Source organism: Neltuma alba, unplaced genomic scaffold, assembly GCF_004799145.2.
Source record: "Neltuma alba isolate B1F8T4 unplaced genomic scaffold, ASM479914v2 tig00010601_pilon, whole genome shotgun sequence".
NCBI classification, from domain to species: domain Eukaryota; kingdom Viridiplantae; phylum Streptophyta; class Magnoliopsida; order Fabales; family Fabaceae; genus Neltuma; species Neltuma alba.
In genome coordinates, this window is record NW_021635463.1 from 29,161 (window position 1) to 173,339 (window position 144,179).

Consider the following 144,179-nt stretch of genomic DNA (forward strand, 5'->3'; position numbering starts at 1 on the left):
ACCCGTCAAATCTCATGAACATAGATCAACAAAGCAATTATGCTAATAATAGGTTGTTGCCCAGAAGTAATATGCTGTATGGCTCGACTACAGTGAGAAGTAAGCTAGAGCCACTGTATCGTCACCTGGATGTAGTGTTAAATGAGCAAGGGCTACGACACTCTCTTGGACAGAGGCGGCTAAAGAAGTTAGTTCATGAGACTAAGATTAGATTTGGCATCTGGAATATTGGGACATTGAATAAGAAATCTATAGAGGTAGTAGGAGTTATGAGGGACAGAAGGATTAATATCTTGTGCCTCGAAGAAACCAAATGGACTGGAGAAGTTGCCAAGGAACCTGGAGAGTATAAACTTTGGTACACAGGAAAGTGAGTGCAAGAAATGGTGCTGCTATCATCGTTGATGGAACATGGAAAAAGAATGTGGTTGAGGTTAAAAGGATTAAGGACAAAATAATATCTTTAAGAGTAATTGTCGGAAAGGACACTATCAATATCATTAGTGCCTATGCACCTCAAGTTAGGAGAAAGGCACACCTTAAAGATAAGTTTTGGAAAGATATGGAGGGGTTGGTTCAAAGCATGCCATTCAGAGAAAAAAATTTTATCCGTGGGGATCTTAATTGACATATCGCCAAGGAAGCAGGACAATTCAGTAGGGCTCATGGTAGTTTTGGTTTTGGGGAGCTTGATAATAGAGGACAATCTATTCTTGACTTTTCTCTTGTATACAATCTCAAGATTATCAACAGTTATTTTGAGAAGTGAGAGGAGCATTTAATCACGTACAAGAGTGGTGCCTTAAAATCACAAATTGATTTCTTTTTGGTTAAGAATCTGGATAGAAGATTGTGTACTAATTGCAAAGTGATTCCTGGAGATGGGATGACTGCCTAACAGAGTACTTATTCTTGATGTACGTTTTAAGAGTATTAGATAAAAGTATCATTAATTGGTAAAAACCAGGGTTAAGTGGTGGCAATTAAAGGGTGAGAAGCGGGAGTTATTCAAAAGGACCCTTTTGGAGGAAGGGATCTAGGAGTTACAGGGAAATGCAAATATGATGTGGGAAGAGATAGCTACAAAGGTTCGTATGGTAGCTAAAGCAATCCTAGGAGAGTCCAAAGGTCGTGGTTAGAGAGATAAGGAAAGTTGGTGGTGGAATAAGAGTGTGTAAGAGAAAGTCAGACAGAAAAAAATTGTTTTAAGGACATACATTTGTGCGATAGTGTAGAAAACCGAGTAAAGTACTGTTTGGCTAAAAAGGAGACAAAGAGAGTAGTGAGCAAAGCATGTACTAAAGCTTATGAGGGGTTTTATCAGGAGTTAGGAATAAAGGTAAGAGAAAAAAATATTTACAAGATTGTGAAACAAAGGGAGAGGAAAAAGAGATATTTGGACCAAGTAAAGTGTATAAAGGATAAAGATGGTAAAGTACTAGTTACTAATGGTGATATTAAGGACAGATGGGAGACTTACTTTTACAAGTTGTTTAATGACAAAAGCAATTATGTGACTCAAGACTTACAGGACTTACTAATTAACGATGATCGGAATTTGGCTTTTGCTGTAGGATCTGCATCAGAGAGGTTAAGCTAACTGTCAAGAAAATGGACAATAGAAAAACCGTTGGGCCTGATAGTATTCCTATTGAAGTTTGGAAATATTTGGGCGATAAGGGTGAATTGTGGCTAACCAAGCTTTTTAATGAAATTTTACACTCTAAGAATATGCTGGATGATTGGAGGAGAAGCATTTTAGTTCCTATTTACAAGAATAAAGGAGACATTCAAAACTGTGCAAGCTACAGAGGGATAAAACTTGAGTCATACAATTAAGTTGTGGGAAAAGTGATTGAATATAGGTTAAGGTTGGAGACTTCTATTTCAGAGAACCAATTTAGATTTATACCAGGGAGATCCACAACTGAAGCAGTCTATTTACTAAGGGGGTTAATGGAAAGATATAGGAGTAAAAGAATAGATTTATATATGGTTTTTATTGACCTGGAAAAAGCTTATGATCATGTGCTAAGAGAAATACTGTGGAAGGCTTTGGAAAAGAAAAGTGTACGGGTTGCTTATATCAAAGTCATACAAGATATGTATGAGGGGGTAACTACTAGTGTAAGAATTCTTGGAGGTGAGACAAAGGACTTCCCTATGAAGATTGGACTACATTAGGGATCTTATTTAAGTCCTTACTTGTTTAATATTGTTTTGGACACTCTAACCGAACTTATTCAAGAAAGAATCCCTAAGTCCATGCTCTTCACGGATGACATAGTTCTCATGGTAGAATCAAAAGAAGAGATTAACTCTAGATTGGAGTTATGGAGAAGGACTTTGGAGTCGAAAGGTTTTTGCTTCAATAGGAACAAAACAGAATATATGCATTGTAATTTTGGGGGGAAGCAAGGCAATAGTGATTTCGAGGTGAAGATGGGGGATCAAATCATTCCTTAAGTATCAAAGTTTAAATACCTAGGATCCATTATACATGAGGATAATTGATGGAGACATTTCTCATAGAATACAAGCTAGCTGGTTAAAGTGGAGGAAGGCTACTAGAGTTATTTGTGATAAGAAGGTACCTGAGAAGCTTACGGGAAAATTTTATCAGACTGCTATAAGACTAGCTATGTTTTGTGGTAGTGAATGTTGGGCGATAAAGGGAAAGCAAGAGCACAAAGTTAGGGTAGCAGAAATGAGGATGTTGAGATGGATGTGTGGTCATACAAGAAAAGATAAGATTAGAAATGAAAATATCAGAGCAGGAGTTGGTGTGGCATCTATCCAAGAGAAAATGGTTGAAAATTGTTTAAAATGGTTTGGACATGTGCAGAGAAGGCCATTAGAGGCCCCGGTGAGGAGGGTAGATCAGACAATATGGATCCCATAAAAAGGGACAGAGGAAGACCGAGAAGAATGCTCAATAAGGTCGTTGAAAGAGGCCTCCTAATCAATAACATACCTAAGGATTGGGTTATTGATAGAGCATGATGGCGTAGTGTAATTCATATAGCCGACCCCACTTAATGGAATAAAGCTTGTTGTTGTTTGTTTGATTCTAGGTCTTAGGATTAGATTTTGATTTTGCAATGGTGTTGTGCAAAGAGGGTTCTCTTGTATTTGGAAGCTTAGATATATTTGGAGTTGTTAATTATGTATTTGACACATATGTTTAGTTATGATATCAAGTTCTTATATTTAAGTTGGTTAAGTTTTGTATGGGATCTTGAGAATTTATATATGTGCATTTTGAAATATTCAAGGATCTTGTTTACTTTATGTCATTGCATTTTTATCAATTTCCAAATTGCTAGAAGATTAAATTAAGATTTGGCAAGAGATATTAATCAAAGCCCAATGTGGTATTGGTTAATTAACCTAACTTAATCTAGTTCAAAAGGCCTTTGAACACATTCATTAATTCTAGTAGTGTACTCCCAATCTTTTGAAGCAACGATAAAGTAATTAATTGTTCTCGTAGTGCATTCTTGAAATTCTGTAAATAGCTATTTTCAAACCATTTTCACTTTTAGGGCCTCTATTGAGATTCCAAACCCTCTAATTAGCCTTTTTACCATTTTTTAGGAATTTTCTAGAATTTTTCTTAAATTTTCCCATTCTACCCGTTCTAGACTGATAATTCTAAAAATACCAATCTGGACCTTATCAGGGTTTCATATCAAAAGTTGTTTCATCCTTTGATCTACTTTCTATATTGGCCCACAACAAGATTTTTAACTCTCAATGTTAGGATAAATTTTTCAGCATATGACACTTGTGTTTATTGATATACTTATGAAAAATTCTACTTTTTGATAATCTTATCGAAAAATCAGGTTTTCGATAAGGTTATCGAGAAATATTACCTGTGAAATCTTTTCTCTTTTTCCATGAATTTTTCAGTAATCTTATCAATAAATTTTTCGATAAGGTAATTTTCAAAACTGTTATCAATCTTCCCTTGAAGGCTATTTTCCAGGTGTTTTAATTTTGGATAATGATATCAAAAAATGCCATTATCGATTAAACCATTGATAAAGCAGCAATTTCTTGAGAACCCTCTCAAAAAATTATTAATATATTCTTCAAAAATTTGCTCCTCTATTTATCACAGTTTTTCAATGTCATAACAGAGTATCCTACAAAAATTAAGTGGGAATGTTTGTTGATTGAGGCGTTTTTCAAAAATTTCTATCTACTTTGATGCTTAAGTTAGCTCACAACTCATCAAAACATTAAATTTAAATAACCAAAATATAGAGATTAAGCAGAATTTCTTACTGTTCATTGGCATTTACTATTCCCAATTCTCATATAAAGAAATTGAATGTTTGTTGATTGAGGGGTTTTGTGAAGATGTATGCCACTTGATACTAAGTGGGAATGAATTCTACTTTTACATTCTTCTTTTGAACATGTTCCTGAATGAAGTGATGTCGTACATTGATATGCTTGGTTCGGGCATAATGAACTGGGTTCTTTGATAGGCTAATTGTGCTCATATTGTCACAAAGAATTGGAATTTCCATTAACTTGATTCCCAAATCTTGTAATTATTGTTCTAACCATAATATTTGAGCACAACAACTTGTAATGGCAACATACTTTGACTCGGTAGAGGATATAGCTACTATGTTTTGCTTTTTACTTGACCATGAGACTAGACATCCTCCAAGGAATTGACATTGTCCACTTGTTCTTTTTCCATCAGTTTTATATCCTTTATGATTAGCATCTGAGTAACCTATTAAGTATTTTGCTCCTCTTGTCGGATACTATATCCCCAGATTTGGTGTTCCAGCAAGATATATAAGAATTCTCTTTATGGCTTCTTCATGTGATTCCTTAGGAGTTGACTGTTATTTGGCACACATTCCTGCACTAAATTGAATGTCTGGTCTACTTACTGTGAGATAGAGCAGTGATCTAATCATTCCTCGATATCTTGTTAAGTTTAGATCCTTGCCCTTTTTGTCTACATCCAGAGATATTGTTGAGCTCATTGGTATGTTTTCACTTTTTGCCTAATCCAATCCATATTTCTTTAGAAGTTCTCTCAGGTATTTCATTTGTGATATGAATATGCCATTCTTCCTCTGTTTGATTTGCAATCCTAGGAAGAAATTTAACTCTCCCATCATTAACATCTTGAATTCTCCCTGCATAAACTTAGCAAACTTTTGGCAAAGATCTTCATTAGTAGCACCAAATATAATATCATCTACATAAATTTGAACTATTAAGAGTTTCTTTATATTTCTTTTTATAAAAAGTGTTGTGTCAACCTTACCTCTTTCAAAACCCTTTTCTATTAGGAAATTGCTATGACATTCATTGTCACATCTAGTAATCTGGTAAATAGGAGTAAGGATATTCCTATGCAATTACAGCCAAAATAATAGGAAGAAATAGAAGAACATAATTCCTAAAAATTATGTTAGTGTCAGGGTAAGAGAACATTTCCACAAAAGCTATGAGCATGATTATGTAGTTTTGGAAATATGTTAGAAATTTCCAAAAATTATGGAATAATCATGGAAATTAGAAGAAAGCCGCTTGACACTATATTAATCTTTAGAAGGCAGAATTTTGATGGGAAGTATTTAATATGATTTTCTAGTTAGTTTTGAAAGTTTGACTAATTAAGGAAAATTGGTCAAAATTAATTATGAAAAAATATTTTTGAGGCTCAAAAAATTGAGAAAAAATATGGATAATGTACTTGGGAATTATATGACAGTGCGTAAGTGGTTTTATGCCTAAAATTACCCCTATAAAAATTATAAAGGAATTTAAGAGTGAATTAGGCCAAATTAAGGTCTTTTATTTGGAAAATTCCAAATAAATACTTTTAAGAAAAATGAAATTTTGAAAAAATTCACAAGGTATTCCGAGGCATTAGAAGAGATTATAAAGTAGAAGAGAGCCCCTTAAATGCTCAAACATTTCTTAACAGCTTTGCTAAACAAAGAAATCCCTATGAAGAGGAAAATAGTTTTCCTCTTTATAATTAGTAGAAAATTGAGTCTGTAATAAAGGAGAGCATTTTGGGAAGAGAAAAATGAGAAGAATGGATTATGGATCTGACAAAAAATAATTACAATGGCTAGGATACTTTAATTATAGAATAGGAATTAATCTCAAAGCAAAAGTGCAGTGATAAAGTAAAAAGTAGAGTCTTGCCCTTTTACTTAGCCCACAAGTTGCCATTTGTCAAGACATTAATAGAGAGGATTTGAAATGCCAAGTTTCAAGCCAAGTATGAAGAGGATTTTGACTTTAGAAAATGATTTTCATTTGGAGTTTACTTAATAGGGAAAAGGTTGCAAGATGGACTAGGGAGGTGACACCTCGCCATTGCAATTAATGTGAGCTTAAGGGGTTGGTGAGAGACTTGGCCTATAAATAGACACTCCCTCCCCTCTTGCATGACATGAATTTTTGGCCAATATAGGGAGATTCTTGCAAATTTATTTCTTGAATTCCAATCAAGAGGAAAGCTACTACCTTTGGTCAACTAAGCTTGGATCTAAGGTTAGTAAGTTATTATATTGTGTTTCTTGCTTTGTTCTCTTGGTTTGGTTAGCTGAAAAATCTATTTTCCCTCAAGTGTGATGCTGGTCCGAAATGTTGTAGGGTTAGGGGAAGGAGGTTTTGATGCTAAACCTAGTTAAAACACATTGATTCAAGGTTGTTTCAAGTGGTTGTGTGTTGATATTTGAGAGATTTCATGGTTGGTTGTTGAAGGGTACTATTCAGCCATTCTAAGATCTATATCCTAGGATGTGTTTTTTATAGTTTTGATGCTTTCATTGTGTTTAAAATGGAAAACAGTGTAGAGTAAACTTAAAGAACAAGCATTAGAAGCATTAGAATTAAAATTGGAATTTTTAGAGTTCAAGACTCCCTATTTGGTCAACACTAGTTCTTGGGGAAAGAGTTTTATTTTCATGAATCCAAGTTCATATTTGGATTCTACATGAAAAATTATGTAGGATTGACCTAAGAAAGGAATTTTTAGGTTAAAGAAGACAAAGCTCCAAAATTCAAAGAATTAAGGGTTAAGGGGTTACTTAAGCTTTATTATTGATTCTTGTGTGGTTTAGATTGTAATATGGCTACCCCTTTTTGTGTAATGTGATGCTTAGGGTTTGATATTTGTGGAGGAAAGGAAGAAAATCAAAGGACCAAGAAGCAATTGGATTAAGGTAGCAAAATTTAATTAACTACTAATATTGACATTTCATTGTTTATTATTGCATAGATGATTGCTACTATGTGGTTGAACTATAATGATTGTAATGTGGCTGCTCCTTTCATTTTGTTGCCTTGGCTATTGCATGTTAGAGATTGCCTAATTATAATAGAGTTAGTTATTTAATGTTGAAATACTTAATGATGATGCATGCTTGATGTTATGGTTGATTATTCTTGCTATTAGGATTTTAATGAAATCTCATTCCTTCCAAATGTAATTCAATATTCTAGGGGCTAAACCATCCAAGAAGAAGAGAAAGATTCAGGAATGAATGTGGTGTATAAAGCACGAAACCACTTGACTTTTGGCAATGTATAATTATGTATGCATAGATGCTGTAACCCTATTAGACCGTTGACTTGGAGCTGTATTTTGACTAAGTTATTGGACGAATTAAATTATGAAATTTGGCATGTTTATAGCACACATCTTGAGCTTCAAATCAATAGGTAGAACATTAAAATTGGACATCTGTATGATTCATGGTGATTTTTCAAAGTTAAGGTTTGAAATCTTGAAAAACTTTTTAACCAATGGAACAGTAGTAACTTCCATACAAATGTGGCACTGTTTCACACCTAATTGGTTCATAAGATTATTTTTCCTTGAAAAAGTATTCAAAGTGCTTTCAGTAGACCTTAGAACCATTTTGTTTCAATTTTTCTAGAATTAGTTAAAATTTTTAAAGTTGGACAGAAAATCTAGAATTATCACATGAACAGTGTTTCCATAAATCAATGTTCTAGTTATGTTTTTACGAGCTAAAGGCCATCCAAAGTGGTCAGAAATGGTTCTAAATAGACTCTAAGGTATACTAGAGGTAAGATGTGACACATGCCAGGCTCTAAGTGCTTGTTTTAAACTGTATAATACCTTTTTCAATTTATAAACATGATCAGGAAGGTTGGGATCTTCAAAGCTAAGGGTTGTTCAATAAATACTTCTTCCATTTTATAACCATTTAAGAAGGCACTTTTAATGTCCATTTAATATAATTTGAAATCTTTTATATAGGTAAAGCTTAGGAGTACTCGTATGGCTTCCAAATCTAGCTACTAGAGCATATGTTTCCTCATATAATCAATACCTTCTTCTTGATTATAGCCCTTTGCAACCAATCTAGCTTGTTCTTGACAATTTGTGCATATCCATCAAACTTATTCTTGAATACCCATTTAGTGCCTATGACTAGATGGTCATTAGGTCAGGGTACCTAGTCCCAAACTTGATTTCTCTCAAATTGGTTCAGCTCTTCCTGTATGGCCACTATCCGAAATTCATTGGATAGAGCCTCGTCAACATTGGTTGCTTCAATATTTGAAATAAATGCAGAAAAACACATTTTATTGAACACTTGTCTCTGGGTATTAATGTCATATCCCAAAAATTTTATTTGGACATAGGAAGTTAAAAATTGGGATGAGGGCCAATATAGAAAGTAGACAGAGATACGAAATAACTTTTGATTTAAAACCCTGATAGGACCTGGGTTGGCATTTTCAGAATTATTGGTCTAGGAAGGGCAAAACGGAACAATTTGAGAAAAATTCTAAAAAATGATAAAGATATAAGTTAGAGGTTTTGGAACCTCGATGGAGGCCTTAAAGGTGAAAATCATGAGAAAATGAATTATTATGGAATTTCCCGAACATGGAGGTTTTTGGGAAAAATCATAGAAAATCAGATGAAAATAATTATTTTAATTAGTTAGATTCCTCAATAATTCTGGAAAAAATATGGATTAATTGTCTAAATATTTATGAGAATTTATAAAATTGATTTTAGGCCTTAGTAGCCTAGGAATTAATTTTAAGAAATTTGTTTTCTTGCAGTTACACTAATAGAAGCCTAATTGAGGAAAATTCAAAATAAATAGTTAGAGGGTGAGAAAAATTTAAAAATTTTCAGATCACATCCTTATATTAAAAAGGGATTTTAATAATAAATAGTAGCCGATAAAGTTTTAAAATGGTTTGGGATTGTGAATTGGTTTGTGGGCCATCTTTTTAGGCCATCCTAAACTATTTGTGGACCCCACATTGGGTATGGAAGAGACCCAAATTCGTGCAATTTCTGGACCCTTCAATTTAATTAAAATAAAACCCATTTTTTATGTAATTATCTTGGAATATTCTAGCAAAAAGACACTTAGCTTGATCTGAATGTTTCTTGCAGTTGATGGTAGTCAAGTGCCCCTCTTAGGTGGCACTTTGGTTGTCCAAAATGAGGAAAAATGGCAGAAAATTTTACCTATAAATACCCCTTCAAAATACCAAAAAAATCATTGGAATCAAAAATAGAAATTTTGAACACCTATGCCCCCTATTCGGCCAAAACAGTTTGAAGGGGAAGGAGTTTGATTATTAAAAATATGATTGGATATTTGAATACTACATGAAAAATTATGTAAGAATGAGCCAAGAGATTATTGAATTCAAATGAGGAACAATTTTGTTAAAAATCAAAGAAAAAGGGGGAATTAAGTAGGTCAAGGTTAAAGTATTATATTTAAGTTGTATAATTCTTAATGTGGATTGCAATTATACTTGAATTGATAGGTTTTGTGGGAGGAATACAAGGAGAGGATATTTCCCCAAGGAGGCTGAAATTACCTAAGCATTGAATGGTAGCATTGAACTTATAATTTGATTGTTTGTCTTGCTTGTTTAATGTATTGTGTTAATTGCTTTGTATATAGGAATCCATGTGGTGGAATGGTTGATTTGATGATGCTTAACGTGCTTTGGCGAAATGTATAATGACATGTTAATGTGAAAGTGTGTTTGATTCTTCTCTTGGTTGAATGTATAACATGAAATTATATGACTTGAGGATGTCTTAAAGTGCTATTGCGTAACACATTATGTCTTGCTTGATGAACATGAGAATTATAGTTCATTGCTACTGAGATCTCTATGAAATCTAATTTCCTCCTATGTTAAATTGTGTTCAAATAGGAAGTGGCTCATCCATGGACAAGGGCAAAGAATTGGTGTTGGGCTAAAGGAGCAATATGGATTTCATAATGTTATATGATGTTATGTAACATTTTGACAAACTTTATGATGGTATTGTAATGAATATTGATAATATTATCTTATATCTATAATGGTATGATGTGTTATAATGTTACAATTTTGAATGATGAAATGCTTAAATGGTATGGCACATGGAAAAAGGAAAGGTAATTCAAGAAACAATGGATTAGGGAATAAAAATACTTAAAGTAGGGGGCGATCTTGTGCCACATAAGATAATGAGCAAATAGACAAATTTGGACTTGAAAATTTGGTAGGCCTCTCATTTTTAGCTTTAAAACAAGTGGTAGATCACTAAATTTGGAGTTTTGTGCTAACAGATATGCCCTTCCAAAGTTGGGCTAAATTACTAGAAATTTGAAAATTGACCAAATGAACAGTATAACTTGTCAAATTTTTTGGCTATGTTTTAGGTGGATATGAGGCCAATAAGTAATTTTTCCCTTATAGAAGGCATGACAAGCTTCAAATAGAAATTGGAACCATTCAGTTTTGATTTTTCTACATTTAGTTATGAATTTCCAAAGTTGGCCCAAAATTCTATGAATAGTGTATGGAAATCTGAAAATAAAAATTGTAAAGTTGAAATTTTTCCATCCTTAAGTTTTCAGAAATGACTTTAAATGGTTCCAATTGATATATAATGAGATAAATAAGGAGGTGTGACACTTAACCCCTTTATTGACTTCACCAATGATTTGGTCTAAAGGTGGTCTTTGTTATGTTTCTAAGCTTGGGTTGTTCTAAATCATCCGGAGAAATTATTTCATTTGATTTATCTTTATTTTCTTCATTTTCTACCAAAGGCATTTTGTTTGATGACTTGCCTAAATTCAAGTTTCTAAACCTTGAACAATCTCAGCGTCGTCATCATCTAGAGGTTTTGAGATTGACTCAGCTTCGGCAAACAAAACGTGAATTGATTCTTCTATAGTAAAAGTTCTTTTATTAAAAACTCTATAAGCTTTACTATGGTTAGAATATCCCAAAAATAAACCTTCATCAGCTTTAGGTACCAAGATTTTCTTTGTTGTTGTTGTGAATATAGCTTTTGCTTCCAAAGATCCTTAGATGAGTTGGATTTGGCTTCCTTCCTTTACACAACATGTAGGGAATCTTTCCGACCAATGTTGTAATATATGCTTTGTTGGAGATATAGCATGCCGTACTCACGGCTTCTGTCCAGAAATCTTGAGATATTCCTTTTTCATTTAACATTACTCTAGTCATCTCTATGAGAACTTTGTTCTTTTATTCTATAACTCTATTTTGTTGAGGCGTTCTTGATGATGAGAAATTGTGATCGATGCTGTGCTCATCGCAATAGTCAGCAAAATCATTATTCTTAAATTTTCCTCTGTGATCAGTCTTGACTGATACAACAGAGATACCTTTCTCATTTTGGACCTTTTCAGCAAAAATAATGAATGCACTAAAAGTCTCATCTTTTGAGGAGAGAAATAGCGTCTAAGTAAATCTTGAATAATCATCAACTATCACTAGGGTATATAAGTTTCCACCAAAACTTTTAACTCTTGATGGACCAACGACATCCATATGAAGTATTTGGATGGTCTCTCAGTGGAGATTGACTTCTTTGATTTAAAGAAGGACTTTGATTGATTTCCCTTCTGACAAGCATTACAAATAATGTCATGTTCAAAATGAGTTTTAGGCAAACCAATAACTAAATCCTTTTTGATTAATTTTGAAAGTTGATTCATATTTATATGAGCAAGATGTTTATGCCAAAGCCAGCTTTCATCATTTTTACTCACAAAACAATTTTTAGAAAACTTTGAATCTATTTGAATTGTATAACAGTTACCATCCCTTGGAGCTCTCAATTTCGCATTCAATTCTTCCTTTTAAGTGGTAGGCCATCCACTGATCATCATGCATTCTTCTGAATCGAAGATTACCCAGTTGTTCTTGTTGGTACTTTGACTGACACTAAGTAAGTTATGACATAATCCTTTAATGTAATAAACATCTTCTACTCTCATTCCTTTGTCACCTCCTATTTCCCTGATTCCAGCTATTCTTTCTCTGGATGCCTTAAGACAAACCTGCAATAGAAAAATCAAGCTTTAGGTACCCATATTTTCTTGGGTCCTTTATAGTTAGTATGAATTGCCCGTGGTACATAAGTACTTTTGGGTACCCATTTTAATGTCCCGTAAGTTCCCTTCTTCTTGTGATAACAAGAAGACATAGTGTGACCTTTATGGTTACAATAAGAACAATATAGGAAGGGATTAGATGAATGAACTGAATTTCTAAAGAATGTTAAATATGATCGTTCACCACTTTTCTTCTTTCCTTTTCTCTTATCTTGAGTAGGATCATATCTTACTCCTGATTGTCCATTATACATTACTGAGCTCCTCGTATTACTTTGAGCATTTCATTGTCCTTTGTGAATTCTCCTTAAGTCTTTGTGAGCTCTTCGTTTTTCCTTTTGGTCTGCTCGTACTCCTTACAAATGGGTATGTTGACTTCCTTCTGCTTTAATTGTTCTTCCAAACTCTGGATTTTCTTTTAAGAGCTTACCAACTCCTTGGCTATTCTTACTAATTCAGAATGTCAAGCATTATATTATGACTGTAATTCATCATAGGAAGGTTCAGAAATGATTACCTCATTGGTCTTTGAATCTTCATCTTCTTGTGCTACGAGACAGATATTGGTTGTCTCTTCATCGTCACTATCACCATCTTCTGATGAGTTATCTCTCCATATTGAGGTGACAAAGGCCTTCTTCTTTTTGAATTTCTCCTTTCTTCTATCTTTGTCCTTTGATCTAGATAATTGAAGATAGTCTTCTTTGATATGTCCAGGTTTCTTGCATTCAAAGTAGATGATTAGTTCTTTAGGTTCCGTCTGAGACATGGAGGCTTTTTGGGTTGAAATCTCCTTCCTGCTCTGTTCTTGTAAAACTTGAATCTCTTGGTTATGAGACTCATTTCTTCATCCTCTAGGTCTTCTTCATCATCTTCTTCACTCTCTTAAGCTTTAAGAGTGATGCCTTTACGAGTTTTCTTACTCATTTCCTTTTTGTATCTCTGCTTGCTCTCATACTCCGCCAAGCTTCCAAAGAGTGCAGCAATTTCACGAATTGATTCTCCTTTTTTTTTCTTTAATGGCTATCACTTTTGGTTCCTATTCTTTGGTGAGTCCACCAAGTATCTTTCTCACTTGATCCTCTTGGCTATATTTTTTACCGAGAGTATTCAGATGATTAATGAGGTGTGAGAACCTTACTTTTATATCTTGAATGCTTTCTCTATCTTTCATTCTAAACAGCTTAAATTCTATGGTGAGGGTATTGATTATGCTTTGCTTCACCCCAATTGTTCCCTCGTGGGCTATTTTAGAGCTTCTCATATTTCTTTTGCCATTTATAGGCTTGAAACTCGAAAGTACTCTTTTTGACTGAGGGCACAGGTGAGCATATTAATTACCTTATCATTCAATAGAATAAGCCTTTTATCCTCATCGTCAAATTCACTTGGATTCCTACAAACCTATGATTATTCTCTGTCTTCTTGAGAACATAATTGCTTTGCTCTATTACGTCCCATAATCTGTATTCCAAAGCTTTAATGAAGATTTTGATTCTTATCTTTCACAAGGTGAAATTTTCTTGATTGAAACCTGACGGTTTTATTGTAGAGCATCCTTCAGGTAACACACTATCACCAAATCCTACCATTATGATCTCTCTTTGGATAGTTAAGTCTTATTTAAAGAGACTTGCTGAGATATCAAATGTTAGTGTAGTAGTTTCGCCTAAGAGGAGAGGGGAAATTGGGTGATAAAAAAATTGTGCTCTTAAAAACAAATAACTAAATCAAGAAAAATAGTTAAGCTTAGAGAGATTTCACCGAAGGAGAGTCAGAGAAGAAAAACATGCAAGACTTTATACTAGTGATTAGGCATAAATTTTCTATATTATTTGATGATATTCTTAAGGTTTTTGTTATACTTTTTGGCTCATTTTGGTGATATTTGTGCTTAATTGAGATTGAGAATCCTTGTTTTGAATTAGTGTAGTTTGATGGTAAAATTGTCATAATTAGTCATAAATTGATACTTGAAACTATTGCTCTTCATTATAGGACACTCAAAGTAGAGCCAAGAGTGAAGACCAAGAAATTGCAACACATAGGATCAAGAATAGCAACACTGGAAGACTTTATAATGGTAAAGATGATACTTCGCCGCACTGTAACCTAAGGATTTAATCAAAGACCTCTCGGCCATACTTTTACCATGGTGAAGTCTCAAGATCAAGCACTGTAGCTCTTAGGAATGGTTCACCACAGTGAAATCATTCCTTCATCATTGTGAAACCTTCGAATTAGTAACCCTGATCTGAACCCTTTTCAGAAAAATCACTTACCCACTCATGAGAACCAACCCAATACACCCATTACCGAATTAGAAACCCTATTTTGGGTAAGATACGTCATTTATTTAGGGAAACAGCCTCTATCTCTCACTCTCCCTCATTCTCTCTCACTTCCACTCATCTAACTCTAGTTTCTTCCATTTTCCACTGTCAAACCATTATAGGGAGCTCAGATTCATTTCTAGCTGAGATGCTTCAGAGTGTTATACGTGGCTAGGCGTTTCTTTTCCTCTTGAAGGTGGATGATGGCTTGAGTTCAATGAGCTTAAAAGGGGAGTAGCTTAATCCATGGTTTAGTTATATATTTATAAATTCCTAAGTTCTTGTAATTTGTAGCTAAGCTACTTGATTATAGTTGTAATCAGTTTTGGATATTCATTATGTATAGTTGGATTGGTTTATGTAGAATTTCCGAGCTTAAATATATGAAGTTTCATATATGTTCCATTGTAATCCTTTTTTATTCTCTCTTATCTTGTATGGTTGTGTCTTGATATTTAGTTGATTTTTGATTTCATTGGGTTTATTGCATTAACTAATCCTACCACACAGACTAAGTGCACTTAATAGGATCTTATGAAATGGAGTTTCATTGAGTGAGATCCTAGACTCGAAGAGTATTTTGAGGTTTTTCCTTTAGAAACTTGGTGAATTTCTACTCCCACCAAATCAATTTTGAGCCATGATAGCCTAAGTTCACTTTCAAGATGATTTCTATCATTGTTGAACACTTTTTTTCTATCATTTCGTTCTAATATCCTTAAAATCCAAAAAAAAAAATACTCTTACATTTTAACTTAGTTCAATTCTTGGTTCCAAATGAAAACCCCCTATTATTTTAGCTTGCCATTCCATGGTTTGTGGTAGTCATTTTAGTGCACGGAGAACATCTAGAAAGATTTTAGATTATGGTTTTTACTGGCCAACCCTTTTTAAAGACTCTTTACATTTTATCAGTCCTGTGACAAATGTCAACATTTTGGAGGGTTAGATAAAAGGCATGAAATGCCTCAACAGCCTTTACTGTTTTATGAAATCTTTGATGTTTGGGGCATTGATTTCATGGGTCCCTTTCCCCCATCCTTTAGTTATATATATATATATATATTCTTTTAGCTGTTGATTATGTGTCCAAATGGATAGAGGCTGTGCTTATTAGAAAAGATGATGCCCAAGCAGTGTCTAAATTTCTTAGGTCTAACATTTTCTGTAGGTTTGAGATTCTTAAGGTTGTGGTGAGTGATAGGGGTACACATTGCTACAATAGGGTAGTGGATAACTTGTTTTCAAAATTTAGTGTCACTCATAATGTCTCCACTACATATCACCCCCAAACCAATGGTCATGCTAAAATATGTAATAGAGAAGTGAAGCAGATACTAGAGAAGATAGTCAAGCCATATAAGAAAGATTGAAGCCTGAGATTAAAAGAAGCATTGTGGGCCTATCGAACTGCCTACAAGTTACCAATTGGAATGTCTCCCTACCGCTAGCAAAGCTTGCCACCTACCAGTGGAGTTAGAGCATAAAGCTTATTGGGCAGTCAAATAATGCAACATGGACTTAGAATCTTCAGGGATGGAGAAAAAGCTACAGCTGCAAGAATTGGAAGAGTTGAGGCTAAAGGCTTACGAGAACTCTTAATTCTACAAGGAGAAGACAAAGTTTGTGCATGATAAAGGTCTTTTAAGGAAGAACTTTAAAGTGGGAGAACAAGGTGTTGCTATTTAAGGCTCGTTTCACCTTCAGGCAAGGGAAATTCAACACCTTTTGGGATGGGCTATACACAGTCACTAAGGTGCACAATTTTGGTATGGTAGAGCTTCTTGATAGAACCCAATCTTTATGTGGTTTTCTCAAGTGTTTTCTAATGTTTTACAATAATTTTACCCTCATTATGCGTACATTTATATCCATTTGATTACATTGAGTCATGCATTACATTTTTGCTGTTTAAAGGGTAAAAGGGTCATTTTTTCTCTTATCAATTTTGATTGCCTCAATCTATAATTAGTTGGTCTTTACAAAGCTCTTCGTTGTGACTTTTAGGTAATTGGAGAAGGACCCAAGAACTATGATGGTGGATGGAGCCAAAATGTTACAAGGACCAAAACACAAGAGTTGGGAGCGTTCTGCCTCCCTAGGTCACGACATGGACTCCTGAGGTCGCGACCTGGACGCCTCTTAGTGAAATTACGTGTTTTGGACCCAAGGCAAGATGAGAGCTCTCTGTCTTCCCGAATCGTGACATGGAACTTATCAGGTCGCGACCTGACCCCCCTGAGTCACAACCTTACATTCCTAGGGTCGTGACCTGAGTGTATTAAGTGAAGCTGTGCGTTTTGGAATAGGTTTCTAAGCTTTTATACTTAAGGGGGATAGCTACCACGAAAAGAGACTCTTTCATTCTGTAGATTTGCACAATATTGAGCCACTATCATTTCCTCTCAAGTCTCCATTGATCCTACACCCAAAACTTCTATTTTTCTTTATTTGTTCATCATTTTCTGCATTACTAGACCGATCAAACCACTCCAACACCCTTCTTCTCCATTTTTCCAACTTTATTTTTAGCTTTAACCATGGTTGTTCATTCCTAGAGCCATTGTGATTGGTTTGAAGGCATGAGAGGCTAAACCTCTTAGCCTCTTGGTGATGGAGAATGAAGCTTGAGCTCAATGATCTAGTTGGGGAGTTTTTCTATAGTCTAAACCTTTGTTTAATGCTGTGTTGAATATTTCTAGATTTAGGAACTTTCTGCACTTGTATCAAACTTGGTTTATGATTGTAAATCTGGTGTTTAGACTATTATATTGTATTTGGATTGGATGATGTTAATGTTGATCAATCTATATACTATTTTAGTTTGAATCCTTGTGTTTAGTTTGATTTTCAGTGATTATTGTGATTAATCTGCATACTTAGTATTCTGTGTTTGTTGATTGACATTCAGAGGACATCAGCATCATTTGTTCATCTACACTCTAAGTGGTTTTTAGCAGTGTCTTAAAAGATGTTAATTAACTTTGATTAAAGTGAGTTTTCATTAATTAAGACATTGGACCCAAGTAATTACTTGGGGTTTTCTTCAGACTTAGAGGTTTTCTAAAACTCCCAATCATTCTAAAGAGTAGTGATAGCTGAGTTTTTATCATCAAGAGACTATTTAACCACAGTTTCCTTTTAATCCAAAACATTTCTTCATTCATTTAAAATACCAAAAATAGTTAACTTTCTGCACTTTACATTTGTTATACCACTGAAAATCACCTTGACTGCCTTTGATTACACCTTGGGGCCAATTTCAAAAATTTATCCAAGGATTGTACTATAGCCACAACCTCGGGTCGTTTCACTTGTGGAGCTGAAATTAAGATCCTAGATTAACTAAATGCCATGGTTATGCCGATTAAGCTGGAAAAGGTTGGGGGTTTTCATTGAGATTTGTGATCAAGATAAAATGCAATAGAATGTAAATGTATTTTTGGATTTTTGGGAGATTAAGATGAAATGGTTGGAAATCAAGTACTAAATCAATTGATGAAACCTCTTGAAAATGGATTCTTGGCAATCATAGTTCTCTTAAGATGTGGGAGTTTTAGAAATTCATTAGGTTTTCTTGATAACAACCTCAATAACTCATTGAGTCCAATGCTTACATTAATGAACTCATTAATGAAAACATTGTTAAGCTTTCCTAATATGTAATTAAGAATGATTAATGCAAATGGTTCAATGCAACAGAAAATCAACTCATCATCAAAACATGACCATGTAAGATGAAGAGAATCAATAAAGCTACAAAGAACGTATATGTAACTACATATATTGAAGCATGAAATCCAATATTAACCAATCCAACTACAAATATGAATCATCAACTAATGATTACATAACAATCAAAGTCTTTCACTAAGAATTTACAAATCCTAGACCTAGGAATTCATAAATACATAGCTAAACTAAGATGAAACTGAAACTCCCCTTTAAGCTCTTAGAACTCATGCCAATGATCCATCTTCAAGAGCTAGAGGAAGCCTAGCCACTCATGGTGTGCAGAAACATCTCCATTGAAATTGACTCAGTGTTGCCCATGGATGAAGATGACAGTGGAAGATGAGGGATTAGGGTTCTGGTGGGAGAGATGAGAGAAGATGAAGAGAAAAACGTGGATGGTGGCTGAATATTCGTGTCTGACCTCACTCATACCGAAAATAGGGTTTCTAACCTGAATATGACGTGTCTGGGTCGGTTCATGGAAGTGGGCAAGTCAAATTTTCCCAAAATGGTCGGGTCTGATTTTACTGATATGAGGGGTTCGCCGCGACGAACCATGGTAGAGAGTTTCTTTCCTGAAGGCAGACGTTCGTCGTGGCGAAGGCAGAGTGTGCTGCGGCGAACCATGGCAGAGGCTCCTCTTTTTGCTATTTGTGCCTTGAGTCTTCAATCTTGGCTCCAATCTCAGGTGTCGTACACTGAAAAGCAACAATTTAAGGCATCAATTGTCCTAGAAATTAATTGAATACAATTAATAACCAATTATGACGATTTTACCCTAAAAAAGACACTAACCCAATGCAAGGACTCTTGATCTAAAATAAGCTCAATTATAGCCAAAAGTGCCAGAAAATGTAACAAAACCATGGATGATGTAATGAAAAGATAAGAATAATTTGAGCTCAATCAAATTCCCCCACACTTAGACCTTTGTACTCTTGGACAAAGTTCAGAAATAATTCAAAGAGATACCAGCACAAAGAGAAACACTGCCATGCTTAAAGATGAAAGCAGAAGATTAGTAAGAAATTCTCACAGAAGTTGACAACAGTAAACAGGGATATGCTAAGAAAATGAGCACAATGGACAATTAACTCAAAAGATTGATCAAGAGAGATCTATCTCATGGATAAGTGTTTCACTTTTAACTCACTTGTTTTGGGATTATTTCACTGCAAGTCTACTCAATCCAATTTCTACCATAGGCTTGTAATAATTCTACCTCTCCACACAGGAAGCAAACTTGCAAATCAAGAGGACTTTTAGGAGTTAGAATTTGAATGAAGGCCAAATGAAATAAATGGAATGAGAATGAAAATGGAAATGAGTACAAGCATACAAATTATTAAAATAGAATTAATCTAAATAAAAGTAAGGAGAGAAGCTACTTATTTTTGTTTTGTAATTTTTATATCTCTATCCTTTCTTTTCTTTTCTTTTTCTCTTCTTCTTGTTTTTCTTTTATTGGAGCAACTTCTCTCGTTTTTTTTTTCTCCACAAAATAATTGCATGCATGTACTTAAGATGAAGGTCTAAAGGGGTTTACAATGGTAAAATGATTGGGTTTGTGTTTGGAAAGTGTGGGTTTGAAAACGAATGCCTCTATCATCTTTACAAAAATTTGATTTACTAAGCTTCAATTAAGAATTAAAACAAGTTCTAGAGAAATATGAAATAAGCAGATTCACTCAATTTAATAACTTTAGGCACATAAATCCTTCCAACAAGGCTAAAATCTCAATTAATCAATCTCAAGGGTTAAAAACCACATAGTCATAATTTCAAAGCATATCATCATTTACTATCTGTCAAAAACATGAGAATAACTAGTCCAAGTTCAACCCTCATTTAAAAGCATGGAAAGTTTTCTAAAAGCACTAGTATAAATTGAACTTTCCATCAATTTTAAAAGGGATGCAGGAGCATAAAGAATCTAAGCCAGGAAAAATTTCTAAAGAACAGCTAAAATTGCAAAGAATTTATTATTTATTTTTATTATAAAATATTTTTTTTAAAAATTTTTTTATGGGGTCGCCGCGGCGAAGAATGGGGGTCACTGCGGCGAAAGCTCACAGAGAGCCAAGTCTGGAGAAAGGACTTGCTTCGCCGCGGTGAAACATAAGTTGGCCACGTTGAAGTGTGGCCGAGAGCTACATTAACATTGATAAAAGGGGTTTTGCCGCGGTGAAGGCAGATGTTTGCCGCAGCGAAAGGTGACAGAAAGCAGTATTCAGTGCAATTTTTCAACTCTTCATAAAACTAAGTTCAAAATATTCACAATTCAACCAATTTATCAGTTCAAAAATACCTCAAAATCACATAGATGCATGGATGCATGAGAATTATTTGCTAGAATCCATAATAGGTCCCTCCCCCACACTTAAACACAACATTGTCCTCAATGTTCGAACCAGTATAAGCAAACCAATCACAAAGTGGACCGGAAGTTGTGAAGTCAAATTGAAATTGAAGCACAACACATCAAATTCACAAAAAGGAGAGAGAAGGTGATAGGTTGCACGCAAAACAAAGAGGAAAAGAAGAAATAGAAGTTGGAACCAAAGTAAGAGTAACAGCAAATTGTAAAGGCCATCAGTAGCCAAAGAGTCGAATAACATCCAATGTAACATCAAAAAAGTTTAACAAGTAACCAGCTACACTAACTAAAAAGAAACACAGAGAACAATAAAGAAAACAAAACACAACTAAAGAGCTACTGCTATGTCCCGTATCATCTGCCCCAGACCCGGATGGTCTTGCACCAGAAGTGCCTGCTCCAGATGTCCCAGCTTCGCTCTGAGGATCTTCCTCTTCGAGAGGTAGGATGAAGTTCAACTGGTCAGCAATCAGGGCATCCACACGACGACGGTAACGTCGGTCTCGATCATACAGAGCATCGCGGTCCTTCTGCCTCTTCATCTCGCGGAGGAGGGTGACTCGCAACTGGTGGACATGGTCGGCCAGCTCATCAATATCATCAGCCAAGGTGTCCAAGGTGACAGGTTTAGGAGCTTCTAGATCTGGCTGTTCTTCTGAGCTTCAGGAGCTGGTGCACCGGCTGCATGTGCTGCGCCAACATCATACACAGGGTGGATGGGTGGAGGGGGTCCAATGACAGGCTGTTTGAGGCGGTCATATCTAAACAAAGGGGCTGGCTCAAAATAGCTGTCATTGTTGTACTCAGGGACATTAGCAGCCCTAAAAAGGTTAGTGACTAGGTGGGGAAAAATGATGCTGTTGGTGAGTTTGGGGGTGTTGATGGCATCATGGAGGGCTGAGTAGATGGTGTCGGCTACATCGAAGGAGCGGCCAGTCATGAGAAGGTAAACGTAAAGGGCTTGGCGCTTTGGAACATTGGCTAGGTGGGTGGTGGGTACGAGGTTGTTACAGACAAAATGCAGCCAGGGGCGAGCCTCAGGCTGGAACTCGGATCGCTTAAGGTATTGCTCGGAAGTACGGGGGCGATGCCAAGTGGCTCCGTCATGACATAAGGTTTGGACCACATCGTCAAATGGGTAATTGTCTCTGTAGGCTGAATAACTCGAATGGCGACTAGGGGGAAGGCGGTAATTGAAACGGATGTTGTCAGCGGTAAAGGAATGGCGGACAAGGACATTGCGGAAATCGATGACCATGGAACCATGGAAACGAGATAAGTGTAAAAGTGGCGAACAAAAGCGTCATTACCCATAGAACGCTCTTGGACCAAACTGGTCAATTGGGAGGCACGGAGCTGGCGGACAAAGGGGTGATCAGGGGGGTCTAAGGGAAAAGGTCGTTCCTTAAGGAGGGGTCTTTGGTCAATTTTTGGTATAATTCCTCAAAAGTGTATTCATCCCCCGAATCAGACTCAGACACAGGCAGGGTTCTTAGTGCGAGGCATACTCTGAACACAAGAAGTAAAACACACTAAACAAGGGCTACACAACAACAACTAACACTACCCCAGAAAAACCAAAATCACAACCTAGACAGTAGCAAATGGCTATATAATGATTCATAGGTTTTCTGTTGATCAAAAACTTTCAGAATTAAGCAAAGAGATTAAAGAAAAACACAATGTACCATGAATCAATAGATAACCTAAAGGCTACGTAACTACAATTTGACATCAAAATAACCCAACCCAACAACACAATAATAGAACAAATAAACAAACTAACAACTAACAGAATTAAACCAAAAGAAAGAACAAAGCAAGAGAGAAAAACATACCACAAGAGAGGAGAATAAAGCTCCAGCGCTGACTAAGGAGAACAGAGGAGAGAAAGGCGAAGAGAAAACGGACAAAGGGAAGAGATAAATGGAGAAGAGGAAAGAGGGAGAGGGCGACTGAGAGGGATTGATAGGGAGGGGGCCGACGGGCTGGAAGATGGAAGGTAGAGAGGGTCGCCGCTTTCGATTTCAGAAAGGGAGAAAGCAAAGAGGGGGCGGTTACTAAGAGGGAGAGCTGAGCAAAACTGAAAATTGAAGGGGGGTAATGGGAGTATAATGAGAGGGAAAGGGAAAAGACCGAAAAGGGTTTAAGATAATGGAATGGGTGAACCAGAAATAGGGGCAAAAAGGGAAATTCACAAGGAAAAATAGGGAAAAATGAAATTGATCAGTGCTGAAACGGTGGGTTCACCGTGGCGAAAGGATAGGTTCGCTGCGGCGAAACCATCCCGAGACGAAAACGAAGGGAGAGAGGGATGTTTTGCCGTGGCGAAACCATCCCGAGAGCAACACCTAGAAACAGGTGATATTTGCCGCGGCGAAGTCTAGAGTTCGCCATGGCGAAAGGTCACTGAGAGCAACACAAGAAACATAGAACCACTTCACCACGGTGAAGGCTTAGGTTTGCCGTGGTGAAGTGTCACAGAGAGCACAGAACAACACAAAAAACACCTAAACAACAAAGAAACACAACACACAAACAACAAATGTAGCTGGATACTTCAAAAACTTTAAAGTGCATAAAAATAGATCAAAAGGGTACTCAATAAGTCCATGATTAAGCAGTATACCACAAACAAGCTTTCTTAATCAATCTAATTCATATAATTTATTACAAGCACCATATTACCAACAAGCACAAAATGAAATAGGATAGAGATCAGAACTTGCAGGGGATCTTATTGAATTCAAACTACAACTACACTACTATCCTACTGAAATGGTTTCTCCCCCACACTCATTCAACATACAATGCACAAAACATAGCAAGATCAATAATTAAGCAAAAGCATGTAAGTGAGTGAAGGAAAGAAACGACCAGGGAGTTAAGGAGGCTTTTGATTCTCATGGTAGAGCTTCAGTAGATGGCCATTAACTTTGAATCTGGCCCCGGTCTCCTCATGTAGTAGCTCCACCATACCGAAATTGTGCGCTTTAGTGACTGTGTATGGCCCATCCCATCTGGTGTTGAATTTTCCTTGCTTGAAAGTAAACCGAGCCTTATACAACAGCACTTTATCACCTTCCTTAAAGTTCTTTCTCAAGATACCCCGATCATGCACAAATTTTGTCTTTTCTTTATAGAGTCTAGAGTTCTCATAAGCTTCAAGTCTGATCTCCTCCAACTCTTGCAATTGCAGCTTCCTTTCCATCCCAGAGGACTCTACATTCATGTTGCACTGCTTGACCACCCGATATGCTTTGTGTTCCAGCTCCACTGGCAAATGACATGGCTTTCCATAAACTAGACAGTAGGGAGACATGCCAATGGGTAATTTGTATGCAGTCTGGTAAGCCCATAATGCTGCTTCTAAATGTGAGCTCTAGTCCTTCTTGGATGGTTTAACTATTTTCTCCAAAATATGCTTCACTTCCCTATTAGATATTTTAGCTTGACCATTGGTTTGGGGGTGATAGGCAGTAGAGATTTTATGAGTGACACCAAATTTGGACAACAGGCTGTTGACTATCCTATTACAAAAATGTGTTCCCCGATCACTCACTATAGCCCTAGGGATCCCATACCTACAAAAATGTGATTTTAGAAATCTATGAACAGTTGGGGCATCATCTTTTCTACAAGGGATAGCTTCAATCCATTTGGATACATAATCTATAGCTAATAAAATATATGCAAAACCAAAGAAAGAAGGAAAGGGTTCCATAAAGTCAATTCCCCAAACCTCAAAAATCTCACAAAACAGAAGTGGCTGTTGAGGCATCTCATGTCTTTTTCCCAACCCCCCAAATCGCTGACACTTGTCACATGATCTACAAAATGTAAAAGAATCTTTGAAGAGGGTGGGCCAATAAAATCCAGAATCTAAGACCTTCCTAGATGTCCTCCTTGCACTAAAATGACCACCACAAACCATGGAATGGCAAGCTAAAATAATAGGTTCAAAATCCTCCTCCGGCACACACTTACGTCTCACTTGGTCACTGCACATCCTCCACAGATGAGGGGCATCCCAAATGTAATACTTTGACTCGCTCGAAGCTTTTGTGCCTGAAATCTAGACATAAAGGGAGGAGTGAGTCCAGACATGAGATAATTGACAATATTAGCATACCAAGGCTCTATAGTAACCACAGAACATAAAGCTAATCAGTAAAAGAATCACAAGTCAAGTCAGAAGAATCTACTCCCTTGTGTCCTCTGGTAGCCTACTCAGGTGATCAGCTACTTGATTCACTGCCCCGGGTCTTCTTTAATCTCAATGTCGAACTCTTGAAGCAGTAAAGCCCATCTGATCAATATTGGTTTAGATTGTGGCTTTTTGAGCAAATAGTAGACAGTTGCATGATTTGTATACACAACCACTCGAGAATTGATTAGATACTGTCTAAACTTATCTAAAGCAAATACAATGGCAAACATTTCTTTCTCAGTAGTGGTATAGTTGACTTGAGCTGGGTCAAGTGTCTTAGAGGCATAGGCTATGACTCTAGATTGCTTCTCCTCCTTCTGGCCAAGCATAGCACCCACTGCATAATTAGAAGCATCACATGAGAGTTCAAAATGTAAATTCCAGTTGGGTGCAGTCAAAATAGGAGGTGAAACAAGCATAAACTTGAGAGTATCAAAGGCATGTCTACATTTTTCATCAAAATTAAATTCAACATCCTTTTTAAGAAGAGTAGAAAAGGGCAAAGCAACTTTACCAAAATCTTTAATAAAGCGCCTATAAAACCCTGCATGCCCAAGAAAAGATCTCAAATCTTTAAGACAGGTGGGGTAAGGCAAAGATGAGATAACTTCAATTTTAGCCTTATCAACCTCAATCCCTTTGCTAGAGATGAGGTGACCTAACATTATGCCACTACCCATCATGAAATGACATTTCTCAAAGTTCAAAACAAGATTTTTGGCTATGCATCTCTCTAGAGCCTGCCTTAGGCTATTCAGGCACTGATTAAAGCTCTCCCCATAAACCGTAAAATCATCCATGACAACCTCCATATTGTGCTCTAAAAGGTCACTAAAAATCGCCATCATGCACCTTTGAAAGGTGCCTGGAGCGTTACATAACCCAAATGGCATCCTTCGATAAGCAAAGGTACCAAAGTGGCATGTGAAAGTGGTTTTCTCCTGATCCTTGGGGGCTATGGGTACCTAAAAATAGCCGGAAAAGCCATCTAAAAAGCAGTAATGTGATTTACCAACTAGTCTCTCCAACATTTGGTCAATGAAGGGTATAGGAAAGTGATCCTTACATGTTGTATCATTAAGTCTCCTATAGTCTATGCACACACGCCATGAGTTTTGAACCCTTGTAGGAATTAACTCATCCCTTTCATTCCTTACTACTGTTACCCCACTCTTTTTTGGCACAACATGCACCGGACTGACCCACTCACAATCAGAAATTGGATATATTATCCCAGCACTCAACAATTTAGTAATTTCTTTCTTAACTACATCCAATATGAGAGGGTTTAATTGTCTTTAGGGTTGTCTCACTGGTTTTGATTCCTCACTCAGTAAAATTCTATGTGTGCACATAGTAGGACTAATTCCTGGTATATCTGCTAGTGTCAAACCTATTGCCCTTCTATGCTCCCTCAAAACAGACAAGAGTCTCTCTTCCTCACCCTCAAACAGTGAGTTAGCAATTATAATAGGTAGTTGTTCATTAGACTCAAGGAAAGCATATTTCAAAGTAGGTGGTAAGGGTTTCAAATCGAGTGTAGGTGGTTGCACAATAGAAGGAATCAATTTATGAAGTTCAAGAGAGAACAGATTACTCCCCTTTCCTTCAACCAGTGATAATTCCTCAGCCTTGTAGTTAACTTCCTCTTCAAGCGTTGAACCAACTTCTAATTGATCTACAGCAACCGCCTTAGAGGGATTCTTCTCCATGACTTCTTCCTCCATATCTAAAACAACAACAAGAAACCTTTCCCCAAGGGAATCATCACTGACAATAGAGGAATCACAGTCTAACTTGGAGTCAAGGGAGGAAACAAAAAATGTGTGTGGAATAGAAAGCATGCAATTAACCACAGTACAATCAAGGCATGTAATATCACCACCACATGAGCAAGTAGAAGGTGTAGAGTAAAGAGATGAAAAGGAAGAAATGGATTCATTCTCATCAATAGATTCATTAGTGTAAATATCAGAATAGAAAGAATCATTTTGCAATTCAACTTCAAAACAAGCATCCTCAACAGCAATGTCTATCATGTTAACCCCCAAAAGTGAATAGTCCTCATGAGGATGTTTCATTGCTTCATACATGTTAAAAGAAACTTTATTATCACCCACCTCCATCGTTATGGTGCCCTCTTTCATGCTAATCATGGTATTAGCAGTCCTTAAGAAGGGTCGACCAAGGATAAGTGTAGTGTCATTTAAAAGTTCAGAAGACATGTCAAGCACATAAAAATCAGCAGGAAATACCAATCCCTTAACTTGGACTAAAATGTCTTCAATAATGCCCTCAGGATACCTAATAGTCCTATCAGCTAGTTGGAGCACAACAGTAGTAGACTTAAGAGTCTTGACTCCTAGAGAGGTGTATACGGACTTAGGCATGACATTAATGGCTGCACCTAGATCTAACAGGGCTCCCCCTATAGTAACCTTTCCTATAGTGCAAAGGATAGTGAAAGATCCAGGGTCTTGACACTTTACAGGAATTTGGGGTTTAAATAAAGCAGACACATTAGAGGGTAATTGGACTCTTTCATTAGGTTTAAATCTCCTCTTTTGAGTACATAATTCTTTTAAGACCTTAGCATACTTAGGAATCTTTTTAATCAGGTCAAGCAAGGGTATATTCACTTCTACTTTCCTAAATGTCTTAAGCAACTCATGATCTTGCCTCTCCTTACCTATTTTAACATTTTTCAAATAAGCATGAGGGAAAGGTAGTTCATTGATGTTTACCTCCTTACCTTCCTTGAGGCTCCATGATTGCTTGGCTCAGATTCCACAGCTTTACCCTTGCCATCATGTTCCGTTGGGGCTTCTTTTAGCTTTAGCTTCATCTCCTTGGAGCTCTCAGAATTCTTGACCTTTGAAGATGCTTGTGGCAGCTCATCACACAAGATTTCCTCATCTATAACTTCATCCTCCTCTTCTCTAAAATTCACTTGCTTCCCACTCCTAAGGGTAATGGGATTCAAGCCCTTAGGATAAGAATAAGAGAATTACACAATGAATAATAATATCATTCATTGACATCAATAATTCTCCACTTTCTTCTCCTTGCTTCTCATGCCATTATTGCCCATTGATGATTGACCTATATGGTTGGTTAGGGAGGGGTGAGATTCAGGGGAATCTCAGTAGCAAACAATACCACATAATCATGCTAGATGGATGCTAATGCACTATACGTAACTTGTTTATTCTCTTGTTAATTAGTGACATATTAGCATGCTCAAAGCTAACTTCTTGATGCATGGCCATGGAGACATAATCTACTCATCATGAATAGCAATTACAGTAGCTAAAACATGTCATAATAACATTCAATAACATGTACACGACAACACACAAGCATATAATACCAAGCAATGACAATAGGTAAGTTCACTACCTTGCACCTCAAGCTTTCCTTTTACTTTTCCTTTGACTCCCTTGACTTTCCAACCATGTGGGCATTAGATAAACATCATTAAACATCCTCTTGGATGTTCCAAAGGTCCTAAACATAGTCACATTGATCATACAATCCATTAGGACCACTAGATTACATAAAGTTCAAAACTAGCTCTCTTGAACCTCAACCCTTTCTCTTAGTCTTAGGGTTTCCTTTCTAGTCTTTCTAACCTAAATCTCATCATTTCCTATCCTTAAGATCTATTTCTTTTCAATTAGGACCACTTTAGATGGCTTTAGATTCAAGAATATCAAATCTAGAAATTTTGGTTCGCGGGTACTGTTCACGCAGAAACTCCAGAATTTTTGCTCAAATTTGAAAATTCATAATTAATTCTATAAAAATCAAAATTGAGTGGTTCCAAGTCTCACTGAAAGCTGCTTAAGTTAACTTTAAAGGAAAAATAGTTTCAGGAACTAGTTCTACGCCGAACAGTACCGTAATTGTACGGAAATTGAAACTCTTCCAAAAGTTCAACACTGTTTCCAGATTTCAAACCCTAGCTTTGAAAAATCACCATAAATTGTACATATATCCAAATGAAGTGTTCTACCCATGGATTTAAAGCTCACAGAGTGTACTTTAATCATGAAAAATTTCGGAATCAGATATGAAGAGTAACTAATTCAAAATAGGCATCAAATTAGATGCTACAGCCACCATATACCTTGATCTTGAAGCTTGAACTTAGGTGGACTTTCTCTCACTAGAAATAGCTCTTTCTCTCTCTAGATGCAAGAGCGGCAAAGTTTTCCCTATGGATCCTTGCTTGGCTGAAATATGAAGGGGAGGGAGTGCCTATTTATAGCCAAAAATTTGGCTTGAATGGACCAAAATACCCTTGGTGGCTAATAGAAAGGGTAAGGGCAATTTTAGAACTTCAAGTTGACTTTTACATCATCATTGCATCATCCTCTTGCATCATGCTTACCTCAACCTTCTGGAAGATGCCAAGTGTCATAAAAGTGGTGGAGGAGATGGGAGATTAGATCCTAGCCGTTGAATCAAACTTAATTCCTCTGAATTTACTTGGCCCACGTTTCTCCGGCTTTCTTTATGGCTTTTCGGAGCTCAGAAAATTCTTTTATCTGCTCCATAAATTCCCTTTAATTCTAGAGAATATCGATGAATTTTCTTAGGCCATAACACTTCCTTGAAACCTTGCATAAAAATTCATTTACTAAAATGCCCTCTTATCAGCATAACCAGCTTTTTAATTTATTAAAGCCACTCCATTGGTCTTTTGGTTGCGGGACTAATTTTATAAATTAGTAAACCTTTCAACCATTTAACCTCATTTTTGTATACATTTTTGAGGTCTCTTGCTATTTTAAATAATTACCTCAAATGGTATACTTTTTACCGGTAATAACCTCATAAATTCCATTGAAGCTGCCTCAGGGGTATTTTTGTCTTTTCTCTTCATAGAAGAGCCTTAGAATATTATTTTCCATTTTCTAAGATTTTCTTGGAATTCTCTGTGTACTCTTCCCTTTTTATCCCTGTTGGTTATAACTTTCTGAATTTACGATTTAGTCCCTGCTTGGACTTAGCTTCATATAATCCTCTCTTTGAGGCTTCTAGCTTAACCTTTGGCCTATATCTAGTCTCTTTTCTCTCTCTGGGCCTTCGAGACTTGACTGGAGCCTCTAACTTTGATTACACTTGAGCCCCTGAAAACTTTTACTTTGCAGTTTAGTCCCTAAAACTGCTTTGACTTCCTTTCTCATCTTTGGGACTTCTGCTCAAAAGGGGTCTGGTAGCCTATCCAATTCAGGCTATTTCTAGTACTTCTAGGCCCAAAAGTTTGGATGTTACATGTACCTCTTTGGATATTTCTATTGGCTTTGTCCATGAGTACAAAGGTCTAAGTGTGGGCAAATTTGATTGAGCATAAAATTTCTATATTATTTGATGATATTTCTAAGGTTTTTGTTATACTTTTTAGCTCATTTTGGTGATATTTGTGCTTAGTTGAGGTTGAGAATCCTTGTTTTGAATTACTATAGTTTGATGGTAAAATTGTCATAATTAGTCATTAATTGCATTTAATTGATTTCTACGACAATTGATACTTCAAACTATTTCTCTTAATTGCTGGACACTCAAAAAGTAGAGCCAAGAGTGAAGACCAAGAAATTACAACACACAAGATCAAGAATAGCAACACTAGAGGAGTTTGTCGTGGCCAAGATGATACTTTGCCACGGTATAACCTAAGGATTTCATTAGAGAACCCTCAGCCATACTTCACCGCAGTGAAGTCTTAAGATCAAGCATTGTAGCTCTTAAGAATGGTTCACCGCGGTGAAACCTTTGAATCAGCAACCCAAATCCAAACCCTTTTGGAAAAAATGACTTATCCACTTATGAGAACCAACCTAATACACCCCAAGACCAAATTAGAAACCTATTTTGGGTAAGATGCATCATTTATTCAGGGAGACAACCTCCATCCCTCACACTCCCTCTTTCTCTCTCACTTCCACTCATCTAACCCTAGTTTCTTCTATTTTCTATTGTCAAACCACATAGGGAGCTCAGATTCATTTTTAGCTGAGATGCTTCAAATTGCTATACGTGGCTAGGCGTTTCTTTTCCTCTTGAAGGTGGATGATGGCTTGAATTCAATGAGCCTAAAAAGGGAGTAGCTTAATCCATGGTTTAGTTATAGATTTATGAATTCCTAAGTTTAGGGTTTGTAATTTGTAGCTAAGCTATTTGATTGTAGTTGTAATTAGTTTTGGATATTCATTATGTATAGTTGGATTGGTTTATGTGGAATTTCTGAGCCTAAATATATGAAGTTTCATATATGTTCCATTGTAATCATTTTAATTCTATATCTTGCATGGTTATGTCTTGATATTGAGTTGATTTTTAATTGTATTGGGTTCATTGCATTAACTAATCCTACCACACATACTAAGTACACTTAATAGGATCTTATGAAATGGAGTTTCATCAAGTGAGATCCTAGACTCAGAGTATTTTGAGGTTTTTCCTTCAGAACTTAGTGTATTTCTACTCCCACTAAACCAATTTTAAACCATGATAGCCTAAGTTCACTTTCAAGAGGATTTCTATCATTGTTGAACACTTTTTTTCTATTATTTCATTCTAATATCCTTAAAATCCAAAAAAAGAATATACTCTTACATTTTAACTCAGTTCAATTCTTGGTTCTAAATGAAAACCCCCCATTTTCAATCAGCTTACTCTTCATGGCATATAGTGATTGAGCTCAAATTATTCTTATCTTTTGATTACATCATCCATGGTTTTGTTGCATTTTCTAGCTCTTTTGGCTATAATTGAGCTTATTTTAGATTAAGAGTCCATGCATTGAGTTAGTGTCTTTTTGAGGGTAAAATCGTCATAATTAGTTATTAATTATATTCAATTAATTTCTAGGACAATTGATGCCTTAAATTGTTGCTTTTCAATGTAGGACACCTGAGATTGGAGCCAAGGTTGAAGACTCAAGGCACACAGAACAAAAGAGGAGCCTCTGCCATGGTTTGCCGTGGCGAACTCTTCATGTTAGCATATCCAGACCTAACCATTTTGGAAAAAATTGGTCTGCCTACTTCCATGAACCGACCCAGACACATCATATTCGGGTTAGAAACCCTATTTTCGGTATGAATGAGGTCACACACTGACATCTAGCCACCATCCACGTTTTCTCTTCATTTTCTCTCATCTCTCCCACCAGAAACCTAATCCCTCACCTTCCACTATCACCTTCATCCATGGGCAACACTGAGTCACTTTCGGTAGAGATGTTTCTGCACACCATGAGTGGCTAGGCTTCCTCCAGCTCTTGAAAATGGATGATTGGCATGAGTTCTAAGAGTTTCAAAAGGGGAGTTTCAGTTTCATCTTAGTTCTAGCTATGTATTTATGAATTCCTAGGTCTAGGGTTTGTAAATTCTTAGTGAAAGACTTTGATTGATCTATAATCATTAGTTGATGATTTACATTTGTAGTTGGATTGGTTAGTGTTGAATTTCATGCTTCAATATATGTGGTCACATATATGTTCCTTGTAGCTCTCTTGATTCTCTTTATCTTACATGGTCATGTTTTGATGATGAGTTGATGTTCTGTTGCATTGAACCATTTGCATTAATCATTCTTAATTACACATTAGGGAAGCTTAACAATGTTTTCATTAATGAGTTTATTAATGTAAGCATTGGACTCAATGAGTTATTAAGGTTGTTATCAAGAAAACCTAATGAATGTATAAAACTCCCAAATCTTAAGAGAACTATGATTGCCAAGAATCCATTTTCAAGAGATTTTATCACTTGATTCAGTACTTGATTTCCATCCATTTCATCTTAATCTCCCAAAAATCCAAAAATATATTTACATTCTATTGCATTTTATCTTAATTGCAAGCCTCAATGAAAAGCCCCAACCTTTTCCAGCTCAATTTGCATTACCATGGCATTTAGTTAATCTAGGATCATAATTTCGGCTCCACAAGTGAAACGACTCGAGGTTATGCCTATAGTACAGCCCTTGGATTAATTTTGAAATTGGCCCCAAGGTGTAAGCAAAGACAAGTCAAGGTGATTTCATATAGTTAACTTAAATCCATTCGTTTAAGGCTCCAATTAAGTGAACACAACCCGGGGTTGCATCCTATGGTCCGATCCTTGGATAATCTTTAAATTTAACCTCCAAAGGCATAACGAAAAGGTTAAAATCAACTGGTTCGGTCTCAACCACTTGACATATGTCAAGTTCTTAGAACACCTCTGAGTTTCTTTACTAAACTCCAAGATTCAACAGGCTCTTAGCACCACAGTATAGTAATTGAACCCTCTCAATCACTCCCTCTCACTTCCCATAAGGATACAATCTCCTCAAGAGTCTCACACTCTTAAGTCACTTGCTAATTGAGTAAAAGGATTCTTACAGACTCTCTTTAAGAGTGCATATAAAATGAACACTGAAGCTTAGACTAAACAGAATATTGAATGCAAGGAATTAATACGGCAGATGGTAGCTCAAGTTCATTCCCTACTTCATTCAATGCTTTCATGTTTTATACTTGGAGAATCTCAGTTATCTGTTAGACACAAGAGCTTGTATCCATTGGAGTAGCATTTGAGTAGGTTGGTAGTTGCAATGATTGTTTCATATTTAATGCATTTTTGATAGGTAGATTAAGCCTACAACAATTTTCTGTTTAGCCTCATAACCAGTGGAAATATTTCTGTAATAAATGTAGTTAGTTGATTCATCAAAAAATACAAGCAATTAAATGAAGAAATGATTAGCTTATGATTTTGTCTTAAGAATCAAAATTTACAGATTAGAGAACACATAATCATAGAATTGTTTCTTTGAAGAACTTATCAATAAATAGCCCTATCGATAAGGTTATCAATTAATCAGAAAGTGAGAATTAAAAAACAATACTCATTTATCGAAGTCATTATTGATCAAGGTGTTTATGGAAGAGGTTATCAATAAAGAGTGAAAGATAACACCAAGTGACTTATCATAAGGATTCTTTAAAAGCTAAGTGAAAAGATTTGTAACTTGAATCTCATCTGAGTCAAGGGATATTTTGCTTTGAATAAAAATATAAGATAAAGAATGAAGGCTGAGAAAAGCTTAAAGATATAATAATACTCTCTTCGGTTCAAAATATAAGCTAAACTTTATCCATTTACATTTTTCAAGAAACTAGTGAAAATCAATTTAAAACAATAAATATGTAGGGTATATATTTATTTTTCCAAATATACCCTTATTGATGAAGAGAATAAGTAAAAGGTGCAATAAATGAATCAAGGAGGAAAGAGAATATATGGGGGTAAAAAAAAAATACTCATTAAATGCTTGGAAAAAAGTAAATATTATCTTATAAAAAAAACCAAAACCCTTCAACAAAGTTTAGCTTATATTTTGAACTGAAGGGAGTATCATATTTCCCTGAAAATAGTGTGAGAAACAATTTCAGACAAAATAACTAAACCTTATAGAGGATATTATCGATAAGTAACTTTGTCAAAAAGGTTATTGATAATTGAGGCAAATTTTCAAATCTATTTTAAACAACTTTATCAAAAAGGTTATTTAAAATCATGTTTATCAAAGAGCTTTTAAAAAAGTCTCTTAAAAAGAGATTAGGCAGAAATAATGAGAGACAAAAAAAAGTGACTTTTATTGATAAGGTATTTGATAAATATATTTATCGATGGAGTTATGGATAGATGAATTTATCGATAAGGTTATTGATAAATTTCACTACTAAACATAGAACTTTTAAAACATGGAAAGTTTTATCAAATATCCTTTTGAACAACATAAGTGATTCAGTAAAACTTTCGAAGAACAATGCTTACTCAATTTTTGATCATGTTATCGAGGATTATAGAACTCGATAAACACATTGATAAGCCAATACGCATTAACAGTTTGTAGTACCGAGAGACTTACCCATTTATCTAAGAAGTTTTCAAAAACCTCATTTATCAATAAGGGCATTGATAAATGTTTAACAGTAAAGGTAAATGCAGAGAAACAAAACAACTTATTTTGTCATCATCAAAACCTTAAGTCTAACAATAATGATAGTAGAAGCATAAGGGACATAAATAATTCCGTTGGTAATTATAACCCTTATGGCTTTTATAATGATGCCATTAATTTTGAGATTAAAGGAGCTTTAATTGCAGCCTTACCCAGGTTCTATAGTGTTGCAGGTAATGATCCTCATAGGCATTGAAGTTTATGCATTGGTATGTTCTTCAATGAAAGCACCCACTGCCAACTTGGATGATGTGTTTAGAAGGGCATTTCACTTTATCTTAGAGGGAAAAGCTCAACAATGGCTCTACACTTTGTCTCAACATTTCACTACCTCAAATTGGGAACAATTAAAGAATTCCTTCTTAGAGCATTATTTGCCTGCTTCGAAGACCTCCAAGATTAAGAAGGAAATATCTAGAATAGTGCAAGAGACTAAGTATAACACCTTAGTTCCTAACCTCTTTTTATATCAAATAGAAGCAATTAGAACCACTTATTAAGTCCTTAAGTTGGAAAATTTTGAATTTTGTAATGAAGCTTTTCGGGTTACTAGTCATTGTAACCCTAAAATGTGGTCTATGTATGAAAAATCATAACAAATTCTAGAAAACTCAACAAACTTCAAGCTTTTAGAGAGATCTTTAAGAGAAAAATACTTCTAGGCTGTGAAGCCAACTCATGTGTGCCAAGTTTGCATGTTAATATGCACTATTCATACGATTAATTTTTTAATTTTTTAGAATTTATGTCTAACTTTGGACAGACATAACTTTTTTGTACAAAACTCTAATTTTAATGAATTATCACTCATTTTAAAGATAAAAATGAGATCTATTGATCTAAAAAATTTTATGATCAAATTCTTCCATATGCTTAGAAACACATGAAGTCAGACATTAGTCCATTTTAGGTCAATTTCATCCTTTTAAAAGGTCAACTTGATATAATTCTACCATGGTAATTTAAAACATGCTTCTACCATAATTTACACTATTGAGAAAGCATTCTCCACTTATGTTACATGTCTCCATATAGTTATCAAATCATCAAATTTATAACTATTACAACATTGTAACGTAATGTTCACAAATTTCACATAAGTATCTAAAACCATTCCCCAAGCTAAGGCCACTTCCTTGCCTTTTTCTTGAGCACTTGCAATCCGTAATGGTGTTAATTTGAGCATAAAGAAGAGTGAGATTTCATGGAAACCTTAGTAGCAAAGAACCACAATTACAATGTCAATCAAGCAAGGCATGTTACTTGTGATTTCTCATAAGATATCAGTCAATATTCATGCCATGGGAAGGGAGCATTATACTATCCCAATAATCAACTCAACAATACATATTGCTAAGGCATAAAATGTAGAGTTAAGCACATTACCATCTATCAAGCTCTACCATATCATGGCATATAAACAGGGAATTACACATAGCAACAAACCAAGCAAGTTAACATCCAATTGTGTGTTCTATGCTACCTCTTGTTACACTTGACTGCACGACCTCTTGTCCTTGTTCTTGAGCTCTCTCTTGCTCAACAATAATTCATATCAAACAACAAGAACAATGGCATTCCAAATCAATCACATTATCCCATCAAACACTTAACTCTAAAACCCTAAGCCCTTAACCTTTATTTTAGATTTTTAGCATCATCTTCCTTAACATAATTCTCATATGCTTTTCCTACATGACTTTTCATATATGAACTTAGATTTATCAAAGTCTAACTCCTTGCCTCATTTTTTAGCTTGGCTGAGAGTAGGTTCTAGGTTTCTAAAATTCTATTTTCAATTTCAATACTTTCAAACACATTCTCCATATACCCCTACACAAATTCACCTTTTAAACTTATTAGAAGCATCAAAATAACAAAAACCAAACCTTAGCATGGTGAATCAGTTCTGGCCATGTCACACCTTCTTATTTACCTCGTTATATATCAATTAGAACCATTTAAAGTCATTTCACAAAGCTTAAGGATGAAAAAATTTCAACTTTAAAATTTCTATTTTTCGGATTTCCATACACTGTTCACAGAATTTTGGGCCAACTTTGAAAATTCATAACTAAATGTAAAAAATCAAAACTGAGAGGTTCTAATTTCTATTTGAAGCTTGTTATGCCCTCTATGAGGAAAAAAATACTCAATTGGCCTCATATCTATTTGAAACAGAGCCAAAAAATTTGACAAGTTGCACTGCTCATTTGGTCAATTTTTGAATTTCCATTAATTTAGCCCAACTTTGGAAGGGCATATCTCTTAGCATAAAACTCCAAATTTAGTGATCTACTACTTTTTTTAAAGCTAAAAATCGGATCTATAAGGCTGCAGAATTCCATATCCAAACTCATTCATTGCTTATTATTTTATGTGGCACAAGTTTGCCCCTAATTAAGGCATTTTTATCCCCTAAATCATTATTTCTTGAATTTCTTTTCCTTTTCCTATGTGCCATTCCATTTAAGCATTCCATGATCCATATTTTCCAGCATCAAGAACATTATATAAACATGGATACAAGGCAATACAATCCAATATCCATTACAACATCATCATAAAGTTTGTCAAAATATTACATAACATCATGTAACATTACATAATTCATATTACTCCTTCAACCCAATACCAATTCCTTGCCCTTGTCCATAGATGAGCCACTTCCTATTTGAAACATAATTTAACATAGGAGGAATGAGATTTCATAGAAATCCCAATAGCAATGAACTATAATTCTCATGTAAATCAAGCAAGATATAATGTGATATGCTTTGGAACTTCAGGACATCCTCAAGTCATACAAAATCAAGTTGTGCATCATAAGAAGAGAGGAACATTAACACTTTCAATGATATATTTCCATGCATTTGGCCAAAGCACAATCAAATGTCATCGAATTAACAATTATCACAACACAAGTTCCTCAATTTTCACATATTCTATCCTTTAACAAATTGTATTATTCCACTTATGTCCTCTTGCTCCTCAAATGGCACCGTCTTGACCAGAAAAATGGGGAAAAATTTTGCCCTACGAAGCTTATGGTTATCACACAGTATAATCTTATGATATTGGTTGAATTTTCTTAGATCCTATTAAATCCACTGTCTCAAAAAATTCATGTCCTTATACCAATAGCTTCCTTTTGATGAGGAGACATTCCTCTAATTTTTTCATATTTTGTTTTGCCTTATAACTTCTTCAATTAAATTTTTCCCAAAATCAGCCTTTTACCGATATAATTTGCCTTTAAATAATTTAAAGCTAATATCTGCTTCTCTAGAGGTTGAGAATAATTTTAAAATTCATAATAACCTGTTAAATAATTTTTCTAGTTTTTTTCATGAATTATTGAGGTCCTTATATATTTTAAATAATTCAATTTGGTTAATTTTCCTTTAATTAGCCAAAATTCCATAAAAGCATAGAAAATTCCAAAATATACTATTTTCATGTTATTTTTATCTTTCACTTCAAATACTATTTTAGATCCTTTATTGTATTTTTCATGATTTTCTGGGAATTTTTTGGGATTTTAGGTATACTTTCCCACTATGTTCTATATTGATTAGATATTTTAAAAATGAAAATCTGGTCCCCGATCTGGTTTCAGTTCTAAAGTTTTGCCCCCTTCATGACCCATGGTCTATTTTATATTCTCTATTTTAGGGTTAAAATTAATAGGATGTGACACTGGGGAATCTTTGTATGAGTATTGGACAAGATTTCTGACTTTATTAGCTCAATATCCACATCATAATATCTCCAAGACTGATTTAGTAGAATCTTTCTCTAAGGGCCTTCTTCCTTATCACAAGTTTGCAATTAATGCTGCTGGTAATAGTTCTTTAAGGGATATGACACCATATGGAGCTTGGGAACTTCTACAAAAGATGGCCACAAATGAACAACAATCAAGAGATAATATGCGTGTGCAAAATACCTCTTCGGTGTCCTCTCAAGACATACTAACTGAAATTGCTGATTTGGGGAACTGAATGGAGAAAAGGATGAACATTTTGTAGAATGTTGTCCATACAAGACAGGTGAACACTATTTGCCAATCTCAAGCCCTTGTAGCTGGATGTGAATTTTGTGTATCCATAATGCATGCCTCTAATACTTGTCCAAATCATTATAAAGAGGCTTTTACACTTTGTCAAGGAAGAACTTCTTAATTTCAGAAGAGGAATCCCTACTCTAACACATATAATGAGGGTTGGAAGGATAATCCAAATCTCAAATAGAGTAGTGAAAATTATTTGAAAAACTTCTAAGAGAGTTCGAGCCAAGTTATTCCTAACCAAGGAGGTACACCCAAGGGATGATAAGCTATCTATGATCATAAAGGGTATAGCTGGGATTAATTTAAGATTAGATCAAGAAAAGTCTAATATTGATAATAAGTTGAATGCCATGGGTAATAAGTTTGATTCCTACTTGAAAACTATCTTCTCTAAGCTGGAACTGAAACATCTTTCCTTAAACCTCCTTTAACACACATTTAGAAGTATTACGGCTTAAGCAGTTCATGAAACAAGCCTATAGCTTGAAATTCTAAAATTTGATTTTGGGGTTACTGTTCACTGGTAAATTCCAAATTTTTAGTCTAACTTTGAAAAATCATAACTAATTATAAAAAAATTGTATCGAGCTAGCTCAAAATTTTATTTGAAGCTCATTCAATTCTCTACAAGGAGAAAAAAATATAAATCTAGACTTCACCCTTACCAATTCGTATAGTTAATTCGTGGAATTTTACTGTCCATTTGGTAAAAACTGTACTTTTTAGCTTTTCTGCCCTAAATTTGAGTAGTCATAACTCTTAGCATACACATCCATTTTGTATGATCTACCACTTTTTTTAAAGCTCAGGACATGTACTTTAAGCCTTCCAATGTATAGGCAGATTCCATCGTTTTCCTTGCTTCTACTCTGTCACCATTTCGTGGCTCATTTAGCAACAACTTATCCCCCTTACTTGTATTGATAATTCATAATTAATTTTTTTCATGCATATTACCATTCTATCCATGCACTAACCATTCCCATACATCATCATAGCCAATTATTCATGCCATCATTATTATTTAACATCTCATAACATTGAGAGGCATGTTCATATATACATCAACATAAGGGCTATATTAATTACATAAGCTCTATTATCACTTTCTTCCCTTCTTTATTTGTTCTCCTTCAAGCATTCCTCCTCCTTTGCATATTATACCAATTATGGTTGGTTAATAGAGGGTGAGATTTAGGAGAATCTCGGTAGCAAACAATAACTACCCAAACATACATGGCAAGTATCACACCTTCATTCTAAACCCCATTATACGCCCTTTAGAACCATTTGAAATCATTACACGATGCTTAAAGTAGGTAAAAACCAACATTTAAATTTTTGATTTCGGTTACTATTCATGTAACCCGTAAAAATCGGGTCAACTTTGAAAAATCATAACTAAATGTAGAAAAATTGAAACAGAGTGATTCCAAGTCTCACGTAAAGCTTATGAAATGATCTACATAGGAAAAATATTCACAGGTATCAATTTCTCATAGATCAATACCAATTTCCATGCAATTATGTACTATTCATTTGGTAAATTCTGAAATTTCCAGTAATTTTGCCCAACTTTAAAAGGGCAAAACTCTTTCCACAAAATTCAAAATTTAATGATCTACCACTTGATTTAAATCTAAAAATATGATCTATTAGTCTGCCAAATTTCAAATCCAGATTCGAACATTTGCTATTCATTTCGTATGCACCAAGTTTGGTCCTTTTTAGTCAAAGGTTATCCCCTAATTACCTTTGTTTTGGCTCTTTAATAACCTTTTACCCATCCTTAATCATTTGGGGCTTAATACAAGCTTGAACATACATTCTACTATGCTTTCACATGTTTAAACATAGACATACATGCTTGGCTCCCCTTAGGAGCTATTATCCAACAAACATTTCCAAAGTCATAATATTACATAACAAGTTTCAAAATTTACACTAGAGTGCATTAATTGTTCATTAGACTTCCAGGACAATTTCTTTACTTTTGCCCTTGCTTCCACTTCCTCCTAGATGGTGTTAAACATAAGAGTGAGATTTCAAAGAAATCCCAGTAGCACAAAATCACAATTATCATGCATTCCTGCAAACAGTACGTGCAATGCTTTTGTGCATTTATCTTGTTTATATGTTCATGCTTTTATGCCATGGAAAGTAAGCTATCATACACATATTCAATAGACATAATGCCAAGGCAACATACTTCAAACATTGCAGTCAACATTTGCAATAAAGCTTAGTCACATCATGGCACACATTGCACACATACACATTAACACATCAATGTAAGCAAGAGAGCAATCAAATGTAATTCAATGCTACCTTTTGGCACTTGGTCCTTGATTTCCTTTAAGTTCAAGATGTTTTCTTGAGGATTTGGCAAGGTACCTATCAAACCAACACCAATGCCAATCATTCAACAATTATTCAAACACATTCCCTATTACTTAAACATTAAACCCTTTTTCTTTGGATTTTTGGCCTAATTGTTTCCCTTTTGAGTTAAGAAACCTCCTTGGCCATTCCTATATGGTTTTTTATGTAGAATTCAAATATCAAATCAAATTTTACAAAATCTAATCCCTTCCTTAAGTTCTAGTGAAAACAGAAACAAATTTCATAAGGTAGATGTCAAAATTTCCAACTTTGATTTTTAATGCTTCCAAATCCAATTCCTCCACATATCCCTACACAAAAGTACCCAAGGAACTCAATGGAAGTATCAAAACCATCAAAATCCAACCTTAAGTCCCTGAATTCCAAAATGGACGAACAAACCCCTTTTGGTTCCTAAATTTCCACATTTGATTTCAATGAATTAAAACATACTTCCATGGCACAACCTACACAAAATCACATTTCAATTTCATTGGAACCATTAAAACACATGGAATCCAATCCTATTCTTGAGTTCTTGGTTGGGCCGAAACATTTTTCTTGCACCCTAAGAGGTTTTATTTCCATAATCCATTCCAAAACAGCACCAAACACAATAACACAAGCTCATAATTCAAGTTACTATCCACTCCTTGGACTTTCAGTAAAACAGAAATAGAGCAGCACTTCTTCCTCAATTTTGTCACGGTTTGGCCATTGAAAAAGCATCAAATTAAAGCCTAAACATACCTTAAGGAGTCTTTGATTAAAGCTTGATGATTAACCTTGGATTGGAAGTGGTTTGAAGAGTGTTTGGAAGCCAAGAAGAAAATTGTGCAGAACCTCCCCTCTATTGTCCCAATTCTGTCTGAATTTTGAGTGCCTTGTGGAGGTATTTATAGATCTAATTTGCTGACCAAAAACATGCCCTTGGGCAGCTATTTCGGCCCCAAATTAAGTGCAAAGGTCCCCAAAATGAAGAACAAATCCTAGCCACACATGCTTTGACTCACTTTCCAAGAGAGTTGATCTAATGGTTGAAAATTTGCCCAGCACACAAGCCACCTGTCCTGGTCAAGATCAGCATGAATTTGGGCCTTGTTGGATGCTAACTAAATGGTAAAAACTGATTAGGAAGTAATGGAATTGGTTAGAGTAATTTTAAAAATTATTTAGTCCCACAATACCTAATTTCTTGGCCCTTATTAAGGAAAAATAGCTAAGGGCTTCCAAAATTCTATTTCTTTTCATGATAAATCCATATTTATTCCAAAATTGTGATCTGAAATTTTTGGGAATTTTTCAAGACCTCTAGATATTTATTTCGCATTTTCTCCGAAATCGAGTCTATACCAATAGGAATTCAGAAATAAATTCCCCATAAATTATTTCCTGCATTTTTAATGCTTGGAAACAATTTTATAAATTCATATATATTCCTAGGGAGTGTATCCATATTTTTACTTTAATTTTTGGAATCCTTAGGTAATTAAAATAATTATATCACTTTAATTCCCCTTTATTTTTTCCTATTTTCCCAAAAATAATTAATTTTTTGGAAATTTTCACCAAAATTTATTTTGGGCTATTCTCACTCCCAAAACATCATAAGTGACTCAAAAACCCCTAATTCCACCTTTTTCTATTTTTAGGGAAATTTTGAGAACTTTTTTCAAAATTACTGTTTTGCCCCTAGGGGCCCGATAAAGTCGGTTTTGTCCCATTTTGGGTTTTCATGCTTTACTCATACCTTATGCTTATCAATCATATCTCATTTTGCACATTTCCATTACTAGGGTTCTAAATTTTGGGATGTTACAGCAAGGATAACATTCATAACATGCTTGCAAATTAACATCTTTATAATATAATTAAATATTGAGAAATCATCATGCATTTATCATAAAACATATAGGCCTATGGTATAATTTAAACATATTCACAATCATAATACATGAGTTCATAAAATCACATAAACATAGAAACATTCAACACATGCAAGCAAATACTAAGCACGTAAGAGTACAATAAAGTTTGCTATGTAGAGTCATTGAAGTTTCTCTTTACTTTCTCTTACTCCATTTGCTTCCAACCATTAAGGTTGTTTGGTCAATCATTCCCATTCATCTTTCTTGTTATCACATGGCCTTAATCACATTAACATATCAATAGCCGATTCATTAGGACCATGAAAACCATTAACAACTCTAACTTCCAAGCATGATTCCTCTTTAACCCTAACTTTCCACTTTCTTAATCTTGATTCCTAAATTCATTCTCTTGACCATTTCCTGCTCGATTTTTATGAGGAATCCAAATATGAGCTTGGGTTTAATAAAATCCCATTTCTCCCTCTTGAATTCTATTTGGAGAAAGGTATGCCTTTAGGATCTAAAAATTCTATTTTCAATTCTAATGCTTCCAAACTTGTTTTATCCATTTAACCCTACAAAATTTTTCATTCTAAACTAATTAGAAGCATCAAAATCCAGCCCTAAGGCATAAACCCCAGCTTGGCTGTAACCCTTACTTCAGTTACATAATCATGAAATCTTTCACACATCATGCCATAACCATTTAATTCTCATTCCTTTCAAGACTTTAAACATTATTCTAACATTAATTTCATCTTCCCCTTAACTTATCAATTTTGTGTAGCATGCTCCCTTAGGGTTTCAAGCTCCTAAAATCCAACAAAACCCATAGCTAAGCTCGACAACAACAAAAGTAATGGAAACTACATGAAAAACCATAAACATACCTTGTTTTGGAGCTTGATCTTGCATGGAACTTCATATTCATCTTCTTCCTCCTTTCCTCCTTCAAGTTTTGGCCTCTCCCTCTCTCCTGGTAGCCTGGCCGAAACTTTGGCCAAATGGAAGGGTAAGGGGCATTTATAATGTAAGAGTTACCATTTGCCTTGGTTAATGTCATTTACCTTTACTATGATATGTGTCACTTGATTAAATCACCTCCCTTACGATCTTGCCATATGTAATCAAGATTGACATATGTCTAGGCTTCTAGATTGCTTACCCTTCATGACATCACACCTCTTACATCATGCCTTGTCATGTGTTTCATGATCAAGCCACCCAGCTCATGATTTTACCAAATATCTTCTTACAACTTTCCCACCAATAAGAAGCCATACATATAGTGCCATCTAAGAGGAGAAGAGAGGAAAATAGCTAGCCCTATTGACTAACTAGTCAACCTCACTAAGTCATGTAATAGAGATTTTACTGTATCTAATAGATAGAGGACTATATAAAACCTACCCATATTGTGTTCTGTCACACCTCCTTATTTACCTCATTATATATCAATTGGAGTGGTTCTGGGGGCACACATTGTCTTATAATCTGGTCCCCACACAACCTTCAAAGGAATGGTTCATCCCACACATAATACTTAGACTTGGCTCGGAGCTTTTGTACTTGATAGATGGACATAGAAGGTGGGGTTAGTCCGGTTATGAGATAGTTCACAATGTGAGCATACCAAGGCTCCCTAAGGGTTATGGAACATAATATCTCATCAAGAAAAGAATCAAAGATAAGGTTAGATTTATCAACTCCTGTTGTGTCTAGGGCAACCGACTCAAATGATCAGCCACATGATTTTTAGCTCTGGTTCGGTCGTTGATCTCAAGATCAAACTCTTGTAAGAGGAGAGCCCAACAAAGCAACTGAGGTTTTGAGTGCAGTTTCTTAAGAAGATACCACACTGCTGCATGGTCAGTGAATACAACAACCTTTGAATTAATCAAATAAGGTTTGAATTTATTTAGAGAAAAAATTACAGGAAAAAGCTCTTTCTCGATGGTTGTGTAATTGACTTGTGCAGCATCCAAGGTCTTTGATGTGTAGGCAATCACCCTTCAAAGTTTATCCTCTTTCTATCTTAACATGGCTCCAACAGTAAAGTTAGATGCATCACAAGAAATCTCAAAATGTAAGTCCTAATTTGGAGCAACAAGGATGGGTGGAGAAATCAGTTTAGCTTTCAAGGTATCAAAGGCAATTTTACAGCTTTCATTAAATTCAAACTTTGCATCCTTTTTCAAAAGGTTTAAAAGTGGTAAGGCAATTTTGCTAAAATCTTTTATAAATCTCCTATACAACCTCGTATGCCCTAAAAAAGATCAAATTTCTTTGAGATTAGTAGGGTATAGGAGGGAATAAATAAATTCAGTACTAGCTTCTTTTCAATACATCGTTGTAAAACCTTTTTTAAGCTAGACAAACAAGCAATGAAGGAGTTACCATACACCTTGAAGTTGTCCATGAATACCTCCATGCAATCCCGCAACAAATCATTAAAGATTGACATCATGCATCTTTGGAAAGTCTAGGGGCATTGCAAAGTTCGAATGGCATTCTTCTGTAAGTATAAGTCCCAAAATTACAAATAAATGTTGTCTTCTCCTAGTCCTCTAGTGCAATGAGTACCTAAAAACAACTAGAAAAACATCAAGGAAACAATAATGAGATTTACCTACTAATCTTTCTAACATTTGGTCAACAAAGGGAATGAGGAAGTGGTCTTTACATGTGGCATCATTGAGTTTCCTATAGTCAATACAGACACGCCATGCATTTTGGACTCTAGTGGGTATGAGTTCATTCTTTTCATTTTTCACTACAATTAACCCACTCTTTTTGGGCACCACTTGAACAGGCCTAACCTATTTGCTATCTGAGATTGCATAAATAATTCCCGTACTTAGGATCTTTGAGATCTCCTTCTTAACTACCTCCTTAATTAAAGGATTGACTCTTCTTTGGTTTTGTTTTACTGGTTTCGCTCCTTCCTCTAAAAGGATTCTATGAGTACAGACGATTGGGCAAATACCAGGTATATCGGCTAAAGTCCATCCTATGGCTTTCTTATACCTTTTTAAAACATTAAGCAACATATCTTCCTCCTCCAAGGAATGGTAGTTAGCAACTATGACTGAGAGTTGCTCATTAGATTCCAAGAAAGCATATTTAAGGTTGGGTAGTAAGGGTTTGAGCTCAAAAGTAGGGGGTTGGACTAAAGAAGGAATTAATTGACAAATATCAATGGAAGAAAGTGCAAGATTACTCCCCTCTCCCTCCTCTGCCATGGAATGAACCCCAAGGTTGATTGACTTCGCCACTGATACCTCTATTTCTCTAAGGGTTGAATCAACTAGTTGTTGGTCATTGTTAGTAACGACCTTGGATACCATATATGCATCACTTGAACAACAAGTTAGGGCACTATCAAATAGATATTTCAAAGTATGAGAGGAAATAGTGTAAGAGCTTAGTTCACAAGGTGAAGTAGGAATTTCTATGGCCCTTAAACCGAGGCTCCTTCTATGGAGCAAGTGTGAAGGTGGAACAACAATAGTAGATGGGCACTTTGATTTTGCAACACTGTGAGGGGTTTGTCATGGTGACCAGTACATTTCGTCACGGCTAATTGAAGGTGCAGAGCTAATATCTCTTGGGATGGAATTGTTCTTTGCGACCAAGCCCTCTTCTCGTCGTGGCAAATATGGAAGACAGTAAGCTTCATCTTCAAAAATTTCAATGCTCTACCTCTCTACCAGATTTAAATCTCTTGCAATACTAATAGAAAGCTCCTATCCAAGAGAGTTATAACTAATAATTAGAGGTATGGTGCTAATGTAAGATTCAGATTCATAAGATGACAATAAAAGTAGACGTGGGGCCAGTTGTGTATGGTTAACTATTACACAGTTAAGACACATCTCGTTGCCACCATATGAACATGCAGAGGGAAAAGAATAGAGGGAAGAAAATGAAGTGAGGGCTTCATTCTCATTAAGTAGGGACTCACATGAATAAAATTCTGAAATATCAAAGATAACCTCACTCAATTCAAATTCAGAAATAGCATCATTAATAGCAACATCAATAACATTTAAACCTAAAAGAGAGTAATCCTCACACGGATGCCTCACTGCCTCATACATATTGAAAGAAACTACTTGCTCTCCCACCTCCATGGTTATAACACCATCTTTTATTCAAATCATCATGTTCGAAGTCCTCAAGAATGGTCTTCAAGAATGAGTGTGGATTCATGAGATAACTCATTAGCCATGTCAAGCACATAAAAGTCAGTAGGAAAAAGCAAACCCTTGACTTGAACTAGGATATCCTCTAGAATCCCCTGAGGTTTCCTAGTTATTCTATCAGCCAATTGGAGTGTAACAATAATGGTCTATAAGATACCAACTCCTAAAGCTCTATACATCGACAACTGCCCCTAGATCAAGTAAGGCTCTTACTACGGCAACTTTTCCTATAGTGCAGGGAATAGTGAAAGCACTGGGATCTTGGCATTTGACCGGGATTTAGGGTTTGAACAAAGCTAAAACATTTGGGCTAACTTGAACTAACTCATTAGGCTTAAACCTCCTCTCATTAGTGCAAAGTTCTTCTAGGTATTTAGCAAAAAGTAGGCAATTTTTAATCTAATCAATAAAAGGTAAATTCACTTCAAGCTTACTAAAGAAATCCACAACCTCTTTCAAAGTTTTAGTTGCTACAGCACTTTTAGACATAAGATATGAATTGAGAAAAGGGAGTTCTTTAGAATTTACCTCCTTACCATCATGCATTAAGGCTCCCTCATTGCTCGCTGCTCCTTCCTTTGTAGTAGTTTTTCTTTGACTCTTCTGCACTTCCTTGGGTTGCTCCTCTTGGCATTTATTGGTATCACCGCCCTTTTTATCATTTCCTTATGGATCCTTGGATTTCTTGAGCAATGCCTTTTCTTTAGAGCTTTCAGAAAGCTTAATGGGTGAAAGAGGTGGGCTTCCTACCTCATCATTGTTGCCCTCCTCTTGAGTGAATTGAACTCGCTTCCCACTCCTAAGCTTAATGGCATTGAGAGGCTTAGGATTTATGACAATGTTTGAAGGCATTGTACCACTAGCTTTAGCTTGTAAATCATTCATGCTATTGGATATTTGAGTGACAAATTCATTCAGATTCTCATGTCTAGTTTCAAGCTGTTCAATATTCGAATACATAGTGGCAAAGTTGTTCTCAAACTGACTTCCCATAGCTACCATCTTCCCTTCCAGTTGGCTCATCTTATTATCTAGGGAAGCTATCTTACTGTCACTCTTGGATATCTGGCTAGACAAGTTCTCAATCCCTTTCAAGATAATTTGCAACACACTGCTTCCACCACTTGGTTATTATGGAGGATTAACTGAAACTATAGTAGAGGGATTGGGTCTCTGATAGTTACTTGAGGAACCACCTTGGTAGTTATTTCCTTGGTAGTTCCTAACTTGACCTTGATTGTTGCCTCCCCCCACTTAAAGTTAGGGTGATCCTTCCACTTGGGGTTGTAAGTATTAGAATATGGATCCCATTTTGGTATTGGTTTGGCCTCTATTGACACATAGCAAATACATTTCAATGAGATCGATACAATCTTTAGTTCTATGCATTGGGGAATCACATATGCTGCATGAAGCAGTGACCAAGGCTAGAGGTTTAGTGTAAGGTTGATTGATCCTTAGATTATGGACTGTGAAAGCCAATTTAGCCATGTCTTGGGCTAGTTTGACAAGAAGTGGATCCCCGTCTCCCTTGTATCCTCTAGCATCTCTAGGGCTCACATGCTGGCGATTTAAGGCAAAGGTGCGAATTAAGGCCCAAGCAGCTTGTGGCTCCATTAACTTAACTGATCTGTTAGCTGCAGCATCTATACCTCAGCATCATGTGGCAACAAACCATTAGAAATACTAAACAAGGTGCTCTTCAATAATCTAGTAATTCGGACACTTGGTAAGCATATCTTGGAATCGACTCTAGAATTGAAAGAAGGTTTCCCCTTTCTCTTGCTTAATAGAAGACATCTCTTCCTAGCAGTGGAGATCTTTGTAGATAGGAAGTATTTTTCAAGAAAAGCCTCCTTAGTTTAGGCCAAGATTCATACAGGTGTCCACATATAATGGCAGATTCATATACCACTCCTTGGCTTCCCCTCCAAAGATAGGTGAAAAACTTTCCAAAGCACATCTTTGACCCTTGCCCCAGCTGGCTTCATAGACAAGCATTGCATATGGAGATACGTCAAATGAGTGTATGGATTTTCACCTAACAAGCCATTAAACTTAGGAATTGAGTGTATTAATTGACCTTTAAGTTCAAAATCATTTTCAAAAATAGGCAATGCACTAGGTAAAGGTTCAAAATTAGCATTAGACTAAGTAAGGTCATTAATAGTTCTCCCTCTTTATGACCCATTAGTACCATTGAATCCTATATTCTCACCGGCTTCCTCATGTCCATCACCATTCAACCCATACCATAGTTGGTTTATTTTACCTAATGTCATTTGGGTTCATTCCATTACCACCCTCACCTTCTATGATCACAACCTCTACGAGTGTTTCCACTAGGTTCTCCTCCTCTTTACTAGTGGGTGGGTCAGGATTGTGGGAATTAGTGTTTGCTAACCTATGCTATCTCCTCAACCTTTGTAAATGTCTCTCCAACTCAGGTTGACAAGGCACTAAAGGTTCAATGCTCTTTTGCATACACAGTCAATAGATGCAAAAATTTCTTACATACAAGCAATTCAAATAAAATGGATGAATGAATGGAGTGTGAGAGTATAGGGTATAAATGAATGATAAATGGATATAACTATACACTCAAATGAAAAGTGGCATGAATATGTATTAGCCAAAATTCAAACAAATTTTAGCTCAGAAAGGCTTTTCATTGTGACTAAAACTAAGTTGGTCGTGACAAAATGTTCATTGAAGCAAACCCAGAAAAATAGATAGCAATTCATCGCGACAAAACAAGTGTTGGTTGCGACTAAAAATCTTTATAGAATCAACTTCAGAATAGGACAACAGTAAAAACATAGCACTCATAATACCAGAGGTATTAATGCCATACAAGGATCAGAAAGCTGTAGTAACCAAGCCAGCAACCACAGTATTGATGTAAGAAATCAAAAGAACTAACAAAAGAAGCAAAAATGCAAAACTTGAAGGAAGGAAATCAAGATATTTATGAGTTTTTTGAAAGTTTTTATGCAAGAGAAACAAACAACATGCTTAACACTAAAAGCTCTAAGACAAAAGAAGTGCAAATGCAACTACTAAACAGCCTCGATCACACGGTTTGAACCCAAGCTCAACACTTAAGTTGGCACCAAAACTACACAAGGAACCAAATCAATGGCTTCTTGGCAATGGCACCAGTTTGATGAAGTCTTAGTCATTATGGGCTCTCAAAAACAATTAGTTCCAAATAGGAATGCACTATAGAGGCACGATTCGGGTCATGTTCACTTTGAGGAGCCTGACTTGTTCCTATGTAATCTAAGTGAAAAAACCGCATGGAAAGATAAAATTGGGGGGATTTTAAAACTGAATTAAATTCTACTAAGATCAAAAAGGAAATAGAAATGTCTATTTGGTCTTTTTCTTTTAGTGAATTAAAACAACAGTGCAAGAAAACAATCAAAAGGATAGTTTGTAAACTTAATTGATAAAATGCCCCTTGGAGAATTGATTAAGCCTTCGTCACTTCAAAATGTGTTTGGAGTTTACTTTAAAACCAATCTTAGCCAGTTTAGAAAACCTTCCAAACTTAGGTAAATTAGTATGTTAATGAAACCTTTGACCCAAAGACTCACAATAAAACCAACCACCCTCATGAATGGACACTTGTGAGATTGATGCAATGGTAACAACAACTTGAATACAATAACCAATTATGCTAGCAAGGCACCACGTTTAATCAAACCAAATTTAGATTGAACAACAACCAATATTCACATGACTAAACATAGGATTCTCATTACAAAACAAATGCCAAAGCATAAACTCTCAACATCTAATCCTAAATATAGAGATTATAATACTGAAGTTTAGCTTTAACAATAACACAAAAATTCTAACCAAGAATAACTGAAATGCTATTAAAGTAATGGAAAAGATGAAGTAAAACTCCCCAAATTAAGTCCTAAGCTCAAGCCCTCATTAAAACTCCTCAAGGCAAAACGTTCTAGCCTCTCATGACTTCAAAAACCGCTCCTCTAAGCTCTGAAATCACAGTACCACCCATAGCAGATGAAGGTGGATAATGGATGATGCAGAAAACTAATGGAATGAGATGGAAAGGGGGTGAGAATTAATGGAAATCAATAGGAGAACCTTAATAACCCTTGAAGAACCCTAGAAGATGAAACTAGGAGTGTCTGGACGGTGAATGGTGGCTGGTTCGCGTGGTCTATTTTTCAAAATTGCAATTTGAGGTTTAAAACTTGATTCTATGTTAGTGTCCTTTTTGTTGCAACTAAACCTCAAATTCTTATGACTAAATGGTCAAAATGAATAGCTACATTTAGTTGGCCCTTTTATGGAATTCTTGCAATCTATTAGGCCTTAACTGTAATTTTCTCAAAAATAGGTCTTTTAGAGATATTTTTCGCTTGACCCTTGACCTGAAAATCAATTCAAGCACTTGTAATATTCAATTAAATTTCGTAAATGATGATTAATTAAAATGATACACAATTTGACAGTTTTGCCCCTACAAAGTGCTTAATGAGAATTCAAATCCACAATTATAGATTACTACAATTCCTATCAAAACATGCATTTTAGACCAATTAATTCCTCTAAAAACATGCAATTAGACATGAATAACTACAGCAAAACTTTGTCAGATCAGAGACACATAAAGAGGTAATATGGCAAGATCATGAAGCAAGATGAGCCAAGATGATTATTGCACCTCACTATCGAATTGACCTAGAGTTTAATTAGAACTATTTTAGACTACATTGGATGGTCTTGAGCTCAAAAATCATGTTGAGGATGCTGGTTTTGGATTTTTACTGTTCATGTGGTAAATTCTAATTTTCTAGATCAATTTTGAAAAATCATAACTTAATCTTGAAAAATGAAAATAAAGTGGTTCAAAATTTTGTGAAAAGCTCTTTGAATGCTCTTTCAAGGAAAAATAATCTTGAGAATCAATTCTATTTAAGAAATTGTCAGGTTTATGTGGAAGTCACCACTAGCATTTTGGTAAAAATCTTTTTCTTGATTTTGAACCTTAAATTTGAAAATTCACCAAAAAATGGAAATAAAGTGGTTCAAAATTTTTTGAAAAGCTCTTTGAATGCTCTTTCAAGGAAAAATAATCTTGAGAATCAATTCTATTTAAGAAATTGTCAGGTTTATGTGGAAGTCACCACTGGCATTTTGGTAAAAATCTTTTTCTTGATTTTGAACCTTAAATTTGAAAATTCACCAAAAAATGGACATTTGCCCATTTTCAACGTGCTACCTATCAACTTGAAGCTCAAGACATGATCTTTAAGCATGCCAAATTTTGTGGTAAAATTTTTTTAGGAGCTTAATCAAAACACTACTCCAAGTTGATGGCTTCCCTAGGGTTACAACATCACAACATTCATACTTATACATAACCAAAATATAGTTGTCTCCATGATTCATCACTACATTTACCCTTGAATTTGCAGCTTCCCTTTGGATGATTCGGGCCCTAAAATGTTGGATTGTTTAGGAGGATGAGATTTCAATGAAATCCTAGTAGCAAGAATAATTAACCATAACATCAACATGCATCAATTACAAGCATTCTAGCCTTTTGCTATTAATAGGGAACTACTTTACCTCATACATGTAGCACTCTAACATGCAATAGCCAAGGTACTTAAAGCAAGGAGTATAGCTACACAATCATCATCATCATTATCATCATCATCATTTAGTTCAACTGTATAACAGCACATGAAATTGCATAACAATCAATGCAACAATCAACATTAAAGTTAATTAAATCTTACTACCTTGATCCAAAAGCTTTTTGATTCTTTGATCCTCTTCCTCTCCTTCACAAATATCAAACCCTAATGTCATAATCCATAAAAGGGACAGCAAGATTATTGACCAAACCATATAAAAATCAATAACAAAACTCAAGTAACTCTTTAGCCCTTAAAGCTTTAATCTTTGTTCTTTAATTTTTGTGAGCTCTGTTTCCTTAACCCTAAAAATATTTTCTTAGTTCATTCCTACATAATTTTTCATGTAGATTTCAAATATACACTTGGATTTAGAAAAATAAAACTCCTTCCTCCAGATTCAGGTTGGCTGAACACTTAGGTTTAGGTTCCAAAAATTATAACTTTGATTCTAATGCTTCCAATCCTACGCCATCTTCCATTTTGAACACAAATTCATCCTAAGGTTTAGTTTTATTCTTGGCCAGATAGTACCTCTTGAGAAACACAACAAGGAAATCTCTTCAAAAACAATCTACAACCACTTGAAACCACTTGGAATAACTAAGATTTGAAGTGTTTTAACAAGTTTGAACAACAAAACTTCCTTCTCTATCCATCAACCATTTTGGCCAACACTATTAAGGAAGATAAACAGAATTTTTGCACCATATAACTCAAGGAAACAAGTCAAGGAGCAATTTAACACAACTTACCAAACTTGAATCTTAGTTGGAAGACCAAAGTAGCTTGCTTTTCCTTGAATCCTCTTCAAGATCACTCTTGCTTTCTCCTTTCCACTCTTGGTCGAATTGCAATATGAAAAATAGGGAGGAAGACTCTTCTTTAATGCTTAAAATATCCCAACAACCAACAATTAATGCTATGCCAAGTGTTACCTCCCTAAGTAGTCTTGAATCTCTCTCTTAATTAACTTAATCCAAATGTAATTAATTTCTCAAAAGTCAAGATCCTCTCTAACTAAGGCTTGACACTTGGCAACTTTAATTACTATCCATTAAGGGCTTAACAAGTGGCAAATTGTGGGCCAAGTAAAGTGTAAGACTCTAGTCTTTACTTCATCGGTGCACTTTTACTCTGGGTTTAATTTCTTTTCTATAATTACAGTACTCTGACTTCTATAATTATTTTCTGTCAGATTCATAAATTATTCTCCTCATTTTTCTCTTCTCAAATTGTCCTCTTTAGCTCAACTTGAATTCCCTTTAACTAAATAAAAAGGAAAAACTATTTTCCTTCTCTTTAATGATTTTTCCACCTGTCTAAAGAATTAGAAAAAATCTTAGATATTTGAGGGTCTCTTTTTAGTCCCATAATCTCTTATAATTCCTTGAGACGTCATAGGAATTTTCTTGAAATTTTATTCTCTTTCCAAATATTTATTTGGAATTTTCCAAACAAAAGGCCTTAAATTAGGCTAAATCACCCTTAAATTCCTTTATAATTTTTCTAAGGGTAATTTGGTCATAAAACCAATTATATGACCCCATACAATTCTCAAGGAATATTATTCTTATTTTTTCTTAATTTTCTGAGGCTTAAAAATATTTTTTCATAATTATTTGTGACCAATTTTTCTTAATTAGTCAAACTTTCATAATTGACTTGGAAAATCATAATAATTATTTTCCACCATAATTCTTCTATTTCTCCTTATCCCTTTTTGGCCCTTAAATGTTTAGGAGTATCCTTATTCCTAGTTATCATAATACTAGATGTGACAATGATGACAGGTATTAAGGGGTTAAGTTAAATGGTAAATGAAAGATTTACCTTATGGTAATTTTTGGCATACTATAAACATGAAACCCTCCTCCTCTCCCTTGGCCAATTTTTGGCCAAACCAAGAAGCAAGAGGGAAGAGTATTTTTGACTAAAGTGGGAAGAAGGAAGAGGAGAATAAGACCAAGCAAATCCTAGGTCAAATCAAGTGCTAAATCAAGGTAAAAGCTTGGATTTCCCTTCTAGTTTAAGATGTCTTATAGTTTGATGGTTTTTATTTTGGTTTTGATGCAACTACAATAATCATGCTAAACACGCAAATACAAGAATGTCATATGTCACTAATTAAATATCATGCATACTTTCATGTTCATATGCCATAAAGCCAAGGCAAATTATGCATGGAGTAAGCACACTATCCTCTACCAAGCTCAACCACATCATGGCATAGAAAAATCAAGCAACACATAATAATCAAGCAAGGCAAGTTAGCAATCAAATTGCAAGTTCATTGCTACCTCTTTAACTATCCAAGTGTTCGGCCTCTTTGATTCCTCTTTGCTCCTCCTTGTGCTCTTGCTCAATGCCTATCAATCCATGCATAAATGTATTCCATATTATCGATCATAACACATAAAATACCATTAGGTATCAAGACAACTCCAAAACCCTCTTTTCTTTAACTTTTTTACTTTAATATTCATCTTTGTTTTGACAAGTTTCAAGGGCCATTCCTACACAATTTTTCATGTAGAATTCAAATATCAACTTGATTTTATCAAAATCAAACTCCTGCATATTGCATTGAGCTTGCCCAAATAGTATGCAATTTAGAGTTAGAATTTTGATCTTTGATTCCAATGCTTTCAAACGCTTTCTTTTAGTGTATTTCCACACAAAATCACATTTTAAACTCATTGGAATCATCAAATCAAACTGAAACAATCTCTAACCCCCTAGACTATGCTTGGCCGAATTGCTCCCTTAATTAGGAAAGTTGAAGTTTCTTCCAAAAATCAATCAAAACATCAACCAAGCAAGCCAATCCAAGCTCTAAATCATGGTTTCTATCCTTCTCTAATCATTCCTCAATATTTCAAAATTTTGGACTGCATGGTATCTTGGAATTTTGTCACCAAATTTCACTTGAAACAAACTCGAAACATAATCAGATTAAAGCTTTAACTTACCTGGATTAATTCTTAATTTTTGCTTGATAATTCTTGGCTTATTCCTACATGTTCTTGGCTCTCTAAATTCAATTTTTCTGCGGCAAAACCTCCCCCTCTAAGTGCCAAAATAACTGAATTTGAAGGTATGAGAGGGGATATTTATAGAGCAAATTTTGGCCTCACACAAAAAATCTGTAGGGGAAAGGCCATGTGTCCCTGATTGAGCTCAAGATATTATTATCTTTTCATCTCATTATCCATGATTTTGTAATACCTTCTGGCCCTTTTTAATGATAATTGTGCTTAATTTAGATTTAGAGTCCTTACTTTAAGTTAGTGTTATTTTGAGGATTAAATTGTCATAATTGGTTGTTAATTGGATTCAATTGATTTCTAGGACAATTGATACTTCAATTTGTTGCCTTTTTATTGTAGGACACTAAAGATTGAGGCCAGAATTGGAGAACTCAAGGCAAAAGAAGCAGGAAAGGACCCTCTGCCTAAGTTCGCCGCAACAAACGTCTTCCTTCGCTGCGGTGAAACTCATCTGTTGAAGCAAGGCTCTCTGCCATGTTTCGCTGCAGCGAACATATTATTCGTCGTGGCGAACCTCTCAAATCAGCAAATCTCAGACCCGACCATTTCGGGAAATTTTGACCTGCCCAACCCCAAGAACCGACCCATGCACGCAAGTTTCGGGTTAGAAACCCTATTTTGGGTATGATGAGATCAGATTATCACTATTCAGCCTCCACCTACGTCTCTTCATCTTCTTCTCTCATCTCCACCTCAGAAACCCTAATCCCATTTCCATTTCTTCCATCTGCTGCTGCCATGGCTGAAGAACAATACCTAGTTGGAGTTGATTCAAGAGTTATGACGAGCTAAGCTTCTCAACTCTTGAATATGGTGGAAGAAGCATGAGTTCCAAGAGCTTCAAAGGGGAGTTAGCTTCATCTATAAGTTCTAGTTCTTTATTTATGAATTTCTAGGTCTAGGATTTGTAAATTTGGGCTGAACTATTTTGATTATGGTTGTAATCAATTCTGGATGATCATTTCGTGTATTGGATTAGTTAATGTTGAATTTGAGCTTCAATATATGTGGTTACATATATGTTTCTATGCAACTCTTTTGATACTCTCTGTCTTGCATGGTAATGTGTGATTGTTGAGTTGATCTGGGCTTGCATTTAACCAAGTGCATTAATTAATCTTAATATACACACCAAGTGAGCTTAATAGGATCTTATGAAATGGGTGACATTGATTAAGATCCTAGACTTAAAGAGTTCTTTAAGGTTTTTCATTTAGAAAACTTGGTGATTTCTACTCCTAAAATTATTTTGAACTATGATTGCTTCAAAGCTGTATTCAAGAGATTACATATCATTAACTTCACTTCATTACTACTATCTTAGAAAAATCCAAAAACATAGTAACTCAGATTTGAATTAATTGCATTTAGTTTTGGCATTTCATTAATGGCTAAAAACACCAAAAAACCCCCCTTTTTCATTACTCTGCATAGCATTAGTCTAACCTAGACATCTAATTAAGGCTCCCAAAAGAGAACGACCCGAGTTTGCACTACTGCATAGCTTGGATAATTTTTTGAGCGAGAACCTCTAAGCGAACAATAAGAAAGGCTCTCTTTCAGTCCCCCTTAATATGCTTGAAAAATTCAGGCAAGCCAAGTGTCCCATGTGTAATGATGTTTAAGATAAAATCATGTGTTGATTTGTATTATTTTATTCCTTAATCATGTGGGCCACTTGGGTGAAGAATTTCCTATTCATTTCTGGCCTAAAATAATGCTCAATGAGCTGGAGAAAGAGGAAGGAATATTACTCTTCCACTCCAAATTTTTTTTCACTTGATTTCGCCTTATTGGTTAAAATTCCTGTCCAATTTTTAATAATATTTCTGGATCTCCAAAAATTCAATTCTACCTATTAAAATTATATTTTAATATACTAGGGTCCCCTAAATTTTTCTACAATTTATCTCAATCTCTAGCTATCTGTACTGAATTTTCTCCAAAATCGGACTTTACCAATAAGATTTCGGCAATAAATATTCTAAAATTAATTCTTTCACCTCCACAGCCTAAAATAATTTTATAAAATCAAATAAATCCTCAAATAATTTTCTCATATTTTTCCTGGAATTATTGAGGCCTCTATATATTTAAAATAATTATTTCCGTCTAATTTTTCACTGTTTTATCAGAAAAACCTCTGTTTACGAAAAATTCTGTAATAAATTATTTCCATATTGTTTCCGCCTCTAAGGCCTCAAATATGGTTCCAAACTCTCTAATTTATCTTTTTTAGTATTTTTTGGGAATTTTATAAAAACTTTCTCTAATTTTCCCATTTTTCTCTTTCTGGGTCGATAATTTCAAAAATGTCAGCCCGAACAGGAGTTAGTGTTAGTGGCAGCTTCACCCAAGAGGTGGTGAATTGGGTGAAGTATAAAAATTTGACATAATAAAACAATGAAGAAAATAAAACAGAGGAAACTAAGTTAGGAAGATTTCATCGAAGAATAAAGACACGGAGTTTATACTGGTTTAATCTCAACCACTTGACCTATGTCCAGTCCTCAGAACACCTCTAAGATTTTCACTATGTTCTCAAGAACACCTCTAATTGAATCTCTTAATTACTCCCCCTTACTACTTGTAAGGCTATAATCCCCTCAAGAGTCCACACTCTGGAGTTACTCTCAGAAAATGAGTAAGATAAAGTGTGTCAATCTCTCTCATAGAGTATATAAACGATACACACTAAAGTTTGGTAAAACAGAATATTGAATGCACTAGTAATTTTTTAACAGATGGTAGCTTGTGTATTCAATACTTCAATTAATGCCCTTTGCGCCTTTTATAGCTGGAGAAATTTAATTTTTTGTTAGACTGAAGAGCTTCTAGCCATTGGAAGATCGCTTACTTGTGTTCAACAGCTACAACAGTAGTTCGCCATTAATGCTTTTGACATGGTAGGTTAAAGGCTACTAAATAACTATTGAGCTTCTTAATCTGTAAGTCTTTTGATACAAGTTAGTCTTCTTCAAGAAAATTTGTAAGGATAACAAAATAGGTGATGATCATTGATATTGATACAATAGATTGGAAAGCATAAAATCAATCATCAGATCCTTCAAATGTAATCTGAACTTACTTGATTGATGTTTTGATCGATGAATGGTTGATCGATCAAGTTATCCATTAAATATAAGAAGAAAGACTGAATCAGATATATGCACTTATCGAGTAGTTTATGGATCCTATAATGATCGAACATATGATCGATAACTGATGAACCATGAATGCAATGAGCTTTAAATGAATTTTACAAGAATAATCTTTTTCAAGTTATGTTTGCCTTCGTATCCTTTCAATAGAGAGTTATGTGTAAAAGGAAGGCTGAGAAAAGCTTAAAGATAAAAAGATAATAGGTTTTGAAGATCATTGTGAATAGCTGTTGTGAAATGAGCTAGTGCAATGATCGAACAACTGATCGAAAACTATTTGATCGAACATATTATCAATAAAGCTAAGTATGAGAGAAATATATTTTCAAAGTATGTTGATCAAATACTTTATCATAAATGGTTGATAAGAAAAATGATCAAAAAAAGGTTTTAAAGAAATTTTCACAGTGAAATCACAGAATAGATGATGATCGATTAATTCTTAATTGATTAAGTGATCGATAAATGATTTTTGAAAGATGTTTTTAGAAAAGACTTCGATCGATAAAGTGATGTGAAAAGAGAATACAAAGGTCTTATTGATCGATCGTTTTATCAAAAAATGAATGATCGAATAGATAATCTAAAAATAGCTTAAAACAATACTTAATGAAATATGTGCAGTGAAGGTGTTGATGATCGATCAATTGATCGATAAAAGATCTTGAAAGAATTTTAACACAACACATTATCAAAGAACCAGAAGTAAGTTATCATGCAACGTTGGAACAGGTTATTGATAAAAGTCTGATCGATAAAGTGATCAATAACTGGTGAATCAATCAAAACATAAGGTTAGTGGAAAGACACTACCATTTATTTGTGTTCTCATCAATAACTACTTGATTGATCAGGTGATCGATAAACCCTTACCAAGATTCTATGACTTTTTCTGACAATTAATCGAACACTAGATTATTGATTAATTGATCGATAATTTGCTGCAATCTTCTACATTAAACAATGTTAACAATGATTGATCAATTGATCAATCAACTCAATCTTTGATTTATCCAACACATTATTGATCAAATTCAAAGCTTAGTAACTAAAATACAGAAGCATTTTATCTGACATATGCTTGATCAACCTTTGATCGATAAGGTGATTGATCAACTTGCTAAACTAGAAATAACCTAACTTGTTATCATCAAAACCTTAAATCTAACAGTTAAATCTCAACTCAAAAGTTGTTTCGGCTCTAATCTAGTTTACTACCTAACCCTTTGTCTAATTTATTATTCATACTCACAGGGTTAAAATTGGTGGGATGTGACACAATGCAAGTAAGGGGGATAAATTATCCTTACATGAGCCATAAAATGGTGACAGCATAGAAGTAAGGCAAATGATGCAATCTGCCGATGAAACTTGGTATGCTTAAAGTACACGTCTTGAGCTTTAACAAGTGTTAGATCACTGGATGTGTGCACTGTCACATCTAGTAATTTTGGTAAATAAGAGTAAGGATGTTCCTAGCCACTTAAGGTCCAGAATAATAGGAAGAGATGAGATGACACAACTCTCAAGATTAAGTTAGCATTGGGGCAAAAGTATAATTTTCAAAAGTTACGGGCAATCTTACGTAATTTTGGAAGATATATTGAAAATTTCCAAAAATTATTGGATAAATAGGGGAAAGTCCCGTGGATAGTATATTAGTCTCAAAAATTTAGGATTATGATGACAAATAATTATTATTACATTTCCAGTAATTATGGAAGTTTGACTAATTAAGAAAAATTGTTCAAAAATTAATTATTGAAAATATTTCTGAGTCTCAAAAAATTGAGAAAAAATAAGGATAATGTGTATTGGGAATTATATGATAGTGTATAAGTGGTTTTATTCCCAAATTACCCTTATAAAAATTATAAAGGAATTTAAGGCCTAATTAAGCCAAATTGGGATTTTTATTTGAAAAATTACAAATAAATACTTTTAAGGATAATTAAATATCGAGAAAATTCATAAGGTGTTTTTAGGAATTATAAGTGATTATGGAGTAGAAAGAAGCCCCTTAAATGTTTAGAAATTCTAGAAATGTCTTCCCCCGTAAAGAAATCACTATGAAAATTAAAATAGTTTTCTCTCTTTGCCATTGATAAAAAATTTTGATGGTAACAAATGAGGGCATTTTGTGAAGAGAAAATCATGAGAATGTATTATGGATCTGAAAGAAAATAATTGCAGTGGCTAGGATACTGTAATTGTGAAATAGAAATTCATTTCGGTGCAAAGTGTACTGATAAAGTGAAAAGATCCTTCTTGACTTCTATTTGGCCCACATTTTGCCACTTGTCAAGCTATGAATGGAGAGGATTAAGATGCCACTTGTCAAGCCAAGTATGAAGAGGATTTTGACTTTGGAAAGTCAATTTCAATTGGATTTACTTTAAGATTTGAAATTGGTGCAAGATTGATTAGGGAGTTGACACCTAATCATTGTAATTAGAGTAATCTTGGATGGCAAACAATTAAGGCTTGGCTTATAAATGGCCATATTCCTCCCTCACAATCACTCATTTTTGCCCAACTAGGGGGAACTCTTGCCAATTATTTTCTTGAAGTGCAATCAAGGAGAAACCATCCACTTTGATTACATAAGCTTGGATACAATGTTAGTCTGATGTTCTACTTTATATTATGCTTTGTATTCTTGAGATTGGTGGTTGAAAAATGTTGATTCCCCTCAGGGGAGGTGCTAGACAAAATTCATTAGAAATAGGGGAGGATGATTTTGATGTTAAACCTTGTTTAAAGACATTGATTATAGCTTGTTTCAAGTAGTATTATGTTGAAATTTGAAAGATTGCATGATATAGATATTATTGGTGCTACTCAACCAAGTCTGAATCTTTACCCTAAGATGCAATTTTATGAGTTTTGATGCTTCTATTGGGTTTAAAATGGAAAATAGTATAGGGTAAACCTAAAGATCAAGCTTTGGAAGCATTGGAATTAAAGTTGAAAATTTAGGACTTTTATACCATACCATTCGACCAACACTGTTTATGTAGGAAGGAATTTTCTTTTCATGAATCCAAGTTCATGTTTGGATTATACATAAAAATTATATAGGATTGACCTAAAAGGATACTTTTAAGGTTAAAGGAATTAAAGCTCCAAAATTTAAATAGTTAAGGGTTAAGGGTTTACTTAAGAATTGTCAACAAGTCTTGTGTAGTTTAAGTTATAATGTGATGTTAGGATTTGACATTTGTTGAGGAAAAGAGCAAGACAAAAGAGCAAGAGTACACTTAGATCAAGGTAGTAAGATTTAATTAACTTTAATATTGATATTTCATTGACTGTTAATGCATGGATGATTACTATTATGTGGTTGAGCTATGATGAATATATATGGCTACTCCTTGCATTAAAATGCCTTAGCTATTGCATGTTAGAGATTGCCTTAAGTATGAGGAAGAATTAGTTCCCTAGTGATAGCATATGTTGAAATGCTTGATGATAGTGCATGTTTGATATTATGGTTGATTCTATCTTGCTATTGGGATTTCAATAAAATCTCATTCCTTCCAAATACAAATAACTCTTCTAGGGGTAGAACCATTAAGGAGGAAGAACAAAAGCTTGAAAGAATGATGTATATTTATGAAACTTCCTTGAGTTTTGACAATGTAAATAAATATATGCATGGATGCTGTAACTCTTTAAGCTGTTATCTTGGAGCTGTACTCTGACTAAGCTTCTGTCTGTATTAAATTCTGAAATTTGGCATGATTATAGTTCACATCTCAAGCTTCAAATAAATAGGTAGAACATTTAATTTGGATATATGTATGAATTATCATGATTTTTCAAAGTTAGGGTTTGAAATCTGGAAAAAAGTTTTGACCAATTGAACAATAGAAACTTATGTACAAATCTAACACTGTTTCACACAGAATTGGTTCATAAGATTATTTTTTCCTAAAAGAGCAATCAAAGTTCTTTCAAGAGGACTTAGAACTACTTTGTTTTTATGTTTCTAGAATTAGTTATGAATTTTTAAAATTGGACAGAAATTCTAGATTTACCAAATAAACAGTAAATAACTTGTAACATCCCGAATCCATTTTTCTTGAATCTATGACCATCCAAAGTGGTCTAATTTGACTTGAAATGAACTTTAAGGTATTATAGAAGTAAGGTGTATCATTTTTGATGTCAGAGTAGAGGTTCTAGCATAGGATAGAATGCTCTACTTAGTTTAGCCCATTAGTTTATTGTGTCAATTGAGGAGAATTTGACATATTAGTAGGTTTTGTAGGAAACCTTATGGATTTTGATGCTATGTTTAAGCCATCCATAAACCAAGGAGATATACTTGATCTAGATGAGTCGATAGAGGAAGAAGACCTAGTAGAGTGGATATTAGGGGATGCTAACCCAGGGCACTCGTTACTGGGCTCTAGTATGTACCTGGAGCATCGAGCATAGCCTCTGGGATATACTTGGGAGGGGTTAGTAGACCTACCTGAACCTAACTACTTGGTGGACCCCATGACTTGTTTGATTGGCCCTGAGAGAGCCCATAGATTTGACTTTCTTGAGCCTGGTCAACCTATCACTCCAGGCACTCATCCTAGTGACGTAGCAGGCCCTAGTACTTTACCACGTATGCCCCCGATACCAGTAGCACCTATTCCAGCTCCATTGGAGCCTGAGATTCATAACCAGGATCAGCTGAGAGAGAGGATTAGATACTTGGGTCACTACATCAGGAAGGATGTAGACCAGGATATGATCACTTATCTAGATTACCTATAGGATGTAAGGCTATTGTACCAGGCCCATGGTCAGGGCAACCCTTATCTAGACCTTGAGGATTGGCTATTGGCTATAACTGACATGCTTCTACATACTCTGAGGTGGTTGCATGAGATACTCCGATTGGATCAGACACTTAGTTTCGATGTTAAGAACTAGATTTGAAGCTTTAAAGACTTCATTATTATCCATTTCTTGTAGACAGTTAGGGTTCCATATGGAGGCTAATATAGGAATATTTTGGCACAACTAACCTTAGTAGGTTAGACTATTGACGCATATATGATATGCATGAACTAATCGGCATGTATGTATGAGAACTCTGCTACTTTTTGTGATGTCTGAATGATATTTAATGAATAAAATCCAAGTATGATGTTTACTTCCTTATTCCTTTCTTATATTTCCTAACTAGAAGGAATGCATCACCGGAGAGACCCTTAGGAAATGATGCAAGGGTTCCTCTAGACCCTTTACAAGTACTCTTGGATCGCTTAAAGCAACAACAAAGGACAATCGAGGAAATGAGGGTGACTCAAGCTCACTAGGAACAACAGAGGGATGCCGCGATAGCTGCAACAATGGTAGTGGCAGTGGCTAACTTAAACCTTAAGCAGCCATAAGAAAAAGTACTAGCAGTTCAAGAACTGTGCAACCACCTAGACTAGTACTACTGATAGTGGATCCTAATGGTATCCAACAGTGGATGACACGATTTTGCAAATACAATCCACCTTCATTTTGATGGGGTGTTTGACGTCCAGGCAGCGAAGGACTGGATAAATTATCTACAGAAAATCTTTAAAGTGTTGGATTGTACGACTGAACGGAAAGCCCAAATGGTAATCTCCAAACTTGAGAAAGACGCTGATCACTGGTGGAAGAACACCAAGCTAATACTCAAAGCTCGACATACCAAAGTGACATCGGAGGTATTTCTCAAGCAGTTCTACGAGAAGTATTTTATGAGGTCTGTTAGAGACAAGAGGAAAGTAGAATTTCTGACCCTTAAGTAATAAGATAATGAACCGTTCGATGAATATCTCGCAAACTTTATTCACCTCTCTCACTACTCCAGTTACATTTGCTACAGGGAGGATGGGAGATGGACGATGGAGAAAATGGTCAAAAGATTGAATTAGTCCTTGAGAGAAATCATAGCCCTAAGGCAGTTTGAGGAGTTCAATAAGGCAGTTGCAGCCTGTCGAATTACTGAGAACAGCTTGAACAACTCCCATGATAGAGAAGGGGGATCAGGGTGGAGCCTCTTCTAGTGCTAGCAAGAAAAGGAAGAGGCAATGGGATAACAAGAAGGGCAAAAAGGGAAGCAACCAACGAAAGGGGAAAGAATGTGCCATCTGTGGCAAGAACCACGGTGACAGGCTGTGTATGGCAGGATAGAATGTCTGCTTCACTTGTGGAAAACCTAGATACTTTTCAAGGGAATATCTGTACAATACTGAGAAGCCAAGGCCACAAACTCAAGGGTGAGTGTTTGCCTTTACTCAGGAAGAGGCATGAAAGTCACCAGATGTGATCCAAGATACGATCATTATTAATAACGCCCAATGATTCTAATGTTTGATTTAGGACTAGCCATTCTTTCATATCCTATATTTGTATTAAATAACTTCGCCTAGTTATCAGTACACTGCACTATGATATACATGTATCCATGTGTACTCACTCTAGCATGGTCACATCAGACGTGTGTTTAAACTGCATTGTTTAATACAAACATTGTCACACTACCTTAGACTTGATATGCCTGCCCTTTTATGAAATCAATATGTTAATTGGTTTAAATTGGTTTTCATCCCATAACATATTGTTGAACTGTAAGAACAAAACCTTGATCCTTCCCCCAAGAGAAGTAGATTCTATAAAATCTCAACTTTTGGGCCTAGAAGTACCAGAAATAGCTTGAATTAGATAGGCAACTAGACTCTTTTTAAGCAAAAGTCCCAAAGATGAGAAAGGAAGTCAAAGCAGTTTTAGGGACTAAACTGCAAAGTGAAAGTTTTAAGGAGCTAAAGTGTAATCAAAGTTAGAGGCTCCTGTAAAGTCTCGAAGGCCCAAAAAGAGAAAAGAGGCTAGATACAGGCCAAGGGTTAAGTTAGAAACCTCAAAGAGAGGATTGTATGAAGTTAAGTCCAAGTAGGGACTAAACCATAAATTCAGAAAGTTATGACGAACATGGGTAAAAATGGAAGAGTATACAGAGAATTCCAAGAAAATCTCAAAAAATGGGAAATAATATTGTAAGACTCTTTTGTGAAGAGAAATGATGAAAATACCCCTGAGGCAGCTTAAATAGAATTTATGAGGTTATGACCGGTAAAAAGTATACCGTTTTAGGTAATTATTTAAAATAGTAAAAAACCTCAAAAGTATACAAAAAATGAGGTTAAATGGTTGAAAGGTTGTACTGATTTATAAAACAAGTCTTGCAACCAAAAGGCTAGTGGAGTGGCTTTAAAAAATTGAAAAGCTGATTATGCCAATAAAAGGGTATTTTAGTAAATGAATTTTATGCAAGGCTTAAAGGAGTGTTATGACCTGAGAAAATTTATAGATATTTTTCAGAGTTAAAGAGAATTTATGGAGTAGAGAGAAGAATTTTCTAAGCTCTAGAAGGCCATAAAGAAAGTCAGAAAAACATGGGCTAAGTAAATTCAGAGGAAACTTAAGGATTAAGTTTTGATCCAATAGCTAGGATTTAATCTTCCTTCTCCTCCACCACTTTTGTGACACCTAGCACCTTCTAGAAGAATGAGCTAAGGATGATGCAAGAAGAAAATGCAATGATGATGTAAAAGTCAACTTAAAGTTCCAAGATTGCCTTTACTCTTTCTATTAGCCACCCAAGGTATTTTGGTCCATTCAAGCCAAAGCTTTGGCTATAAATATCCCACCTTGGAAGAGAATTTTGGAAGTCATTTGTAGAGGGAAAACTCTACCAAAATTTAGAGAGAAAAAACATAGGGATGAAGGCCAAGAAGAAGGAACAAGATTCAAGCTTCAAGATCAAGGTATGTGATGGTTGTAGCATCTGACTTGATGCCTATTTTGAATAAGTTACTCTTTGTATCTAATTCTAAAATTTGTCATGATTAATGCAAACTCTTTAAGCTTTAAATCCATGGGTATAATGCTTCATTTGGATATGTGTACGGTTTATGATGATTTTTCAAAGTTAGGGTTTGAAATCTAGAAATAGTGTTTAACCTTTGGAAGAGTGACCACTTCTGGTTTTGTTCAGTATAGAATTAGTTCCTAAAACTATTTTTGCTTTAAAGAGAACTTAAGGATTTTTCAGTAAGACTTAGAACCACTCAATTTTGATTTTTCTAGAATTAATTATGAATTTTTAAAGTTGAACAAAAATTCTAGAATTTCTGTGTGAACAGTACCGTGAAGAAAAATTTTCAGATTTGATCTTCTTGAATCTAAAGCCATCTAAAGTGGTCCTAATTGACAATAAATGGACCTTAAGGATGGGAAATGAGGAGATTTATGTTAGAAAAACTAGAAAGAAAACCCTAAAAGCAAGAAAAAGGTTTGAGGTTCAAGAGAGCTATTTTTGAACATTATGTAATCTCTTGGTCCTAATAGATTGTATAATCATTATGACTATGTTTAGGACCTTGGAACATCCAAGAGGATGTTTGGTGATGTTGACCAAATACCCATATGGTTGGAAAGTCAAGGGAGTCAAATGAAAGGTGAGAGGAAAGCTTGAGGTGCAAGGTAGTGAACTTACTTATTGTCATTGCTTGATGTTGTATGCTTGTGTGTTGCTGTGTCCATGTTATTTGAATGTTATTGTGACATGTTTTAGTGGTTGTAATTGCTATTCATGATGAGTAGATTATGTCTCCATGGCCGTGCATCAAGAAGTTAGCTTTGAGCATGCTAATATGTCACTAATTAACAAGAGAATAAACAAGTTATGTGTAGTGCATTAACATCCATCTAGCATGATAATATGGTATTGTTTGCTATTGAGATTCTCCTAAATCTCACTCCTCCCTAACCAACCATTTAGGTCAATCAATGATGGGCAATAATGGCATGAGAAGCAAGGGGAAGAAAGTGGAGAACTGTTCATGTTAATGAATGATATTATTATTCAATGTGTAATTCTCCTATTATATAATTTATGTTATGGATGCCTATGATGCCATGTAATTAATTATAACATTTATGACATGAATGAAAGTGCATGAGTATGAATGGGAAAGAGTAAGCCCATGTTATGTATGCCAAAGAAATAAAAAGAAATAAAGTAAAGAGATGTTAAGGGATAAAACGTAGGTCCTGGAACAGTGAGTTTGTAGCTCCAGTTTGACCTATCAAACGAATGATTTAAGTCACAATATTTGGCAGAATCATAGTACACATCCCAAGCTTTAAAATGAGTGGTAGATCACCTCAATTGGATGTGTACACAAGGAGATATGAATTTTCAAATTTGAGCCATAGAATCTGGAAGTTTCAGATTTTATGAAATGAACAGTAATATTTATTGATTAAACAGTATGAATTGGGGAAGGATAAGTCTAGTTTGATATTTTTACACTAAAGAGCATTGAAAGAGCTTTTCGTAGAATTTTAGAACACCTCAATATGATTTTTATGGAATTAGTTATGAATTTTTGAAGTTGGACCTGTAATCTGGAACTTAAATAGTGAATAGTAACTCGAGTAATTATGTTGAAGTTTTAAATCCATGGGCTTGTGGCATGATCTGCTTGAACCATAATGCTTACGAATGTGTATTCTAAGGGGTTAAAGGCAGGACATTTCATTTTGGTGTCAGAACAAAGGTTCTGGCAAGTATGTAAACAGACCAGAGGTTCTGGCAAGTATGTAAACAGGGCAGAGGTTCTGGCAAATATGTAAACAGAGTAGAGGTTCTTATAAGTATGTAAATAGAGCAAAGGTTTTGGCAAGTATTGAGACAAAACAAAAGTTCTAGAGAGGTTCTGACTAAGGTATAAGCAGAGTATTGGTTCAAGTAAAGCCAGTATGAGAGAAAACCTAAATTAGAAAGGTAACGGGTTACTAGAATTGGTCCAACTGAGGTTAAGATATTGAGGTGTTTTCTCTAGGGGAAATAGACATATAAGAGAAGTAAGGAATGGCAGAGAGTAACCTGAGAGATAGGTAGTCGCAGCCAAGAGACTTCCCCTCAGGAGAGGAATGGTTGAGCTAAGAGAGCTTGACCAGGGAATGAGTTAAAGTTGAAAGACGTCTCCAGAGGGTAATAGCTAAGAGTAAGCCAATAAGGAATAGGAGTCTAGACCCTAATAGGGAAGCAGGGTGACAACCTAAGCCTCGGGTGATTGATTAAGGTACCTAACTGGAATGCTACACAACAGAGATGTTTTAATAGTCCATACCTGCTGTGTAATATGGTCACTTTATGATTAGTATATGACTATAGAAATGAATGGTTACGGGTACAGTAAGCCAGTCAGAGGAATAAGTCAATGCCCTAATAAGGGAACTGAATGTCAACCTATACCTAAAGTAATCGATGTGACCTTAATAGAGGCAAGGTAACAGGATAATATGCTTGAGTTTTGTTCAAATACCTGAATAGAGGTAGAAATCCCTAAGGGATAGTGAACTAAGAGAGACAGAGATTAGATGATAATGAATGAAGGGTCAATGATGACCTAGGTGCCAGACCTAGATATCACACAGCATGGTGATTAAATGTTCACTGTGTGATGTGATAAGGGTATGGTGATCAATACTTGACCATAAGAATAATTGGTCAAGAAGTAAAGAAAGTTAGAAAGAGTAAAGTCAGGAAAGATCCCTCTTGAGGATAGAGATAAGAGGAAATAAATAAGAACATGATAGGTGGATGGTTGCACTGGGAACTGATACATAGAGAAAGATAAACAAGTTCCTGGTGATACCTAGAGCTCGATGATGCTTAGATACATGATAATGTTAGGGACTAATCAGTACTCTTTTATGTCCCTAAGGTATCCAAGATCATGCAACCATGTAACTCAAGCTATTAAGGAATCTAAGGAAAGAGATTCCTATAGACCGATGCCACTGCCTTTATAATTAAATAATCTAGTGGAGAGGCTCCCTTTGATAGGGATATGGTATTCAAGGAATGTATCCTGATAGAGATTGCATATGAGGAGAGTCTTGACCATGAAGTACCTCTCTAAGATTGGGAAGTGGTTCTCCAGACCAGAGCGACGCTGCTCTAGTAAGAGTAAGCTATCCTCTGAAGGACTGAAACAGAAAGTAAGTGGTTGAGTTGATGATGCTCCAGTAAGAGTAATCTGTCCTCCCATAGGAAAAGTAGAAGCAGTCGAGGCAAGGCACAGGATGGACCTTACCCCAGAGAGAGAGAGAGTAAAATTGGTTAAGACAACAGAAGCGTGATATACAAACAGATGCTCCTCGAGCTTAACAGGGTACTATGGAATATTGAAGGATAATGAGAATATGATGATATAAGTCCTCTCCTGATATGGTCCAAATTATTAAGAGACAGCAAGGACTACAGAGTCCTAAGATAAGGCAGGCTAGCATTGATATAGTGGTAAGTTAATGGGCTTTAGAGATGAGCCAGTGCTTAGGAATTTGAAAGGCACAAAGAAAGAAAAGTGGCATAAGGAAGCTAAAACTAAGGGCTAAAGAAATATGGGAAGGCTAAGAATTCTAGAAGTTGACAGAAAGGATTGAGTAAGGCCTAAGAAGACAATACTGATACCTGTGATCAGTCTTGGGGAATAATCAGTCAAGTTACTAGCTGAGGGGAGGTGACTTATTTTATTACTCAACTCTATGGTCTAGAGTCTCCTAGAGATCCTAAGATGGCTCAGATTGATGATAGTATTCTAGGGTCACGATGGATCCTGAAAAGGCTTACGGTAGAGCACAGTAGCTCCCGAGGTCATGGTAGACCAAGCTTAAGAGAAAATGCCTGAGCTATAAGGGTAAGAGTACAGTACCTCTTTGGGAAGACGATGACTAGAGATGAGTTTAAGATACTGAAATCTCCTTTAGTAGTGGTGATTGAACCCAAATATTCTATGTTATTTGATATCATTTTAAGGGTATTTATCATAGATTTTGGCTCCTTTTGATGATAATTGTGCTTAATTTAGATTAAGAGCCCTTACTTTGAGTTAGTGTCTTTTTTAGGGTAAAATTGTCATAATTGGTTATTAATTGTATTCAATTGATTTTTAGGACAATTGATGCTTCAAATTGTTGCTTTTTATTGTAGGATACTTGAGAATTAGAGCCAAGATTGTAGACCAAAGCATTACACAACACGAGAGTTTCTAAGAAAATGTTGTGCTGTGGCAAAAAGTTTGAAAATATGCATCAGTGGCTATTCTGGAATAGTTCACCGGGGCAAACTTTTGAGTTCACCGCGGCAAACTCTCAAAATCTCACTACATTTCCTCTCTGGAATAGTTCACCGCGGCAAACACTCTCGTATCAGTAACGTCAGATTCGGATCCAAAACGCAAAAATGGACCTTCTACTCATATGATATGACCCAGATGGACCCTAAAAGCTCTTAGAAACCCTATTTTCGACCTATCACTCCATTCTATCATCTCCAACACCTCTATTCTCTCATGTTCTTACCTCTCCACCTCCATCTTCTTCCCCATCCATTTTCTTCATCTTTCCCTCACTCCATCTCATTTCCTTCCACTCCCAGCTACCATGGCCGATGGATTCACTTCAGTTGGAGCTTTTCTTGAAGCTACGGAGGGCTAGGGTTTATCAACTCTTGAAGAATGGTGGTGTGGCATGAGTTTCCAAGCTTTAAAGGGGAGTTTTAGTTTTAATCTTTAGTTTCTAGCTATGTGTTTATGATTTCCTAGGTCTAGGAATTGTAAAGTCTTAGTTAGACACTTTGGTTAATTCTGTAATCATTGGTTAATGATTAACATTTGTAATTTGGATTGATTGATGTTGAATTTTGTGCTTAAATATATGTAGTTGCATATATGCTCCTTGTAACTCTCATGATTCTCTCCTATCTTGCACGGTTATGTTTTGATACTGAGTTGATTGTGTGTTACATTGAGCCAATTGCATGATCATTCCAAAATTACACATTAGGGAAGCTTAACAAAGTTTTCATTAATGTAAGCTTTGGACTAAATGAGTTATTGAGGTTGTTATTAAGAAAACCTAATGGATTTGTGAAACTCCCAATATTTTAAGTGAACTATGATTGCCATCAAAACCATTTTCAAGAGATTTCCTATCATTCATTTCCATTCCATCATTATTATCTTAAAACACCAAAAATATAGTATCTTAGGTTTGTTTTCATTGCATTTAGTTTAGGCACCATTCATTTAAATCTTAAAAACCTAAAACCCCATTTCATTGCATTGCATGGCATTTAGTCTAGCTTAGGTAATTAATAAAGGCTCCCAAAAGTGAAACGACCTGAGTTTGCACTATGCTGCATAGCTTGAATTTATTTTTGATTGAGAACCCTAAGGTGAACGACAAAAAGGCTACTCGTCAAGTGGCGCCGTTGCCGGGGAGCCATTAAGTTGGTTCCTTAGGCTAGTTAATTGTCAACTTTGGTTGATTGGGGTTTTGTGAGCCTGTTAGGTTACATTTTTGCATTGTGCATAATAGATTTTGCATTGCATAAAAATTTTGAGATATACAAACAAAGATCTTGATTTTGATTTTTCCATATAGTTTCATACATGTCATAGCATTCTTTGCATTTTTGAGCTTCTGTTGCTTTGTGTTTTTGCTGTATTATTCTGGTTTTCTTACTTTCTATGAGACTTCGCTGTAGCCAACTCCTTGTTTGCCACGACCAACTTATCAAATTTCAGTAAGAATCCCTCTAGGGACACCTTGGCCACGGCCAACTTTGTGTTTCGCCGCGGCGTAGCATGTTGAACCAGATTCCATTCTCCCTCTCTGGACATCTTTACCGCGGCAAACCCTTCTTTTCGCCACGGCGAAGGGTCCCTTATCTGAAAAAAAATTTCTTAAAAACTCTTTAGGAATTGATTGTTTAGCTTTCTTATGGCTTGATTTAATAATAATTTAGGTCCATCTGATCACCCTTCCTCATTTGTAGGTGGCAATACTCTGATGGGTGATAATTCTTCTCAAAGGCTTGATGCTATACAACAGGAACTGGATCTTCTTTTGGCACACATGGATCATAGAGAACAGGATGGGACCCATCAAAGACATGATACCTCTTATCCAAACCATAACCATGACAATGATTGGATGAATAACCCTCCACATTTTCCTTGCCATACCTCTTCATTCCATTCATACACAAACCAACATTTACCATTAGGACAACATTATGACTTATCACCTCCACCATACAATCTACACTTTGAACACTTTCCTTCACATCATCCATATCATGAGCTAAACATTCCATCACATGAACCCTACCACCAATTCCCTTCCTCATCTCACCAACCATTTCATGAACCATCACCGTTATTCCATCGATATTCCACTTCATACCTTGAACCATTCTCACCGCATAATTCCCCCTTTGAATCATCTCCTTCACCAAATGACTACCACCACCAACCCTTGTCCTAATCCATGTACCAACCCCTTCTCTAATCTTATGAACATGAATTCATTGAACCTGACCCGTTTCTCACTATTCCTAAGAATGACTAGATACGATTTTTAAGAGAAGCTTATGACCGCTTGAATTCATACTACCAAGGATTACTTGAAGAGGTAGAAATATCTGGAATTTCTAAGGAATCAGAGGAAGAGTTAGAAGAATGTCAAAATACATTGGGAAAGTTCTTGAGTGATATAGCGCGAATTGAGTCTGAGATTGGGAAAGATGAATCAAAGTGTCCAGTTTCAGTCATGCAAGAGGCTGAGATGAAGCAAGAACATCTAAAAACTCACAAGGACTCGTGCCCTACATGTAACATCCTAAGCTTTTATCGGGTTTTAATAGCCTCTTTTGGGTTGATTTTGAGGATAGATTAGTGATTTGATCTTGATCTGGGTGTTTGGGTTGAATTTGAGGTTTGTTGGAGGAATAGGTGAACGTACCCCTCTCAGGGTATGTTCGCCGCGGCGAAGTTTACTTCGCCGCGGCGCACCGGGAGTTTCAGAGGGGAGTGTCTTCTCGGGAAGGTTTGGCCGCGGCGAAGTCTAGGGGACGCCGTGGTGAAGTTGTTCAGGTGAACGAGGCTTCCCTTTCAGGAAGGTTTCACCGCGGCGAAGGTAGGGGTATGCCGCGGCAAATGTTTTCTGGGCGAGCAAGAGTTTCCTCTCGGGAAGCTTTCGCTGTGGCGAAGATTGGGGTTCACCGCGGCGAAGTCAGGTTTTCAGGCAAGTAATCCCTCTCGGGATTAGTTCGCCGCGGCGAAGATTGAGTTCGCCGCGGCAAAAGGTCACGATTCTATATAATCGTTGAAGGGTTCAGTTGTGCGAAAATAAGAAAATCTGAAGGAGGAGAGAGAAGCTCTGCTAGGGTTTCAGTTTTGAGGCTTGGGAAAGACATTTCTAAGGATCCATTACCTCAAGTAAGTACTTTTAACCTCTAATCTATCTTCTTGATTGGAATTTTTGAGGATTTTTGGTGGAACCCTAGGATTTTCTAAGTTGTGATGAAACTGAGGTTTTTGACCGATTGTTTTGAGTTTAATTGATTGTATTGGGTTAGTTTAAGTATTTAATCGGTGTAGTTTTCTTGGATTTAAAGAATCTTGAGTTTTTGGAGCTAGGGTTTATGGAATTGGATGATTTGGGATTGAGGATGATAATGTAGAGATTGATTTTGAGTTTTGTGAATTGGGTTATGTTAAGGAGGGTTAAATTGGATGTTTAATCGGTTTAGATTTGTTGTTGGAACCTTAATTGCTCAAATGAGATGTTGGAGGTTGAATTCCTATAGTGGGTCCTTGAGGTTTGAATTCTAATTGATGCTTGGAAGGAGACTTGATGTTTTAATAGACTTTGAGGACTTTGGAGTGTTGTTTTGATAGTTATACCCTTTGAGTTGGGTAGAGTTTTGATGGGAGATAGGAATTTTGTGTCCCCAAGTATTGTTTTGGCCACATTATTAGTTTGAAAGCTAATATATGATGGTTGTGTGTTTGTGTGCTTGTGTAGACCGGTTGTGAGTCTTGGTGGTGCACGGGGCCACATCGTTGGTTTGTTGTTCCTTGCTCAGGCGAGAGGTAACCACTTTCTAATCCTTAGTACTTGCTTCTGTGGTATTGTGAGTAGATTTGTGTTTTGTGCTCCAAATAGTGATTGTGTTCAAACTATATGTTGTATATAAAAAGGGAAAACCGACTTGTGGGGTTTTGATTTATGATGAATGTATTTTTGGAATTGTGAAAGATATGCCACTGAATGAGGTTAATTGTGAAATGATTATTACTCTTTGATTATGATTTGAGCATGATGCATGATTTGGGATTTGGTGAGAGTTTGATAGTTACTACCACGTGGTAAGGCCTCCATTAATGCATGATGGTTGGCTTAGTACGTCCCCCATAGTGAGGGATAGGCCTTTTAGCTCCCTACGTCCCCCAGAGTGAGGGATAGGCCTTTTATGGCTCCTTACGTCCCCCATAGTGAGGGATAGGCCGGCTTCGCTGAAAATCCCCCAAAGTGAGGGATTTGGTTAATGGGAATTGCATCATTTCACTCGCATGATTTGTTGTGGCTATCTTGTTATTATATTACTTGTGAACTGCCCCCCTTGACACCTCACGAGCACCTATTTAGTAGTACCTAGTATTGGAAAGGTTGGTTACTGGGACTTTGTCTCACCCCGTGGTTTACAATGTTTTCAGGAGAAGGTTCTAGGCGTGCGCCTTCGGGAAGAGACGTAGAGGCTTGAGCTTGGTTAGCTGTAGGCCTCTTGCTTTTGTATATGTATGATCTGTTGTATATTGCCACAGTTAGGGTCTTTTGTGATATTTTGATTGTTGATCTATTGTAAATTGGAGGATACGTTATCTCCTTGTTTAGTTGGCCGGAGGCCATTGTTATTGTTTTATGGAATTTGTTTTACTTGGTGGAAAACTAATTGGATGGGCTGATTTTTGATGTATGTGTTACCCGGGCCGGAGGCTCGGAGGCCCAGTAGATATGAATGGATTATTTTAGTTGCATGCAACGTCTATCGGGTTGACCCGAGTTTGAAAGTCAATCTCTAAAAATATGAAATTTTCCTTCTACTATGGTAGCTCGTTTTAACAGCTTTCCTTTTCTACCATAGTAGTGGACTTTATAATGATTTATGATGTTTTTAAGGTTAAGGGTTTTACACTACATCAAGTAATATTGCTCCTCTTCTTGAGGAGATTGACCCTTGTACTAGAACTACTATTCCTGTTAAAGTTATTGATAATGTGAGTGATGATGAGGTGGATGAAGAAATCATAGTTGAATCCCCTCATATGTTTCAAAATAAAAATTCTCACTTGAACACTTCTAATAGTAGTTGTTTAGTTGATGATGTTTCTTGCACTGTCACTACTTCTTTGTGTGAAGAACATGCTTCTCTTTCTAGTGCTAGATTGGATGGTGAAATTGATTTTGATTTGAATGAACCTTTATCTTGCTCTTGCAATGCTCACACTATATGCATAGATTGCATTGATAACAAAAATGATATACTTGTTGAGTGGCAAAAGCAGAACTTTGGTAAAGTGTGTGCATTACCTTCTAGTACTGAAAGTGCTGAAAATATAAAGCATGATGTTGATGTGAATTGCCTAGAAGATGATTCTGTGGAAAAATGTGAACCTAACCATTGCCTTAAGAATCAAATTCATGATAATTCTAATGAGTTTGTAGCTTATAATAATGTTGAGAAAGCCTTTAAAGTTTCAATTGATAAAATCATGAATATCAATAAGTCTTTCCAACAAGTTTTATCTTGTGATTTACCTCCTGATTTATCTTGCAATGTAAATAGTAGTTTGCATAAATCATTTTGTTCTTTCTTTTCTTCCCCTTCAAACACTACCTCTTGTGAATGTGATAGTGATGTACTGTACTCCAACAACTATCAGTTGGATTCTTCAGCTTCCACTTCATATAAGCTTGAGTATTTCAAAAATTTAAATAAAAATTTGACTCCTACTGATGGGAGTACTATTGATTTCCTTGGTTGTGATAATTACTTGGAGAGATTAACTTCTAAGCTGTCTTTATTTCATTTTTATCCTCTTCATGTTTCTATTTCTGGATGTGGTACTGCTGTTGGTTCTACTTACTTGCAGGACTCCACACCACCACTACTGAGGAAGATCAATAAAGGAGAAGTGAGCACATGGAAAAAATGCATGTTTCTCATCCGGGATGAGAATTTCTCCTACAAGAGTTTGAAGAGATTTCATTCTCAAGGTTGTCCCTTTCCTTCCTTAACTCTTATCTTTTGAATTATTTTCTTGTTTTGTGAGATAAGTGTGGGGGAGGGACATAGCCAATAGTAAAAGTAGTTTGTTTTCTTTTCTTTTCTTTTCCTCCCTTTTTGGTTTTGGTTTCTCTTGTTTAGGGTTGCCCTTGAGTTTTGCATTGGGGACAATGCAAAGTTCAAGTGTGGGGGAGGGATTGATGTTCAGTGATTGTGTTGTGTTTTTCTGTGCTTAGTGAAAAATCTGGTTTTGCTAAAAAAATTTCAAAATTTTGATTGATTTTTTTTTAACTCAATTTGAAGATTTTGAGTCAAAATTTTTGAAAATTTTTGCTTCAAGTAACTTACACTTGAATTTGTGTATTCTTGGACTTTGGTAAATGCTTATGAACTTGTATTGATACTCATAAGAATTGCTATTTGTTCAAAATTGATTATTTTAGTTTCATTGGTCACAATTCTTTGAGCTTGTTTTTATATTGATTGAGTTAATGCATTGTGATTAATCTGGAGTACAATTAATCTTTGTGCATGAGTATTTGAGATTTAGCCTTGTTGGAAGATTCTTTGAGCCTAATTTTCATTCATAGTGAGTTGCATCCACTTACATTTTCCACTTTCTAGAACTTGTTCCAATTCTTAATCAAGACTTAGTTGCATTAATGTGATGAGCATGATAGAGGCATTCTTTTCTAAACCCTTACATTCCAAACACAAACCCACATGATTTTATCCATTGCTAACCATTTGAGCCTTCATCTTTTCTTAAGTGCCAAGAGATGCATTATACATTCAAGTTTCCAACATTTTTACCATTACATTCATGATGTGTTAAACTTTGTCTTCTTGGGTTTTGAATTGCCAAAGAAAAAAAAAAGGAAGAGAAAAGAGAATAGAAAAAGGCAAAGAAATAGAAGAAAATGTTTAAGAAAAGCCAAAGAAAGAAAGATCAAAATAAATGGTACCAAAAGAATAAATTTGAAATAAGGCAGTTCATTGGTGGTTTGAAGAACAAAGTTGTGCTTTAAGAGATTAGAGTAAATGTTAGTTGGAAACCTTTTCTAAAATGCTTGGTGCTTAACCATTCATATCTTTTCACCTCATCTTATTTCATTTAGCCCTTTCCATTATCATAACCCTAAAAGTCCTCTTGATCATTGCATTCATGCATTAGAAGTGGAGAACTAGGATTGTAACAAGCTTATGGTAAAGTGGTTGATTAAGTGGATTTGAGAGAGAACTACCCCAACTTGGTGAGTAGAGTGAAACAGTTTGTATCTTGAGTGTTTCCTTTTTGTTCATTCCCATTGCATTGACTGTACTCTACTTTAATCCCTTCTTATTGACTTAGATCGCTATGATTGCTTGTTTGAAGAGTTGGGTTAATGGCACTACTGCTTTCTTACTTTGAATTCATAGGGGCTCCCATTTGTATCAATGCTGTTCTCTTGCTCTGGTTTTGTATTACCTTTGTCCAGGAGTACAAAGGTTTAAGTGTGGGGGATTTGATTGAACCCAATTATTCTATGTTATTTCATATCATTTTAAGGGTATTTATCATAGATTTTGGCTCCTTTTGATGATAATTGTGCTTAATTTAGATTAAGAGTCCTTACTTTGAGTTAGTGTCTTTTTTAGGGTAAAATTCTCATAAATGGTTATTAATTGTATTCAATTGATTTCTAGGACAATTGATGCTTCAAATTGTTGCTTTTTATTGTAGGATACTTGAGAATTAGAGCCAAGATTGAAGACCAAAGCATTACACAACACGAGAGTTTCTAAGAAAATGCTGTGCTGTGGCAAAAAGTCTGAAAATGTGCATCAGTGGCTATTCTGGAATAGTTCGCCGGGGCAAACTTTTGAGTTCACCGCGGCAAATTCTCAAAATCTCACTACATTTCCTCTCTAGAATAGTTCGCCGTGGCAAACTATCTCATATCAGTAATATCAGATTCGGATCCAAAATGCAAAAATGGACCTTCTACTTATATGATCCGACCCAGATGGACCCCAAAAGCCCTTAGAAACCCTATTTTCGACCTATCACTCCATTCTATCATCTCCAACACCTCTATTCTTTCATCTTCTTACCTCTCCACCTCTCTCTTCTTCCCCATCCATTTCCTTCATCTTTCCCTCACTCCATCTCATTTCCTTCCACTCCCAGCTACCATGGCCGACGGATTCACTTCAGTTGGAGCTTTTCTTGAAGCTATAGAGGACTAGGGTTTATCAACTCTTGAAGAATGATGGTGTGGCATGAGTTTCCAAGCTTCAAAGGGGAGTTTTAGTTTTAATCTTTAGCTTCTAGCTATGTGTTTATGATTTCCTAGGTCTAGGAGTTGTAAAGTCTTAGTTAGACACTTTGGTTAATTCAATAATCATTGGTTAATGATTAACATTTGTAATTTGGATTGATTGATGTTGAATTTTGTGCTTAAATATATGTAGTTGCATATATGCTCCTTGTAACTCTCATGATTCTCTCCTATCTTGCACGGTTATGTTTTGATACTGAGTTGATTGTGTGTTACATTGAGCCAATTGCATGATCATTCCAAAATTACACATTAGGGAAGCTTAACAAAGTTTTCATTAATGTAAGCTTTGGACTAAATGAGTTATTGAGGTTGTTATTAAGAAAACCTAATGGATTTGTGAAACTCCCAATATTTTAAGTGAACTATGATTGCCATCAAAACCATTTTCAAGAGATTTCCTATCATTCATTTCCATTCCATCATTATTATCTTAAAACACCAAAAATATAGTATCTTAGGTTTGTTTTCATTGCATTTAATTTAGGCACCATTCATTTAAATCTTAAAAACCTAAATTCATTGCATTGCATGGTATTTAGTCTAGCTTAGGTAATTAATAAAGACTCCCAAAAGTGAAACGACCTGAGTTTGCACTATACTGCATAGCTTGGATTTATTTTTGATTGAGAACCCCAAGGCGAACGACAAAAAGGCTACTTGTCAAGTGGACTAATACAGAGAGAGTACCCTTGACTTGTTCCAAACACCTCAATTGTTGATTAGACTGAGCTCAATTCTGTTCTAGTCAATGAAGGAAAGAAAGGAGATATGCCCTTAAAGTAAAGAGGAATGATAGGGTATACAGCAAAGAATAGATAAAGGCTATATTAAGAGAACCCAAAATGCCATGGTATAGTAAAATACCATGAACACAAGCACACTGTCGTGGTATTATTATAAAAGAATGAGCCTAAAGTATAGGAAGAATGTGAGCAGTGGTGACAAAATGCTTAAAAACAAAGGCCATACTCATGTAAGTGACAAAAACGTATAAAACGACAAATCATATAACTATGGAGCCCAAGGTTAAAGAATGAAAATGAGGTATAATGAAAAGTTGAAGAGGTCAGAGTTAAGTATAAGTGGGGATATTCTCTTCAGATAACCTCTCATTAAAGGTAAGAATAGAAGGTTGACTCGGAATTTCGAGGACGAAATTCTTTTGAGAGGGGGAGAATTGTAACATCCCAACTTTTGGACCTAGAAGTACCAGAAATAGCCTAAATTGGATAGGCTACTAGACTCCTTTTGAGCAGAAGTCCCAAAGATGAGAAAGGAAGTCAAAGCAGTTTTAGGGACTAAACTGCAAAGTGAAAGTTTTAAGGAGCTAAAGTGTAATCAAAGTTAGAGGCTCCTGTAAAGTCTCGAAGGCCCAAAAAGAGAAAAGAGCTAGATATAGGCCAAGGGTTAAGTTAGAAACCTCAAAGAGAGGATTGTATGAAGTTAAGTCCAAGTAGGGACTAAACCATAAATTCAGAAAGTTATGACCAACATGGGTAAAAATTGAAGAGTATACAGAGAATTCCAAGAAAATCTCAAAAAATGGGAAATAATATTGTAAGACTCTTTGGTGAAGAGAAATGATGAAAATACCCCTGAGGCAGCTTAAATAGAATTTATGAGGTTATGACCGGTAAAAAGTATACCATTTTATGTAATTATTTAAAATAGCAAAAGACCTCAAAAGTATACAAAAAATGAGATTAAATGATTGAAAGGTTGTACTGATTTATAAAATAAGTCCTGCAACCAAAAGGCTAGTGGAGTGGCTTTAAAAAATTGAAAAGCTGATTATGCTGATAAAAGGGTATTTTAGTAAATAAATTTTATGTAGGCTTAAAGGGACTATTATGGCTTGAGAAAATTCATAGATATTTTTCAGAGTTAAAGAGAATTTATGGAGTTGACAGAAGAATTTTCTGAGCTCCGAAAGGCCATAAAGAAAGTCAGAGAAACGTGAGCCAAGTAAATTCGAAGGAAACTTAAGGATTAAGTTTTGATCCAATGGCTAGGATTTAATCTCCCTTCTCCTGCACCACTTTTGTGAAACCTAGCACCTTCTAGAAGAATGAGGTAAGGATGATGCAAGAAGATGATGCAATGATGATGTAAAAGTCAACTTAAAGTTCCAAAATTGCCTTTACTCTTTCTATTAGCCACCAAGGGGATTTTGGTCCATTCAAGTCAAAGTTTTGGCTATAAATACCCCACCTTAGAAGAAAATTTTATTAGCCATTTGTAGAGGGAAAACTCTGCTAAATTTTAGAGAGAAAAATGTAGGGATGAAGGCCAAGAAGAAGGAATAAGATTCAAGCTTCAAGATCAAAGTATTTGATGGTTGTAGCATCTAACTTGATGCCTATTTTAAATAAGTTACTCTTTGTATCTGATTCTAAAATTTGGCATGATTAAAGCAAACTCTTTAAGCTTTAAATCCATGGGTATAACACTTTATTTGGAAATGTGTATGATTTATGGTGATTTTTCAAAGTTAGGGTTTAAAATCTGGAAACAATGTTTAACCTTTGGAAGAGTGGCAAATTCCGTACAATTCTGGTACTGTTCAGCACAGAATTGGTTCCTAAAACTATTTTTTCCGTAAAGAGAACTTAAGGAGATTTCAGTAAGACTTGGAATCACTCAATTTTGATTTTTTTAGAATTAATTATGAATTTTTAAAATTGATAAAAAATTCCAGAATTTCTGCATGAACAGTACCATGAAGCACAATTTTCAGATTTGATCTTTTTGAAACTAAGGCCATCTAAAATGGTCCTAATTGACAAGAAATGGATCTTAAGGATGGGAAATAATGAGATTTATGTTTAAAAAACTAGAAAGAAAACCGTAAAAGCAAGAGAAAGGGTTGAGGTTCAAGAGAGCTAGTTTTGAACCTTATGTAATCTCTTGGTCCTAATAGATTGTATGATCATTCTGACTATGTTTAAGACCTTGGAACATCCAAGAGAATGTTTGGTGATGTTGACCGAATGCCCACATGGTTGGAAAGTCAAGGAAGTCAAAGGAAAAGTAAGAGGAAAGCCTGAGGTGCAAGGTAGTGAAGTTACCTATTATCATTGCTTGATGTTGTATACTTGTGTGTTGCTGTATACATGTTATTTGAATGTTATTGTGACATGTTTTAGCTACTGTAATTACTATTCATGATGAGTAGATTATGTCTTCATGGCCATGCATCAAGAAGATAGCTTTGAGCATGCTAATATGTCACTAATTAACAAGAGAATAAACAAGTTACGCGTAGTGCATTAGCATCCATCTAGCATCATTAACATGGTATTGTTTGCTAGTGAGATTCTCCTAAATCTCACCCATCCCTAACCAACCATTTAGGTCAATCAATCATGGGCAATAATGGCATGAGAAGCAAGGAGAAGAAAGGGGAGAATTGTTCATGTTAATGAATGATATTATTATTCAATGTATAATTCTCCTATTATGTAATTTATGTTATGGATGCCTATGATTCCATGTAATTAATTATAATATTTATGGCATGAATGAAATTGTATGAGTATGAATGGGAAAGAGTAAGCCCATGTTATGTATGCCAAAAAAATTAAAAGAATTAAAGTAAAGAGATGTTAAGGGATAAAACATAAGTCTTGGAGCAGTGAGTTTGTAGCTCTAGTTTGACCTATCAAATGAATGATTTAAGTTACGAGATTTCATAAACTCATAGTACACATCCCAAGCTTTAAAATGAGTAGTAGATCATCTCAATTGGATGTGTACACAAGGAGATACAATTTTCCAAAGTTGAGCCACAGAATCTGGAAGTTTCAGATTTTATGAAATAAACAGTAATATTTATTGATTAAACTGTATGAATTGGAGAAGGATAAGTCTAGTTTGATATTTTTCCACTAAATATAATTGAAATATCTTTTTTTATAATTTTAGAACACCTCAATACGATTTCTATGGAATTAGTTATGAATTTTTGAAATTGGACCTGTAATCTAGAACTTAAATAGTGAATAGTAACCCGAGTAATTATGTTGAAATTTTAAATCCACTGGCTTGTGTCGTGATATGCTTGAACCATAATGCTTACAAATGTGCACTCTGAGCAGTTAAAGGTAGGATGTTTTAGATTCAAATCTTGAGGTTAAGTTCAACTTTATAATAGAAGCCCAAGCTGACGAATGCCTACAAAAAGATTGTTAAGGGTTCCTCGTTTTTTTTCTTGATGTAAGTGGAAATTGAAGAAGGGATAGAAGAAATTCTGGTTGTTAATGAATTCCCTGAAGTATTCATAACAGGGATCAAATGACTACCTCCAGATAGAGAAGTAGAGTTCACAATTGACATTGTACCTGGAGCCGAACTAGTTTCCAAAGCCCCTTATAGGATGGCTCCTAATGAGATGGCGAAATTGAAAAAGCAAATAGAGGAATTACTCAAGAAAGGTTTCATCCGACCTAGTGTTTCGCCATGGGATGCTCTAGTACTATTTGTCAAGAAGAAGGATGGTAGTCTAAGATTATGTATAGACTACAAGGAGCTAAACAAGATCACTATTAAGAGCCAGTATCTGCTTCCTTGAATAGATGATCTATTAGACCAGCTAGTTGGTGCCAGTGTGTTCTCTAAGATTGACTTGAGATCCGATTACCACCAACTCAGGATTAAGCATGATGATATTCCTAATACTGTGTTTAGAACTCATTATGGGCACTACGAGTTCTTAGTGATGCCATTTGGATTGACAAATGCACTTGCAATATTCATGGACCACATGAATAGGATCTTTCAACCCTGATAAGCTTTGTCGCTTGACGATCAAATAAAACTAAGCTAAATGCAATATAGTGACACTAACCTAGATGTCAAACTCTTGAAGAACCTATGAATGTCTTAGTATACAAATATCAAATTAACCAAGTATGATGTGCGAAGTGATTATGTAACAGGTGATTGTAACAATGACTAAAGTAAAACTATCTAAACTTTTTATAATTTCTGGTCCTATGAATAAAGATGAATGTAATTTATGAGTTATCTTTGATGGTTATGTCCACCAATCATCTTAGTTCCTCTCTTGATTGAGTTTCAATTCCTTCATTAGACTCGGTTTGTGAAAACCTTCTACAAACAATGAATTCAATAAGCTAGAACCGTAACTCATCAGGCTCATCTAATGCCTAATATGGATTATGCTTTGCAAAAGGTATTCTACTCTCTTAATTAACAATGTTAGAACCATAACCAGTCAATCAAGAGATTCAAACACTTGAGAAAAAAGAATTAATATAACAGAAGGAAATATCAATTCAATCAATCAATTAGAGTGCTGAATACAATCCAAATCTCAATTTCAATGTAATTCAACCGAATTACACCTCTGCACGATCACAAATCACATATTTAAATCTTAGAAATTACAATCTATGAATGTAGAGAATAAAACTAAGAATAAGGTAGAAGAAACTCCCAATATAGCTTTAGGAACTCGGATTGGCTTTATTGAACATCAAGGAATCAAGATCTAGCCTCTCATGACTGAAATCACAGCTCCACCAAGGTTAGCAACTATCGCATCTTACTTTTAGACCTCATTTTACCTCAGTTGGAACCATTTGGGATCATTTCTTATGGCCTTAGGTTAGGAAAATTTGAACCCTAAATTTTCTTATATTCGGGTTACTATTCATTATAACCCTTACAAAAGCCAAATTTCAAAAATTCATAACTAATTCTAGAAAAATGGGAATGAGATAGTTCTAAGTTTTATGGAAAGCATTTAGCATGCTCTTTAAAGGAAAAATACTCATTAGTGTTTGAAACTCATCTGTGAATCCCAGATTTTACTCAAAACGGTATCGTTCATATTGTTGTTTTTCAATTTTTCAGGATTTATGCTATGAAATACTCATATGTAATTATGTTATGAAATGGTTGATTTAATGGCATAACTTTTTTGTACAAAACCCCAAATTTAATAAAATAGTACTTGTTTTAAAGATAAAAATATGATCTATAGGCCTGCCAAATTTCAGCTCAAGAATCATCCAATTGCATAAGATTTTATTGGTCAAACTTGACCCTTAAAAAGTCAACTTTTATCCTGTTTTTGCACTTCTTGCCCTTTTCATTTCTTTTCCTTTCACATAACCTTTTCAATCACATAATACATACTTAAACATGATTCCTTAATCAATTGCTCATATGTAAAGCATCCTTAATCATTGATACAATATTCCCACATAGTTCACAAATATACATAGCAATACATAATAATTTACAAAACATAACTTTAATGGCATTAAGCTCAATCATCTTCCATAGTGAATTCCTTTCCTTTCTCCTTGCTTGATCCAATCCTTAGTAGGTGAATAATTGAATATAAAGAAATGAGATTTCATGGAAATCTCAATAGCAATGATTCATAATCCTCATGTTAATTAAGCTTTGCATAATGTATTATGTCACAATATTTCAAGACATCCTCACATCACATGTCATGCATTATGCCATGAATTAAAACAAGCACATAATCATTTTGATATGTCATTATGCATTTGGCCAAAGCATATAAAGCATCATAAAATCAACCATTTCATAACATAATTCAACCAACATAAAGCAAGCAACATAAATACATTAAGCAAGCAAGAAAAACAATCAAATTATAGATTCAATGCTACCTCTTAAGCTTGGTATAATTTGAACTTCTCAAGTGGTTAATGTTCTCCTTGATTCTTTTCCATAAAACCTATCAATTCAAGTACAATCACAAGCCACATTAACAACCATTTAAGCTTGAACACAAACAATTAACCTTAAGCCTTATTAAATCCCCCTTTGCTTTGATTTTTGACATAATTATTTCTCCTTTGATTCCATCAATTTCTTAGCTCATTCTTACATAATTTTTCATGTAGAATCCAAATATCAACTTAGATTTATGAAAATCAAACTCCTTTCCTTTCATTTAAGTTTGGCCAAATAAGCGTAGTATATTTTCTAGAAATTCTATTTTTGATTCCAATGATTTTAAACACTTTTCCTTGGTGTTCTCTTACACAAAAACACCTTTTAAACTTATTGGAATTATCAAATCATAGTAAAACAAACTCCTACCCTAAGAATATACCTTGGCTGAGTTGTATACATAAAATCCCTAACTCAGTTTTCTTCCAAAAATCCATCCAAACATCCATCCAAACATCACTTAAACATAATAATTCTAACTCATTTTCAAAGCTTCTATCCTTCCCTAAATCATGCTTTACTTAGTCGAATTGGACAGCATAGAACCTTAAGATTATGTCATGAAATTTCAACCAAAACAAAGCTTAAACATACCTTGATAAATCCTTGACCAAAGCTTAGTAATTCCTCCTTCAAATGCACTAATTAAGACTCACTTTTAGGTTCAAAATATCAATTTGGCAGCACCTCTCTACTTTTGTCAATTTTTGGCTATTTATAGAGTAAGAAATCTGAACACTCACCCTCTATTTAGGCATGACATTTGGCCGCTTAAGAGGCCATTTCGCTGCCATCAAATGCACTAAAATTCCAGATCATGCCATGTGTAAAATTTAAAGAATATTCCATTGATTTTGTTGTTTAAATTAGGTTAAACCTATTTAAATATTGGACCATAGACTTGCATGAATTTTTGGGCTTTCTTGGCCCAATATGGGGTCCACTTCTTGTCATACTTTACTTCTCCAGTACCATAGAGTTTATTCAATGTCATATCAGACTATTTTGGATGGCGTTAAGTATCACATCCCAATTTTTAGGCGTATGAGCCCTAGAAGTAGCCCAAAATAGGTAGTCTATGAAGCCCCTTGGAGCAAAGTCCCAAAAATAAGAAAGGAAGTCAAAGCAGTTTTAGGGACTAAACTGCAAAATAAGAAAGTTGTTAGGGGGCAAACATGTAAATAGCATTTAGATTCCGAGAGAATCTCAAGGGGCCAAAAAGAAAAATGAGGCTATATATAGGCCAAAGGTTATGTTAGAAGGCTCAAAGAGATGTTTTATGAGGTTATGTCCAAGTAGGGACTAAATCGTAACTTTAGAAAGTTACGGCCAATAGGGACAAAAATGAAAAGCATATAGAAAATTCCAAGAAAATCTCAAAAAATGGGAAATATTATCCGAAGACTCTTTTGTGAAGAGAAATAATGAAAATACCCTTGAGGCAACATAAATGTAATTTAAAGTACAGGGTAGTGAACTTACCTATTGTCGTTGCTTGATGTTGTATGCTTGTGTAGATTATGGTAAGTAGATTATGTCTCCATGGCCATGTATCAAGAAGGTAGCTTTAGGCATGCTAATATGTCACTAACTAACAAGAGAATAAGCAAGTTGCATGTAATGCATTAGCATCCATCTAGCATGATTAATATGGCATTGTTTGCTACTGAGATTCCCCAAATCTCACCCCTCCCTAACCAACTATTTAGGTCAATCAATGATGGGTATTAATGGCATGAGAAGGAAGGAGAAAAAAGTAGAGAATTATTGATGTTAATGAATGAGATTAAGGATTAATGTATAATTATCCTATTATGTAAATTACGTTTATGGATGGCAATGATGCAATGTAATTGATTAGAATGTCTATGGCATAAATGGAAATGTATGAGAATGAATGGGAAAGAGTAAGCCTAAGTTATGCATGCCAAAGCAATAAAAAGAATTAAAGCAAGAATTGGTTAAGGGGTAAAACGCAGGTCCTAGAGCAGTCAGTTTTGAGCTCTAGTTTGACTTATCAAATGAATGGATTAAGCCACAAAATTCGATAGGCTTATAGTACATATTCTAAGCTTTAAAATAAGAGGTATATCACCTTAATTAGATGTGTACATAAAGAGATACGAATTTCCAAAGTTGAGGCAAGAAATCTAAAAGTTTCAAAATTTACCAAATGAACAGTAAAGTTTAATGAATAAACTGTACAAATTAGCAAGAAACAAGTCCAGTTTGATATTTTTCCCTTAAATAGAAATGATAGATTATTGAATATAAATTTAAAGCACCTCCATATGATTTTTGTATAATCAGTTATGAGTTTTCAAAGTTGAACCTGCAACCTGGAAAATGTACAATGAACAATATTTTTGTAAATCAATGTCCAAGTTACGTTTTAGGAGCTTAAGGCCATCCAAAGTGGTATAAAATGGTTCTAATTGGATCTAAGATATAATAGAAGTAAGGTGTAATATTAAGCTCATAAAAATATAACTAGGATGCTGATTTACGGAAATAATATTCATTTAGTAATTCAAGATCTTCTATCCAACTTTAAAAATTTGTAATTAATTCTAGAAAAATCGAAAAGGAGTAGTTCCAAATCCTACTAAAAGCTCTTTGAATGCTCTTTCAAGAAAAAAAAGAATCTTAAGAACACAATTTAGTGTGAAATAGTGCCATATTTGTATTGAAGTTATTACTATTCTATTGGTCAAAAACTTTTTCTAGATTTCAAACCTTAAATTTGAAAAATCACCATAAATCATACAAATGTCCAATTTGAACATCTGACCTACTTATTTGAAGCTTAGGACATGAACTATAAGCATACCAAATTTCAGAATTTAATTTGTTCGGTAATATAGTCAAAACATAGCTCCAAGTCAACAGCTTAAAAAGGTTATAGCATCATGCATACATGGTTATACATTGCCAAAAATCAAGTGGTTTCATGGTTTATACACCATTTATTCTTGAATTTTCTTTTTCTTGGATGGTTCAGCCCCTAGAATATTGAATTACATTTGGAAGGAATGAGATTTCATTAAAATCCCAATAGTAAGATAAATCAACCATAACATCAAGCATGCATCATCATCAAGCATTTCAACATTAGCCGTTGAAGAGCTAATTCTATCATAATTAGGCAATCTCTAACATGCAATACCAAGGCAATAAAATGCAAGGGGCAGTCATGTCACACCTTACTATTGGATCTACTTAGAATTTAATTAAAACCATTTTAGACCATGTTGGATGGTCTTGGGCTCCAAAAATCTATAAAAAACGCTGATTTTCTGATTTTTACTGTTCATCAGGTAAAAATCCAGTTTTCTAGCCTAACTTCAAAAATTTATAACTTAATTTAGAAAAATTAAAATGGAGTGGTTCAGAATTCTATAAAAAGCTCTTTGAATTCTCTTTCAAAGAAAAATAATCTTATAAACCAATTCTATTTGAAAAAGTGTCAGGTTTTTGTAAAATTCACCTCTGTCCATTTGACAAAAAATTCTTTTTCCAGATTCTGAACCTTAACTTTGAAAATCAGTAAAAATCGTGTAGTTGGCCATTTTTAACGTGCTGCCTATTGATTTGAAGTTCATGACATTAACTTTAAGCATACCGAATTTCATGCAGAAATTCATACGGTAACTTAATAAAACGTGGCTCTAAACTGACATCCTGCTTAGGGATTATAGCATTGTCCAGCCGAATATTTACATAACCAAAAGTCCACGAATTTTTATGGTGTGACACCATAATTTAGCCTCCAACTTGCAGCTTGCTCTTGGGAGTTTCTGACCATAAAATGTTAGATTGTATTTAGGGGATGAGATTTTAAGAAATCCTAGTAGCAAGATCAATCAACCAAAACATTAATATGCATCAATTACAAGCATTTCTACCTTTTGCTATTAATAGGGAACTACTTTACCTCATACATGTAACACTCTAACATGCAATAGCCAAGGCACATAAAGCAAGGAGTATAGCTACACAATCATCATCATCATCATCATCATCATCATCATCATTTAGTTCAACCACATAATAGCACATGAAATTGCATAGCAATCAATGCAACACTCAACATTAAGGTTAATTAAATCTTATTACCTTAATCCAATGCTCTTTGATTTTCTTGCTCTTCTTTCTTGCTTTCACAAATGCCAAACCCTAACATGGCAATCCAAAAAAATGGCAGCAAGAATCATCAACTATTCTTCATAAAAATCAATAACATAACTCAAGGACAATCTCTGTCCCTTAAAGCATCTACCTTTGGTCTTTAATTTTTAGAGTTTGTTTCCTTAAACCCTAAAAATTCCCTCTTGACTCATTCCTACATGATTTTTCATGTAGATTCTAAATATCTACTTGTATTTAACAAAATAAAATCCCTTCTTCCAGTTTCAGCTTGGCCGAACCATTAGGGTTCAAAATCCAAAAATTGCAAATTTGATTCTATGGCTTCCAACACTTGTTCTTTAGGTTTACCCTACACTATTTTCCATTTTGAACACAATAGAAGCCTCAAAACTTTGAAAAACACATCCTAGGATTCAGATCTTGCTTTGGCCAAAATGGTTCTCATGCAACATAACAAAGAAAACACTTCAAAATCAACCTATGAACTCTTGTAACCACTAGGATCTAACATGCTTTGAAGTGTTCTAGCAAGATTGAACTATAAAACTTCCTCCCTTACTTATTATACACTTTGGCTAGCACCAAAGAAGTAAGAAAACCAGAAATTTCAACCATATAACTCAAGCAAACAAGGCAAGGAACAACTTAGAATCGAAAAGTAACCTTGGATCTTGGTTGGATGATCAAAGTTGGTGCCTTTTCTCTTGATTTCTCCTTGAACTCTCTCTTTTCCCTCTTGGTTTGCTCTTGGATGAAACTAGCATCTGATTTAGGGGGATGATTACTTATTTAATGTGCACAAAATATCTCACCTACTAGCACTAATGAGAAGCCAAGTGTCAAAAGCCTACTCCTTCTTGAAATTTCCCTCTTAATCACTTAATTCCAATTGTAATTAATTTTCAAAAGTCAAACTCTCCTCCACTTGAGGCTTGACACTTGGAAAGCTTTAAATCCTCTCTATTAGGGGCTTGACACATGGCTAAATGTGAACCATTTGAATTGCAAGACTCTAGTCTTGTATTATCGGTGCACTTTGACTCCGGGTTTAACATCTTTTCTATAATTACAGTGCTCAGGCCTCTGTAATTATTTTCTATTAGATCCATAAATTATTCTCATTATTTTTATCTTCCCAAATTGCCCTCTTTGTCTCAAATTTAATTTCCCAATAATTAAATTAAAGGAAAACTAATTTCCTTCTCTTTAGTGATTTTTCCACTTTTCAGAGGAATGGGAAAAAATCTTGGATACTTGAGGGTCTTCTTTTAATTCCATAATCTCTTACAATTCCTTGGGGTATCATAGAAATTTTCTTGATATTTTATTCTCCTTCCAATTATTTATTTGGAATTTTCCAAATAAAGGACCTTAAACTATCTTAAGTCGCCCTTAAATTCCTTTGTAATTTTTCTAAGGGCAATTTGGTCATGAAATCAATTTTATAATCCCATATAATTCTCAAAGGATATCATCCTTATTTTTTCTTAATTTTCTGAGGTTTGGAAATATTTTTCCATAATTATTCTTGACCAATTTTTCTTAATTAGTCAAACTTTTCATAATTGGCTTGGAAAATTATAATAATTATTTTCCACCAAAATTTTCTATTTCCCTTTATCATTTTTTACCCTTAATTATTTATGAACATTTTTTATTCCTAATTACCATAGTACTGGATGTGACATGCCATATCACAATCATCATAGTTCAACCACATAATAGCAATCATCCATGCATTAATAATCAATACAATGTCAATACTAAAAGTTAATTAAATCTTGCTACCTTGATCCAATTGCCTCTTTGATCTTTGTTCTAACTCCTTCCCTCTATAAATATCAAAGCCTAAATATCACATTACAACTTTAAACCACACAAGACCCAAATGACAAAGCTTAAGTAACCCCTTAACACTTAATTATTTGAATTTCAGGGCTTTGTTTTCTTTAACCTAAAATTATCCTCTTAGGTCAATCCTACATAATTTATAATGTAGAAACCAAATATGAACTTGGATTCATTAAAAGAAAACTCCTTCCCCATGAAACAGTGTTGGCCAAAAGGGGGGTTTAGGAACTCAAAAATTCCAACTTTAATTCCAATGCTTCCAATGCTTGTTTTTTCATTTACCCTACACTATTTTCCATTTTAAACATAATAGAAGCATCAAAACTATGAAAAAAACATCCTATAGTATAGATTCTAGCTTGGTTGGACAGCACCAATGGTTAACAAATCATACAATCTTTCACATATCAACAAATCCACTTGAAACAACCTCTAATCAATGTGTTTTAACTAGGTATAGTATCAAAACTTCCTTCCCTTAACCCATAATAATTTGGCCAGCACCTCCTCTTAGGGAAACAACATTTTCCAACCATCCAAACTAAGGAAACAAAGTAAGAAACACAATAAAACAACCTACTAACCTTGAATCTTAGCTTGGATGATTTGTTTGTAATTCAAGAAACCAATTTGCAAGAACCTCCCCCTCTTGGCTGAAAATCATGTCTTGTGAGAGGGGGGAGAATCTATTTATAGGCCAAGTCCCATACAATTGCCATCCAAGAACGAGCAATTTACTATGTGGAGGTGTCAAGCTCTTATGCCTTCTTGAACCCTTTTCCACTATTATTTTAATTCCAAATGAAAATCAATTTCCAAAGTCAAAATCCTCTGCACCCTTGGATTGAGACATCGCACTCAAATCTTCTCTATTGGTGGCTTAACAAGTGGCAACTTGTGGGCCAAGTAAAAGACAAGAGAGAGCTTTTCACTTTATCAGTTCACTTTGGTCTGAGTTTATTTCCTACTATAAGTATAGTATCCTCGCCATTGTAATTATTTTTTATTAGATCCATAATCCATTCTTCTTGTTTTTCTCTTCCCAAAATGCCCTCCTTTGTTACCATCTCAATTTTCTACTAATTATAAAGAAGAAAAAAAATTTCCTTTTCATAGGGATTTCTTCCTTCAGCATGATTGTTAAGAAATTTCTAAGCATTTAAGGGGCTCTCTTCTACTTCATAATTTCTTACAATTCCTTGGGATGCCCTATGAATTTTCTTAGAATTTAATTTTTCTTAAAATTATTTATTTGGAATTTTCCAAATAAAAGACCTCAATTTGGTCTAATTCGCCCTTAAATTCCTTTGTAATTTTTCTAGGGGTAATTTAGGCATAAAACCACTTATAAACTATCATATAATTTCCAAGATACATTATCCCTATTTTTTCTCAATTTTTTGACTCTTGAAAATATTTTTTCATAATTACTTTTTGACCAATTTTCTTTAATTAATCAAGCTTTCAAAACTAACTAGAAAATCATAACAAATACTTCCCATCAAAATTCTTCCTTTTAAAAAATAATATAGTGTCCAGGGGCTTTCATCTAATTTCCATGATTATTCTATAATTTTTAAAAATTTCTAACATATTTCCAAAATTACATAATCTTGCCCATATGATTTGACCGTGTCACTATGTCTTGGGGTTAAATACAAGAAATTTATAACTGGATCCAAGAGATACAGTATAGCAGTGCAATACGGGTCATGGTTACTTTTGGGAGCCTTTATTGGTAACCTAAACTAGACTAGATGCCATGCAATGCAATTAAAGGGGTTTGGGTTTTAAAGATTTAAATGAATGATGACTAAACTAAATGCAATGAAAATAAACCTAAGCTACTATATTTTTGGTATTTTTAGATAAAAGTGATGATGGAATGGAATAGATGATAGCAGATCTCTTGAAAATGATTTTAATGGCAATTGATTGAGCTCAAATTGTTTATACTATTTGATGGCATTTTCTATGTTTTTGTTACACTTTTTGGCTCATTTTAATGATATTTGTGCTTAATTGAGATTGAGAGTCTTTGTTCTGAGTTAGTGTTGTTTGAGGGTAAAATTGTCATATTTATTCATTAATTGCATTTAATTGATTTTTGGGACAATCGATACCTCAAACCATTTCTTTTTATTTCAGAACACTCAAGAAAAAGAGCCTAGAGTGAAGACTAAGGAAGTGCAGCACATAAGACGCAATAACGCCTCTGCCAAGGTTTGTCGTGGCCCACTTATGTTTCTCTATGGCGAAGAAAGGATTCTCCACTTGAAGGTCCCTCTCGGTCAAGGTTTGCTGTAGCCAACTTTTGTCTTTGCCAAGACACCACATTAGCAGAAGTCTTCTTGGCCATGGTTCACCACGGTGAACCCCTCGAATTAGCAACCCAAACCTGAACCATTTAAAAATTTTACCCACCCACTCTCACAAACCGACCCAGTACACCTCAATATTGGTTTAGAAACCCTATTTTTGTGTAAGTGACATTATTTATTCATACCACAGCCTCCATCTCCGTTCTCTCTCATCTTTCTCTCATCTAACCCTAATTTCTTCCATTTTTCATTATGAAACCTCCACTATAGGAAGATCAGATTCATTCCTAGTTGAGATGCTTTGGATTTCTATGTATGGCTAGGTGTTTTCCTTCCTCTTGAAGGTGTAGCAATGGCTGGAGTTTAATGAGCTAAGAAGGGGAGTAGTTTAATCCTAGTTTAGCTATGAATTTATGAATTTCTAGGTTTAAGATTTGTATTTTGTAGTTGAACTACTTGATTATAACTGTAATCAGCTTTGGATATTTATTTGTGTAGTGGATTGGTTATTGTAGAACCTTGAGCTTAAATATATGAAGTTTCATGTATGTCAGTTGTAATCTTTTGATTCTCTCTACTCTTACACGGTTATGTCTTGATATTGAGTTGATTTTGGTTGCTTTTGACCTGTTGCATTAATCAATCCTTCCACACACACTAAGAGTGCTTAACAGGATCTTGAGAAATAGAGTTCATTCATTAAGATTCTAGAATTAAAGAGTACTTTAAGGTTTATCATTTTGAAACTTAGTAATTTCTACTCCCATATCAATTGATTTTGAACTATGACAGCCTGAGCACACTTTCAAAAGGATCTTTATCAGTATTTGGTTATCTATTTACCTGCATTCATTACTCATTTCCCTAAAATCTAAAAATATTTTGTTTATCCTTCATTCAATTTGCTTAATGATTTTGAAAAACCAAAACCCCTTGTTTATGTTCAAATTTGCATTGCGTGACATTTGAGTTAACTTAGGTCTATTTCGTTAAGGCTCTGTTTAAGTGAAACGACCCGAGGTTGCATCCTATAGTACAATTCTTGGATAAAAATTTTGATTTTACCTCCAAGGTCTGGAACAGGTTTGGAAAATATAATGGCGCCATTGCTAGGGAGCCAAGAAATTTGTTTTCTATGTTAGCTTGTGTCATTTATCTGTCAATTGAGGTTTCGAGCCTTTTTAGATTGCATTTTAGGTAGCTTAAGTGCATATTTGTTCATAATAGAGGTTTTCATTTTGCATAGTATCAAAATTTTTGGAAATACAAACAAATATACTGATTTTCTATACCTTTAGCATTTTTACTTTGCATCTGTATCATCCAAAAACTCTATCTTGCTCTCTGTGACCCTTTGCCACGGCATACTCCTGCTTTCGTAGCGACCAACTAGCAAAAATTAACGAGGATCCCTCTCGGGATACCTTCACCGCAGCAAACCTGCTACATTCAGCTCACAGATCGTCTCGGCTTACCTTCACTGTGGCATACTTCTGCTTTTACAGCAGCGAACCCTTCTGGACAAGTTTTGAAACTTGAACTTTTTGCCTTGCTTTCTGTGCATACACACAAGCATACTCATACATACACTTGCATCCATCACAATTCATACTTTTATCTGACTTTGTGTGTTGCGAGTCAATTTTGTTTGCTCTTTCTCTATGATTTTGTTCTTATATGCCACGAAAAACCAAGCTTGTACCCCTTAACCCTGAGATTGAGAGTAGACTTAGAGAGATAAGAAGAGAGAAGAGAGTTGAGGGGACAAGGGAATTAGTGGCTGAACAAGAAAACATCTCTGCAAAATCTAGCCTATCTAGTAGCAAGAGTGAACCTATTGAAGAAGAGATCATGGCTAATTTACCACCTAACCTACCTAATCCTAACCTTAATACTAACCAAGTGAGGAATAAAGGCAATGGATGGAATGGAGAACAAAAGAGAGTAGGAGAAAATAATGGGCACCCTAGAAGAAGAACAATTAGGGAAGCCACCACATCTGATGTCAATTTTGACCCCTTTACTGCTGCATGTCCAAATTTTGAAGTTAACTTTGAAATTAAAGGTTTATTGATTAACTCACTTCCAAAATTTCATGGCTTGACAAGTGAAGATCATTATCTTCATTTACACTCCCTTTCTATGGTTTGTCAGAGCATGAAGCTTGTGGGAGCATCGTTGGATCAAGTGCTATGGAAGGTTTTCTGTCACACCTTACTTATACAGTACCTTAGCATTCATTTAGAACCATTCCAGACCATGTTGGATGGTCTTACACTTAAAAATTTCAATTTGGACGTTAATTTTTGAAAAATTATTGTTCACTGTCCAATTTTCAGATTACAGGTCCAACTTTGAAAAATTATAAATAATTCTAGAAAAATCGTATGGAGGTGTTCTAAAATTCTAAAGAAATTTCTTTCAATGTTCTTTAAGGCAAAAATATTCAACTGAACTCACCCTCACTGAACACGTACAGTTTATTGGATTAAGATTACTATTCATTTGGTAAAATCTGGACTTTCCAGATTCTCCGCCTTAACTTTAAAAATTCATATCTATTCGTATACACATCCAAATGAGGTGATTCATCACTCATTTTAAAGCTTGGGATGTGCACTATAAGTATACCAAATTTCGTAGCTTAACTCATTCATATGGTAGGTCAAACTAAAGCTCGAAACTAACTGCTCCATGACCTACGTTTTATCCCTTAACATCTCTTTACTTTAATTCTTTTTATTTCTTTGGCATACCTAACATGGGCTTACTTTTTCCCATTCATGCTCATACATTCCTATACATGCCATAAGCTTTATAATTAAACACATGGCATTCACAACATAATTATAACATAGGAGAATTATACATTGAATATTAGTATCAATCATTAGCATCAATAGTTCTCCACTTATTCTCCTTGCTTCTCATGCCATTAGTGCCCATCATTGATTGACCTAAATGGTTGGTTACGAAGGGGTGAGATTCAAGGGAATCTCAGTAGCAAACATTACCACATACATGCATAAGATGGATGCTAGTGTATGGTATGTAGTTTTTCATAAACTTAAGTTAACTAGTGACATGCCATTATACTTTATGCTTGGTATAAAAATGCATGGCTATGGGAACATATTAAAAATAGCATTTCCAGCAACAATCATCATGTCACAACATCATTCAAACAACAAATACAAAACAACACATGAGCATACCATGTCAAGCACATAAAGGGTAAGTTCACTACCTTGCACCTCAAGCTTTCCTCTTACTTTTCCTTTGACTCCCTTGACTTTCCAACCATGTGGGCATTCGGTCAACATCACCAAACATCCTCTTGGATGTTCCAAAGGTCCTAAACATAACCATAATGATCACACAATTCTTTAGGACCATTAGATTACATAAAGTTCAAGACTAGCTTTCTTGAACATCAACCCTTTCTCTTAGTCTTAGGGTTTTCTTTCTAACTTTTCTAATATAACTCTTATCATTTCCTATCCTTAAGATTCATTTCTTGTCAATTAGGACCACTTTAGATGGCCTTAGATTCAAGAATACCAAATCTGGAAATTTTGGTTCGCGGGTACTGTTCATGCAGAAACTCCAGAATTTTTGCTCAACTTTGAAACTTCATAATTAAATCTAGCAAAATCCAAATTGAGTGCTTCCAAGTCTCACTAAAATCTCCTTAAGTCAAATTTAAAGTAAAAATAGTTTCAGAAACCAATTCTACACTGAACAGTACTGGAATTGTACGGAACTCGAAACTCTTCCAAAAGTTCAACACTGTTTCCAGATTTCAAACCCTAAATTTGAAAAATCACCATAAATCGTACACATATCCAAATGAAGTGTTCTACCCATAGATTTAAAGCTTACAGAGTGTACTTTAAGCATAAAAAATTTTAGAATTAGATACGCATAGTAACTAATTTGAAATAGGTATCAAATCAGATGCTATAGCCACCACATACCTTGATCTTGAAGCTTGAACTTAGGTGGACTTTCTCTCACTAGAAATAGCTCTTTCTCTCTCTAGATGCAAGGGCAACAGAGTTTACCCTAGTGTTCATCAGCTTGGCCGAATTAGGGGGGAGAAGAGTGCCTATTTATAGCCAAAGAGTTGGCTTGAATGGACCAAAATGCCCTTGGTAGCTAGAAGGAGGAGTAAGGGCAAATTTGGAAGTTTAAGTGGACTTTTGCATCATCATTGCATCACCTTATTACATCATCCTTGCATCATGCTTCTAGAAGAGGCCACGTGTCGCAAAAATGGTGGAGGAGAGGGAAGATTAGATCATAACCGTCGGATCTAAACTTAGCCCTTAAGTTTCCTCCTATTTTACTTGGCCCACATTTCTCTGACTTTCTTTATGGCCTTTCAGGGTTTAGAAAATTCTTCTATCTACTCCATAAGTTTCCCTTCATTCTAGAGAGTATCTATGAATTTTCTCAGGCCATAACACTTCCTCTAAGCCTTGTATAAAAATCATTTACTAAAATACCCTTTTATCGGTATAATATGCTCTTTAATTTATTTAAGCCATTCCACTGGCCTTTTGGTTGCGGGACTAATTTTATAAATTAGTACAACATTTCAACCAATTAATCCTCATTTTTATGTACATTTTTGAGGTCTCTTGCTATTTTAAATAATTACCTCAAACAGTGTACTTTTTACTGGCCATAACCTCATAAATTCCATTTAAGCTATCTCAGGGGTATTTTCATCTTTTCTCTTCATAGAAGAGTCTTAGAATATTATTTTCCATTTTCTGAGATTTTCTTGGAATTTTCTGTACACTCTTCTATTTTTGCCCTTGCTGGTCATAACTTTTTGAATTTACAGTTTAGTCCCTGCTTGGACTTAACTTCATATAATCCTCTCTTTGAGGCTTCTAACTTAACCTTTGGCCTATATCTAGTCTCTTTTCTCTCTCTAGGCCTTCAAGACTTTACTAGAGTCTCTGACCTTGATTATATTGAAGCTCCTGAAAAACTTTTACTTTGCAGTTTAGTCCCTGAAACTGCTTTGACTTCCTTTCTCATCTTTGGGACTGCTGCTCAAAAAGTGTCTGGTAGCCTATCCAATTCAGGCTCCTTTTGATGCTTCTAGGCCCAAAAGTCTGGATGTTACATTTTCCATTTATCATTGGAGGGTAAAGCTCAAGAGTGGTACATGAGCCTTCCAAGGCATGTGGCTGATGCATATCATAGTTGGGGGAACTTAAGGAAAGCATTCTTGGAGAAATACTTTCTGGCTTCTCAGACTTCATCGATAAGAAAGGAGATCTATTCGGCTAAGCAAGATTGTGATGAGTCTCTTTATGACTATTAGAATAGATTCTAAGACCTGCTCTCAAGATGCCCACACCATCAAATTCCGGATAAACAACTGGTGCAATATTTTTATGATGGGTTGAAGAACCAAGAGAAGGGTATATTAGATGTTGTATCAGGAGGATCTTTGATAGACTCCATTGCTGAAGAGGCTTAGGATTTGATCAAGAAAATGACCTTGAGTCATCAGTAATATGGTGTAAGAGACATTAGAGCGGTACATAAGTTGGGAGCTTCAACAGTTCACAACTGAAGAATAGACACCTTGGAATCAAAGATTGATTCTTTGGAAAGTAAAGCAACTTCTCAATTATCCCTTATCACTGCAGAGTTGAAGAATATGAATGTGCATAGACCAGCACCCCCTATAGATATTACTGCCCCTAGTTGCAAGAACTATGGTTTGATTATGCATATTTCCAATGCCTGTCTAGGCCGATATGAAGAGGTATCTGTGGTTTTCTAGGGTCGTGCAAATCAGAAGTGGGACCCTTACTCTAACACTTATAGTGAGTGGTGGAAAGTGAAGCCACGACTTGGTTGGAGGAATGAAGAGAGTATACCCCAAAACAAATTTTAGAAGAGTAGAGGACCTGGTTCATCCTCAAACCAGTTCCAAAACCAACCTCAGGCCTTAACCATTCCACCTAAAGAAGACACAAATCAATTTTTGCATAATATGATGGCTTTGATGAAAGAAGAAAGGACATCAAATGCCAATCAGTTCAACTCTTTGGCTTCCTTAATTTAGTAAGACTCCTCTAAAAATTATGCTAGATTTAGTGCCCTAGAGAAAAGAATGGAGCATTGGGAGACAAAGGCTGAGAACATCAACTCATATGTACCTCAGCTATCTAATAACATGAGTGAGCAGCAAGCTAGGAGCAGCGACACTATTCCCTCTAATAATGTTATAATCCCTAAGGGTTTAAATGCTATCACTCTTCAAAGTGGGAAGCAAGTTAAGTTTAATAAAGAGGTTGTTGATGAGGTGATTGAACCCAATTGTTCTATGTTATTTCATATAATTTTAAGGGTTTTTATCTTAGGTTTTGGCTCCTTTTAATGATAATTGTGCTTAATTTTGATTAAGAGTCCTTACTTTGAGTTAGTGTCTTTTTGAGGGTAAAATTGTCATAATTGGTTATTAATTTATTCAATTGATTTCTAGGACAATTGATGCTTCAAATGGTTGCTTTTTATTGTAGGACACTTGAGAATTAGAGCCAAGATTGAAGACCAAAGCATTACACAACACGAGAGTTTCCAAGAAAATGCTGTGCCGTGGCAAAAAGTCTGAAAATGTGCATCAGTGGCTATTCTGGAATAATTCGCCGGGGCAAACTTTTGAGTTCGCCACGGCAAACACTCAAAATCTCACTATATTTCCACTCTGGAATAGTTCACTGCGGCAAACTCTCTCGTATCAGTAACGTCAGATTCGGATCCAGAACACAAAAATGGACCTTCTACTCATATGATCCGACCCAGATGGACCCCAAAAGCCCTTAGAAGCCCTATTTTCGACCTATCACTCCATTCTATCATCTCCAATACCTCTATTCTCCCATCCTCTTACCTCTCCATCTCCATCTTCTTCCCCTTCCATTTCCTACACTCTTTCTTCATCCCACCTCATTTCCTTCATCTCCTGACTGCTATAGCTGAAGATTTAACTCTGGTTGGAGCTGATTCCAAGGCTATGATGAGCTAGGCTTTTCCAACTCTTGAAGATGGTTGAGTAGCATGAGTTTCCAAGCTTCAAAGGGGAGTTTTAGTTTTAATCTTTAGTTTCTAGCTATGTGTTTATGATTTCCTAAGTATAGGAGTTGTAAAGTCTTAGTTAGACACTTTGGTTAATTCTGTAATCATTGGTTAATGATTAACATTTGTAATTTGGATTGATTGATGTTGAATTTTGTGCTTAAATATATGTAGTTGCATATATGCTTCTTGTAACTCTCATGATTCTCTCCTATCTTGCATGGTTATGTTTCGGTACTGAGTTGATTGTATTACATTGAGCCAATTGCATGATCATTCCAAAATTACACATTAGGGAAGCTAAACAAAGTTTTCATTAATGAGTTCATTAATGTAAGCTTTGGACTCAATGAGTTATTGAGGTTGTTATTAAGAAAACCTAATGGATTTGTGAAACTCCTAATATTTTAAGTGAACTATAATTGCCATCAAAACCATTTTTAAGAGATTTCCTAGCAATTATTTCCGTTACATCATTATTATCTTAAAACACTAAAAACATAGTATCTTAGGTTTGTTTTCATTGCATTCAGTTTAGGCACCATTCGTTTAAATGTTAAAAACCCAAAAACCCCTTTTCATTACATTGCATGGCATTTAGTCTAACTTAGGTAATTAATTAAGGCTCCCAAGCGTGAAACGACCCGAGTTTGCACTATACTGCATAGCTTGGAATTATTTTTGACTGAGAACCCCAAAGCGAACGATAAAAAGGCTTTCGTCAAGTGGCGCTATTGCCGGGGTGCCATTGAGTTGGTTCCTTAGGCTAGTCAACTGTCAACTTTGGTTGATTGGGGTATTGTGAGCCTGTTAGGTTACATTTTTGCATTGTGCATAATAGATTTTGCATTGCATAAAAATTTTGAGATATACAAACAAAGATCCTGATTTTGATTTCGATTTTTGCATACAGTTTCATACCCTTCATAGCATTCATTGCATTTTTGAGTTTCTTCTTGTTTTCATTCTCTGTGTTTTTGTTGTTGTGTTCTTGTTTTCTTACTGTCTATGACATTTCGCCGCGGCCAACTTGCTAGATTTCAGTAAGAATCCCTCTCGGGACACCTTCGCCGCGGCCAACTTTGTGTTTCGCCACGACGTAGTTGAACCAGATTCCATTCTCCCTCTCTAGACATCTTTGCCGCGGCAAACCCTTCTTTTCGCCGCGGCGAAGGGTCCCTTATCTTAAAAAAAATTTCTTAAAAACTCTTTAGAAATTGATTGTTTAGCTTTCTTATGGCTTGGTTTAATAATAATTTAGGTCCATCTGATCACCCTTCCTCATTTGTAGGTGACAATACTCTGATGGGTGATAATTCTTCTCAAAGGCTTGATGCTATACAACAGGAACTGGATCTTCTTCTAGCACACATGGATCATAGAGAACAGGATGGGACCCATCAATGACATGATACCTCTTATCCAAACCATAACCATGGCAATGATTGGATGAATAACCCTCCACATTTTCCTTGCCATACCTCTTCATTCCATTCGTACACAAACCAACATCCACCATTAGAACAACATTATGACCTATCACCTCCACCATACAATCCACACTTTGAACACTTTCCTTCACATCATCCATATCATGAGCCAAACATTCCATCACATGAACCCTACCACCAATACCCTTCCTCATCTCACCAACCATTTCATGAACCATCACCGTTATTCTATCGATGTTCCACTTCATACCTTGAACCATTCTCACCGCATAATTCCCCCTTTGAATCATCTCCTTCGCCAAATGACTACCACCACCAACCCTTGTCCCAATCCATATACCAACCCCTTCCCCAATCTTATGAACATGAATTCAATGAACCTGACCCATTTCTCACTATTCCTAAGAATGACCAGATACAATTTTTAAGAGAAGCTTATGACCGTTTAAATTCATACTACTATGGATTACTTGAAGAGGTAGAAATATCTGGAATTTCTAAGGAATCAGAGGAAGAGTTAGAAGAATGTCAAAGTGCATTGGGAAAGTTCTTGAGTGATATAGCGCGAATTGAGTCTGAGATTGGGAAAGATGAATCAAAGTGTCCAGATTCACTCATGCAAGAGGCTGAGATGAAGCAAGAACATCTACAAACTCATAAGGACTCGTGCCCTACATTAGGTAATATTGCTCCTCTTCTTGAAGAGATTGACCCTTGTACTAGAACTACTATTCCTGTTGAAGTTATTGATAATGTGAGTGATGATGAGGTGGATGAAGAAATCATAGTTGAATCCCCTCATATGTTTCAAAATAAAAATTCTCACTTGAACACTTCTAATAGTAGTTGTTTAGTTGATGATGTTGCTTGCACTGTCACTGCTTCTTTGTGTGAAGAACATACTTCTCTTTCTAGTGCTGGATTGGATGGTGAAATTGATTTTGATTGCAATGCTCACACTATATGCATGGATTGCATTGATAACAAAAATGATATACTTGTTGAGTGGCAAAAGCAGAACTTTGGTAAAGTGTGTGCATTACCTTCTAGTACTGAAAGTGCTAAAAATATAAAGCATGATGTTGATGTGAATTGCCTAGAAGATGATTCTGTGGAAAAATGTGAACCTAACCATTGCCTTAAGAATCAAATTCATGATAATTCCAATGAGTTTGTAGCTTATAATAATGTTGAGAAAGGCTTTAAAGTTTCAATTGATAAAATCATGAATATCAATAAGTCTTTCCAACAAGTTTTATCTTGTGATTTACCTCCTGATTTATCTTGCATTGTAAATAGTAGTTTGCATAAATCGTTTTGTTCTTTCTTTTCTTCCCCTTCAAACACTACCTCTTGTGAATGTGATAGTGATGTACTGTACTCCAACAACTGTCAGTTGGATTCTTCAGCTTCCACTTCGCATGAGCTTGGGTATTTTAAAAATTTAAATAAAAATTTGACTCCTACTAATGGGAGTACTATTGATTTTCTTGGTTATGATAGTTACTTGGAGAGATTAACTTTTAAACTATCTTTATTTCATTTTTATCCTCTTCATGTTTCTATTTCTAGATGTGGTACTGCTGTTGGTTCTTCTTGCTGGCAGGACTCCGCACCACCACTACTAAGGAAGATCAATAAAGGAGAAGTGAGCACATGGAAGAAATGCATGTTTCTTATCCGGGATGAGAACTTCTCCTATAAGAGTTTAAAGAGATTTCGTTCTAAAGGTTGTCCCTTTCCTTCCTTAACTCTTATTTTTTGAATTATTTGCTTGTTTTGTGAGATAAGTATGGCTGGGACATAGCCAGTAGTAAAAGTAGTTTCTTTTCTTTTTTTTTTTTCTTTTCCTCCCTTTTTGGTTTTGGCTTCTCTTGTTTAGGGTTGTACTTGAGTTTTGCATTAGGGACAATGCAAGATTTAAGTGTGGGGGAGGGATTGATATTCACTAATTTTGTTGTGTTTTCCTATGTTTATTGAAAATCTTGTTTTCTAAAAAAAAATATTTCAAAATTTTGATTGATTTTTGAACTTAATTTGAAGATTTTGAGTCAAATTTTTGAAAATTTTTGCTTCAACTAACTTACACTTGAATTTGTGTATTTTTGGACTTTGGTAAATGTTTTTGAACTTGTATTGATACTTTAGAATTGCTACTTGTTTAAAGTTGATTGTTTAAGTTTCATTGGTCATAATTTTTCAAGCTTGCTTTTATAATGACTAAGTTAATGTATTGTGATTAATCTGAAGTACAATTAATCTTTGTGTATGAGCATTTGAGATTTAGCCTTGTTGGAAGATTCTTTGAGCCTAATTTTCATTCATAGTGAGTTGCATCCACTTACATTTTCCACTTTCTAGAACTTGCTCCAATTCTTAATCAAGACTTAGTTGCATTAATGTGATAAGCATGATAGAGGCATTCTTTTCTAAACCCTTACATCCCAAACACAAACCCACATGATTTTCTCCATTGCTAACCATTTCAGCCTTCATCTTTTCTTAAGTGCCAAGACATGCATTATACATTCAAGTTTCTAACATTTTCACTATTCCATTCATGATGTGTTAAACTTTGTCTTCTTGGGTTTGGAATTGCCAAACAAAAAAAAACAGAGAGAGAGAGAGAGAAAAGAAATAGAAAAAGGCAGAGAAATAGAAGAAAATGCTTGAGAAAAGCCAAAGAAAGAAAAATCAAAATAAAATGGTACCAACAGAATAAAATGTTGAAATAAGGCAATTCATTGGTGGTTTGAAGAACAAAGTTGTGCTTTAAGAGATTAGAGTAAATGTTACTTGGAAACCTTTTCTAAAATGATTGGTGCTTAATCATTTCATATTTTTTCATCTCATCTTATTTCGGTTAGCCCTTTCAATCATCATAACCTTAAAAGTCCTCTTGATCATTGCATTTATGCATTAAAAGTGAAGAGGTAGGATTTTAACAAGCTTATGGTAAAGTGTTGATTAAGTGGATTTGAGAGAGAATTACCCAAACTGGTGAGTAGAGTGAAATAGTTTATATCTTGAGTGTTTTCTCTTTTGTTCATTCCCATTGCATTAACTGTACTCTACTTTAATCCCTTCTCATTAATTTAGATTACTATAATTGCTTGTTTGAAAAGTTGGATTAATGGCACTACCGCTTTCTTATTTTGAATTCATAGGGGTTCCCATTTGTATCAATGCTATATTCTCTTGCTCTAGTTTTGTATTGCCTTTGTCCAGGAGTACAAAGGTTTAAGTGTGGGGGATTTGATTAAACCCAATTGTTCTATGTTATTTCATATCATTTTAAGGGTTTTTATCATAGGTTTTGGCTCCTTTTAATGATAATTGTGCTTAATTTTGATTAAGAGTCCTTACTTTAAGTTAGTGTCTTTTTGAGGGTAAAATTGTCATAATTGGTTATTATTTGTATTCAATTGATTTCTAGGACAATTGATGCTTCAAATTGTTGCTTTTTATTGTAGGACACTTGAGAATTAGAGCCAAGATTGAAGACCAAAGCATTACACAATACGAGAGTTTCCGAGAAAATACTGTGCTGTGGCAAAAAGTCTGAAAATGTGCATCACTGGCTATTCTGGAATAGTTCGCTGGGGCAAACTTTTGAGTTCGCCATGGCAAACCCTCAAAATCTCACTACATTTCCTCTCTGGAATAGTTTGCTGCGACAAACTTTTGAGTTTGCCGTGGCAAACTCTCTCATATTAGTAACGTCAGATTCGGATCCAGAACACAAAAATGGACCTTCTACTCATATGATCCGACCCAGATGGACCCCAAAAGCCCTTAGAAACCCTATTTTCGACATATCACTCCATTCTATCATCTCCAACACCTCTATTCTCCCATCCTCTTACCTCTCCATCTCCATCTTCTTCCCCTTCCATTTCCTACACTCTTTCTTCATCCCACCTCATTTCCTTCATCTCCTGACTGCTATAGCTGAAGATTTAACTCTGGTTGGAGCTGATTCCAAGGCTATGATGAGCTAGGCTTTTCCAACTCTTGAAGATGGTTGAGTAGCATGAGTTTCCAAGCTTCAAAGGGGAGTTTTAGTTTTAATCTTTAGTTTCTAGCTATGTGTTTATGATTTCCTAAGTATAGGAGTTGTAAAGCCTTAATTAGACACTTTGGTTAATTCTGTAATCATTGGTTAATGATTAACATTTGTAATTTGGATTGATTGATGTTGAATTTTGTGCTTAAATATATGTAGTTGCATATATGCTTCTTGTAACTCTTATGATTCTCTCCTATCTTGCATGGTTATGTTTCGGTACTGAGTTGATTGTATTACATTGAGCCAATTGCATGATCATTCCAAAATTACACATTGGGGAAGCTAAACAAAGTTTTCATTAATGAGTTCATTAATGTAAGCTTTGGACTCAATGAGTTATTGAGGTTGTTATTAAGAAAACCTAATGGATTTGTGAAACTCCCAATATTTTAAGTGAACTATAATTGCCATCAAAACCATTTTTAAGAGATTTCCTAGCAATCATTTCCGTTACATCATTATTATCTTAAAACACTAAAAACATAGTATCTTAGGTTTGTTTTCATTGCATTCAGTTTAGGCACCATTCGTTTAAATGTTAAAAACCCAAAAACCCCTTTTTATTACATTGCATGGCATTTAGTCTAACTTAGGTAATTAATTAAGGCTCCCAAGCGTGAAACGACCCGAGTTTGCACTATACTGCATAGCTTGGAATTATTTTTGATTGAGAACCCCAAAGCGAACGATAAAAAGGCTCTCGTCAAGTGGTGCTGTTGCCGGGGAGCCATTGAGTTGGTTCCTTAGGCTAGTCAACTGTCAACTTTGGTTGATTGGGGTATTGTGAGCCTGTTAGGTTACATTTTTGCATTGTGCATAATAGATTTTACATTGCATAAAAATTTTGAGATATACAAACAAAGATCCTGATGACTACCACCATATCTTGAATCATTCTCACCATATAATTCCCCCTTTGAACCATCTCCTTCGCCAAATGACTACCACCACCAACCCTTGTCCCAATCCATGTACCAACCCTTTCCCCAATCTCATGATCATGAATTCAGTGAACCTGACCCATTTCTCACTATTCCTAAGAATGACCAGATACGATTTTTAAGAGAAGCTTATGACCGCTTGAATTCATACTACCATGGATTATTTAAAGAGGTAGAAATATTTGGAATTTCGAAGGAATCAGAGGAAGAGTTAGAAGAATATCAAAGTGCATTGGGAAAGTTCTTGAGTGATATAGCGCAAATTGAATCTGGGATGGGGAAGGATGAATCAAAGTGTCCAAGTTCACTCATGCAAGAGGCTGAGATGAAGCAAGAACATCCACAAACTCACAAGGACTCGTGCCTTACATCAGGTAATATTGCTCCTCTTCTTAGGAGATTGACCCTTGTGCTAGAACTACTATTCCTGTTGAAGTTATTGATGATGTGAGTGATAATGAGGTGGATGAGGAAATCATAGTTGAATCCCCTCATATGTTTCAAAATGAAAATTCTCACTTGAACACTTCTAATAATAGTTGTTTAGTTAATGATCTTCCTTGCACTGTCACTGCTTCTTTGTGTGAAAAACATGCTTCTCTTTCTAGTGCTAGATTGGATAGTGAAACTGATTCTGATTTGAATGACCCTTTATCTTGTTCTTGCAATGCTCACACTATATGCATAGATTGCATTGATAACAAAAATGATATACTTGTTAAGTGGCAAAAGCAGAACTTTGGTAAAGTGTGTGCATTACCTTCTAGTATTGAAAGTGCTGAAAAGCTAAAGCATGATGTTGATGTGAATTGCCTAGAAGATGATTCTGTGAAAAAATGTGAACCTAACCATTGCCTTAAGAATCAAATTCATGATAATTCCAATGAGTTCATAGCTTTTAATAATGTTGAGAAAGGCTTTAAAGTTTTAATTGATAAAATCATGAATATCAATAAGTCTTTCCAACAAGTTTTATCTTGTGATTTACCTCCTGATTTATCTTGCATTGTAAATAGTAGTTTGCATAAATCATTTTGTTCTTTCTTTTCTTCCCCTGTAAACATTACCTCTTGTGAATGTGATAGTGATGTACTATACTCCAACAACTATCAGTTGGATTCTTCAACTTCCACTTCACATGAGCTTGAGTGTTTCAAAAATTTAAATAAAAATTTGACTCCTACTGATGGGAGTACTATTGATTTCCTTGGTTGTGATAGTTACTTGGAGAGATTAACTTCTAAGCTGTCTTTATTTCATTTTTATCCTCTTTATGTTTCTATTTCTGGATGTGGTACTGCTGTTGGTTCTACTTGCTTGCAGGACTCCACACCACCTCTACTAAGGAAGACCAATAAAGGAGAAGTCAGCATATGGAAGAAATGCATGTTTCTTATCCGGGATGAGAACTTCTCCTACAAGAGTTTGAAGAGATTTCGTTCTCAAGGTTGTCCCTTTCCTTCCTTAACTCTTATCTTTTGAATTATTTGCTTGTTTTGTGAGATAAGTGTGGGGGAGGGACATAGCCAGTAGTAAAAGTAGTTTGTTTTCTTTTCTTTTCTTTTGCTCCCTTTTTGGTTTTGGTTTCTCTTATTTAGGGTTGTACTTGAGTTTTGCATTGGGGACAATGCAAAGTTCAAGTGTGGGGGAGGGATTGATCTTCAGTGATTGTGTTGTGTTTTTCTGTGCTTAATGAAAAATCTGGTTTTCTAAAAATTTTCAAAATTTTGATTGATTTTTTTGAACTTAATATGAAGATTTTGAGTTAAAATTTTTGAAAATTTTTGCTTCAAGTAACTTACACTTGAATTTGTGTATTCTTGGACTTTGGTAAATGTGTATGAACTTGTATTGATACTCATGAGAATTGCTATTTGTTTAAAGTTGATTGTTTTTGTTTCATTGGTCAGAATTCTTCAAGCTTGCTTTTCTATTGATTGAGTTAATGCATTGTGATTAATCTGGAGTACAATTAATCTTTGTGCATGAGCATTTGAGATTTAGCCTTGTTGGAAGATTCTTTGAGCCTAATTTTCATTCATAGTGAGTTGCATCCACTTACATCTTCTACTTTCTAGAACTTGTTCTAATTCTTAATCGAGACTTAGTTACATTTATATGATGAGCATGATAGAGGCATTCTTTTCTAAACCCTTACATTCCAAACACAAACCCATATGATGTTATCCATTGCTAACCATTTGAGCCTTCATCTTTTCGTAAGTGCCAAGAGATGCATTATACATTCAAATTTCCAACATTTTTACTATTCTATTCATGATGTGTTAAACTTTGTCTTCTTGGGTTTTGAATTGCATAAAAAAAAACAGAGAAAAGAGAAATAGAAAAAGGCAAAGAAATAGAAGAAATGCTTGAGAAAAGCCAAAGAAAGAAAGATCAAAATAAAATGGTACCAATAGAATAAAATGTTGAAATAAGGCAATTCATTGGTGGTTTGAAGAACAAAGTTGTGCTTTAAGAGATTAAAGTAAATGTTAGTTGGAAACCTTTTCTAAAATGCTTGGTGCTTAATCATTTCATATCTTTTCACCTCATCTTATTTCATTTAACCCTTCCCATTATCATAACCTTAAAAGTCCTCTTGATCATTACATTCATGCATTAGAAGTGGAGAGGTAGGATTTTAACAAGCTTATGGTAAAGTGTTGATTAAGTGGATTTGAGAGAGAATTACCCCAACTTGGTGAGTAGAGTGAAACAATTTATATCTTGAGTGTTTTCTCTTTTGTTCATTCCCATTGCATTGACTGTACTCTACTTTAATCCCTTCTCATTAAATTAGATCACTATGATTGCTTGTTTAAAGAGTTGGATTAATGGCACTACCGCTTTCTTACTTTGAATTCATAGGGATTCCCATTTGTATCAATACTATTCTCTTGCTCTAGCTTTGTATTGCCTTTGTCCAGGAGTACAAAGGTTTAAGTGTGGGGGATTTGATTGAACCCATTTATTCTATGTTATTTCATATCATTTTAAGGGTTTTTATCATAGGTTTTGGCTCCTTTTAATGATAATTGTGCTTAATTTAGATTAAGAGTCCTTACTTTGAGTTAGTGTCTTTTTGAGGGTAAAATTGTCATAATTGGTTATTAATTGTATTCAATTGATTTCTAGGACAATTGATACTTCAAATTGTTGCTTTTTATTGTAGGACACTTGAGAATTAGAGCCAAGATTGAAGACCAAAGCATTACACAACATGAGAGTTTCCAAGAAAATGCTGTGCTGTGGCAAAAAGTCTGAAAATGTGCATCAGTGGCTACTCTGGAATAGTTCGCCGGGGCCAACTTTCAAAATCTCACTAGAATACCTCTCTGGAATAGTTCGCCGTGGCCAACTTTTGAGTTCACCGCGACGAACCTCTTCGTATCAGTAACGTCAGATTCGGATCCAGAACGCAAAAATGGACCCTCTACTCATATGATCCGACCCAAATTGACCCTAAAAGCCCTTAGAAACCCTATTTTCGACCTATCACTCCATTCCATCTCCTACAACACCTCTATTCTCCCATCCTCTTGCCTCTACACCTCCATCTTCTTCCCCATCCATTTCCTTCATCTTTCATTCACTCCATCTCATTTCCTTCCGCTCCCAGCTACCATGGCCGACGGATTCACTTCAGTTGGAGCTTTTCTTGAAGCTATGGAGGGCTAGGGTTTATCAACTCTTGAAGAATGGTGGTGTGGCTTGAGTTCCTAAGCTTCAAAGGGGAGTTTAGTTTCAGTTTGCAATTTTTAGCTATGATTTATGGCTTTCTAGGTCTAGGAGTTGTAATTTCTTAGTTAGGAACTTGGGACTGATACTGTAATTATTGGTTAATGATTACATTTGTAATTTGGATTGATTGATGTTGAACTTTGTGCTTAAATATATGTAGTTGCATATATGCTTATTGTAACTCTCATGATTCTCTCTTATCTTGCATAGTTGTGTTTGGGTACTGAGTTGATTGTGTGTTTCATTAAGCCAATTGCATGATCATTCCAAAATTACACATTAGGGAAGCTTAACAAAGTTTTCATTAATGAGTTCATTAATGTAAGATTTGGACTCAATGAGTTATTGAGGTTGTAATTAAGAAAACCTAATGATTTGTGAAACTCCTAATATTTTAAGTGAACTATGATTGCCATCAAAGCCATTTTCAAGAGATTTCCTATCATTCATTTCCATTCCATCATTATTATCTTAAAACACCAAAAATATAGTATCTTAGGTTTGTTTTCATTGCATTTAGTTCAGGCACCATTCATTTAAGTCTTAAAAACCCAAAACCCCATTTCATTGCATTGCATGGCATTTAGTCTAGCTTAGGTAATTAATAAAGGCTCCCAAAAGTGAAACGACCCGAGTTTGCACTATACTGCATAGCTTGGATTTATTTTTGATTGAGAACCCCAAGGCGAACGACAATTTAGGCTCTCTTTCATTGACCTAATTAAAAAGATTCCTAAATATGCAAAAGTTCTTAAAGAGCTGTGTACACAAAAGAGGAGATTTGAGCCTAATAAAAGAGTCCAATTGCCCTCTAATGTGTCTGCCTTGTTTAAACCCCAAATCCCAGTAAAATGCCAAGAAGCTGGATTTTTCACTATCCCTTGCACTATAGGGGGAGCCCTGCTAGATCTAGAAGTAGCCATTAATGTCATGCCTAAGTCCATTTATACTTTACTAGGAGTCAAGACTCTTAAGTCTGCTACTGTTGTACTCCAACTAGCTGATAGGACTATTAGGTATCCTAAGGGCATTATTGAGGATATTTTGGTCCAAGTTAAGGATTTGGTTTTTCCAGCTGATTTCTATGTGCTTGACATGTCTTCTGAGCTTGTAAATGACACCACACTAATCCGTAGTCGACCTTTCTTGAGGACTGCTAATACCATAATTAGCATGAAAGAGGGGACCATTACAATAGAAGTAGGTGATAATAAGGTTTCTTTTAACATGTATGAAGCAATGAAACATCCTTATAAGGACTATTCACTTTTAGGTGTTAACATGATAGACATTGCTATTGAGGATGCTTGCTCTGAAATTGAATTGCAACATGATTCTTTTTGTTCTGACCTTTACTCTACTAATTCTAATGATGAAGATGAATCTGTTTCTTCCTTTTCATCTCTTTATTAATCTCTTTTTACTTGTTCATATGGTGGTGACGTGACATGCCTTGACTGTACTGTAGTTAATTGCATGCTTTTCATCCCGCATACATTCTCTGTGTTATCTACCGATGCGAAATCGAATTGTGATTCCTCTATTGTCAGTGATGATTCCCTTAGGGAAAGATTTTTTGTTGATATTTCAGATTGCCCTAACATTACAGAAGCTAATGCTGAAATGGAGAATGATGGTATGGAGAAGAATCCCTCCAAGGTGGTTGCTGCTGTACATCAACTTGAAGTTGGTTCAATGCTTGGAGAGGAAGGAAACTGCAAAGCTAATCATATTCAACCAGAGCTGTCATGGGTTGAAGGAAAAGGGAGTAATCTATTCTCTCTTGAACTTCATAAACCGATCCCTTCTGTTGTGCAACCACCTATGCTTGATTTGAAACCCCTACCCCCTACTGCTTGTTTGAAGAGTTGGGTTAATGGCACTACTGTCTTCTTACTTTGAATTCATAGAGATTCCCATTTGTATCAATGTTGCTCTCTTGCTTTGTTTTGTATTGCCTTTGTCCAGGAGTACGAAGGTTTAGGTGTGGGGAAATTGATCAACCCATTTGTTCTATGTTAATTCATTGTATTTTTAGGGTTTTTATTATAGATTTTAGCTCTTTTTGATGATAATTGTGTTTAATTGTGATTAAGAGTCCTTGTTTTGAGTTAGTGTCTTTTTGGGCATAAATTGTCATAATTAGTTATTAATTGTATTCAATTGATTTCTAGGAAAATTAATGCTCCCAATTATTGCTTGTCATTACAGGACAATCAAGAATCAGAGCTAAGATCAAGGACCAAAGGATTACATAACACAAGATCAAGAGCAGCACACCTTTCCACTTTACCGCGGCAAAGAGAATGATTCACCATGACGCAACATGAAACTTTCACCAGTGACATCTCGAGCCAAGTTCACCGCGACCAAGAATTGGTTTTGCCACGACTAAATCACAAGCTAAAGTGAATCACCTCTCGAGCATGCTTTGCCGCGGTGAAGGCTTGCCTTATCAGTAAACCTAGATTCGGATCAAAATGTAAAAATGGAACCTCTAATCATAAGATCCGACCCATTCCACCACTTTACCTGGGGGAAAACCCTATTTTCAGTCAAATACTCGATCTACACTATCCATCCACCTCAAACACCCTTTTCTTTTGTCTCCTTGCCTCTCCACCTCCACCTTCTTTCCTATCTATTTCCTTCATCTTTTCTTCACCTCATCTCATCTTTCTCCATTCCTAGTGCCATGGTCAGTGAAGTCACTCTGGTTGGGGTTGATTCTGAGGCTATGGTGGGCTAGGGTTTTCCAACTCTTGAAGATGGTAGAGTGGCATGAGTTTCTGAGCTTTAAAAGGGAGTTCCAGTTCCAATCTATAGTTTTTAGCTATGTTTTTATGGTTTTCTAGGTTTAAGGATTATAATTCTTAGTTGAATACTTGGATTGCTCCTGTAATCATTGTTTAGTTATTTATATATGTAGTTTGAATTGATTAATGTTTAATTCTGTGCTTCGATATATGTGGTTGCTGATTTAACCATGTCGTTACGCTTTGGGGTCAAATGCAATAAATTTATAACCGAATCCCAGGGATGTAGTATAGCAGTGCAATCCTGGTTCTGTTCACTTTTGGGAGCCTTTATTAATGACTTAAGCTAGCTCAATGCAATGAAAATAAACCTAAGCTATAGTATTTTTGGTATTTTTGCATAAAGTGTTGATAGAATGGAAATAGATGATAGGAAATCTCTTGAAAATGGTTTTAATGGCAATCATGGCTTACTTAAGATATTGGGAGTTTCATAAATCATTAGGTTTTCTTGAATAACAACCTCAATCACCCATTGAGCTCAACATTTAAATCAATAAACTTCATTAATGAAAACACTATTAAGCTCTCCTAATGTGCAATTTGAGAATGATCAATACAATTAGTTCAACGCAACCCAACATCAACTCAAGATCAGAACACAACCATGCAAGATAAATGAAAATCAATAGGATTACATGAAACATATATGCAACCGTATATATTGAAGCACAGAATTCAACATTAACTAGTCCAAACTACATATACAAATCACTAAACAATGATTACAGGAGCAACCCAAGTATTCAACTAAGAATTATAATCCTTAAACCTAGAAAACCATAAAAACATAGCTAAAAACTAGAGATTGGAACTGGAACTCCCTTTTAAAGCTCAGAAACTCATGCCACTCCATCATTTTCAAGAGTTGGAAAACCATAGCCCACCATAGCCTTGGAAACAGCTCCAACCATAGTGAAATCCTCAGCCATAGTAGCTAGGACATGAAGAAAAAAAGATAGGATGAAAAAAGGGTGAAGGAAATGGATAGGAAAGAGGGTGTGATTGAACCAATTGTTCTATGTTATTTCATATCATTTTAAGGGTATTTATCATAGATTTTGGCTCCTTTTGATGATAATTGCGCTTAATTTAAATTAAGAGTCCTTACTTTGAGTTAGTGTCTATTTGAGGGTAAAATTGTCATAATTGGTTATTAATTGTATTCAATTGATTTCTAGGATAATTAACTCTTCAAATTTTTGCTTTTTATTATAGGACACTTGAAAATTAGAGCCAAGATTGAAGACCAAAGCATTACACAGCATGAGAGTTTCCAAGAAAATGCTATGCTGTGGCAAAAAGTCTAAAAATGTGCATCAGTGACTATTCTAGAATAGTTCGCCGAGGCAAACTTTTGAGTTCGCCACAGCAAACTCTCAACATTTCACTAAAATTATTCTCTAGAATAGTTCACTATGGCAAAGTTTTGAGTTCGCCGCGGCAAACTCTCTCGTATCAGTAACGTCAGATTCGGATCCAGAACGCAAAAATAGACCCTTTACTCATATGATCCGACCCAGATGGATCCCTAAAACCCTTAGAAACCCTATTTTCGAAAGAGAACTCCATTCTATCATCAAGAACACCTTTATTCTCTTATCTTCTTGCCTCTCCACCTTTATCTTCTTCCCCATCCATTTCCTTCACCTTTCCTTCACTCCATCTCATTTCTTTCCACTCCCAGCTGTCATGGTTGACAGATTCACTTTGGTTGGAGTTTTTCTTGAAGCTATGGAGGGCTAGAGTTTATCAACTCTTGAAGAATGATGGTGTGGCATGAGTTTCCAGACTTCAAAGGGGAGTTTAGTTTCAGTTTTCAATTTTTAGCTATGATTTATGGCTTTCTAGGTCTAGGAGTTGTAAATTGTTAGTTAAGAACTTGGGATTGTTACTGTAATCATGGATTAATGATTTACATTTGTATTTTGGATTGGTTAATGTTGAATTCTGTGCTTAAATATATGTAGTACATATATGTTTCCTTGTAACTCTCTTGATTCTCTCTTATCTGACATGGTCATGTTTTGATATTGAGTTGATTTTGGGTTGCAATAAACCAATTGCTTAACAATGTTTTCATTAATGAAGTTCATTGATTTAAACATTGGACTCAATGAGTTATTGAGGTTGTTATTAAGAAAACCTAATGGATTTGTGAAACTCCTAATATCTTGAGTGAACTATGATTGCCATCAAAATCATTCTCTGGAGATTTCCTATTATTCATTTTCATTCCATCATCATTATCCAAAAATACCAAAAATATAGTAGCTTAGGTTTGTTTTCATCGCATTTAGTCTAGCTTAGGTAATTAATAAAGGCTCCCAAAAGTGAAACGACCTGAGTTTGCACTATACTGCATAACTTGGATTTATTTTTTATTGAGAACCCCAAGGCGAACGACAAAAGTTCCTCATCAGGGTGGATATGAAGAGGTAGGAAGATCAGAGAATAAGGATGTTGGACATGAGAGAATGGAGTGATGGTATAAAAACAGGGTTTCTAAGGGCCTAAGGGGTCCATCAAGGTCAGATTATTTGAGTAGATGCTCTATTTTTGCGTTCTAACCTGAATCTGACATTGCTGATACAAGACATTTCATTGCGGTGAAGTAATGTTTTAGTCACAGCAAAATGAAACATTCCCGAGAGGTTCTAGTTGAGATTGACATGTTGCGCCGCGGCAATGCATAATGCTGCTGCTACTAATCTTGTGTTTTCTAATCTCTTGGTCTTCAATCTTGGCTCTAGTTTTTAAGTATCCTGCAATGAACAACAATGGTTTGAAGTATTAATTGTCCTAGAAATCAATTGAATGTAATTAATAACTAATTATGATAATTTTACCCTCAAAAAGACACTAACTCAAAGCAAGAACTCTTAATCTAAATTAAACACAATAAACACTAAAAAGAGCCAAAAACTATAATAAAAGCCCTTAAAATGATATGAAAAGACATAGAAAAATTGGGTTCTATCAATTTCCCCACACTTAAGCCTTTGTACTCCTGGACAAAGGCAATACCAAACCAAAGCAAGAGAAAAGTATTAATACAAATGGGAACCTCTAAGAATTCGAAGTAAGAGAGTAATAGTGCCATTAACCCAACTCTTTAAACAAGCAATCATAGTGATCTAAGTTAATGAGAAGGGATTAAGGTAGAGTACAATCAATGCAATGGGAGTGAACAAAAGAGAAAACACTCAAGATATAAACTGTTTCACCCCACTCACCCAGTTGGGGTAATTTTCTCTCAAATCCACTTAATCAACACTTTACCATAAGCTTATTAAAATCCTACCTCTCCACTTTTAATACATGTATGCAATGATCAAGAGGACTTTTAAGGTTATGATGATCTAAAAGGCTAAGAAGTAAAAATAAATGAAATGATTAAGTACCAAGCATTTCACAAAAGGGTTCCAACTAACATTTACTCTATTTCTCTTAAAACACAACTTTGTTCTTCAAACCACCAATAAATTGCCTTATTTCAAAACTGTATTCTTTGCATCCATTTTTTTCAACCTTTCTTTCTTTGGCTTTTCTCAATACTTTCTTCTATTTCTTTGCCTTTTTCTATGTCATTTCTCAATTTTTCTTTTCAATTCCAAACCCAAGAAGACAAAGTTTAACAAATCATGAATGTAATAGTAAAATGCTGGAGACTTAAATGTACAATTCATGCTTTGGTATTTAAGAAAAGATGAAGGCTCAAATGGCTAGTAATGGATAAAATCGTGTGGGTTTGTGTTTGGGATATAGGGGTTTAGAAAAGAATGCTTCTATCATGCTCATCATATCAATGCAACTAAGTCTTGAATAAGAATTAAGACAAGTTCTAGAAAGTAGAAGATATAAGTGGATGCAACACACTGTGAATGAAAATTAGGCTCAAAGGATCTTCCAACAAGGCTAAATCTCAAATGCTCATGCACAAAGATTAATTGTACTCCAAATTAATCACAATACATTAACTCAACTACTATAAAAGCAAGCTTGAAGAATTGTGATCAATGAAACTAACACAATCAACTTTGAACAAATAGCAATTCTCATGAGTATCAAACAAGTTCATAAACATTTACCAAAGTCCAAAAATACAAAAATTTAGGTGTAGTTAATTGGAGCAAAAATTTTCAAAAATTTTGACTTAAAATCTTCAAATTAAGTTCAAAAAAACAATCACAATTTTGAAAATTTTTAGAAAACCAAATTTTTAAACACAGAAAAGCACAACACAATCACTAAATATTAATCCCTCCTCCACACTTAAACTTTGCATTGTCCCCAATGCAAAATACAAGTGTAGCCCTAAACAAGAGAAACCAAAACCAAAAAGGGAGGAAAAGAAAACAAAACAAACTACTTTTATTACTAGACATGTCCCTCCCCCACACTTATCTCACAAAACAAGCAAATAATTCAAAAGATAAGAGTTAAGGAAGGAAAGGGACAACCTTTAGAACGAAATCTCTTCAAACTCCTGTAAGAGAAGTTCTCATCCCTAATAAGAAACATGTATTTCTTCAGTATGTTCCCTTCTCCATCATTGATCTTCCCTAGTAATGGTAATGTGGAATCTTGCAAGCAAGTAGAACCAATAACAGTACCACATCCAAAAATAGGAACATAAAGATAATGAAAATGAAATAAAGATAGCTTACAAGTTAATCTCTTCAAGTAACTATCACACCCAAGGAAATCAATTGTACTCCCATCAGTAGGAGTCAAATTTTTATTCAAATTTTTAAAATACTCAAGCTCATGTATAGTGGAAGCTGAAGAATCCAACTGACAATTGTTGGAGTACAGCACATCACCATCACATTCACAAGAGGTAATGTTCAAAAGGGGAGAAAAGAAAGAATGAAAAGATTTATGCATACTACCATTTACAATGCAAGATAAATCAAGAGGCAAATCACAAGACAAAACTTGTTGGAAAGAGTTATTTACATTCATGATTTTATCAATTGAAACATTAGAGTCTTTCTCAATAATGTTAGAAGCTACAAACTCATCAAAATTATCATGAATTTGACTCTTAAGGTAATGGTTATTTTCAATCAACTCTTCCACAGTGGTACTCAAACAAGGTTCAACAACTTCCAAATACTCATGCTTATCAATAACAGCATTTCTAGTATAAGAGAATGAATCATTAGCAAGTGCATAATCATCTATAGTATTAGGAAGAGAAGCATGTTTATCATTCAATTCATCACACAAAGAAGTAGAGTCATTACAACTAGAAGTTACATATCAAGCATTTGCAATTTCAACCAATCAAGGGGATTCACAAACAATCTCTTCATCCACCTCACTATCACTCAATTAAAGATTTTTACTAGGAAAAATAGTAGAAGAGTCTACTTCTATAAGAATAGGATCATTATCAAATAATAATGGAGACTCTTCTTTATTCCTTTGTAGTTTATGTACTTCCTGTGCTTGAGTAGGTCCACTAGGTATAAGTATGAGAGGTGGGGAACTTTCCATCCTTAGTGTGGCATTTGACTCTTGGTCATTAAGTTCTTGTTCCTCTTCTTCCCTTGAATCATCTATGTCATCAGGCCAGGGAGCTCCTTCTTCTCTATCTATCTTCTTCCAAAGCACATGATTAGTAAAGGCTTTGATCCAATCCCCAATATCCTATGATCTTTCCTCTTCTTCTTTGGATATCCTAAATAACTCTTTGCTTCTAGACAACTTAAAGAAGTAGATCTTTAGAGTGTCATACATCTCTCTTAATTTCTTTGTTTGGTCATCTATGTTTGGTAGTATGAGGAAGGAGTCAAGACCATAGGATTGAGGTTGAGGATCAAGGTAGGGTAGAGGAGAAGGTTCATGATATGAAGGAGGATATGGGTGGAATGATGGTGATGGTTTATAGAATGTTTGGTGTGATAACGAAGGGTATTGGTTACAGGGTTCATGTGATGGAAAGTTTGGTTCATGATGTGGATGATGTGATGGAAAGTGTTCAAAGTATGGATTGTATGGTGGAGGTGAGAAGTCATAATGTGGTTCTGGTGGTGGATGTTGGTTCAGGTGTAAATGGAATGGAGGGGTATGGTAAGGAAAATGTGGAGGATCATTCATCCAATCATGGTCATGGTTATGGTTAGGGTAGGGTGTATCGTGTCCTTAGTAGGTCTCACCTTGTTCTTTATGATCTATACAAGCTAGAAGACAATCAAGTTCTTATTGTATGATAGTAAGCTCTTGAGAGACGTCACCACCCATCTCAATGTTATCGCCTATAAAAGAGGAAGATTGATAAGATGAATCTAAATTAGGATTAAACCAAGCCATAAGAAAGCAAAACAATCAATTCCCAAGGAATTCTTAAGACTTGGAAAAATGTTGGCTAAGCAAGGATATTCGTCACGGCAAGACCTTAGTTGGTCGCGACTAAATATTTTACTGAATCAAACTTAGAAGAAAGAAAGTTTGTCGTGGCTAGCCAATTCTTGGTCGCAACAAAATTATTGGCAGAAGTGACCTCAGAACAAAGCAACAGCTGAAGTAGGGGGGAATGAAAGCAAAAGGTACAAACACTATGCAAAACCTCCAAAACTTTAGAACAAACTCAAAAATGCAAAGAATGCTATGAAGTGTATGAAACTATATGCGAAAAGAAAACCAAAATCAAGATCTTTGTTTGTATATCTCAAAATTTTTATGCAATGCAAAACCTACCATGCACAATGCAAAAAAAAAAAAAAGCAACCTAAGAGGCTCATAAATCCCCAATCAACTAAAGTGGACAATTAACCAACCTAGGGAACCAATTGCTTGGCTTCTCGGCAACAACGTTAATTGATTTGACTATATCGCTACACCTTGGGGTCAAATACAATAAATCTATAATCGGATCCAAGGGATGTAGTATAGCAGTGCAATCCGAGTCGTGTTCACTTTTGGGAGCCTTTATTGATGACCTGAGCTAGTTAAATGCAATGAAAACATATACTTGAAAAAGGGTTTGGGTTTTTAAAGATTTAAATGAATGATGACTAAACTAAATGCAATGAAAATAAACCTAAGCTACAGTGCTTTTGGTGTTTTTGCATAAAGTGTTGATGGAATGGAAATAGATGATAGGAAATCTCTTGAAAATGGTTTTAATGGCAATCATGGCTTACTTAAGATATTGGGAGTTTCATAAATCATTAGGTTTTCTTGAATAACAACCTCAATTACCCATTGAGTCTAATATTTAAATCAATGAACTTCATTAATGAAACATTGTTAAGCTCTCCTACTATGTAATTTGAGAATGATCAATGCAATTGGTTCAACGCAACCAAACATCAACTCAATATCAGAACACAACCATGCAAGATAAATGAGAATCAATAGGATTACATGAAACATATATGCAACTACACATATTAAAGCATAGAATTCAACATTAACCAATCCAAACTACAATTCTCTTCACCACGGTGAAGTGCTTCGGTGTTGCTGCTCTTAGTCTTATGTTGTGTGATCCTTTGGTTCCATACCTTAGCTCTAATTCTTGAGTGCCCTACAATGCCAAGCAATAATTTGAAGCACTAATTGTCCTAAAAATCAATTGAATACAATTAATGACCAATTATGACAATTTTACCCTAAAAAAGACACTACTCAAAGTAAGGACTCTTCATCTAAATTAAGCATAGTTATCATCAAAAAGAGCCAAAATCTATAATAAAAACCCTGAAAATGATATGAAATAACATAGAACAAATGGGTTCTATCAGTTGCATATATGTTCCCTTGTAATCTTTTTTATTCTCTCTTATCTTGCATGGTTGTGTCTTGATATTGAGTTGATTTTGGGTTATATTGAACCAATTGCATTAATCATTCCCATTCTGCACATTAAGAGAGCTTAATAATGTTTTTATTAATGAAGTTCATTGATTTAAACATTGGACTCAATGAGTCATTGAGGTTATTATTAAGAAAACCTAATGAATTTATGAAACTCCCAATATCAAGTAAACTATGATTGCCACCAAAACTATTTTCCAGAGATTTCCTATCATCCATTTCCATTCGATCATCACTTTTATCCAAAAATACCAAAAATATAGTAGCTTAGGTTTATTTTTATTGCATTTAGTTTAGTCATCATTCATTTAAATCTTTAAAACCCAAACTCCTTTCATTACATTACATGGCGTTTAATCTAGCTTAAGTCATCAATAAAGGCTCTGAAAAGTGAACACGACCCGGATTACACTGCTATACTGCATCTCTTGGATCCGGTTATAAATTTATTGCATTTGACCCCAAGCTATAATGACACGGTCAAATCAGGTTGCCTCTATCCTTGTAAATCTGCAGAATAGAGTCCTCCTCCTTCATGGTGGCTACCCCCTAGGTGTAGAAGCTCAAAAATCTATTCCAAAACGCACAGTTTCACTTAACACACTTAGGTCACGACTTCAGATGTGTCATGTCATGACTTGGAGGACCAGGTCACGACCTCAGAAATGTTATGTCGTGACCTAGGGAGATAGAGAGCATTCTGTAACACCTTACGTTTACGACCTTATTTTGTGCCAAGTTAAGACATTCGGAAGCGCAATTTAAGGTTACTGGGTTGAAAAACCTGAATTTGAAAATTTCCTTTCCCGCATTACTATTCATTGTAACCTTAAACTTGGCATAACTTTGGAAAATCATAACTAATTCTAGAAAAATCGAAACAAGGTCGTTCCAAGTCTCACTCGAAGCTCTTAACATCATCTATCAAGGAAAAATGACCTCAGGTTCCAATTTAATCAGAAACGCATCCGTTTTTAATTTCGAAAAGTACTGTTCATTTGGTCATTTTTCTATTTTCCAAGATTTTTGCCTAACTTTGAAAAGGCATAACTTCTTACACAAAGCTCCGATTGTGACGCTTTACCACTCATTTTAAAGGGAAAAATAAGATCTATTTGCATGCCAAATTTCAGGAAAAAAGTCAACCATTTGACCAGGGTCTTCGTTGGTCAAAGTTTGGTCAAATCTAGACCATTTTTATCCCCCTTTTCACTAATTCTAACAGCATTTTGTTTTTACTATAAGCATACCATAATTACACATAAAGCTACTCTACCATTAATATACATTCAAAAAGGTTATCACATCATGTGTTCACAATGAGAGTATGCTTACATGGCTTGAAAGAGAAAGGTTCAAAACCGTATAATACAATACATAATTCATAACTTCCTCAAGCCATGATTATTTCCTTTCCCTTCTCCTTGGCAGTAGTGGCACCTAGGATATCATGTTATAGGAGGAATGAGATTTCATAGAAATCCCAGTAGCATTGAACATACAATCATCAAGTCAACATGCATAAGATGTCATGCTACATGCAGTATAATAACATTTCTAGTCTTTATGCCATGCCATAACCATTCTGTATCCATGTCATCATATTATGGAGCATATAATCATTCTGGTCTCAACTCAATCATGCAAGAGCCAAGGAGTTCACATCATCTGTACATAAACATTCTCATGGCACATAAACACACATAGCAGAAACACCAAATGCAGATCAACAAAATAATTGCAGTTCACGCTACCTCAATTCCACGCTTAATGTTTCCTCCTTGTTTCCTTGCTGGAGATCCTCCTAGGTTTCCAGAAAATTGCCTATCAACCATACAGTAAGGGTATGGTAAATTCCATATCTAGTATACCATTCTTTCTCAATATAATGCTACCCTTGTGCCTTTCAATTTATAATTTCTGTATACCTTTCCTAAACCTTTGACCTTGGTTTGACCAAGCCTTAATCCTCAGTTAAGGTCTTGGAATTCTTCCTTAATCCATGATTAATCATGCTTTCTTGGTTAATCACTAACCCTTAATCCTTAATCCAATATTTAATTAAGGTCCTCAAGTCACATAGTTATTAGTACAACATAATCTTCTAGGATTAAGTCACTAATCCCTTATGGATTAACCATTAATCATTCTCTACTCAACATGATTAACCCTTAATCATTCCTTAATCAACATGATTAACCTTTAATCATTCCTTAATCAACATGATTAATCATTAATCATTCTCTAATCAATATGATTAAGCTTTAATCAATCCTTAATCAACATGATTAACCATAATTAATCATCCTTCAATTATCATAACTAATCACTAATTAATTAGGGTAGCTAACCTTAATTACTTACTAATCCTTAATCAAATAACATGGTTAATCTTAGCTATCACTAAACCATAATTAATCAAGGTAATTAATCCTAATCTTCCTCAAATAAACAATCAACTAAAAATAATTGACACTTAGGGAGGTAAACATACCTTAATTAGCTCTTAATCGGCAATTAGAGGTGTCTAACCTTGCTTTCTCCCTTTCTCTCTCTTCTTTCTTCCTTTCTCTCTCCTAGAACTCAAGAACACAAAATTCCCTCTCAACAAAACCTCTTGGCCGAATTTGTTCGTGGAAGGGGGTATTTATAGGCTTTGATATTTCAAAATGCCAAAAATGCCCTTCGGGAAAAAAATGCGATCTCGGCCGTCCATTTTTTTCTACTTTACACATGGACAAATCTTAGGGCACACACCATAAAAAGTTGACACATGGATGGACACCTAATCACCATGTGATTTTCATGTGGAAATAAAATATTATTTTATTGTTTTGTCTCTTATTTCCCTTTATGCCCTTGAACAATTTGGAAAATTCCAACTTTGTCCTCCCCTTCTAATTTTGGCCGAAATATTGCTCTCAATATTGGAAAAAAATGACTCATCAAATAATCAGTGCAATCCACTGATTATTTGTGTATTTCCGGTCTGATTTTCCAACAATCTTGTCCAATTTACTGTCACAAAATTTCGATTTCAACACCTCATTAAATTCCCTTCATTCCAAGGGTAATCCTTGATTTTTCTCAAGTTTTACCTCCCTCTATAATTTTCTAAATTTTATCCTGTCAAAAATCACTATTCTACCGATAATAATTCGGTAATAAATATTCTTTAAGCTAACCTTTGTACGTTCAAAGGTGGGAAGTAATTTTATAAATTAGGATAATATGTCACATAATTTATCCATATTTTTCCTTGAATTTTTAAGGCCTCTATATATTTTAAATAATGGAAATTGGCTAATTTTCCTTAATTAACCAAAAATTCCAATAATTACAAATAATTCCCTGATAAATTATTTTTAATCTTATATTCATCTTCTAAGCCTCAAACATTATTCTGTACCCTCCTTTCTATTTTTCATGATTTTCTGGGAATTTTCAGGAATTTTGGACATTATTTCCAATACTGCCCTTTCTTGACCGATCTTTTCAAGAATGACCGTTATGTCCCTTTCCTGATTTTTCCTCATAGCCTGGATCCTCTACCAGTCTACTATACTATTTGGCCTTAGTCAGTCACAAATCATTCATCAATTAGAATAAAATTATTAGGGTGTGACACATTCAGTCTTGACCTAGCTCCAAAATACATAGTTCTACTAAAAAGGGATCCAGGTCGTGACTTTAGCAGTCCATGTTATGACCTGGGGAGGCGGAACACTCACAAACTTGTGTTTTGGTCCTTTATAACTTTGTGGCCCTATCAATGCTCCATCTTGGGTCTTAGGTCCTTCTCCAATTGCCTGAAAAATTACAACAAAGAGCTTTATAAAGACTAATGATTATAGATCAAGGCAATTGCCATTATGGAGGGCAAATTGACCATTTTTATCGCCTAAGCAACAAAATACAATGCATGAATTAATGTAATCAAATGGATATAAATGCATACATAATGAGGGTAAAAGTGTTGCAAAATATCAGAAAACACTTGAGAAAATCATATAAAGATAGGGTTCTATCACTCCCCCACACTTGAACCTTTGTACTCCTGGATAGAGACTTGAATCATTCCATAAAAAGGTACAGGTACAATCACAAAAACCAGCATTTCAAAAGTGAACTTAAGAACCAAGTACTCAATACCCTTTAAGAAAACAAAAATGATAACATGAATAATACCAAGCAATTAGATACAAAGTGCAATTGACTGTAAGTGCATGAACAATAGAGATTCGCTCAAGGGATGTAAGTGTTTTAACTCACTCTTCTCTCCTCATTGAGGTTCTTTTCACTCAAAATTCAAATAGCAAACATCCTACCATAGGCTTTTAATAACACTACTACAAAAAAGACATTTAACATCGTAAAGTAACGGCGGTTAAGAAGAAAAACACCGTGAAGAAAAAGGCGGTTGCATTTTTGTAAATAAGTTGCCTGTCTCTTGGTTTTCCATGATGGTTATTAAGAAAACCGCTATGAATAACTGCCATGGAAATTTTTAAAAGGGAAAATTAATCTTTTAGTCCCTATAGTTTTCACTCATTTATAACTCAGTCCCTATACTTTGACTCGGTGCAACTCAGTCCCTCTAGTTTTGACTCGGTTGTAACTCAGTCCTTGAAGTTTGACTTGCTGCAACTCGGTCCCTATAGTCTTAACAATTTTATAATTTAGTCCCTCCTTTTATTATATATATAATTTTATTTTTCAAAAACACAAGGACTAAATTATAAAATAGATAAAACTATAGGGACCAAGTTGCAGCGAGTCAAACTTCAAGGACTGAGTTACAACCGAGTCAAAACTAGAGGGACTGAGTTACACTGAGTCAAAGTATAGGGACCGAGTTACAAATGAGTGAAAACTATAGGGACCAAAAGATTAATTTTCCCTTTTTAAAATAACCAAGGATAGGGTTCAGTTTTACTCATTTTCACAGTTTCGTATCAGTGCGCTATGGTCCCCCACTGTCCCACCACCAACGAACTCCCATTACTGGCCATTCCCCAGCCTTTTCTACCATTTAAACTCCTCTATTTAGCTTGTGGTGTCTTGCCACCGTCCACCACTATTTGAACGCCCAATTTCACGCCTTTGAATCGTCGTACTAAGTGATATCCTTTTCTTTCAATCTTTTTAATTTTTCTTGGTTTCTTGGATGTTTTGACTATAAAAATCTATTGTATTTTGTTACACCTTATTATCGTATCATCTTAGAGTTTAGTTAAAAGCATTTTAGACCACATTGGATGGTCTTGGGCTTAATTTTATATCAAAAATGCTGATTTCCAAATTTTCACTATTCATTAGGTAAAAATTCAGTTTTCTGGCCCAACTTCAAAAATTCATAACTTAATCTAGAAAAATTAAAATGGAGTGGTTCAAAATTCTGTAAGAATATATTTGAATGCTCTTTCAAGAAAAAATAATCTTGCGAACCAAATCCATTGGAAAAAGTGTCAAATTTTTGTGAAAGTTACCACTGTCCATTAGGCAAAAACCCTTTTTCCAGATTCTAAACCTTAACTTTGAAAAATTATTAAAAATCATGTAGTTGGCCATTTTTAACATGTTAGCTATCAAAATGAAGCTTAGAACGTCATATACAATCATACCAAATTTTGTGATCAAAAGCGTTCGGGAACTTAATCAAAATGTTGCTTAAAAATGGCGGTGTTAGTAGGTTTACAGCACTGCCCAGCATAATATTTACATAACCCAAAAGTCCATGAATTTTTATGGTATGATACCATAATTTAACCTTCAATCTGTAGCTTGCCCTTGGATGTTTCAGGCCCTAAAATGTTAGATTGCATTTGGGGGATGAGATTTCATTGAAATCCCAATAGAGAATTAACCAACTATATCATCAACAAGCATCATCAATATGCATAACTACATTAACTACTATTGGTGAACTAGAATGTTTATCATTTGGCAAACCCAACCATGCAAAGGCCAAAGCAAGAAAGTACAAAGAGCAGCCATATCACAATCAAGAAAGTTCATCCACATAATAGCAATTAATCATGCAATAATCAATAATGCCAAGTTAATGTTAGTAGTTAGGTTCAACTTGCTATCTTGCTCCAAAAGCTTGAACTTTCTTTGTTTCTCTTCTTTTCCTTCACAAATGTCAAACCTTAGCATGGAAATCCACCAAAAAAGGTAGCAAGAATCATTAACCAAACCAAGTAAAAGCAAGAACACAACTTAAACATAACTCTTGCTCCTTAAAGCTTCCACTTTTGTTCTTTCATTTTTGAACTTTGATTTCCATAAACCCTAAAATTGCTTCTTAACTTATTCCTACATGATTTTTCATGTAGATTCCAAATATGTGCTTAGATTTAAGAAAATGAAATTCCTCCTTTCAGTTTTCTCTTGACCGAACCAATAGGGTTCTTTAACCAAAAATTATAACTTTGATTTTAATGCTTCCAACACTTGTTTTTTAGGTTTATCCTACACCATTTTTCATTTGGAGCACAATGGAAGCATTAAAAAATTGAAAAAAAATCCCAGGGTTCATTTACTACCTTGGCCAAAATGAACGTCAAGAGAAACAACAAAGAAAACACTTCAAAAACAACCTACAACCACTTGCAACAACTAGGAACTAACATGCTTCGAAGTGTTCTAGCAAGTTTGATCAACAAAACTTCTTCCCCCACATGATAATCAGTTCGGCTAGCACCCAATAAGGAGGAGAAATAGAATTTTTAACCATACAAAGCAAGAGAACAAGGTAAAGATCCATTTACAACCAAGAACTAACCTTGAATCCTTGGTTGAGTAATCAAAGTTGGTAGCTTTTCCCTTGTTTCTCCTTGAACTCCCTCTTTTCTCTCTAGGTTCCCTCTTGGCTAAAATGGAGATCTGAAATTAGGGGGAGGAGTGCTTGTTTAATGAGCCAAAATATCCCAACCACCACCATAAATACAATTCCAAGTGTCATTACCCTCTTTAATCTTACTTTCTCTTTCATAATTAACTAAATCCAAATGAAATTAATTACCAAAAGTCAAAATCCTCTCCATTTGAGGAATGACACTTGGCAAGTTCAAATCCTCTCCATTAGGGGCTTAACACATGGCCAAATGTGAACCATTTGAATTGCAAGACTCTAGTCGTGCTTTATCAGTGCACTTTGACTCCGAGTTTAACTTCTTTTCTATAATTACAATATTCTGGCCTTTGTAATTATTTTCTGTCAGATCCCTAATTTGCCCTCTTTGTCTCAAAATTAATTTTCTAATAATTAAATAAAAAGGAAAACTAATTTCCTTCTCTTTAGGGATTTTTCCACTTTTCAAAGGTATTGAGAAAAATATTGGATACTTGAGGGTTTTCTTTTAATTCCATAATCTTTTATAATTCCTTGGAATATCATAGGAATTTTTTTGGAATTTTATTCTCCTTAAAAAATATTTATTTGGAATTTTCCAAGTAAAATCCCTTAAATTGGCCTAAATCACCCTTAAATTCTTTTGTAATTTCTCTAAGGATAATTTGGTCATAAAACCAATTTTACAATCTCATATAATTCTTAAAGCATATTATCTTATTTTTTCTTAATTTTCTAAGGTTTGAAAATATTATTCCATAATTATATTTGACCAATTTTCCTTAATTAGTCAAATTTCTATAATTGGCTTGGAAAATCATTATAATTATTTTCCACCAAAATTCGTCTACTTCTCCTTATCATTTTTGGCCCTTAATTATTTAGGAATATTTCTTATTCCTAATTACCATAGCACTAGATGTGACATATTTCAAATGAGTTTGTTAGTTTTACATTGTGATTGGCTTGCATTGTTGATTTTGCGTTTTTTATGTGCTTGAGTTGTTCATTGGTGGCATTTGGTGTGAGAAAACCTCAATTACTTCTTATACATGGTATTAGAAATATGTTTAAATGTTTGAAGTTGATTAGTTTTGAAGTTTTTGATTTTTTTATAATTTTTTGATATTTATTTCAAATTTTTGATAATTTTTTTGTAATAAATTTGATAATTTAGTAATAAATAATCTGTTAATTGTTTTGTAAATTTTTTTTGGTTATAAACTTTGATTGATGATAAAGTGTTGTTTAAAATTTCATTACAAATGGATATCATTTGTATTCTCATTTTGGATTCAGAAGTTTTAGCTCTAAAAATCTCTATTCATTGAATTGGTTTGAAATTGAATTCTTATTTTTGTTTTATTTGTTATATTTCTTCAAATTTATCCTATTTTTAATTTGTTTATTACATTGTTAAGTTGGTTTGGTTGATTGATTTATTTATTTATTTTTTATACAAATTTAGAATTTGTAATAGGAAAAATTAGAATAAAGGACCTAAAGAGAATAATATTTTTATAGGATTTTACTTCTTTAAGTATATATGTGTTTTAATTTATTTTTACAAAAAACTAAATTTTATATAAAAATCTATTTTTATTTATTTCTATAACTTTAAATTGGAAACAAGTGTTTGAAAAAAATTATATTAAATTAATTTAATATTTTTATAAAACTTTATGCATATTGAAATATGTTATGAAGAATAGTTTTAATTTTGATTAAAATAGTTTTTGTTTAACTATTTTACAAAACTTATATATGTTTGTTTGATTTTATATTTTTATCAACATTTTCACTAATTCACTATATATACCAATTTTTAAGAAATAACATAATCTAATTTTTAAAAGTAATTGTATATTTCATTTTTTGTTGTCATATATTTAATATATTTATGGTCCTTTTAAATAATTACAATTTTTAAGAATCTTTATAGTAAATATAACTTCTTCTTGGTCCTTCACTCTAATTTTTCTTTTGTTATATATTTAAGGGGAAATTCTGTCGAATTTTTTATTTTTAAAAAAGAGACATTCTCTTTAATTTGTAATTAAGTATTAGTCAATTTTAATTTATTTACTAACATTTAATTATTTTATTATTTCAATATTTGAATTAAGGAGTCAGAATTGAGCTTGACAACTATGTTCATTGACTCTATAGAATAATAGATCGTAGTTGGATGAAAGCTAAGAGAATTAGCAAAGAATATGAGGATAGGGTTGAAAGGTTTCTTCAGTTTGCTTAGAGAAATGCCCATAGTCAAAGAGATAGATCATACTATTGTCCTTATATTAAATGCTTAAACAATAGTCAGAGGAGTATTTCTAAGATAAAAGTGCATCTTATCTATGATAGGATAAATTTGAGGTATAAAAATTGGATATGGCATAGAGAAATTAGAAAGACTACACTGTCTGGAAAGGAGAAGATTGTGAATGAAGACTCTGGTGATAGAATTTCGGATATGTTTCGTGACATAAGGTCTAAATCCTCTATACAGTTCTCTCCCACTTTTGAAACTTTGTGTAGTGATGCAAAGATGCCTTTATACCCAGGGTGTAAAGATGATTATACAAGGTTGACAACCGTGTTGAAATTAATGAACTTGAAGGCAAAAAATGGTTAGATCGATGCTAGTTTCACGAAATTACTTAAATTGCTAGTGATATTCTTCTAAAGGGGAATTCAGTTCCAAAATGAATATAGCAAAGAAAATTTTATGTCTGATGGGTTTGGAATATGAGAAGATACATGCATGCCCTATTGACTGTATATTATTCAGAAATGAGTATGAAGAGTTGAATAAGTGCCCTAATTGTGGGACTTCAAGATACAAAGTTAAGAAAGATGATGGTGATTATAATGAGATGACCAAAGGTTCTCCTTTGAAGGTTCTGTGGTATCTTCCAATAATACCACGATTTAAGCATCTATTTGCTAATGCCATAGAAGCAAAGAACTTGAGATGGCATTTCAATGAGAAAATATGTGATGGAAAGCTTCATCACCTAGCAGATTCTCCTCAATAGAAAACAATAGATCAAAAATTTCCTCAATTTGGTAGCGAGCCAAAAAACCTTTGGCTAGGACTTTGTATAGATAGAATTAATCCATATGGTAATCTTAGTAGCACACATAGTGCTTGGCCAGTGCACCTTGTAATTTACAACTTGCCTCTTTGGTTATGTATGAAAAGAAAGTATATCATGATATCTTTGATAATCTCGGGGCCAAAACAGTTGGGAAATGATATTGATGTGTATTTAGCACCTTTAATTGAGGATCTGAAGAAATTATGGGAGGAAGATATTGATGTGTTTGATGCATATAAATAAGAGACCTCCAATTTATGTGCCATGGCCTTCACTATGATAAATGACTTTCCGGTATATGGAAATTTGTCAGGATACAGTATTAAGGGGTATAAAGCATGTTTGATATGTGAAGAAAGCATCCACTACATGCAACTTAAACATGGCAAGAAGACAGTCTACCTTGGTCACATAAGGTTTCTTAGTCGGCACCACCCTTACCATAGGTTGAATAAAGCATTTAACGGCTCACAAGAATATTAAATAGCTCCAATACCATTAACTGGAGAAGAAGGTTACCAAGGGGTGAAGGGAATTAATATGGTCTTTGGTAAAAAGAAGATAAAGAAGACTGCCGGTGAGAGGAATATATGGAAAAACATATCTATGTTTTTCGATCTTCCATATTGGTAAAGTCTTGATGTGAGGCATAGTCTAGATGTGATGCATGTGAAGAAGAATGTGTGTGAGAGCCTTGTTGGTATACTTTTACATATAAGTGGAAAGACTAAGGATGGAATTAATGCAAGATGAGACTTAGTCAAAATGGAATAAGAAAACTCCTCCACCCATAAGAAAGAAATGGTAAGGGGGCTTATTTACATCCAGCTGCGTACACATTATCAAAAGAAGAGAAAAGAAGTTTTTGTGGTTTTGTTAATAGCATTAAGGTGTCATAAGGTTATTCTTCTAATTTGAGCAAACTTGTTTCAATGCAAGATTTGATGATAATGGGGATGAAGTCTTATGATTGTCACAAGTTGATGCAATAATTACTTCCACTTACTATTCGAGGCATTATGAAAACCAATGTGAGAAGAACTATTACATGACTTTGTATTTTTTTTAGTGCTATTTACAGCAAAGTCATTGATCCTGCTGAGTTAGATGAATTAGAAAATGAAGGTTATGTGATTCTCTCCTAATTGGAAATGCACTTTCATCCATCATTTTTTGACATTATGGTCCACTTGATAGCTCATCTTGTGCAAGAGATAAGACTTTATAGCCCTATGTGTTTAAGGTAGATGTACCCGTTTAAGAGATACATGAAAATCTTAAAAGGGTACTCTAAGAATCTTTATCGGCCTGAGGCATCAATTGTTGAGAGATATATAGCTGAGGAGGTAGTTGAGTTTTGTAACGCATATCTTGATAGGGTAAAGGCAGTTGGACTTCCTCAATATCGACATGATCAGGGGAGAAGCAAGGGAACACAGGGTATCATAGTGAGGTCTATGTCAAGAGAAGTTGTAATTCAGGCACATCTATACATTCTAAACAACACGAATAAAGTTTTTCCTTACTTGAATGCTCACAAGAATATGCTGAAGAACTTGAATCCAAGAAAGAATGATATGCAACTAGCTAATGAACATAATAAGTCATTTGCAGAGTCGTTCAAGCAAGAAGTATTAAAAGATGACAATCCTTCTAAGATAATACAAAGGCTAGCTGCAGGGTCTTATTTTGAGATTTTATGTTGGGACGGATATGACATAAATGGTTATTTATTTTACACAAAAACCCAAGACAATAAGAGTACCATGCAGAATAGTAGGATATGGTAGTAGCCGAAGCTATGTATTTTGTTAGTTCTAAAGATAGAAACCTAATATTGGTGGCAATGTCCTAGTATGGAATAATAGAAGAGATATGGGAGGTTAGTTATACCAAGTTTAAAGTTCCCGTCTTCAAATATAAGTGGGTTAATAGTAATGCTGTGCAAGTAGATGAAGAATTTGGATTTGTTTCCATCGATATTGAGAGGATTGGATATGGAGATAAGCCATTTATTTTAGCAAGTCAAGCGAAACAAGTGTTTTTATGTTCCTGATCTAGCAAAGAAGAAATTATCTATTGTGCTTCAAGGTAAGAGGCAAGGAGTTGGTGGAGATGATGGTGACTTAGAGTTTAATCCCAATGACACCCCACCTTTCCCAGTTACTCGACCTAAAACAGTTGAATTAGATTTGGTAGGTGACGACTATGCTGTTAGAGATGATCATTGTGAAGGAATTTGGGAGGATAATTGTTGTAAGGCCTAAATAAATTATTTGATGTTTTTTATTAAATTCATTTCATATTAATTATTATTGTTCATAAGATGATATTTTTTGTTAAATATACTTAATGTTTTATATTAACTTGATATTTCTTATTCTTACGTTTATTAATTGGTTGTTCTCTGAATAGGAAATGAACAGATTCGATCAACAGGGTTCTGGTGATGACAGCTCCTTTACTAGCCAGAGAAAGGGTAGAGGGCTAACGCATATAAGGCATTTGGCTTTACGTGATGAGAACATACAACCCATGAGGATCACAGTGGAACTTGATGATGATTTAAAGCCTACAAGAAAGACTAGGGCTTAATTTACTAGTTATATGGGTTATGTCACATGCAGTAAGATTGGGATTGACATTACTAGCTAGAAGAAGATGGATAAAGATTTGAAGCAAAATATCTAGGAGGATATTTTGGTACATCACAAATTCTTTTCTCTATTTGTTTCAATTATAATTGCTTATTTACTTATAACCCTATGCTATTGTATTGTAGCTGTCACATCCGGCAATAGGGTAATTCAGAATAAGGAATATACCTAAATTATTAAGGGTCAAAAATGACAAGGAGAAATAGAAGAATTTTGGTGGAAAATGATTATTATGATTTTCTAAGCCAATTATGAAAATTTGGCTAATTAAGAAAAATTAGTCAAAAATAATTATGGAAAAATATTTCTAAGTCTTAAAAAATTAAGAAAAAATAAGTCTAATATCCTTTGGGAATTATATGGGATTATAAAATTGGTTTCATGACCAAATGACCCTTAGAGAAATTATAAAGGAATTTAAGGGTAATTTAGCCTAATTTAAGAGCTTTTATTTGGAAAATTCCAGATTAATATTTTTAAGGAGGTAAAATTGCAAGAAAATTCCTATGACACACCAAGGAATTATAAGAGATTATGGAGTTAAAAGAAGACCCTCAAGTATCTGAGATTTTTCCTAATTTCTTTGGAAAGTAGAAAAATCAATAAAGAGAAGGAAATTAGTCTTTCTTTTTATTTAATTACTGGAAATTCAATTTTGAAACAAAGAGGCCACTTTGGGAAGATAAAAATGAGGAGAATAAATTATAAAATTGACAGAAAATAATTACAGAGGTCAGAGTACTGTAATTATAGAAAAGAAATTAAACTTAGAGTCAAAGTGCACCAATAAAGCAAGACTAGAGTCTTGCAATTCAAATAGCTCACACTTGGCCATGTGTCAAGCCCCTAATGGAGAAGATTTGAATTTGCCAAGTGTCATTCCTCAAATGGAGAGGATTTTGACTTTTGGTAATTAAATTCTTTTGGAATTAGTTAATTAAGAAAGAGAAACTAAGACAAGAAGGGGTAATGACATTTGTAACTTCATTTATGATGGTGGTTAGGATATTTTTGGTTCATTAAAGGAGCTCTCCCAGCCCTATTTTCAGATTATTACTTTGGTCAATAGTGAGTAAGAGAGAAAAGAGAGAACTTGGAGGAGAAATCAAGAGAAAGCCATCAACTTTGATCATCGAAGTAAGGTTTAAGGTTAGTTTTTGGTTTTAAGTTGTGCCTTGCTTTGCTTACTTGAGTTGTATGGTTAGAAATTCATGATTCTCCCCTTTTTCTTGTGCTAGCTGTAACATGTTTATGGGAAGGGAAGAAGTTTTGTTGGTCCAACACGTTAGAACACTTCAAAGCATGATAGATCCTAGTGGTTACAAGTGGTTATAGGTTGTTTTTGAAGTGTTTTCTTTATTGTGTTGCATGAGGACCATTTTGGCCAAGGCAAGAACTAAACCCTAGGATAGGTTTTTTAATGTTTTGATGCTTCCTTTCTATTCAAAATGAAAAATGGTCTAGGATAAACCTAAAGAACAAAGATTGGAAGCACTAAAGCCAAAGTTGTAATTTTTAGAAAATAAACCCTATGGTTCGGCCAAGCTGAAACTGGAAGAAGGAGTTTTATTTTCTTAAATCTAAGTAGATATTTGGAATAAGCCAAGAGGGAATTTTTAGGGTTTATGGAAAACAAACTCTAAAATTTAAAGAACAAAGGTGGAAGCTTTAAGGGACAAGGGTTGTCCTTGAGTTGTGTTTTTGTTTTTTCATGGTTTGGTCAGTGATTCTTGCTGCCCTTTTTGTGAATTGCCATGTTAGGGTTTGGCATTTGTGGAAACAAGAAAGAAGAACAAGAAAATCAAAGAGCATTAGATGAAGGTGGTGTGATTTAATTAGCCATTAATGTTAACTCTGCATTGTTATTTATGGCATGAATGCTTGCTATTATATGTTTGAACTATGATGTTTGTGATATGGTTGCTCCTTACATTTGTTGCCATGGCCTTGCATGTTGAGATTGCTTATTTATAAAAAGATTAGTTCTCTTATGATAGCTAATGTTGAAACGCTTTATAATGATGCATGTTGATGTTTTAGTTGATTGATCTTGCTACTGGGATTTCATTGAAATCTCATCCCCTAAATGCAATCTAACATTTTAGGACTTGAAACTTCCAAGGGAAAGCTGCAGATTGAAGGTTAAATTATGGTGTCAAACCATAAAAATTCATGGACTTTTGGTTATGTAAATATTCAGCTTGGGCAGTGCTGTAAACCTATTGACACTGCCAACTTTAAGTGATGTTTTGATTACATTCCTAAATGCTTTTAATCTGAGCTTTATTTTGATAACTAACACGTTAAAAATGGCCAACTATATGATTTTTAATGATTTTTCAAAGTTAAAATCCAGAATCTGAAAAAAGAGTTTTTATCAAAAGGACAGAGGTGACTTCCATAAAAACCTGACACTTTTTCAAATGGAATTGGTTTCACAGGATTATTTTTTATTGAAAGAGCATTTAAAGAGATTTCTATAGAATTTTGAACCACTCCATTTCAATTTTTCTAGATTAAGTTATGAATTTTTGAAGTTGGGCCAGAAAAATTGGATTTTTACCTGATGAACAGTAAAAATCCAAAAATCAGCATTTTTTGTGATAAAATTGAGCCCAAGACCATCCAATGTGGTCTAAAATAGTTTTAATTGAACCCTATGGGCATCCGATAGTAAGGTGTAACAGTAGCTGACATTTGATATTCCCCCCACTAAGGAAATAAGAGACCGTCTGTTTAAGCAACTTGATGAACGGTGGAGGGATTTTAAATCCATGCTTACAAAGCACTATATTCATGGAAAAAGAAATGGTGAGCATCCTGGGGAACGATACCAATTTATTAGCGACGAGGCATGGGAGAGTATTGTGAAGCAATGAGAAGACCCTACATTTTAAGTTTGGTTTCTTCAAACTTAGTTGTTAATCAGTTCATATTTTATTTAACTAAATTAACTTTGTTGAATTTGCTTCATTGTCACAGGCATTGAGTTAAGAGGAACAAGCAAATATCTGAGCAGAATATTTACCCACATACCATGTCTCGTGCAGGGTATGGTGGGTTGGAAAGAAGTATAATGGAGGAACGGATGAAGAATGCACAGATGGCTGCTACTTCAGATCCTACTAGCTACATTCCACCTATTGAGCGTCCTTCTCACCAAGAAAAATGGAAGGCAACAAAGACTAAAAAGGGTCAATGCATTACTCTAGAGTCTACTGCTGTTGTTGAGAGGACTGTAAGTAATATTTATACATTATGCTTTAAATTGCTTTTTTCAATTACCTTAAATTGAATTTGTTGCTTTAATATTACAGGATACAATTGAGGAGCAATTATCCCAAGGTACATTTATCCTTCAAGGATGGATGGATATCTTAGCCACTGCCATTGAAAAGACTGACCATCCTGGCAGAGTCAGAGGGGCCCTTAAAGGGATTTGTATTAAAGAATTTTTTGGCTCTAGTTCATGAAGAAGCACTGGATCACTCTCCACTAACATGGTATCTAAAGAGGAGCTCGACCTGTGATTACATGAAGAAACAGAGAGAGTTCGAGCTGAACTCAGTGAACAACACAAGGCAAAGATGCAAAAGATATATGAGAAGTTCAACGCCAAGTATCAACAAGCTATGATGATGATGGGCATGACCAGATTCCAGATGCCTCGTGTGACACCCCAACTTTGGGCTTGAAAGTACCAGAAATAGCCTGAATTAGATAGGCTACTAGACCCTTTTTGAGCAGAAGTCCCAAAGATGAGAAAGGAAGTCAAAATAGTTTTAGAGACTAAAATGCAAAGTAAAAGTTTTCAGGGGCTCAAGTATAATCAAGGCTAGAGGCTTCAGTAAAGTCTTAAGGGTCTAGAAAGAAAAAAGAGAGTAGAAACAGGCCAAGGGTTAGGTTAGAAACCTCAAAAAGAGGATTGTATGAGGTTAAGTCCAAGCAGGGACTAAACTGTAAATTCAGGAAGTTATAACCAACAAGGGTAAAAATGGAAGAGTATACAGAGAATTTGAAGAAAATCCCAGAAAATAGGAAATAATATTCTAAGGCTCTTCTGTGAAGAGAAAAGACAAAAATACCCCTGAGGCAGCTTAAATAGAATTTATGATGTTATGGCTGGTAAAAAGTATACCATTTGAGATAATTATTTAAAATAGCAAGAGACCTCAAAAATGTATACAAAAATGAGGTTAAATGGTTGAAAGGTTATACTAATGTATAAAATTAGTCTTGTAACCAAAAGGTCAGTAGAATGGCTTTAATAAAATATAAAGCTGATTATACCGTGAAAAGGGTATTTTAGTAAATGAATTTTATGCAAAGCTTAAAAGGAGTGTTATGGCCTGAGAAAATTCATAGATATTCTCAAGAATTAAAGAGAATTTATGGAGTAGACAGAAAAATTTTTTGAACTCTGAAAGGCCATAAAGAAAATCGGATAAATGTGGGCCAAGTAAAATAAGAGGAAACTTAGGGAACAAGTTTTGATCTAATGGCTAGGATCTAATCTCCCTTCTCCTCTATCATATTTGTGACACTTGGCACCTTCTAGAATAATGAGGTAGGGATGATGCAAGAAGATGATGCAATGATGATGTAAAAGTCAACTTAAAGTTTTAAAATTGCCCTTATCCTTTCTATTAGCCACTAAGAGCATTTTGGTCCATTCAAGCCAAAGTTTTGGCTATAAATACCCCACATTGGAAGAGTATTTTTGTAGCCATTTGTAGAGGGAAAACTTTTCCAAACTTTAGAGAGAAAAACATAGGGGTGAAGGCCAAGAAGAAGGAACAAGATTCAAGCTTCAAGATCAAGGTATGTGATGGTTATAACATTTGACTTGATACCTATTTCGAATAGGTTACTCTCTGTAACCAATTCTGAAATTTGGCATGATTAAAGTACACTCTGTAAGCTTTAAATCCATGGGTAGAAAACTTCATTTGGATATGTATACAATTTATGGTGATTTTTCAAAGTTAGGATTTGAAATCTGGAAATAGTGTTTAACCTTTGGAAGAGTAGCAAATTCTGTATAATTCTGGTACTGTTCAGCATAGAATTGGTTCCTAAAACTACTTTTCCTTTAAATAGAACTTAAGGATCTTTCAGTGAGACTTAGAACCACTCAGTTTTGATTTTTCTAGAATTAATTATGAATTTTCAAATTTGAGAAACAATTTTGGAATTTCTGTGTGAACAGTAGCCGTGAAGCAAAATTTTCAGATTTGATCTTCTTGAATCTAAGACCATCTAAAGTTGTCCTAATTGACAAGAAATAGATCTTAAGAATAGGAAATGATGAGATTTATGTTAGAAAAGCTAGAAAGAAAACCCTAAAACCAAGAGAAAGGGTTGAGTTTCAAGAGAGCTAGTCTTGAACATTATGTCATCTCTTAGTCCTAATAGATTGTATGATCATTATGACTATGTTTAGGACCTTAGAATATCCAAGAGGATGTTTAGTGATGTTGACCGAATGCCCACATGGTTGGAAAGTCAAGGGAGTCAAAGGAAAAGTAAGAGAAAAGCGTGAGCTGCAAGGTAGTGAACTTACCTATTGTCATTGCTTAATGTTGTATTCTTGTGTGTTGCTGTGTACATGTTATTTGAATGTTAATGTGACATATTTTACCTGCTCTAATTGTTATTCATGTTGAGTAGATTATGTCTCCATGGCCATCCATCAAGAAGTTAGCTTTGAGCATGCTAATATGTCACTAATTAACAAGAGAATAAACAAGTTGCGTATAGTACATTAACATCCATCAAGCATGATTAATATGGTATTGTTTGCTACTGAGATACTCCTAAATCTCACCACTCCCTAACCAACCATTTAGGTCAATCATCAATGGGCAATAATGGCATGAGAAGCAAGGAGAAGAAATGGGAGAATTATTGATGTTAATGAATGATATTATTATTCAATGTGTAATTCTCCTATTATGTAATTTATGTTATGGATGCCTATGATGCCATGTAATTAATTATAATATTTATGACATGAATAAAAGTGTATGAGCATGAATAGGAAAGAGTAAGCCATATTATGTATGCCAAAGAAATAAAAAGAATTAAAGTAAAGAGATGTTAAGGGATAAAACGTAGGTCTTAGAGCAGTGAGTTTGTAGCTCCAGTTTGACCTATCAAACGAATGAGTTAAGTCACGAGATTTGGTAAACTCATAGTACACATTCCAAGCTTTAAAATGAAAGTTAGATCATCTCAATTGGATGTGTACACAAGGAGATACAAATTTTCAGAGTTGAGGCACAGAATCTGGATGTTCTAGATTTTATGAAATAAATAGTAATATTTATTAATTAAACTATATTAATTGGGCAAGAATAAGTCCAATTGGATATTTTTTCCTTAAAGAGCTTTGAAATATTTTTCTGTAGAATTTTAAAACACCTCAATACAATTTTTATGGAATTAGTTATGAATTTTTGAAGTTAGACCTGTAATCTAGAACTTAAATAGTGAATAGTAACCCGAGTAATTATGTTGAAATTTTAAATCCACGGGCTTGTGTCGTGATCTGCTTGAACCATAACACTTATGAATGTGTACTCTGAGTGGTTAAAGGCAGGATGTTTCACCTCGAGTGTCTAAACCTTCCCAGGCAATAATCACACATCTTTTTAAATCTTTTAAAGGTTCATTCCATCCATTTAAACTTATTTAATGTGCCTTAACTAATTTCATATTACATTTCAGGGTTTACCTATGATAAAAAGTGGGAAGGGTAGTAATAATCAGACGCAGCAGCTGACAGTGTCTGATCCTGACCCTAACCTTGACCCTGTCTTAGATGATGGAATGCTGTGTGCTCTTTATGTGGACTTTGGAGATTCAGCTGTTCATGTTGCTAATGGTCGAGCATTCTTAAGCATAATGATCCACGGCATGAAAGTTTCGAAGGATCAAGCGAGGGTGATAGTGGATAGGATTCTTTGTGGTCATAGTGGTACACCAGTACCTAACCCTACTAATAAGGTTTGACTATTGGCTTAGGCTAAAAGGCATTTCATTTTATGGCCAAAGAGACTTGTTACAAAGCCATTGACGAAGAAGGTGACAATGAAGAAGGCCACAAAGAGCGCATCATCAGATCCTGTACTCCTGCCTCTTCCTGGTGATCTTGCCCTTATGTATTCCAATTTGGAGGTTTTTCATTCCGTAATGGCAAACATGGATAAGCCTGTTACTTTTAAGATGCCACTGGGGATTATGGGTTTAGATGTAACATACAACTTCACCATTGACAAGAAGGATCTTATTCAGTTCCTCAACTTTGAGGAGCTGGATATAGTCTTTATGCAGCTGGCTATTTTGTAAGTTACAATATCATTTTCTTAATTCATATTATACTTATACATGTCTTAATGTTTCTTATTTGAACAACAGGCACTTTACTCAAATTTGTCAGCAAGGAGGACTTGAAAGAACATATGGCTTTATGTGTCCTTAAAGGGTGCAAAAAATAGTCAATACTGTGGAAGTAAGGTCGATCTACATAATGATCATAATGACTCAGACAAGAAAGTAAATATATTTTGCACCTTACGTGGAAGGATAAGTATATTATTGCATTTAAGATACACAAGTTGTATGTATAGGATTATAATCAACATGGTTTGTATTTTGTAATTATCACTAGACCCTGATTGTTTGTGCCCCTTTTGATAACAAAGTCTACTAGTTCGATTCTCTTTATGGAAGTCCATCCGAAGAAGCCAGAGATGTCATCAACACGTTAGTTTATGTTTATACATTTATTATGTGTGAAGTTTATAAAAACATGATTTAACATCATTAATTTTTACTGTTGATAGGGCTTTTCATAGTTTCAATGTTATGGCGATAAAGCAAAATAGACAACCACCAACATAGATTATGATCAAAGTTTATCTTTTTCAATATTAAAGTTAATGTTTATGATCAAAGTCTAATATTCAATTTTATATTTCATTTTGTTAGTATCATTTTCAACAAGAGAGTGTTGAGTGTGGATATTATGTCATCCGCTACATGAATGACATCATTGAGACAGGGGTGATTGGGAAATTAGACGAGGTAAAGATAAGTTACATTGTGTGTAATTCTTCAATTCTTTTCACATTTTTTATTAAGTTGACTACGTTATCTTTGATTTACAGGTATTTCAAAATGCTGCTCCATATCAAATGGAAGAAATCAACTTGATGAGGGACACTTTGTCAACAACATTGTTATAGAGTTTTGGAAAATTGAAATAGTTAGGTCATTTATTAGAAAATTCATTGTTAGGTTTTTTCTCTTAGTTTCCCCCTATACATGTTCCATAGTTCTATTGTGCAAACAGAATTAATTTAGCTTGTTATTATTCTTTGAATGATGCCTTTACTTGTTGTGCAGATAGATCTTTTCTCTTAGCCTACTACTTCTAAGGTATAGTATCATCTTGTAGTTATAGCTGGGATTGGTTTCTGTCTTGTATTGCTACGCTGTATGTATA